We start from the raw sequence: 144179 nt of genomic DNA on the forward strand, positions 1-144179 counted from the left end.
AAGGGAGGTCAAGATCATGATGGAGAAATCTAGAGTCGGCTGAACCAAACTCATGGAACATCATGAACTCTAGACCAACAGCGGTACAGACTTCAGGGGTCTGAACTAGGCCCTCCATATATGGGACACAGTTGTAAAGCTTGGACTATCAGAGGGGCTCCTGGCAGTAGGACCATGTTATAAACGTGGTACATGAGATAGCTTGCAGGAGCCCATTCCCTAGGCTGGGAAACCATGCTCAGCCTTAATGCATGCAAGGGCTTGAACTTGCCCTAATCTATTGTGTCAGAGTTGTTGACTCCTCATGAGAGCCCTTACCCACGAGGGGGAGCGGCCTGGGGGTGCTCTAGAGGGGAGGTAGGGAGTCAGGTGAAAGGAGGGGTGGGAGGAAGAACTATAGATGTAATGTTAAATGAAATTTGAAAGAATAAATTATAAGAGAATACTATTAATTCCTAAGTTCGTGTATTATGCAAATTTTACCTACTTGTCTGGACCACCAGCCCACAGATAATGACAGGGAGGATTCTTTTTTAAAATTTAATTTTATTACATTAACATTTTTCATGTACTTTACATTCGAACCACATTTTCCTCTCCCTCCTCTTCCTTCATGTTCCCTGGCCCCCCGTCTATTCCCCTTCCATCCACCCCTCTGTCTCCAGAAAGTTGCAGGCCTCCCATGGGCTTGAATAAAGCATGACACATAAATTGTTAGGATCAGCTCCTTCCCTTGGGCAAGTTAATCCAGCCTGGGGAACAGGTTCAGCAAGACTTCTTAGTATTTTTGAATGCTTGACCTATACCTTAGGCTTTTCCCCAGCCAGTGCTTACAATTTAATTTAATCTGCCTTTATTAATCTACAAGCTGCCACATGGCTTATTTTTTCTTTTTTAAAATCGCTCCACCATCCTACATGTGTAACTCTGGGTCGGCCTGTAGCTGGCATCTCCACGCAGCTAGGATCATCTCTTCTGCTCTCTCCCTGGAATCCCACCTGTCTTTTCCTGCCTAGCTATTGGCTATTCAGTTGGATTAAACAAATCAGAAGTTGCCTTGGCAATGGCAGATCTTCAGAGTGTACAAAAAGATTACGCCACACAGTATTGCTTTATTATTTTGAAGTACAGCTTATTTAATGTGAATTTTTAAAATCAGAACCTATGGACCAGAAATCACCTCTCTGACTCTAATATTTATGTCAAAGTCTTGACTCACATTCACACATGTCATACTGTGGATCTGGAGGTGAACACCAGACTGAGTCTCCATTGCTGTTTGAAACCAAAACAGTAGTTACATTGTTGTTAAGAAACTGTTGTGGTGGAAGCTTCACCCCAGTCACTGGCAACCATATACCCCAAGAGTCTGGAATGTTACCATGTAGTCCCACCCAAGCCCCTGCACCCATCTTCCTCAAAACCCTGTTGCAGTCAATGCTGAAGTTGTGACTCCATGATGTATGCTCACCGTGTGCCTTATAAAAATAACCTGTGATGGTTGTGCTTTTGCTTTTATGAAAATGTTTTACCCTATAGCTTGATGACTCCCCTCCCACATAATGGATTATTGATCTTCAATTCTCTTTAATTTCATCCTTTCTCATAGCCAGTTATCTGGACAGCTGTTTTCTATGAACCCTAGCTCTCCCACCAAAAGTACCACAAAGGCAATGACGAGCTGCTCTCTGAAATACCGACTTTGGGAGAGAAAGCCAATTGGCCACTTCCTGGTGATCTCCTAACATAAAGCTTACTTTAATCAGACAATCGTGCCATCGGTTTCTCTCAGGCCAACAGATGTCCAGCCTGTTTTGCCCAATTTCTGAACCCCCAAATCACCAAGAGTCCCATTCCAATGCAAAAGCAATGAATTTATCATTATTAACAATTTAACTGCATTATTTGGGTCTCCTGTCCATTCCACATGGCTGTGGAGTTAGAGGGAACACTAGGGACCTCAACAGGGTGGGGAGGGAGGTTGGGGCTGTGTGAGGGGGGATTATTGGGTATGAAGGAACCAGCTTCCCTTTTGGCAGCCATAACAGCCGAACACGTGCTTGCCATAAACCTGCCTTGGTCACTTAGAGGTCAGATGCCTGTCTCATGACAAGGAACCTTAGTCACTTAGAGATCAGATGCCTGTCTTGTGACAAGGAACCAATCAGAAGTTAGCTGGTGGCGCTATGCTTTACGACCCTGGGTGTGCTTTACGGACTAGCGCACAGCAATGACGTAGAGAGCATAGCAACCACCCTGGGAGGGCCTATGAGCCATAACAACCAGTTGACCAATCAACACAGGGCAAGCCCTCCAAGCCTGGAAGCACACCAATCGTGAGCCTGTGCGTATCCCTAGACACTCCCCTTACGCTGCCCTATAAGATCTTTTGGGAGACCCAGGAGCAGTCTTTTCTAGCAGTCCGCCATGGCAGGTGGGTGAAAGACCCGAGCTAACATAGGGTTAGCTCGTTAAATTACAATAAAGCCTCGCGCAGTTTGCAGCAAGATCTCGAATCCGCCTGGTGATTGGGGTGACCGCGAACCTGGTCTGAGACCCTGGATACTTGAGTTTTCAGGGGTCTAACTGGTAGTGGAAGAGGAGTGTCTAGGGTTAAGCAGCAGTCTCAGGTCAGCTGGTTGCTATGACCTATAGGCCCTCCCAAGCTGGTTGCTATGCTAGGCATGTCACTGTTGTGCCACCTTTATTGTATAGCGCCTTAAATCAAGCCCAGAGCCCGGCAGCAAACTTCTGATTGGTTTCTTGCCACTGGGAGTGTGACTGACCACCAAGTGAGTAGGGCAGCTCCTGCAAGGTCAGAAGTCCTGAAACTCAGCAACACGAGCTGAGTCAGACGCTACATCTTGCTGGGTCTTCGCTGCACCCTTTAATGCAACACAAAGCAGGTCTCATCCGTTCACAGCCCACTGTTTCTTCCTCCCATCGTCTACTGCAGGCAAGCCGACACAAGACCAGGAAGAGTAAATATTACCTTGCAGGATTCAAGGAATTCTTTCGCCTAGACTTCTGGGAAATGTAGTCCGTTAGGCGGTGACGTCACAGAGAGCCGTCCAGGAAAGCCTTTTTCGTCTTTGATCTGCACACGTGTGTCTTCACCAAAGTTGGGCGCGAGTCCTGCCCTGCTGCGTCTCTGACTTGGAGGTTGGTCCGGGGTGCAGCGCAGCCTGCGGCTCTGTGCGCGGTCAGTCGTGGAAGGAGCGGACCGGGGCTGGTGGGGAGGACGGAGAAGCTGCCTTGGAGGTGCTGGGCTGAACTGCTGGGACGCTGGAGGTTGAAGGTCAGGCCTGGGGAGAGGACGATGGGACTGTGCCTTGAGAGATGGATTCCTTAGGACGTGCAGCCCGAGTCCGCCTTGGGCTTCTGCGACAGGAGAGCTGCCTGGGAGCGCGGAGTAGATGGTAGGGCAAGGTCCAGCCAGGACTGCAAGGTAGTGATGGTCAGCTGAGGTGACCAGGATGTCAAGCTAACGATGGTCAGCTGAGGTGACCAGGATTGCAAGCTAATGATGTTTAGCTGACTGCCTGCTTCTGAGGTGGAGCTGGGAGCTCAGTGAGCAGCTTTGGTGGGTAAGCAGGCTTCACTAGCTGAGCCATTCTCACGTGGCTGCTGTCAGATTTCTCAGTGTCTTAGAGCAAACGGGTTTCTGACCCCTCCTGTACTCTATCCTGCCTAGTGTAAGTGTCTTGACGTCTTGATTGTGCTTTTATTCTCTGCCAGCTAAAGAATTAAGAGAGGAAAAGCCCAAGTCCTAGTGGTTCGCCCCTGTGAGATTCTGAAGTGTATGCATGTGTGGGGTATAGGTGGACATAGCACTAAATTCATGTTTTGTGGATGCATTCATTTTACACTTCATCTGTCTTAAATGGATCGCATCCAACTGCTGGGCTTTAGGATTTTTCCCCTTGTCTTTCACCGAACATGTGTACTGTTTGAAATCACGTGATCACTTTGGACATGTCTAAGGAATATTACTCGATCTGCCTCCAGAGTACTGGGAGTAAGGCTTGGGCCACCAAAGGCCGGCTGTAACACATATTTCTAGCTTTCTCTCATGCTGGGCAAAATCTAGATTTGTATCCATAGGCATACAATGCCTGTGTTAGGGTTTCTATTGCTGTGATAAAGACCTTGAAGTAAGACAGGTTGGAGAAGAAGTGGTTTATTGTAGACTACAACTTCAGGTAACTGTCCATCCCTGAGGGAAGTCAAGGCTGTAACCTCAGGCAAGAACTGGAGCAGAGGCCCCTGGAGAACATTGCTTTCTGACTTGCCCAGCCTGCTTTCCTGTGCCATATAGGATCGCCTGCCCAGGGTGGGTACCACCCATAGTGGACTGTGTTGTCTCATATCAATCACTAATTATAAAATACCCTCCAGGTTTGGCTACAGGACAGCCTTAGGTAGACATCTCTATTATGTTTCTCTCTTCTCAAATGACCCAGCTAATGGCAAGTTGACAGGAGAACTATCTAACCCAATGCTCTCGGTATTTGTATTATTTATGACTTTAATTAAATTAAAGTCTATTATCCTCCATTGGTCTTTGTTTCAGGAAATGCTGTCCTTCTGGGATGTGGCCATTGAGTTCTCACCAGAAGAGAGGGAATGCCTGGATCCTGCTCAGTGGAATCTGTACAGGGATGTGATGTTGGAGAATTACAGCAACCTTCTGTCCCTGGGTGAGGATCTCATCCACAGTGAATTCTTATTTCATCATCTACATGTATCTTACTCACTTTGTACTGTATCTCATGGTAACATTTCAACAGTGAGCTTCATATCCTTTATTCTCAGACAAATTAAGAAGGGCTCTGTATTAATCATTTTGGTGCTTGAGAGATGGCTGTGTGCTGAAGAGCACTGACTGCTCTTCTTGAGGACCTTTGTTCAATTCTAGCACTCACATGGAAGCTTAAAATTGTCTGTATTCCAAGATCTGACACTTCACACAGACATACATGCAGGCAAAGCACTGGTGCACATAAAAATTCAAAATACAACCTTTCTGTGTTTGATATATGTGTCCTTCACTCTAGTGGGACTGTTAGAAATTCAGTGGCATGAAACATGGATTACAGGTGTTAATGAAAGTCTTTCACAATTCAGATTTCATACTTTCATTTCTTTATGTACTTTAGTGATCCTGTCAGAAAATATTTATGGAACTGATTGTCTGGTATCATTATTTCCCTATGAGCCATGCACTGGAAGGGACATGTCAATTCCCAGGAGAAGAACACCTAAACAATCTTGTTCCCTTTCTACCAACAGGACTTGCTATCCCTAAGCCACCCCTGGTGACATTTCTGGAACAAAGACAAGAGCCTTCAGATGTGAAGAGACAAGCAGCAGCCACCGTTCACCCAGGTGTGTAGGAATGAGGGAGTCAGGGGCAGCGTTAGGTCCAAATAGCCCACAGAATGGCAGGCTTTCTTGTGTGTCTTGAAACATGATTCTAGGGGAATCATCTTTAGGTCTCTCTTCATGTCTTTCTTGTCAAAGCACATCTCTCAGATGTTCATGATGGTTTAAATCTCTTCAGCTTTGTATTTCTCCAATAGAGCTGTGTTCTAATTCCAGGGACCTCCAAGGTTTCTTTTTTTGTTGAGTCTGCACTGTAGTGTAAATCTCAGGGAAATAAAACTCAGTGCTGGTAGGACTCAGAGTCATTTCATCATTCTTTTGCAGAGGTTGACAGCAGACTCATGGCAGAAGGATATCTACACCAAAGTGAGCATGTTTGGGTTCATAAAGCCAAACCCACAATTGCATCACAGAGATCCAGACATGACAGAGGCTCAACAGTTTTAGTTCTGATGATGAGAACAATTTGGGGGTGGGGAACAGTTGGATCAAAATCTGACGAACTGTAGTCACTTTTAATAGTTCATTCCCTACTGATCTTAGGGAAGAATCAAGTATTAAGATATTGCAGAAGGGATTCTTTTGGGACACCGGGTACACTAATTTAATGGATGCTCTTCCCTTTTTTCAACACTTTTTACCACCATTTTACCTAGGTGGAGTAGGACAGGATGACCAACAAGGTCCTCTGCTGTTGATTCAGGGATGACCATCAAACCAGTTTTGGCACTGTGATTGTGTGCCTGTCTTTCATGGCAGTTAGTAGAGTTAGCTCTTTTAGTGACTTGTAAGTCTCCATGTTTGGGGCGAGGGGGATGTTGTTTTGTCTTGTTTTTTCAAGTCATTGTATTTCATATGTGTATAACTAGTCACAACGTATAATAGAAATTGTAAACTTTTCTATTTACCAGAGGTAGTAAAATGTTTTGTTTCAGACCCAGTTAGGGTAGCCACTTTGGCTAGAGCAATAGGAAGCTTTATGGCTAATATTAGAAGTCTAATTGGACGAAGGGATCTTGTGGCCCCTTCTGAAGGTGTCTTGTTGATTCTCAAACTTCTTTCAAGTGTGTATTTTCATTGGCTTCCAGAATTGTCATGGGAGTAGCGTTGAGGAGTGTAGGCAAATTTTTTCTTCAGGACCACAATCAGCTCTCTCCTACCAGTCACTCCCAAATGAGCACTCAGACTAAATATTAATAATAAGTATTCAGTTGATAGCTACAACTTATTACTCACTAGCATTTAAATTAACCCACGTTTCTTATTTATAACATGACATCTGGCAATATCTTTTCCACAGATGGCATTTTTATCTCTATTTCCTCTGTATCCTGGTGACCTCTTTGGCTCTGCCCTTCCTTTTTCCAGGATTCTCTCTGTCCCCCAAATCCTGTCATGGGTCAATTATCTTTTCACTAATAGTGCAAGCAGCACATCTTCACAGTGTGCAGAATGATTATCCCATAGGATTTCCTACTTTCTGTCTAATTAGAAAGGTTTGTTTTAATTTTAATGTAGTAAAAGTATATAGAACAAAAACAGTTACCCAGTAAGCTTTACAGTTACCATAGTTATCTCTTTTATATTTGGAAATGTAAAGAAAATATATTTTTTGTCTGTTTGATCTTCATGAGTCAAAAAAGTTTTATATCTAATTTACCTTAGTTATCTTAACTAAGGAAAACTTTTATTCTTTAACTCTGTCAAAGACCCCGGAAGGGTGAACTGTACAACAGGGATATATGGCTGCATGGATAGTTACTCATGCAAAGATTTTTTTGTTGTTGTTGCTACATTGGGGCATCCATGTTTGTTCTAAATGTCTAGAATATCTGACAGGCATTTTTGAGAAGCAGGGCATTTTGAAGGACTCTCCTACCTTGTTTGGTAATGTTGGGCAGTCACTTTATTTTGTGTCCTGTGGTCCAGTTTGGACAATATACTGTCATCAATTGAGGCAAGGGAATATAGTAGGAATTCTAATTGGTCTTAATTAAAAAAAAAAAAACAAAAAAAACACAAAAAAACAAAACAAAAAAAAAACCTGGGGCAGATATTGAAGTAAATGCTACAAGATGAGAGAAGTAAAGGAGCCAGCCACTGGAGGTCTTCTTCTTCCTTTTTTTTTTTTCTAATATATTTATTAGTTCTAGTTAGGGAACAAGCTTGTTTCAGATGTAAGTCCCTTCTCCCTCTCCCTCCCCTCACTCCCATTTGTCCTCCCCCTCCTGCATCCAATCCCCCACCCCATCCACCCACCACTCCCCAGGCAGGGTAGGGCCCTCAACGGGGGCTCTGCAAAGTCCACCAAATCTTCCTGTGCTGGTCCTGGGCCCTTCCCCATGTGTCCAGGGTCAGAGTATAACCCTTCATGTGGGATGGGCTCTCAAAGTCCCTTCTTGCACCTGGGAAAAATAGTAATCCACCACCAGAGGCTCCCTGGAGTGCAGAGGCCTCCTTATTGACATCCATGTTCAGGGGCCTGGATCAGTCTTGTACTGGCCTCCCCGACAGCATCTGGGGTCGATTTTCTCTCCCTTGTTCAGGTCAACTGTTCCTGTGGGTTTCTCCAGCCTGGTACAGACCCCTTTGCTCTTCATTCCTCCCTCTCTTCAACTAAATTTCTGATTTCAGCTCAGTGTATATCTGTGGATGTCTGTCTCTGCTTCCATTAGCCACTGGATGAGGGCTCTTGGATGGCATAAAGAGAAGTCATCAATCTCATTTTAGGGGAAGGGCTTTTAGGTTACCCTCTCCACTATTGCCTCGATTGTCAGTTCGTGTCATCCTTGTAGGTCTCTGGAGAATCTCCCTTGTTCCAGATCTCTTCTTGGACCTATAGTGGTCCAAGATAGGTATCTTGGTATCTCTGATAATGGTATCTCTCATCCTGCTCTCTCTCCTCTATTCTTCCCCCAACTCAATATTTCTGCTCTTCTATTTCCTCTCCTCTACTCCTTTTCTCTTGCTCTTATTGTAGCAGCTCCCTCCCCCGTACCCTCATGCTCCCAATTAGGTCAGGAGTTCATGCCACTTCCCGTCCTGGGGACCATTTATCCCTTAAAGTCCTTCATGTTTACTAGTTTCTTTGGTAAAGAGGATTATAGGCTGGTAATCCTTTGCTCTATATCTAAAATTCATATATGAGTGAGTACATACCATGTTTGTCTTTTTGTGATTGGGTTACCTCACTCAGGATGGTTTCTTCAAGTTCCTTCCATTTGCCTGCGAATTTCAAGATTCCATTGCTTTTTTATGCTGAGTAGTACTCCATTGTATAAATGTACCACATTTTCTTAATCCATTCTTCAGTTGAGGGGCATCTAGGTTGCTTCCAGGTTCTGGCTATTACAAACAATGCTGCTATGAACATGGTTGAACATATGTCCTTGTTGTATGAACATACACTATTTGGGTATATACCCAAGAGAGGAATGGCTGGATTTTGAGGTAGACTGATTCCCATTTTTCTGAGCAATCGCCATACTGATTTCTAGAGTGGTCTTACAAGTTCGCACTCCCACCAGCAGTGGAGAAGTGTTCATTTTTCTCCACATCCTCTCCGGCATAGATTGTCATTGGTATTTTTGATTTTAGCCATTCTGACAGGTGTGAGGTGGTATCTCAGAGTTGTTTTGAGTTGCATTTCTCTGATGGCCAATGATTTTGAGCACTTTCTTAAGTGTCTTTCAGCCATTTCAGATTCCTCTGTTGAGAATTCTCTATTCAGTTCTGCACCCCACTTTTTAATTTCATTGTTTGGTGCTTTGGTGGGTAGCTTCTTGAGCTCCTTATATATTTTGGAAATCAGTCCTCTGTCAAATGTGGGATCGGTGAAGATCTTTTCCTATTCTGTGGGTGGTCGTTTTGTCCTACTGACTGTTTCCTTTGCCTTGCAGTAGCTTCTTAGTTTCAGGTAGTCCCATTTATTAATTGCAGACCTCAATGTCTGTGCTACAGGAAGCGGTCTCCTGTAGCTAATTTGTTCAAGGGTAATTCCCATTTTCTCTTCTAGAAGATTCAGTGTGGCTGGATTTATGCTGAGATCTTTGATCCATTTGCACTTAAGTTTTGTGCATGGTGACAGCTATGGATTTATCTACAATCTTCTGAATGTCCGAATCCAATTGTGCCAGCACCAGTTTTTGAAGATGCTATCTTTTTTCCATTGTATAGATTTAGCACCTTTGTCAAAAATAAGGTATTCGTAGGTGTGTGGGTTAATATCAGGGTTTTCAGTTCGATTCCATTGGTCTGTCTGTCTATTTTTGTGCCAATACCAAGCTGTTTTCAGAACTATGGCTCTATAGTAGAGCTTGAAGTCGGGGATGGTGATGCCTCCAGAAGATCCTTTATTGTAAAGAGTTGTTTTGGCTATCCTGGGTTTTTTATTTTTCCATATAAAGTTGAGTATTGTTCTTTCAATGTCTGTGAAAAACTGTGTTGGGATTTTGATGGGGATTGCATTGAATCTGTAGATTGCTTTTGGCAGGATTGCCATTTTTACTATGTTAATTCTATCTTATCCCAAGAGCATGGGAGATCTTTCCATTTTCTGGTATCTTCTTTAATTTCTTTCTTTAAAGTCTCAAAGTTCTTATTATACAGGTCTTTCCCATTTTTGGTTAGTGTTACTCCAAGATATTTTATGTTGCTTGTGGATATTGTGAAAGGTGATTTTTCCCTGATTTCTTTCTCATTGGATTTATCATCTGTATATAGTAGGGCTACTGATTTTTTTTGAGTTAATTTTGTATCCTGCTACCTTGCTGAAGGTATTTATCAGCTGTAGGAGTTCCCTGATAGAGTTTTTCGGGTCACTAATGTAGGCTATCATGTTGTCTGCAAATAGTGAAAGTTTGATTTCATCCTTTCCAATTTGTATCCCTTTTATCCCCTTTTCTTGTCTTATTGCTCTAGCCAGAACTTCAAGTACAATATTGAAGAGGTATAGAGAGAGTGGACAGCCTTGTCTTGTTCCTGATTTTAGAGGAAACGCTTTGAGTTTCTCTCCATTTAGTTTGATGTTGGCTATTGGTTTGGTGTATATTTCATTTATCATGTTTAGATATGTTCCTGTTATTCCTGTTCTCTCCAAGATCTTTATCATGAAGGGATGTTGGATTTTGTCAAAGGCTTTTTCAGCATCTAGTGAGATGATCATGTGGTTTTTCTTTTTCAGTTTGTTTATATGGTGGATTACATTGATGGATTTTCGTATGTTGAACCATCCTTGCATCCCTGGGATGAAGCCTACTTGATCATGGTGGATGATTTTTCTGATATGTTCTTGGATTCGGTTCACCAATATTTTATTGAGTATTTTAGCATCCATGTTCATGAGGGATATCGGTCTGTAGTTCTCTTTCTTAGTCATGTCTTTGTGTGGCTTGGGTATCAAAGTGATTGTAGCCGCGTGGAAAGAGTTTGGCAATATCCCATCTGCTTCTATTGTGCGGAACAGTTTGAGGAGTACTGGAATTAGCTCTTGTTTGAAATTCTGGTAGAATTCTGCAGTGAAGCCATCTGGCCCTGGGCTTTTTTTGGTTGGGAGGCTTTTGATGACTGCTTCTATTTCATTAGGGGTTATAGGTCGATTTAAACTGTTTATCTGATCTTGATTTAATTTTGGTAAGTGATATTTATCCAGAAAGCTGTCCATTTCCTTTAGATTTTCGAATTTTGTGGAGTACAGGTTTTCAAAGTATGACCTAAAGATTCTCTGGACTTCCTCAGTGTCCGTTGTTATATCCTCCTTTTCATTTCTGATTTTGTTAATTAGCATGCTCTCTCTCTGCCTTTTGGTTAGTTTGGCTAGAGGTTTGTCTGTCTTATTGATCTTCTCAAAGAACCAACTCTTTGTTTCATTGATTCTTTATACTGTTTTCCTAATTTCTACTTTGTTGATTTCGGCTCTCAGGTTGATTATTTCCTGGTGTCTACTACTCCTTGGTGTGTTTGCTTCTTTTTGCTCTAAAGCTTTCAGTTGTTCTGTCGATTCTCTAATGTGACTTTCCTCCAGTTTCTTCATGTGGGCACTTAGTGCTACCTTCCCTTTTAGCACTGCTTTCAGAGTGTCCCATAAGTTTGGGTATGTTGTGTCTACATTCTCATTAAATTCTAGGAAGTCTTTAATCTCTTTTTTTTATTTCTTCCTCAACCCAGGAATGGTGCAATTGGGTGTTATTCATTTTCCACGCGAATGTAGGTTTTCTGCAATTCGTATTGTTGTTGAATTCTAGCTTTAATGCATGGTGATCTGATAAGATACAGGGGGTTATTTCAATTCTTTTGTAACTGTGGAGGTTTGCTTTGCTGCCAACTATGTGGTCAATTTTTGAGAAAGTTCCATGTGGCGCTGAGAAGAAGGTATATTCTTTTGTGCTTGGATGGAATGTTCTATAGATATCTGTTAAACTCAGTTGAGTCATAACTTCTTTCAGATCCTTTGTTTCTTTGTTAAGTTTTTGTCTGATGGTCCTGTCTAAAGTCTCCTACTATAAGTGTGTGTGGTTTTATGTGTGGTTTGAGCTTTAGTAATGTTTCTTTTACAAATGTGGGTGCCTTCGTATTTGGAGCATAGATGTTCAGGATTGAAACTTCATCTTGATGGACTTTTCCTGTGATGAGTATGAAATGCCCTTCTTCATCTCTTTTGATTGATTTTAGTTTAAAGTCTAATTTGTTAGATATTAGTATTGCTACACCAGCTTGTTTCTTGAGCCCATTTGATTGGAAAATCTTTTCCCATCCTTTTACTCTGAGGTATCGCCTGTCTTTGAAATTGAGGTGTGTTTCTTGTAAACAGCAGAAGGATGGATTCTGTCTTCGTATCCATTCTGTTAGCCTATATCTTTTTATGGGTAAGTTAAGACCATTGACATTTAGGGATATTAATGTCCATTGTTCATTGGTTCTTGTTTGTTTTGGATTTATTGTTGGTGGTGTCATTGTGTATGGATTTCGCCCTTCTGTTTCTTCTTGTGTTTGGTAAAATTAGATTATCTATTGCCTGTGTTTTTGTGAGTGTAGTTATGTTCGTTGGGTTGGAGTTTTCCTTCCAGAACCTTCTGTAGTGCCGGATTTGTGGATATGTATTGTCTAAGTCTGTTTTTGTCATGGAATATCTCGTTTTCTCCATTTATAGTGATTGAAAGTTTTGTTGGGTACAGTAGTCTGGGTTAGAATCCATGTTCCCTTAGTGCTTGTAGGGTATCTATCCAAGACCTTCTGGCTTTCAGAGTTTCCATTGAGAAGTCGGGTGTGATTCTGATTGGTTTGCCTTTATATGTTACTTGGCCTTTTTCCTTTGCTGCTCTTAATATTTTCTCTTTATTCTGTAGATTTGGTGTTTTGATTATTATGTGTCGGGGGGACTTTTTTTTGTGGTCCAGTCTGTTTGGTGTCTTGTACTTTCATAGGCATATCCTTCCGTAGGTTGGGGAAGTTTTCTTCTATGATTTTGTTGAATATGTTTTCTGTACCTTTGAGCAGTGTTTCTTCACCTTCTTCTATACCTATTATTCTTAGGTTTGGTCTTTTTATGATGTCCCATATTTCCTGGATATTTTGTGTTAAGGATTTGTTGGACTTGAGGTTTTCTTTGGTTGATGAATGTATATCCTCTAGCGAGTCTTCAATAGCTGAGATTCTCTCTTCCATCTCTTGAATTCTATTGGTTATACTCACATCTTTAGTTCCTGATCATTTATCCAGCCTTTCCATTTCTAGCATCGCCTCATTCTGTGTTTTCTTTATTGTGTCTATTTCAGCTTTCATGCTTTGAACTATTTCAAGAACTTCCTTCAATTGTTTGGATGTTTTTTCCTGGGTTTCTTTAGATTCCTTAAGAGATTTGTTTATTTCTTGAATTTTTTGGTTTGTCTTTTCCTCCATTTCATGTGATTTTTTGTTTGCTTTTTCTTCTATTTCTTTAAGGGATTTTCTTGTTTCCTCTTTAAAGGTCTCTATCATCTTGCTGAGATAATTTTTGAGGTCCATCTCATCTTCATGCTCTGTGTTGGGCTTTTCAGATCTTGCTGGAGTGGAGTCCCTAGATTCTGGTGGTGTCATATTGGTCTTTCTGTTGTTGAGTGAAATCTTATTCTGTCTTCTTCCCATATCTTCTTCTAGTGGGTGCAGGTGGGGTCTCTCTATCTCCTCTTGTGACCCAGTGGTGTGTGGGGGCCAGGAATTCAATGTCCACTACTCTGGATGGTCTTGCCTCTCCTGGTAGTCTCCTCACTCATTGTGGATCATCGTTTCTTGGAAAGAGAGGGAAGAGTGGGGTGTTTCCAGATTCAGGGAGCTCCTCCTTGTCTGTGCTTATCTACCCCAAGCAGGCGGGCCCAGGCCCGGGGAGGTCGGGGTGAATGATGGTTTGGACTGGACGGGGTTTGGGTAAAGGCAGAGGCTCACTCACCTCGTTCCTAGGTCGGTCAGCGGAAAGGGATGGAAGAGTGGGGTGCTACCAGATTCAGGGAGCAGGGAGCTCCTCCCTGCCTGGGCATGTCTACCCCAAGCCGGCAGGCACAGGGGGGGGGGTGGTCAGGGTGAGTGATGGTTTGGGCGGGAGTTGGGTTAGGGCAGAGGCTCACTCACCTCGTTCCTGGGTCGGTTGGCGAAAAGGGCAGAGAGTCTTCTTCTAACAAATTCTCAGGCCGAAGAAGGTCAAACTCCTGTCTATACCCACCTTATTGCTTCCTTTCTCTGCTCAGCCAAATCACTTCCTATTTCCTCTTTCCAAGTTCTGGGATTAAAAGTGTGTTCCACCACTGGCTGGTCTTTGTGGTTAATTATTGGCTACCTCTACCCTCTGATCTCTGCGCCCATTTGATCTGTCAAAATACAAACAAAATATCAGCGTAGTTCACCCTTTTTGAATAAAATAAAAAGGAGGTTATAACTAATATAAGAAAAATTTTATACAGTAAGTACAATAAGTATGTACAGTATATACTGGAAATACATCACCATTGTGTAGTCTATTAACAATTGACAAATTCAGAGAAAACACTCCATTATGTATCCTATCTTGGTGAATCTAAAATGATATACCTAATTCAGTTTCTATCCTACCTTGCATTACCAAAACTGTCTTTTGATGTCTCTCAACCCTATACACTTTACACCTTTGTAGTGAATTTATTTTCTGGATGTGGTGGCAAGGAAAACTGAGTATAAAGTCTTCAACTCCACCTGTGATCCAAGAGGGAAATAATATTACCTGATTAAGTAGGAAGTGTAAACAAGCAACTTGCAAAAAATGTGAGAAATGATAGAAACAGCTCTACTGTCACCCAAGTTTCCTCTTCAATGTTGGGGCATCCATCTTTGGCCTACAGACCTCTAGCATTATCTGACAGAATTTTCTGTGAAGCAGGATATTCTGAAGGGCTGTCCTACCTTGTCTTGGCAAAGTTTGGCAGTCCTTTCTTTTCTGTCCTGCTTATTCGACTTAGACAGCATACTATCAGCAGTTTTGAGACTAGGGCAATTTATTGCCCAATGGCTAACTTTTGCTACAAAGAAATCAAACTTCATGTGGAGATTCTTTTATGCCCACCATCTTCTCTGACGTAGACTGTGCTGCTAGGAGAAGACATATCTCATTGGCATAACAAAAGAAAAGAACCTAAGTTATTAAAACATCTTAAATGCCATATTCTGTAGATCTCTGAAGTGTTTGAAGATGACCTGTCTAAAATACATCTCTATTTGGTCTTGAAAGCAGAGCTAATTGCAGTCTGTGGTGGCACACACCTTTAATCCCAGCACTAGGGAGGTAGAGGCAGGTGGATGTCTGTGAGTTCGAGAACAGCCTGATGTACAAGAGCTATCTCCAGGACAGCCTCCAAAGCCACAGAGAAACCCTGTCTCAAAAAACCAAAACAAAGGGGGGGGGGTGGCAAACATACCTAACATGACTACAAGTTGATTATAATAGGTAACTAACTACTAACCTTGCATTCCTTTTCCTAAACAGTTTGTAATAATAAATAATTTCAAGAACTAGAAATTTTCATCACATTGTTAAATGAGTTTTATAGGTACAATTCCTTGAACTAGAATAGAAGTGTATGTACAGTATGCTCTAACAAAATTAATTCAAATTTGTATTAATATCCATAATCCAAACCAATGTAAAATCAGTAGTTGCTGTTTTGGTTTAAAAGTAGATTCAAAATGTGCCTGTCTCTATCCTATCATGTCTGTACTTCCCATTATCTTTTGAGAGTAGATTCAATAATTTATCATTTCATCCTATTGTTATCAGTTTCCCTCTTTTTCCTTTCAAAACAAGATCTCTTAATCTAATCTCCTTTGAGCTTTTTTCCTGACCATCACCAATCACAACTTGTAAACAACCACCCTAAATGACAAGTATTCATAACCCATTGAGTGACCAAAGGCCACCCACTCCACCTCTTGGGAATGTGGGCATCATGTTCTTAAATCTACTTCCTGTTCTCTGGAAATGATGACATCTTTATGGGAGCCTGAGAAATAATTGGGATGATTATCAAGTCCTGGTGAGCTAGCTGTATGATTTGTTGTCCAGTTTGAGCATAACAGGAAAATGCAGGGATTTTCTCAAGTCCTGACTAGAGTAGTCTGTGAAGCCGGACCATCTCGGCTGGCCATCCTGAAATTGTCCAGACTGTTTGTATTCCAAAGCAGATCTTTAGGTGGTGTTTGTCAGCTTAGTGGCGTTGCCACAGTACTTTCTGTAGGGTTGGATTTGTGGATAGGTATTTTTAAATCTGGTTTTGTCATAGAATATCTTGCTTTCTCTATCTACAGTGATTGAAAGCTTTGCTAGGTATAGTAGTCTGAGTTGGCATGCTTGGTCTCTTTGTGTTTGCAGAACATCTATACAGGACCTTATGTCGATATGTAGAAGAAGGCAACTTACAGAATTGCTGGACATCCTTAGCCATTAGGAAAATGCAAATCATAACACTCTGAGATACCATCTTATACTTATTGCTAAGATCAAAAACAATGATGATAGCTTATACTGGAGAGGATGTGGAGAACAGGGAACACCCCTCCATTGTTGGTGGGATGCAAAATTGTACAACTGCTGTGGAAATTGGTATGTTGATTTCTCAGAAAATTGGGACTCAATTTACCTCAAGACCCAGCAATACAACTCTTGGGCATATACCCAAAGGATGCACACTCATACCACAAGGAAATTTGTACAACTGTGTTCTTAGCAGCATTATTTGTAATAGCCAGACATGCCCCTCAACTGAAGAATGGATAAGGAAAATGTGTTACATTTATACAATGGAGTACTGCTCAGTGGTTTAAAAAAAAAAAATGACATCTTGAAATTGCAGGCCAATGGATTGAACTAGAAAAAACTACCCTGAGTGAGGTATCTAGACCCAGATAGACACTGTATATCTTCACTCATAAGTAGATCAGACAAAAAAGGACAACCAGTCTACAGTACACATCCCTAGAGAAGAGACATACATGGATCACCCCTGGAAAGGGGGAATAGACAAGATTTCCTATATCATGTAAAAAGTGCCACCTTATATGGGACAGAGGAAAAACCAAATTTAGGGACTATTTTATTGCCACTAATCTCATAATCCTTTGTTTTTTGGGGGAAATGTTTGTTTGTTTGTTTGTTTCTTTTGTATGTGTTTGTGTGTGAGTGTGTGTGTGTGTGTGTGTGTTTTCCGGTGTTTCAAGACAGGGTTTCTCTGTGGCTTTGGAGACAGCTGTCCTGGAACTCACTCTGTAGATTAGGCTGGTCTGGAACTCACAGAGATCCAGCTGCCTCTACCTCTGCCTCCCAAGTGCTGGGATTAAAGGCATGCACCACCACCTCCTGCAATCCTTTGGTTTTATTTTGAATCTTTAATACTTTTCTTAACGTGTAAATATTTTGTCAAAATGTATAAGATATGTACATATCTATTAAACTTTTGTCATGATATTAATGACCATATAGACTACTAATTCTAGAAAAATGCTTCATCCAGTTTCCTGTATATGATTTCAGGTTTGAGTGTGTTTTAGGTAACTAGGAATTAAGTTTTTGTATTCTGCATGTACATAAAAAATTGTGGTCCTTTAACCTTTGTGAGATCTGTTGCACATCACATTTAAAATGTTTAAGTTACCTTAAATTGAAGGAGAACCTTTTCTAACAGTAACCACTGAGCTCTTCAGATGATGGGGCCCCATAATGAATGTGGGTACCCCTGTATTTGGGGCATTAGATATTCAGAATTGATTTTTCATCTTGATGGATATTAGGATAGCTACACCAGCTTGTTTCTTAGGTTCATTTGTTTGGAAAATCTTTTTCAACCCTTTCCTCTGGGGTAATGTCAGTTTTTGAAGTTGAGGTATGTTTCTTATATGCAGTAGAAGGATGGATCCTGTTTTTCTATCCATTCTGTTAGCCAGTGTCTTTTTATAGGTGAATTGAGACTATTGATATTAGAAGATATTAATGACCAGTGATTGTTATTTCCTGTTTTTTTTTGTTTTGTTTTTTTTTTTGTTTTGTTTTGTTTTTTTTTGTGTGTGTGTGTGTGCTTTTTCAAGACAGGGTTTCTCTGTGGCTTTGGAGGCTGTCCTGGAACTAGCTCTTGTAGACCAGACTGGTCTCAAACTCACAGAGATCCACCTGCCTCTGCCTCCCAAGTGCTGGGATTAAAGGCATGCACCACCACTGCCTGGCTGTTTTTGTTTTTGTTTTGATAGTGGAAGTATTGAGTGAGTTTCCCTTCTTTGGCATTTGCTGGTGTGGGATTATCTATTGCTTGTGTTTTTGTGGGTGTGGCAAACTTCCTTGGGTTGGGGTTTTCCTTCAACTAATTTCTGTACGGCTGGATTTGTGGATAGATATTGTTTAAATCTGGTTTTGTCATGGAATATCTGGTTTTCTCCATCTGTGTTAATTGAAAGCTTTGCTGAGTGTATTAGTCTGGGTGACTTAGCTTCAATAGTGCCCAGAGTTCAGCCTGCTGTGCCCACTGGCCCTGTGGCAGAGCCTCTGTCATGTACTATCTGCCACTTTGCTGAGGACTCCTTACAAAATCAAGCATTGACATCTCAGCTCTGGAATTGGGTTTTCTAAGAGGAGGAAAATCAAATCCGGGGGCATGGCCTTTTAAACTAGAGTGCAGTTCCCGTATCAGTTGGGTGGTAGGCATAGGTACAAGGTTCCCCTCGTATCCTCAACTATCCAGTTCAGGAGGCATGGAGTGCTGAGAAATTGCAATGAGTGTCTTCATTGCTTGATACATTTAGAGTGTGATGCAGAATCTAGGATCCCCCTCAGCATGAGGGAATCCACCCTGTGTTGTTACACATGAGCTGTGATTCATTTCCTTCACAGAGAAGGAATAGGAGTTCCTGGTCTGGTTTCCAGGCCAGAAGGAGACACGAGCAGCAGACACTAACAACTCTTATTCCCCATGCATCCTTATGCTATGTTAACACTAGAATGCTGTTAATCTAGTAAGTCTGTGTCCCATCTGAGGGTAATTGTGCTAATCTATCCTCCTTGTGTCCTGCCATGCAAGTTTTTACTCAAGTATTCAAGCATTCAATTTCAATAACCAGTTTTCTATGCTTTCTTTTCGTTCTTGTTCTTTTTTTTCTTCTTCAAGACATGGTTTCTCTGTAGTCTTGACTGATCTGGATCTGTTTTGTAGACCAGCCTGGCATGAACTCAAAAATATCTTTCTGCCTCTCCTCTTGAGTGCTGGGACTAAAGCTGTGTGCCACCACTCCTGGCCCAATAATAAGTTACTTTAAGTACATCTAATCTTAATATCATTCCATACTTAAAATTGTTCCATTGTTGTGGGAGGTTCTTGTCCCACCAGGTTCCACAATCACTTTAGCCCCAAAATAAACACACAGACACTATATTATAAATGTGTTGTACGATGACTAGGGCTTCTTATTGGCTAGCTCTGTCTTAATTATTAATCCATTTCTATTAACCTATGTATTTTCACGTGGCCTTAGCTTACTGGAGAATGCCTGGACCTGTTATCCCTTTGTGGTCTGCATGGCTTCCTCTCAGGCTCCCTCTGCCTACCCTTCCCAGAATTCTCCATGTCTCCTAGTCTCGCCTATCTTCCTGACTCTATAGGCCAAAATGTTTTATTCATCAGCCAATAACAGAAACATATGTACAGAAGGACACCCCCCCATCTTCTCCTCTTTTCTGTCTAAATAAAAAGAAGGGTTTTAACTTTAACAGAGTAAACTTATATATAACAAAATAGTTACCAAGTAGGAACTATAGTTAACAATATTTAGTCCATTAACATTTGGCAAAATTTAAAGAAAATATTCTGTCATCTATCCCATTTGAGTTTAAAGTTTTATATGTAACTACCTTTTATCATAACTAAGGAAAACCATTAACTATCTGTCTTCAACTCTATCAAAGACCTCAGAAGGATAATATGTAAACACTAGAATTGACAGAGACATCTCGCTGCCTGGACAGTCATTAAAGTTCCTGTGTAACATTTGAGCATCCGTCTTCAGCCCATAGGCCATAGTGTGTCTGGCAGACTACTCAATGAAGCAGGAAATTTTAAACTGTCCACCTGCATTGGCAGTTTGTCAGTCATTTTTCTCTGTATCCTGCAGAATGTCTGGCAGACTCTTTCATGAAGCAGGAACCCTGCAGAACTGTCCCATGTTGTGTTTTTAAATTCAGCAGTTACTTTCCTGTGGGTCCTGCATGTCCAGTTTATACAGCATACAGTCAAACAGTCCAGGAAAGAGCATTTTCTTGCCCAAATGGCTAGTCTTGCCATGTCGAAGGCAAACTCCGTAAGTTTCTTCAATGCCCATCATCCCCTCTGAAGTAATTTGTTTTTCCAGGAGCAGTTGTGTCTCAGTGTCATGAAAAACCCTAATAAACCATCTTAAATGTCATATTTTTAAGGTCTTTGAAAGGTTAGAAGAATATCTATCCATTTGAAATATGTCTCTGCATATCTAGAAAATCTAACTAACATAACTAAGTTTTGACTATTATAGGTGACTACAATCTATATTTAATTATGCATTACATTTTTAAAAGAGCTGTATAAACACAATATTTAAATAAGAGAAGAAATATACATATTACAAAGTTGACCTTAAATTGTATCAATAAACCAAAATCCATACCAATGCAAAGTATTCATTTCTATATCATATTCTCCTTTTTTTCCTTTAGAAAGATTGGCTGTGATCCTTAACCATTGATAACCAACCCAATTTAACTGAAAAAAAATTATAAACAATATTTGGGAATTTTGGCATCATTCTTTGCAAACGGCTTCCTGCTGTTGGGGGTGGGGAGACTGTCAATACCATGGGGATCCTGATAAAATATAGAAACCTGGCCAAATCCTGGCTGTAGTAGTCTGAGGATGCATTGTTTCAGCTGTTTTGGATGTTGGATCACCTGGGCCACTGTTTCAGGGGTTCTTGTTTGATCAAACCATATTAGTCTGGAAGGAATCCACAGCTTTTCCTCTTCTGTCAAAACATAAAGAGAACCTCTTTTCCAAAGTAACCTGTCCTTAGACTTAAATTTTGAAGTCAAAGCACTTTCAAAATGTACATGTTGGATTAATCCAGCAGCAATTATAATCAAATGTATTTTAGCAGCTGTTACTCTTTCTTCAGCAGTCAAACCAATAACAAGTTACTTTAAGTACATCTGATCTCAATATTGTTCCATATTAAGAAAGTTGAACTTAAACTTGTTCCAATTACCTGCTTTAGGCTTATAGAAATGAAAGGTAGAAATTTTTCTCTCCCTATAATATTGTGTCTGTAAATGAATTGTATTCATATTTAGCATGAATATAAATATAACTTTGGGCACACTAAGTGTTTTTCATCATTCGTTAGGTGACTCATCATTAACTGTTATGTTTTAATTAACTTGGTTGTAACAGCTTACAATGAAATAGTGACTCTCATCAGATTAGGGCTTGATAAATGAAAGTAATTTATTTCTGTTAAAAGTTTTACACTCTAAAATTATGATTGTTGAATTGAAAATCTTTTTTTTTTTTTTTTTTTTCTGGGCAAAGTGGCTTTATTACAATGCCAGAATCACGATAGGACTTAGGAATTAGCACTGGGGCCCTTCTTCTTGCTGAAGGTGGGCGCGACTTTAACAAAGCGACAGTTATATGGCATTTGCCACTTGGCCCAACCCGTCTTCTTTTTCTTCTCCTGTTTGGCCACCTTGGGAGTCTGACCTCTCACTTTTCTAGCATGAGCCAGAGAAACATGAACTTTACCTCCCAGCATGCAACCAGCTACTTCCAGAGTGTTCTGGGCCTCTATGCCACAATGGCCTAGGATGACCTCATCCTCCAGCAGTGGGCCAGCCAGAAGCATGATTTGATCTTCCAGGGTAATGCCTTCCAGTGAGGCCACATGAACTTTCATCTGGTGACCGACCCTCTCTTGGCTGGTCACATCGAGAGTGTGTAGTTCCTGGGTGTGGTACAATGAGCTGCATGTTGGCCACTAACCCGAGGACACGGAAGCTGCTACCACGAAGATGGAGTCAACAAAAGGCTGAAAATCTTTTATATCAAAACAAAATGTAAACATAAATACATTCCATGGATGCAATAGACACTGCAGTCTCCTGATCCTTTTATATTGTACTTGATAAAATCTAAATCAATCCTCAGACCTCCTCCTTTCAGTATCGTGTATCATCATGATGAATACTATAAGGGGAAGCTTGGGGCCAGGGATGAGTAGCTTGACGAGGAATAGACATGGAGTTGCCCAGACCCACTAATACAGCCTCATGGTGGATGTTGGCACCACTCATGGAGCACAGGCAGGGGGACCGAGGAATCCCACAGTGTCCAGGAGCCTTGAATCAAAGTGAGCTCAGAGCATGGCTGACTCTGTTCCACAAGGGGGTCGGGGAAAGTGATAAAATGTAAGGCACACAACAATAGCAGAGAGAGGGGAGATGGTGTGGACTATGCAATCACTCTTTCAGCATCCACAGAAAGGATGTAAGATGTGAATTTAACTGAAAATTTTTTCTATTACTTCTTCAGTCAACATCATTACTCTTAGAAGGAGACCCAGTAAAGGAGTCCCTGTCAGGTTCCCCCCACCCTCCAGAATCTGGACCAGACAAAAATACCCATACCTACCCCATTGGAGGTCCAGAAGGACAAGGTTGGTTTTTCTGTCTAGAAATACATCGGTCATTCCAACATTCTCTAACCCTAGTTTAACTGGGTTTATAAAGCCAAGTCCACAATTACATCATACCACATACAATCCAGGCACTTAAACTCTAAAATAGTTCCATTGATTCAAGTTGGCTCTTCCAAAGTTGCCAGTGAATATGTGTGAGAACATTTTCTCAGCAGGATTGTTGAGTTGGGGGAGCAGTTGAATAAAACTCAAACAAATAGAGTTATTTGGGGTAGTTTAGTAGCAAACTCTGTAGTGTTTCCTAACCATCTGAAAAAGTTCACATATTTCTAAATAACTAGGTGTGAAATCATTGTTAGAGACTGAAATCACACATGAGTTTCTTTTGTGTCACTTGCACTCACGTTGACAAAAGTGGCCCCATTGCAGTTATTTATCTTTGATGAACATATCTTTAAAGTTTTTCCTTCTCAGATATTCAGTAATGAGGATTTAAAATGCATGCCTTTTGTGTGTATATATATTCAAAGATTAAAACGATAACAATGAGTATGCACTTAATAGCTCACTAATTTCTGAAAATTTCATAGGTTCAATATCTTTGGAATTTGGTATTATTTTGGAGGTGTGTATAACCTATAATCATTTGTTATATTTCCTTATGTATTCTGGTGGATGGATAGACCACATCGATAAAGTATATAAGAACAGTGTAAGATTACAAAATATCTATGAGCTGTGCTCTGTGACTTTCTACTTCATGGGTCAACACAAGTTTCCTGTTTTCAAGCCATGTTCATTGTCCCTCTACTTAATGTTCAATAGCTGTTTAGTCTTAGAAGTACATAATTTTATTGCCTAGGCATGGTAGACTATTTTACTGATCCCAGCACTTAGGAGGCATATAAAGATTATGGCTATGGTTGATACTTAAGACTGAGCTATCAAGTAAGAAATCCTAGTCATCAGCCAGCAGCATTGTACCTAATATAAGTCTCTGTGTGTTATTTGGCCACCCATGTGGCAGGCGGAACTCGGGTGGCTGGCGGAAAGAGTTATCATTACAGAAGTAGGTGGATCTCTATGTTTGAGGCCAACTTGGTTTAGATAGTGAGTTCCAGTGTAATAATATCTACACAGAGTAACCTTGTCTTAAAAAAGCAAAAACAAACAACAAAGGAAATAAGTCATTTTTTCATCTACTCAGTGATGAATATGTTGTCTCAGCAAAATTTGTGCAATGCACAGGTGGACCTGAAGATTTTTTTAAATCATATATCAGTGTGTTTCAGGTATATATTTTCTTGCAATCCAAATAAAACATAATATACTGTCCAGAATTTTTGAGCTATGAATTTCTGTTTAGGCCATCTATTTCTTTTGCAGCATATCTTTTGTACCTTCTAAAATAAAACTTTATATGGAGAATAAAAATTTTCTATTTAGATGATGGTTGAAATTCAGAGCTAGGTGGTGGTAGTGGTGCAGGTCTTTAATCCCAGCACTCAGGAGGCAGAGGCAGGCACATTTTTGTGAGTTGGAGGCCAGACTGGTCTTCAAAGAGAGTTCCATAACAGTCTCCAAACCTACAGAGAACCTCTGTCTTGAAAAACCAAAAAAAAAAAAAAAAAAAAAAAGAAAGAAAAAAAAATTCAGAAAGTCACAATTAACTTTCTCTTTTTACTTTGTGATTTCATGCATGTCTGACTGTATAACATCTCTATTGTTCAATGCACTTGTTTGTTAGTAAAATGCCCTTACAATCTACTTAGCTATTAAACTTCAAATAATATGTCATTATTTGAATGTTCTATGGTTGTTCCCTATTCTATTAGAAGTACTAATTATTTCTACCTATATATAATATTTTATCAATTATGCTTAGTGTCTATAGGGTTGGAAATGTACTGTAGTTTCTCACTGATGCTTCAATACGTATGAGTAAATCTTTCCTTTTGAAAAGATTAAGTATGGAGAATATTTCCTAACTTTTGTTCATATCTCAACTTTTGCTCAACAGGAACAACAACCAATGATAATAATGTTTACAACAAGGCCATTGATTGCATCTCTTTAAGTTTTCAACCTGAGAGAATTTATACAAGGGAGAAACCATACAAGTGCAAAGAATGTGGTAAGGCCCTTAGTTCTTCTAAAACACTTTCTATACACCAGAGACTTCACACTGGAGAACAACCCTACAAGTGTAAAGAATGTCATAAGTCATTCAATACACGCTCATCACTTTTTCTACACCAGAAAGATCATACTAATGAAAAACCATACATGTGTGAAGAATGTGGCAAATTATTTTACTATCCTTCAATGCTGAAGCAGCATCAAAGAATTCATTCTGTAGAGAAACCCTACAAGTGTGAAGAATGTGGCAAATCCTTTCGTTATCCAGCAAGCCTTAAGGACCATAAGGTAATTCATACTGGAGAGAAACTCTACAAGTGTAAACTGAGTATAAAAGGATTTATTAACCCTGCTCTCATTGAGAACAAGACAGATACTGCAGAGCAAGCCTACAAGATTGAAGAGTGTGGCAAGTGTTTTTACTTATCTTCATCCCTTAAAAAACATCAGAGAATTCACTGTAAAGACAATCATTAGAAGTGAGAAGAGTGTGGTAGGTGTTTTCACTCGTGATCATCTGTAATGATAAATCTTTCTGACAAAGCCACCTGAGTTCTGCTCCAACGTGGGCACCTAGAATAACACACAGAGTCTTATTAGTTTACAATGCTGCTGACCTATTGACTAACATTTCTTATATGCTAGCTCAGTCTTAATTATCACAAATCTATATATTTATAAGACTTATCTTATCAAGGATGTTTTCTGCTGGTGTCCTCTTCCCGGGAGAGAGAGTAGAGTAGAGAGCAGGAGAAAGAGAGCAATTTCCTGCTTATATTCCGAGTCTGCCTGCTATGTCACTTCCTGCCTGGATCACAGACTTTTTACTACATTTCCCAGAATTCTCCTCGACTCCTAGTCCTGTAAAGACAGTCCTTAGAAGTGAGAAGAGTGTGGCAGGTGTTTTCACTCATGGTCGTCTCTTAGAGGACATCAAACAGTTCATACTGGAGAGAAACCATACAAGTGTGAAGAATGTCACAAAGCCTTTTGTTATGCAAACCTTAAGGACCACAAGGTAACTAATACTGGAGAGAAACCATACAAGTGTGAAGAATGTCACAAAGCCTATGGGCATGTATCATCCCTTAGGAGACATAGGAGAGTTCATACTGGAGAAAAGCCCTGCAGTAATGACTTATCTTTGCAGTAACTCACAACAGTTTGTTCCAGCAGTGTGTTTGAAACATGTCATGATTAGTGAGTCTCTTTCTTCTGTAACTGTAAATGTTCCATGAAACTGTTACCATGTCATAACTATGTCTATTGTTTGTCTGGAATCTGAACTGTGGCATACTTCCTGTTGTTTTTCCCAGTGGAGTCAATCTAGCTCCTGGAATATCTTCCCTGGTGTGTAGGAAGGTCTTGTCTCTCTGAGGTAGCAGGTTTTCACCCCGAATCTGGCTCCTGAATTCTTATTGGTAAAATAAAAATATAGACCTTAGTTAACCAACCTGGAGGCCCTCAGGTCTAAGGCCTCAGGAGCAAGGCCGCACACAGCTGTAGAGGCCCAGTCATCAGGTGAGGCTGGGAGTATAAGGTGCAGCTGTTGTGCCTCAGATAAACAACAGTGTCTGTAACACAACAATGGAAGGAAAGTTTTGAGAGTAATCAGTCATTTTCTGACTGGATTTAAAACTTATTCCACAAATGGTAACTGATGTGATATTAATTTGGTGAGATACTTCTGCCTGGCTAGGTGATAAACCCTCTGTTGCCTAGCTTTTTGCCATTCAGCTTTTTATTAGGCCAATCAGGTGCCTTAGGCAGGCAAGCTGAAACAAATGCAACCCATCTTTAAATTTTCACATCATTAACAAAGGCAGCAGACACAATGCAATATATGCTTATAGTTAAAGTAATAGCACACAGCATAAAGAAATGAAGGAGAATTATCAGGGGCTAGCCACCCTGCTACACAGCCAGCCATGGAGTCAGAGTGAAACTAAGATTATAGAAGAGAAGAAAAAGCCCAGAAGCAAAAATATAAATGAGATAAATTAAGCAAAGCTGGCAAAAACAATCCAAGCTAAGGCCAAACATTTATAATTAAGAAAATAATAAGACTCGTGTATTTACTTGGGTTCTGAGTGCCAGGACCCCACAAAGAGTAAAACAACTGACAACATTTTGGTGTGTCAACATGGGCCTTGAATTTCGATAGGGCCTGAGAAAGCTTGGGGAAAAAAAACAAAAACAAAAACAAAACAGGATAGGGCTCCCTTTAAGAGTTTCTGGAGCCGGGCATTGGTGGTGCACTCCTTTAACCGCAGCACTTGGGAGGCAGAGGCAGCTGGATCTCTGAGTTCTAGACCAGCCTGGTCTACAGAATGAGACAGCCAGGACAGGCTCCAAAGCAGTACAGAGAAACTTTGTCTCAAAAAAAACAAACAAACAAGAGTTTCTGGCTGCTGGCCATCCCTTGTGCCAATATGTGAAGTAGAAACAAAAAACCTAAATAAGAATGCCTGCCACCCTGCAAGCATCAGCATTCTAGAACTCTAAGAAGGTTGAGTTCTTGGTCATAAACCCCCAACCATACTTTGAGCTTTAGGCTTCACTTTCACAGCTTTAGAAGTGATGGAGACAGCTGCCAAAACTTCAAGCTATCACTTAGCAGTTCATGAGGTCAAAAACGCTAAAAGATATGCAATAAAAGAGGTCCAGAAGGAAAAACAATGGTGTAGGCTTAAGAAAATGGGTAGACAGTCACAGAAAGAAATAAAAAAGAAAGTCTTTAAAAGCAAATGTATAATAATAAAAAAGAAAAAAGCCACCGCAAGAAGGGAAATACATAGGGAGTTTGGATCCTGTGTGTTGAATTTTTTGATTGTAGAGAAGCAATCAGTAGCTGCTAAAAGACATAGGATTGTGAACTGGACTGCAAAATGGACCAAATAAGATACTTCAGGGCTATCTTAACTTTTAAAAGGAGTACACACACACACACACACTTTTTTTTTGTTTTGTTTTGTTTTGTTTTTTTCCAAGTAGAAATCAAAATGCTTTGGAACTTTGTTCCCACAGGTGATGAGAGTCTATGGATTCCTTCAGGGTTAATATGGATCAGGTTTGATCAGGCAGGACCTCCTGAATCTTGACAGGTGATATCTGTGAACCAAGACTATAGTGGGTCTTCCCAGGACTTGGCAACTATCTCAAATTTTCTCTCTGGTACCCTAAAGACACTTCATCTACAGATGGCAGGAAGTATTGTAGAGAAAACAAGGTCCACATTCCCAAGATTTTGTGGTTGTGGGTTGTCTTTGGTTATTTGGTGGGCCCTGGATGTTTGTTACATTTAGGGGAATATAGTATATTGATACAAATTTAAAGTTATTTTGTTACACTGTATATGTTTCTACTCTGTGTGTGTGTGTGTGTGTGTAATAAACACATTTATATTTATTTACTTCTTTTCCATTAGTATGTGGATGGACACAGGATTCAAATATCCCTATAGTAAGGTATCAGGATCCCATACAATACCAGAACTGATATAGTGGGGACAGTGCAGAGCCTAAAATCCTGGTTGCAGTGGTCACTATGGGTGTGAGGTGCTGATCTGGGAGGTTCCTCTGATCACTGCAGCACACATAGTCTATGCCCTTATGGTCTCAGAGGCTAATTTCAGTCTGTGGCTCTAACCACAGCCTGTAGATAGTGTACTGCACTGCATCTGAAGTTTACTACCTGCCTCCAGCAGGTTCATGGGGTCCAAGAGGTGACTGCATGTGTCTACATGGCTGCCTAGTGAGCAGCTAACCCAGCTTGCACTGACTTCTGGGGTCACTGTGTGGAAAGCCACAGCCCTAAGATGACGCCTGGCTGGATGCCAGGTAGTCCGAGCTTAGCTGTAAACAAGCCTTATTTGGAAGTGCTTGAGGCATCTGGCGCGCTTCCTCCTTCTGTGGCCTAACCAGGATTGCCAGATGGCATGAGCTGATTGGGCACTGAGCATCTACTTAAGGGCTTTCGGGGGCTGGGAGAGAGAAGCCGCTGATGTACAAGGTTTCTGAATAAACTGCTTGAAGAACCTCCTCGGGTGAACGACTCAGAACTTCCTGCAGTCAGGGCAGTCGACTGGTAAGGCCCAGGTAAGTTGGGACCAAGTTAAGGTCTCCAGTAAGGAGCGATAAGGACCTAAGTAAAGAGGCAATAAGGTCTCCGGTGAGGAGCAACAAAGTTCCGGGATTCAGACAAAGTAGAAGTATCCAAAAGTGAAAGTATGGGAACCACAACATCGCAACCAATTTTCATTGCTCTTCAAGAGCTGTTACGGTCTAAGGGATTGAAATTAAAGAAAAGTACTTTAGAGAGATTTATCCAAGAGGTTGATGTGGTAGCCCCCTGGTTTGCTGATTCCAGTAATTTAACCACCAGCTGCTGGGACAAGCTTGGAAAAGATCTAGATTTTGCCTGGGCACAGGGAACGCTGAAGCCTGGGCACAGGGACGCGGCCTATTTGGAAACTGGTTCGCAGCTGTCTAGAGGATCAAAGATGCCGCAAGGCTATAGAAAAGGGGCAGGAGACGTTAGAACAGCTGAAGGAAATAAACAGATGCAAGTCATGGGGCCTGTGCAGCGCGGTTTACCGTTGCTGTCAGCCCTACCCAATCATGAAGAACCCGATTTGTGATGTGTGCAGAATAGTGTTAGGTTTGCTTTTACTTTACCTTCTATTCTCCATACCATTATATGAGTGGGTGGTTTTACTCCAGGGTATGGCCAATAGTCCCACTATGTGTCAGCTTTTTGTGTGTCATGCTGTTGCTCCTATTAGAGAGAAATACCCTGCTGTGAGATGTGTCCACTATATGGATGACATTCTGTTAACTAGTAAGGAGTTGAAATTGCTGCACTTAGCATATGGAGATTTGGTGAAGACCTTGGAGAGGAAGGGATTATACATAGCCCCAGAAAAGGTCCAGCAGGGTAGTGTTATTAAATATTTAGGAGCTAAGATAAATAAAGATTGTGTTGTGCCACAAAAAATAACACAGATTAGATTACAAACTTTAAATTATTTTCAAAAATTATTAGGTGATATAAATTGGATTCGGCCATTTTTAAAATTGTTTAATCGGGAGTTGAGACCATTGTATGATATATTAATTGGTAATTCTGATTTAAATTCCCCTCAGATGCTGACTGATAAAGCACGATTGGCATTGCAAAAGGTGGAACAAGGATTGAGTACAGCGTCCTTGATGCGATGCATCCCTAATCAACCCATTTGGCTGTGCATATTGGCAACCGCTTGTCAGCCCACAGGAGTGCTATGGCAGGGAGCACCACTGTTAGGGATCCACCCCCAGAAGTTCAGTGAATAAATCAGTAGAACATTATCCTACCAGCATGGCTAATCTTGCTTTAATGGGGATTCAACAATGTTTGCAATATTTTGGATTTCAACCTGATGTGCTTATTACTCCTTATTCTGCTGTTCAAATAAAAGTTTTGGTTGCCTCCTTAGATGAATGGGCTATTTTAAAATGCAGCTTTAATGGAGAAATAATCATTATCCTAAACATCCTATTTTAAATTTTTTGAAAGAACATCCAGTAATTTTTCCAAAAGTGACTCGGAAGAGAACCCATTAAGGGTGCTGTAACCGTCTTTACTGATGGTTCCAAGACTGGGTGTGGTGCTTATGTAATTGGAGAGAGTGCCCCAGTTGTTTGTCAATTTATACCAGGATCACTTCAAATAGTGGAATTCCAAATAGTTCTTGAAGTGTTTAAAAGGGTCCCTGAGGCCTTCAATTTGATCTCAGATTCTAATTATGTGGTTAATCTAGTTAAGGATTTAGAAGTCGCTGGAAAAATAGAGGTAAATAGTCCCATTCAAAATTATGTGAACCAGCTACAAGAAATTATTTGGAAATGCTCACAACCCTTTTATATTCAGCATATTAGAGCGCATACTGGTCTGCCTGGAGCAATTAGTGAAAAGAATGATTTAGTGGATAAATGTACCAGAATGCAGTTTGCATTCCACTCCCTTCCATTGATAGAGCTCAACAATTTCATTCACAATTCCATGTTAATTCTAAAACTTTGCAATGCTGCTTTGGTATATCCCGTGCTGCTGCTCGTGATATAGTTAAAGCTTGTAAGGATTGTGTTACTTTCCTACATCCTCCAGCTTGGGGAGTAAATCCTAGAAGATTGACTCCGCTTAAGTTATGGCAAATGGATGTTACTCATATTCCTGAATTTGGGACATTAATATGTGCATGTATCTGTTCTGGAGTGATACATACTATCCCCTTAAGAGGGGAAAAAGCAAGGAATGTAATTTCCCACTGCTTGGAAGCTTGGGCTACATGGGGCATGCCACAACAACCGAAAACAGATAACAGACCAGCGTATACCGCTGTATCCTTTTCTGCCTTTTGCAAGCAAATGCATATAGATTTAAAGCATGGACTTCCTTATAATCCTCAAGGTCAAGGTATCGTTGAATGAGCTCATCGAACCTTGAAGGAATGCCTAATAAAACAAAAAAGGGGAATAGGCCAAGGCCGAACCGCCAAGGAAAGAATATCTTTAGCTTTATTGACTCTTAATTTTTTTCAACTGGATGTGGATGGGTGGATGGGCGTTCGGCTGCTGATCGCCATCATAGTGCCCTTCCCTATACTAAGGGATAGGTAAAATGGAAGGATGTCATTACTGGACTGTGGAAGGGTCCTGACCCTGTGCTATCATGGGTGAGAGGGTCTGTTTGTGTTTTCCCACAGGATCAATCAGAGCCGGTGTGGGTTCCAGAAAGGCTGACAAGAAGAGTCTCTGCCTCTGAGGATGGCGAAAATCATAAGCAGACCAATGTACCTGATGCTGACGATCATGATGGTGATGCTGATCAGCAAGACAACAGCAGAACCCCGATGGGGGATTCTGTCGGTGTTCCCGAAACCACTGCCAATCAGACATTCTGCTCAAGTTTTCCCTAGATTTTTTAGTAGCAATTTGAGTTTAAATTTACCTTTTTTGCCTTTAGATAAGGATATTAGTCCTGTAGAGGGTAATGTTAGTTTTGGTTTGCCAGGGAATTTGTGCTTTTTTATAGTTAGTAATATTAGTCAGAATAATGATGGGTGCCCTGGGAGGAATGCTTATCCTAGTTAGTTTCATAGCCTTATGGTGTATCTGCAGGATGAGGGTTTCACCGAGAAGTAATGCCATGATTGCACAAGCCTTCGCAGCCCTGGAGGCAGAGCAGTCACCTCAGGTTTGGCTAACAGTACTAAAGAGCTAAGCAGTCATCCCACTCAGGTTTCGAGACATAGTACTGCACATGAAGTGTGAACTTCATGAAGGGCAAGTCTGACTGCATATGGGTTGGTATCGTAATCCCATCTCTGACAAAAGATACCGGACTGGTGTGGCACCAGCTTGGCTGATACCTAGGCGTGGGGCCATTACATTGTCCCTTGTTTTCAGTGATCAGACCCCTACCCTTACCTGTTATGCTATAAAATAAAAAAGGGGGAACTGTGGAGAGCCACAGCCCTAAGGTGGCACCTGGCTGGATGCCAGGTAGTCCGAGCTTAGCTGTAAACAAGCCTTATTTGGAAGTGCTTGAGGCATCTGGCACGCTTCCTCCTTCTGTGGCCTATCCGGGATTGCCAGATGGCATGAGCTGATTGGGCACTGAGCATCTACTTAAGGGCTTTCGGGGGCTGGGAGAGAGAAGCTGATGGAGAAGCTGAAGAGAAGCTGATGTACAAGGTTCCTGAATAAACTGCTTGAAGAAGAGTCATGGTCATGTTTCTCTTGCTGGTCGAGATAGACGAGACACACTGGAAGGAATGCGGTTGCAGGCTGCTCTCCTATGGCTGTGAGGGTGAGCACTACTTTAAATGTTTGGACCCTGAACAACTTGTGCCACAGTAAACCTGAGGCCTCAAGTATTCATAGCTGAACTACATACTCCAACCTGGGGAAAATGACTGGATACTTTATCTGCATTTCTACAGACAACTATAGACCAGGAGATAAACAATGATTGTCTCAGCTAGACTCAAGCAGCCTGTTAGCTGTTCTTAATCACACAGTGTCTTCTCTGGCTATTTGTTAATGTCCTTTTACCTGTCTCAGAGTCAGGGGCACTGACCCAGGACAGGAGATAAGAGGACCCTTAGAGATGCACATGCATGTGGCTAATGTGGGGAAACCAAACCCTAGCTTCAACAGTATCTGTTCACATATGTGTATTAATAGCAATATTCTAAAAGCAATTATTTCTATGTATTTGAAGAGTAGAAAAAAGAAAGGCCCAGCTTGTTGGGACAGAAACCAAGGCAGACCTTAGTCATAAGGCAAAGGAATGTCAAGGAAAGAGGGAATATTCTATCGCAGTTAGAGGAAGCAGACTTGGTGGCCTATTAGTAAGATCTGGCCCTAGGACCCACTCACTATAGGTTCTCTAACTGGAGAAGCACACAACTCAGGGGCCCTCCAGCATAGAAAAGTGGTCCCTCACCCCATAGCCACTAACTATGAGCTGGGGCCTGGCCTCCCTGGCTGCTTAGGCTACTGGATGGTTAAGGTTCAGATGTGCAGGTTGGATGCTCCACCAATCCACATGGGAGCTCCAGCTCACCAGTCCTCTGGAGGTACGACAGGCTGTCCTTTCTGGCTCCCTCACCAGTGCTGTTTGAAACTAAAACAGTAGCCACATTGTTGTTAGGGAACTGTTGTGGTGGGAGCTGTACCCCAGCCCCTGGCAATCATGTACCCAAAGAGTCTGGAATGTTATGATGAAAGTTCCACCCAAGCCTCCCTTCCCTATCTTCCTCCAAACTGTGCTGCATGTCAGAGAGCTGGCCAAATGATGACCCCCCTCCCCTAGAGATGCTCAAGACCACTCGCACAGGATATTCTAACTGCCTCCCAGAAAATCCACTCATGGTTTTCTGGTCTCTCTTTCCCTTCTCCTTTTGGGGGGCTGGAAGGCCATCGGGGAGCTTTGCAACTACTAAATGTAGGCTTTTCCTAATTTGGTTTGATTTGGCCTGATTTGGATTGTTGCATTGGTGGAAAAGTTCTGGGGGTGCATAAATTTTTCAGAAGCCACATTTTTATACATTGTTATTAAGTTTCCATAGCTTAAAAGTGTAAGTGACTTTTTCCTAAGCCTAATGTACCCTGCAAACCATGTTCCAATCAATGTTGAAGTGTGCCTTATAAAAATAATCTGTTAGGACTGCACTTTTGTCTTAAGAAAATGTTTTTCCAGAGAGCTTTATGATTCCCCTCCCACATGATGGATTATTAGACTTAAGTTCTTTTTAATTTCATCATTTCTCACAGCCAATTATCTCTACAGCTGTTTTCTATGAAGCCTAACTCTTCCACGGAAAGGGACCACAAAGTGCAATGAGGGGGCTACTCTCTGAAATACCGACTTTGGGAGAGAAAGCTAATTGGCCACTTTCTGGTGATTCTGTAAAATAAAGCTTACTTTAATCAGACATTCGTGCAATTGGTTTTTCCCAAGCCAACAGCTATCCAGCCCACTCTGGTTTTTCCTCCCATTCTGTACTGCAGGCAGCCAGACACAAGTCCAGCAAGAGTAAATATCACCTTGCAGGATTCAAGGAATTCCTTTGCTCAGACTTCAGGGAAATGTAGTCCCTAAGACTGTGACGTCACAGAGAGCCGTCTAGGAAAGTCTTCTATGGCTTTGGTCAACTCACGTGCGTCTTTCCCAAAGCTGGGCGCCAGTCCTGCCCCGCTGCGTCTCCTGCTGCATCTCTGACTTGGAGGTTGGTCCAGGGTGCAGCGCAGCCTGGGGCTCTCTGCAGGGTGTGGAGGGAGCAGAACTGGACTGGGGGGAGGGCGGAGAAGCTGCCTGGGAGGTGCTGGGCTGAACTGACTGGGACAAGGGAGGTGGCAGGTCAGGGCTGGAAGAGGGCAATGGGACTGTGCCCTGAGTGATGGTTTCCTTAGGACGTGCAGCCCGAGTCCGCCTTGGATTTCTGGGACAGAAGAGCTGCCTGGGAACGAGGAGTAGATGATAGCGCAAGGTCCAGGACTGCAAGCTAGTGATGGTCAGCTGAGGTGACCAGGACTGCAAGCTAACGATGGTCAGCTGCTTACCTGCTCCTAGGTGGAGCTTGGGGCACAGTGAGCAGCTTTGGGGGGGAAGCAGGCTTCACTAGCTGAGCCATTCTAACGTTGCTGCTGTCAGATTTCTCAGTGTCTGAGCGCAAAAGGGGTTTCTGACCCTTCCTGTACTCTATCCAGCCTAGTGTAAGGGGCTGGAGATCTTGACTGCGTTCATTTTCTCAGCCAGTTGAAGAATTAAGAGAGGACATACCCAAGGCCCAAGGGTTCATGGGTGTGAAATTTTGAAACACGGACAGATCTGCCAGAGTCAGATGCTATAGAAAAGCTTAGACTATAGTTGAGAGAGCTCATGTACTGAAGACGTGCGGAGGGAAAGACCCACTGCAAAGCAAATTGGGGACCAGGAAGTCTGAACCGCTTCACCCTGAGTGCTGGGTTGAATTAACCTTTGAGATGCCCTCCATTCCTAATGTAGGGTGGACTAACTGTAATAAAGAAAGAATGTCTGCTTGGCCCACAATGGTTGTGTCAACATCTCTTTTTCTGGCCTTGAGTTGGGGGGCTAGTCCAGAAGCAGGGTCCCTAGGAAAAGGTGAAAAGCTCACATGGCCTTGTTTTACAGTGCCAGGATTTTGTGTCAGGTCAGCAGGGTATGGAGAAGTCACAGACCTGTGTGTAGTCGTGTGATATAAAGTAGACAGACCTGTGACAGAAAAGAAACTCCAGTCTACTCTATGCACATTCCTGTCATCTTTGCAGTTCTGAGGGGGAGGCAGGATCCTCAGGTCCTCCCCTGCTTCATAGCAAATTCAAGTCCTAGGCTACCTGAGTCTGTGTCAGAAAACACTCGAACATACTTAAAAGATGCAACATATCTTTTCATCATTAAACAGATGTTCCACAGAATTAAAAATATGTAACATCTTTAAATAATATTGCATAACACCATACCTTAACTAAGAGTATCCAAAGCTTACCCATGAAATTATTACAGACTACCTCTTTATTCCATAAATTAATGATAATTCATTGATAAAAAAGAAAAATAAGGAGTGACTATTCTCATAGGTCATCATGGGACTTTGCTCGATAAAATTTAACAAACATAAATTCTAACAATATGTAGAATTGTGTTCCCAGGCACACAATACTTGTGTTAGGGTTTCTATTGCTGTGATAAAAACCTTGAAGAAACACAGCTTGGAGAAGAAGGGGTTTATTGTAGACTGCAACTTCAGGTAACTGTCCATCCCTGAGGGAAGTCAAGGCTGTAACCTGAGGCAAGAGCTGGAGCAGAGGCCACAGAAGAACACTGCTTACTGACTTGCCCAGCCTGCTTCCCTATGGCATATAGGATCACCTGCCCAGGGTGGGTACCACCCATAGTGGACTGTGCTGTCTCATATTAATCATTAATTTAAAAATACCCTGTAGGCTTGGAACAGGATAGTCATAGGCAAACATTTTCTCTATTATGTTTTTCTCCTCTCAAATGTCCCTAGCTAGTTTCAAGTTGACAGGAGAACTATCCAGCCCAATGCATCTTTGTATTTAAATTATTGTAAGGTTTAATGAAATTAAAGTGGGTGATCATTCATTGATCTTTATTTCAGGAAATGCTGTCCTCCTGGAATGCGTTTATTGATTACTCTCCAGAAGAGAGTGAATACCTGGATCCTGCTCAGTGGAGTTTGTACAGGGATGTGATGTTGGAAAATTACAGCAACCTTCTGTTCCTGGGTGAGGATCTCATCCACAGTGAATTCTTATTTCATCATCAACATGTATTTCACTCACTTTATACTATATCTCATGGGAACATTTCAACAGCCAGTTTCATACCCTTCATTCTCAGACAAATTAGGAAGTGTTCTGTATATTGATCATTTTGGTTCTGGAGAGAGAGCTTGATGGTTAAGAGCACTAACTGCCCTTCTAGAGGACCTGGGTTCAATTCTAGCACCCACATGGCAGCTTTCAACAAACTGTCTGTATTCCAAGATCTGTTACCCTCACACAGACATATATGCAGGCAAAGTACCAATACACATAAAAATTAAAAAATAAATTAAGAAAAAAATAATTTCACTTTTTCTCCCGTTGTGTTTAACCTTTCTGTGTTTGATATATGTGTCCTTCACTCTAGTGGGACTGTTAGAAATTCAGTGGCATGAGACATGGAGTACAGGTGTTAATGAAAGTCTTTCACAATTCAGATTTTATGTTTTCTCTCTTTAAATGAAACTCAGAATCTGGATTCTGTAAATTTCTTTATGTACTGTAGTGATCCTGTCAGAAAATATTTATGGAACTGATTGTCTGGTGTCATTTCCCTATGAGCCATGCACTGGAAGGGACATGTCAATTCCCAGTAGAAGAACACCTAAACAATCTTGTTCCCTTTCTACAAACAGGACTTGCTGTCCCTAAGCCACACCTGGTGACATTTCTGGAGCAAAGACAAGAGCCTTCAGATGTGAAGAGACAAGCAGCAGCCACCGTGTACCCAGGTGTGTAGGAATGAGGGGTCAGGGGCAGCGTTAGGTCCAAATATCCCACAGAAAGGCAGACTTTCCCATGTGCCTAGAAACATGATTCTATGGAAATCATTCTTTAGGTCTCTCTTCATATCTTTCTTGTCAAAGCACATCTCTCAATGTTCATGATGGTTTAAGTCTCTTCAGCTTTGTATTTCCCCGACAGCCAGCTGTTCCTGTATTTACAGGGACCTCCAAGGTTTTTCTTTTTGTTGAGCCTCCACTGTAGTGTAAGGCTCAGGGAAAGAGAACTCAGGTGCTGGTCAGACTGAGAGTCATTTCATCATTTCTTTGCAGTGATTGACAGTAGACTCATGCCAGGAGGATCTCTACACCAATGTGAGCATTGTTGGGTTCATAAAGCCAAACCCACAATTGCATCACAGAGATCCAGGCAGTGACAGAGGCTCAACAGAGTCACTTTGAATAGTTGCTTCCCCACTGATCTTAGGGAAGATTCACAATATTAACATATTGTAGAAGAGATTATATTGAGCATTAGGTACACCAATTTAACAGACTTCCTTTTCAATACTTTTACCACTAGGTCCTGACTATTCGACCTATAAAGAATAGGACAAGAAGACCTACAAGGCCTTATGTTATTGATTCAGGCTCCCCCTCAAAGAGGTATGGGTACAGTGATAGTGTGCCTCTCTTTCATAGCAGTTTGTCGATTTAGGCCTTTTAGTGATTTGCAGTGCTCCATGGTTTTGTTTTTTCTTTTTTCCCCCCATGTTAATATATTCATCATATATTAGGTCTAACTTTATTTGGATATATTCCCAGTCACAACTTGTTTGAAAAATTATAAACTTTTATGTATAGACCCAACATTCTCAGATACATCAGAGCTAGCAAAATGTTTTGTTTCAGATCACCTGTAGGAAGCATTATGGCTAATGTGACCATGAGTCCAGTTGGGTGAAGAGATCTTGTGGTCCCTTTTTTTCCATCTGGATCTGTCTTTACTGAGTATCTGTAACATTTTCTGTCTGCATGAGCAAAATTCCAAGATCACCATGCAGAGTTCTGGTGGGACTCGGCCTAGCAGCTTAAGTGTTCAGGCAGCCATCAGACAATCAGGGTTCTATTAACAATGAGAGTAACACATATTTTTTTTTTTAGATTTTATATCTGCTTCCATGTATATCTGCACACCAGAAGAGGGCACCAGATCTTATAATAGATGGTTGTGAGCCACCATGTGGTTGCTGGGAATTGAACTCAGGACCTCTGGAAGAGTAGCCAGCACTCTTAACTTCTGAGCCATCTCTCCAGCCCCCCATATATTCTTATTGTACAAAAAGATGGTTCTGGTCCCAGATGTATCTGGAAGGTGACTCAGAATGATAGCCATAGTTGAACTTTCACAGTCCACCTCACCTCTTTCTCGGGCTGAATGACTTTCCTAACTGATGTGGTTTGTCCACACATGGCACTTGTGACTTAGTTTAAACAGTGCCCAGAGTTCAGCCTGCTGTGCCCACTGGCCCTGTGGCAGAGCCTCTGTCATGTATTATCTACCACTTTGCTGAGGACTCCTTATAGAATCAGGCATTGACATCTCAGCTCTGGGATTAGCTTTGTTAAGAGGAGGAAATTCAAAGCCAGGGGACAGAGCATGGTGGTTTAAACTAGAGTGTAGTTTCCATACCAGTTGGGTGGTAGGCATACAAGGTTCCCCTCATATCCTGAGTCTCCATTACGTGACACATTGAGAGCATAGTGCAGAACTAAGATCATCCTCAGCATGAGGGAATCCACCCCTTGTTTGGTGGGACCTGAGGAGTGATTTATCTTCCCTACGGATAAGGAGTAGGATTTCCTGGTCTGGTTTCCAAAACTAGACCAGAGGGAGACAGGAGCAGCAGACACTGACAACTCCTGTTCCCCATGCATCCTTATCATGTGTTGGCACTAGAATGCCATTTAGTCTCATAGGTCCGTGTCCCATCTGAGGGTAAGTATAGTAATTGTTCTTGGGTGTGTCCTGCCATGCAAGTGTAGTGTAGATTTACCTACTTTTACTCACTCATTCAAGCATTCAATTTCAATAACCAGTTTTGTGTTTTTCTTTTCTTTCTTTCTTTCTTTTTTTTAGTTCTGTTTTGTTTTTCAAGACAGATTTTCTCTGTATATCCCTGGTTCTCCTAGAACTGGCTTTGTAAACCAGGGTGGTACCAAATTAAAAAAGATCTTTCTGCCTCTGCTTCTGAGTACTGGAATTAAAGCTATGTCACCATTCTTGACCCAATAACTTTTACTTTAAGTACCCCTGATTTTAACATTATTCCATATTAATAAAAAGAAAGTTGAACTTGAATTTGTTTCAGTTACCTGCTTTAGGCTTATCTTTGATGACATATACAGAGGACTGGATAGTAGAAGGTAGAAAATTTTTCCCCCTAATATTTTGTCTGTAAATGAATTATATTTGTATTTAACATGATTACAAACACAATTTTGGGCACTAAGCATTTTTCATCATTCATTGTGGACTCATTAACTATTTTGTCTTAATTACCTTCGTTGTAAATAAAAAAAAATAGTGACTCTCATCATATTAGGACTTAATAAAGAAAGTAATTTATCTCCTAAAAATTTCACACTGTAAAATTATGATTTTTTGAACTGAAAGTCTTTTATACCCAAATAAACTTTAAACATAAATACAGTCCATGGAGGAACTAGGAACTTCAGTCTCCTGATTCCTTTACAGTGTACTTCATAAAATCTACACCAATCCTGCAGACCTTCTCCTTTGAGTAGCTTGTGTCATCATAAAGAATACCATAAGGGGGAGCTTGGGGCCAGGGATGAGCAGGTTGAAGAGGAATAGACATGGAGTTGCCCAGACCCACTAATACAGCCTCAGAAAAGATGGTACATGGCTCATGGAGCATAGGCAGGGGGACAGCGGAATCCTGCAGCTTCCAGTAGCCTTGAATCTAAAGTGAGCTCACAGAGTGGCTGACTCTGTTCCACAAAGAGGTCAGGGAAAGTGATAAAATGTAAGGCGCAGAACCATAACTGACACAGCATAGATGGAGGGCACTATGCATTCACTCATTCAGCATCCACAGAAATAGGGAAGACCTGGATTTAACTAAAAGTTTATCCATTACTTCCTCAGTCCACATTTTTACTCTCAGAAGGAGACACATGGAAGTAGTCCCTGTCAGGCATTTACCAGACAAAACTACCCACACCTACTAAATTGGATGTCCAGAAGGACAAGGTTGGGTTTTGTCAGGAAACACATTTGTCGTTCCAGCACTCTCTGAACCTAGTTTGATTGGGTTTACTAAGCCAGGTCCTCAATTCCATCATACCACACACAGGCCAGGGGCCTAAAGTCTAAAACTTTTAGTTCCATTGATTCAAACAATTGATTTTATGTTGTAAACCAGTGGTTCTCTCAAAACTGACAGGGGGCTGCATGAGAACATTTTCTCAGCAGGATTGTTTGGTTGGGGGATAAAACCTGGATAAAACCCAGGAAAAATCAAGTCACTTGGGGAAGGTCACTAACAGACTCAGTACTGTTTCCCTCACATCTGAAAAATTGCACACATTTCTAAATAAGTAGGTGTGAAACCATTGTAAGAAAGTAACTCCACACATGAGTTTCTTTCATGTCACTTATACTCAAGTTGAGGATAGTGACCCCATCAGAGTTCTTTGTCTTTGATGAAGATATCTGGTAAAGTCTTTCTTCATCACACACTCAGTAATTAGGATTTGAAATGTATCCCCTTTGTGTACACAGATTCAAAGACTAAAACTGTCTGTACCTAGGAGTATACATTTAATAGCTCACCACTGAGCTTTCAAAAATGTGTGGTTTCCAAATACATACTCTTAGTAATGGTCTAGATAATGAGTCCCAGGACAGCAAGGTCTAAACAGAGAAACCTTGTCTTCAAAAGGCAAAATCAAAAAACAAAATAAGTAATTTTGTCATCTATTCAATGACAAATATGTTGGCACAGCAAAATTTGTGTATTGCACAAGTGAACCCGAAGGCTTTTGCTTGTTGGTTTTGGGTTTTGAGATAGGGTTTCTTTGTGTGGCTTTGGAGCTGGTCCTAGAACTTGCTATGTAGACCAGGCTAGCCTTGAACTAACATAGATCCTCCTGCCTCTGACTCACAAGTGCTAGGATTAAAGGCATGGGCCACCACCGCCTGGCTGTTTTTTGTTTGTTTTTGTTTTTTTAATCATGACTCAGTATTTTCAGTTATATATTTTCTTGTCATCCAAATAAAACATAAACTAATGTCATGAAATTTTGAGCTATAAATTTACTCTTTTTGTGGACCATCGTCTTGTACAGCATATCTTTTGTGACTTCCAAAATAAAACTTTATGTGGTGAAAATTTTGTATTTAGATGATGTCTCAAAATCACACAATCACAATTGGCTTTCTCTTTCCAAGCTTGGTTACTTTATAATCATGGGTGTCTATACATATAACATCACTATCCACTTAATAGGTTTATTTCTGTTAGTAAAATGCCCTTACAACTTACTTAGCTATTAAACTTTGATTAATAAGCCATTATGTCTATGCTCTATTTGGTTGTGCCCTTATTCTAGTAGAAGTATAGATCATTTCTACCTACAATATTTTATCATTTATGCTGAGAGCCTATAAGTTTTGAAATGTATTGTAGTTTCTCACTGATGCTTCAGTACGTATGAGTAAATGTTTCCTTTTTAAAAGATTAAGTATGGAGAATATTTCCTAGCTTTTGTTCATATCTCAACTCATGCCCAACAGGAACATTACCCAATGATTATAATGTTTACAACAAGACATTGATTATAACTCAGTAAGTATTCAACACCAGAGAATTCATACAAGGGAGAAACCATGCAAATGCAAAGACTGTGGTAAGGCCCTTAGTTCTTATAGAACACTTTCTATACACCAGACACTTTACACAGGAGAAAATCCCTACAAGTGTAAAGAATGTCATAAAGCCTTCAATATGCCCTCATCACTTTTTTTTTTTTTTTTTGACAGGATTTCTCTGTGTAGCTTTGGAGCCTATCCTGGCACTTGTTCTGGAGACCAGGCTGGCCTCGAACTCACAGAGATCAGCTTGCCTCTGCCTCCTGAGTGCTGGGATTAAAGGTGTGTGCCACCAATGCCTGGCCGCCCTCATCACTTTTTATTCACCAGAAAAACCACACTGATGAAAAAAACTACAAGTGTGAAGAATTTGGCAAATTATTTTCCTGTCCTTCAATGCTGAAGCAACATCAAAGAATTCATTCTGGAGAGAAACCCCACACATGTAAAGAATGTCATAAGGCCTTCCATACAGGCTCATCACTTTTTATACATCAGAAAAATCATACTGATGAAAACTACAAGTGCAAAGAATGTGGCAGATCATTTTACTATCCTTCAATGCTGAAGCAACATCTAAGAATTCATTTTAGAGAGAAACCCTGCAAGTGTGAAGAGTGTGGCAGGTACTTTCCTTCATTTTCATACCTTAGACAACATGAAGCAATTCATACACGGGAGAAAATTTTCCAGTGTGAGGAGTATGGCAAATGTTTTTTCTCATCTTTGTGCCCTGGATGACATAAAACCATCCATTCTGAAGACAATCCCTACAAGTGTGCAGAGTGTGGCAAAAAGTTTTTTCTGTTTTACATATCTCCGAGGACATCAAAGAGTCCATACTGGGGAGAAATCATACAAGTGTGAGGAGTGTGACAAACATTTTTGCTTCTCTTCATCCCTTCAGCGATATCAAACAATTCACTTTGAAGACAATCCCTACAAGTGTGCAGAATGTGGCAAAAGGTTTTTGTGCTTTAAAAACCTTCAGGAACATCTGACAGTCCATACTGGAGAGAAACCATACAGGTGTGAAGAATGTCACAAAGCCTTTCCTTATTACTTATCCCTTAGGAGACACAAGAGTTCACACTGGAGAGAAACCCTATGTGAAGAGTGTGGCAAATGTTTTTCCTCATCTTCAGGCCTTAAACAGCATAAAAAGAATTCATTCTCAAGACAATCTCTAAAAGTGTAGGGAATGTGGCAAAGACTTTATTACTTTTTGTATCCTAACTCAGCACATGATATAGTATAGTGGGTATAGTATAGCTCTGCCCATGACTTTGGACTGTCTGGTCCTCAAATAAACACACAGAGGCTTATATTAATTATAAACTGTTTGACCTATAGCTCAGGCTTCTTATTGGCTAGCTCTCTCTTAATTATTAACCCATTTTTATTAATCTGTGTATCTACACATGGACTTGGTTTATCTGGAAATCCTATCTTTCCTGGTAGCTATATGGCTCCCCTCTCCCCCTATCCACCAATTCCCTTTCTCTATTCCTGTCCAGAGGTCCCATCTGCCTAAATCCCGCCTGTCCATTGGTTGAAATAGCTTTATTCACCATTAAGAGAAACATATATTCACAGCATACAGAAGGACATGCCCCATCAGGACATTGTAAATTTAATTCTTACCTGATAATTGTTCTTACTGAATACAGTTTTATTGTGTTAAGAGTTAAAAAACCTTTGTTTTTAATTTAGATCAAAGGGGGGAAATGTTGTAGAATATTCCTTTAAACTGTGTGAAGATGTGTCACATGGTTGATTTAATAAAAAGCTAAATGACCAATAGCTAGGCAGGAGGTATAAGCAGAACTTGTGGACAGAGAGAGCTCTGGTAAAAAGAAAGATGGAGTGTCCAGTCAGACATGGAATAACCAGAATGGGCACAATGTAGATGAGGTAACAAGCACATCAAACAACATAGATTTAAAAATATGAGAGAATTTAACTTATGAGCTAGTTAGAAACAAGCCTAGGGTAAGGCTGAGCTTTCATAATTAATAATAAGTCTCCATGTCATTTTTGTAACCTGGTGTCCCTAAAAGAAAAGTCCATCTACAGGAAGCAGGCTTGGAGACTTATTAGAAAGACCTAGCAGTAGGAACCACTATGACTTCTCTAACTTGAGAGCCACTCAGCTCAGGGGCCCTCCAGCATAGTAAAAGTGGTCCCACACCACATAGCCACTGTGAGTTGGCGTCTGACCTCCCTGGCTGGTTAGGCTACTGGATACCTGGAGTTTCAGAAGGATAAAGAGGTACAGAGTGGATGCTTCTCTGTGAGGTTTTCTGGCATGCAGGGCTGTGGGAATGGCCAGTTCAGCCAGTCATATCCCGGGGCTGAGCAGAAAGGTGAGTGTCAATGACCCAGACCCCCTCCTAGTCACCAGAGAGAACCACACTGAGTCAGGAGACTTGTCAAAGCAGAGTCTACCTTTATTGTATCAGGCATGAGCTTATAGAGTGTTGAGAAAGAGGGTGGGGACCTCAGGATGGGGTGAGGTGTAAGGGTCAATAATATTCCTCCAAGTTAGCAGTAGCTGGGAGAGGCAGTTTTGCTAAGTCAGGTCACCAAACTAGCCAGGCTCAGGAAGTTCCACTATGCCTTGCATCCAGGCCTTTTTAGGCCCAACACTCCTCTACTGCTAACATGACAGCTCCAGCTCAGGAGCCCCCTGCAGCCACCACAGGCAGTCCTTTCTGGCCTCCCTCACCTCAGAATGTAAGCACAACCAAGAAGCCCAGTTTACAATCTGGTTATCTTGCATTAGGTTCCTTTGAGGTATCTGGAGACTTAAAGGTTCATCAAAGTCTTCTGACTTCATGAGTATATGAGAAATGTAATTGCATACTGGGAAGTTTTCAGCAATAGGAGCTGCTAGCAGGATAACATGAAGGATAGTGAGTTTTGGGAGAGTGTCAAGTGTGCTAAAACTGAAAAGGCCACTAGGTCATGGGCTGGACAAATATTTTGTAAGTTTGGAACAGTTTTGCTTCCATCTGAACCTGGAAGATGATTTGTAAGAGAAGATACAGCACGTTCTGGGTGAGCATGGCAACTGAAAGAGACAACTAGTGCCACTGTAAGTATACTGGGAGTTAGAACAAGTTAATGAACACCTGGACTTCCCCTACACCCACTAAGTTACCTTACACAATGAAAAGGAAGGATTGTCATGTGACCCGTTTGTGTCCCTAAATTTTTGATAGGCTGGTCTCTTATGTATGGCTACGGTAATGATTGTTTTGTCTTTACACAAAGCAGACGCTGACATGATGTTTACAGGACTACATGTCAAGTTACAGCCTCATGTATAACAGCAATACATACACAGATACCCAAACGGAGAGAATTTCACCAAGAAATGAATGATATGGCAGAAAGTGAGAAACAATACTGAGGCTACTGAAGTAAGAGGATAAACAATGTAGAGAATGCACAAATAAAACTGCAAACAAGATGACCAGAAAAAGACAAAGGCTGATATGGAAAATTGCTTGTCCCACAGGCATGAAGACATGGTCGATAAACGGCAGAATCCAAGTAAATATGGGAGAAGTTTAGAGGGCTGAGAAGTGTTCAAGGAAACATAAATGGAGTCAGGACAAGAGGGACCTTATTCATTAAAGTACTACCTCCTGTCCAAATTGATCTCTTGGGAATATACAGACTCCTATCCTTCAGATACATGGAAAGGCCATGTTCCCAGATATGATAAGGAAGATAAGTACATCTCTAGCTCACTGACAGGACACCTGTGTCTGATGAGATCACCACAATGTAGATGACTTTCAAACTCAGTTATCCAAAATGCATGGATGTTTTTCACTTAATGAGATCTCCAGTTACCCAGAAGAAAAAACTTCTGGTACCGTCTCTAAGGAGACTTCTGTGGTGATTATTGAGGCCAGAAGACCCTTTCTCAACACGTGTGCCTCCATACTTTGGGATTAAGCCCCTGACAGTTCACAGTGCTGAAGAAAACCATGCATTGCTCCCTAGTATTCATTACTCCCTCACTCATCAAGTAGCTTGGGATTTGACCAACAACAATTTCCATTCAAGGGAAACATCCCATTCTGGTGGGGCCCTCACTAACCTTAGGAACTAAGCATGTGATGGGCATGGGGAATTCCTAGACATTTTCAAGACTCCCAGAACCCTCACTGCTGACAGCTACCTAGACAGTAAGGACTATAGGGGAAGACACTGCCTCATCAGTGGAGCTCCCTGCAAGCCATACACTGAGCTGAAGGAATGCAACATTTTAACCAGAGTCCCTCAGATTCTTGGTACTGTTGATGTCACTGCATTGAATTGTGTGTGTTTCTGCTCTAATCCCTCAACCACACTCCTGTTGGCAATCCCAGTTGTAAACTCACTAACTCATGAAGAGAGGGACTTTAGTGGAATCTTTGCTATGTCTATAATTAGACACAAACCTGAGATGAGTAGACACTCTTTCTCTTCTCATTGGAAAACCACAGAATAGAGTGTCTTTTTGATTGCTGTGAGAGAACACATGACTCATCTGTTGCTCATGTATGTATGTATGGGGCTGCCCATTAAGACACAGTCTACTTTATACTAAACTGCTTTCATCTGTATTTTCTTTGATTTCTTTTGTTTTGACTTTTCCTTTTTACTTAGATACAAGTTCTCTTTAAATTTTCCAGTCCAGCTTTTCATCCTGGGTCCATTTGCCACACAACCAAGAAGCAGTAAGGAGCACGGTTAGACACACCAAGGCTGGCTTCAAAATCATCTTTAAGAGACACTTCTCATTCCCACATTAGTGTGTTACTTCGTTATTTACAGTAAAATGGAGTCAAGGTGATTTTTAATCGCCCTTTTGAGATTAAAACCACATTATGTGGACCAGAAAACTTACAAGGCTAATAACTCTGTCAATGGCATGACTCACATTCATAATCTCGTATTGTGGTTCAGGAGGGGAACACCAGCCTCATTGCCCACGGCTGTAATGCTGACTCTGCTTCTTCCACTGGTATCTACTGCAGGCAGCCAGACACAAATCCACTAAAAGTAGAATTCTCTTTACCTGGTTCCGGGAATTCTTTCGCACAGACTTCTGGGAAATGTAGTTCAGGAGACTGTGACATCACAGAGAGCCTTCCAGGAAATCCTAATCGGGGTTTTGTTCTATACAAGTGCGTCTTCCCCAAAGTTGGGCGCGAGTCTTTCCCCGCTGCGTCTCCTGCTGCGTCTCTGACTTGGAGGTTGGTCCAGGGTGCAGCGCAGCCTGAGGCTCTGTGCGGGGTGCGGGTTCCGTCTTGGAGGGAGCCGACCTGGGCTGGGGGGAAGGCGGAGAAGCTGCCCGGGAGGTGCTGGGCTGAACTGGCTGGGATTCGGGAGGTTGCAGGTCAGGACTGGGAGAGGGCGATAGGACTGTGTCCTGAGTGATGGTTTCCTTAGGACCTGCAGCCCGAGTCCGCCTTGAGCTTCTGGGACAGGATTGCTGCCTGGGAGCGCGGAGTAGATGATAGTGCAAGGTCCAGGACTGCAAGCTAGTGATGGTCAGCTGAGGTGACCACGACTGCAAGCTAGTGATGGTCACCTCTTGGTCTGTCCTTGAGTTGGTGAGCTAGTCCAGAAGCAGGGTCCCTAGGAACAGGTGAAAAGCTCACATGGCCTTGTTTTACGGTGCCAGGCTGTTGTGTCAGGTCAGCAGGGTGTGGAGAAGTCACACACCTGTGTGTAGTCGTGTGATATAAAATAGACAAACTTGTGACAGAAAAGAAACTTCAGTCTACTCTATTGCACATCCCTGTCTTCTCTGCAATTTTGAAGGGGAGGCAGGATCCTCTGGTCCTCCTCTTCTTCATAGCAAACTCAAAGGCCTAGGCTTCCCGAGTCTGTGACAGAAAACACTTAAACATACTTCTGTCCCTGCCACAGTGTCCTCCGTAGTCATTATCAAATGCATTGTCATATTTTGAGTTGAAAGGTGTGTGTGGTTGCACGGCCAACTCTTTCAAACCTGGGTTGTATTGTTCTCTTCTTTGCAGTATCTTATGAAATTAAGTCAGACCCATGAGAGTGCATGTCCCACTGTATTGGATGCACTCCACTTACTGTTGCTTTAAGAAGACTCAGAAACAATATACAGAGTATTAATCCACAAATACATTTAGACATCCAATGTAAAAGGCAAAGCTTGTGGTAACATTTTGAAACTCACAGTATAATTAGGTAATTCATGTTTCCAAAGGAGATACTACATTTGGCCTCCCATGTTTTTTTTTCATGGCTTGTTCTGCTTTCCAAGTCATATAATTGTGAGTTGTGGTGACTTTAACAAAAACCAATGGCTCTTTCATTGCCCAAGTGTGTAAGCATAGAGTTGGGGCAGAGTCCTAGGAGCTACTACTTTGTGATGTGTGTAGTGTGTACTAAGTCATTTATGTAGTACACGGGCTTCTCTGAATGGAGGGTCACCTAAGAACCACTAAGTAATGGAGAATTAGTCTTCCCCAGAATGAGCCCACTTATCATTCGTCTAATAACAAGTGGTCAGTTCTCAAAACATACACCAGGCAACCCTGAACAGAATTGGCCATTCATACTTACATATATATGCATGTAAATACATGTGTGTGTAACAATAAAAGTTAGAGAATACATCATATATTCAAGATGGACTGTTGGAGGACATGAGAGAAGCTGCAATGAGGAAATAGAAGGGAAAATGATGTACTTCTAGTGTAATTCGATAATTCTTCAGAGAAAATGGAGTCTTGTCAATTGTGACAATAATGGTGACTCTGGAAATTATTTTCAAGCAGATAAGGCTAATTAATACATGATCTTATCAAATCTTAAATGTCAGAAGTTGTAACTCACAGAAGTTGGAGGTGTAATGGTTGTTCCCAAAGACCAGTGACATCAGTAAACCAAGACTTGGGGATATTCTACAAAAATGGGTGCCCTGGGACAGTGTAATAGGAGGAAAAGCCCCAGTACTGTTGCCCTCATTATGTGTAAGCGTTATGTACGGTGCCTTTCAGAAGCCTGGAAGATTGTGTTTGAGGAGGTAACCATACATACCTGAGAAAGGCAGTCCAGCCCTTACCTATGAAATTATTACAAAACAATGCATTAATACACATATTGCTGAAAATTTTAATGCATTAATAAAAAGCCAAAATAAAGTATGACTACTCTCGTAGGTCATTCTGTGACTTTACTCAATAAGATACTAAAAACATAAATTCTTACTTTAGAAAATTTGGAAGGGGAAAATAGCATCAGCAGTGGTATTCGTCAGCTACAGTGCACCAATGTTCAGATGCGCATGTGCAAAACATGCTTTAGGAATATCATTAACACGTCAATCAATACCTGTCAGAGAAAAGGTATAAAAGGAAAACGACGAGTGAGTGATGTCTATTCTATTTTAAACTCTCTGTTGTCAGTCCTTCTCTTGCAGTTTTTAAAAAGTATGTTCAAATACTTAAATGATATTTAGTCTGTGACTAAATATTCCCTGCTCAACCCCATGTCTCTTTGCACCATTACTGAACTCTGTAGAAAGTAAGACACCAACCAGAGCATCAAAATCTGCATTTTCATTGCATTTCACATTTATGATTATACATATTAAGTGTTGAAATGTATGTTCTCCCTCACTATGATTTTCTTCTGTGAGAAATGTCTATATGTGTGGCATATAATAGCATATGGCACTGATGAATGTTCTTTTGGGGATGCATTCATTTTACATTTCATCTGTACCTTGTCTTTCCTTGAAGATAAGCATGGTGATATTTTGTTTGTGATCTAATAAATAAAGCTGGCCTGATGACCAGAGTGAAGAGCTAAGCCACTAGTTAACCATAGAAGCCAGGCAGTGGTAGCACACACCTTTAATCCTAACACTTGGGAGGCAGAGGCAGACGGATCTCTGTGAGTTCAAGGCCACCCTGAGCTACACGATATTGATCCAGTCTAAAAGAAAAACAGAGCCAGGCAATAATGGCTCACACCTTTAATCCCAGTACTTGGGAGTCACAGGCCTTTAATCCCAGCACCAGGGAGGTGGAGACAGGAAGGGATATGGCTGGATGGAGAGAGGAAAATAAGGTGGGAGGAGACAGGAGCACAGGGCATTCAGTCTGAGGATTTGTGGAGACAGGATCTTTCCCACTTTGTTCTGAGGAGTCAGTCAGAGGTCAAAGGTCTCTAGTGGCTGTCACATTTACTTCTCTGTTCTTTCAGCATTTACCCCAATATCTGACTCCAGGTTTTTATTTGTAAGATCAATTAGAATTCGAGCTACAGATGATTCCACTGTGAGATCATGTGACCACCTCATAGAAGTCTGAGGAATATTACTCACCAATATCAGAAATACTTCTAGCTCTCTTTCATCCTGAGCAAAATCTAGACTTGTATCCACAGGCACATGATGCCTATTAGGGTTTCTGTTGCAGTGATAAAGACCATGACAAAGGACAACTTGGAGAAGAAAGTGTTTTGCTTGTACACTGTAAAAACTTGCCACTTGAATTGATATGATAAAACGCTGATTGGCCAGTAGACATGCAGGAAGTATAGGAGGGCAACCAAACTAAGGATGATGGGAAAGAGAAGAGCAGAATCTGAGGAGTCTGCCAGCAGACACAGACAGGAGATTAATGTTCCATGTTAGTAAAGGTACCGCCACATGGCAGAGGGTAAATACGGAATATGGGTTAACTTAAAATGTAAGAGCTAGTTAGAAATAAGCCTGAGCTATCAGCTGATCATTTATAATTCATATTCAGCCTCTGAGTCAGTTACTTGGGACTGGGCAGTCAGGATAGGTAATATCCATTTACAGGGTTCATTTTAGACTGCAACTTCAGGTAAACTGTCCATCTCTGAGGGTCATCAAGGCAGGAAACTGAGGCAAGAGCTGGAGCAGAGGCCACAGAAGAACACTGCTTGCCAACTTGCCCAGCCTGCTTTCCTGTGCCATATAGGATTGCCTGCCCAGGGTGGGTACCACCCATAGTGGACTGTGCTGTCTCATAGTAATCACTAATTTAAAAAAATACCCTCTAGGCTTGGCTACAGGACAGTCTTAGGAAGACATTTTCTCTATTATGTTTCTTCTCAAATGGCCAGTGTCAAGTTGACAGAACTATCCATCCCAACACATCTTAGTATTTATATTATAATTAATTAAAAATTGGTCTGTATTTCAGGAAATGCTGTCCTTCTGGGATGTAGCTATTGATTTCTCTCCAGAAGAGTGGGAATGCCTGGAGCCTGCTCAGTGGAATCTGTACAGGGATGTGATGTTGGAGAATTACAGCCACCTTGATTTCCTGGGTGAGGAACTCATCTATAGTGAATTCTTATGTCACCATTAATATGTAGCTTCCTCACTTTGTATTTTGTCTCATGGGAACATTTCAATAGCCAGTTTCATATATTTCATTTTAAGAAAAATTGGAGAGCTTGCTCCATAGATAAAGCATTCCATGTTTCAACTGTCGATGTTAAATGCATATTTTATTCAGCAGTTACTCTAGTGGGACTGTTAGAAATTCAATGACATGAGGTACAGAGCACACCTGTTAAAGTGCTTCACAATTCAGTTTTAATGTCTTTCCCTTTAAACAAGACCCAAAATCTGGACTTTTAAATTCCTTTCTGTACTGTAGTAGTCCTGTGAGAAAACATTTAAGGAACTGATTGTCTGGAGTCATTTATTACAACATCTCTTTTCCAATAAACAGTGCACTGGAAAGGACATGCCGATTCCCAGTAGAACACCTAAACAATCTTCTTCCCTGTTCCTACAAACAGGTCTTGCTGTCTCTAAGCCATTCCTGGTGACATTTCTGGAGCAAAGACAAGGACCTTGGGATGTGAAGATACAAGCAGAAGCCCCTGTGAATCCAGGTGGGTAGGAAAGAGGGTTTCAGAGACAGAGTTGAGGTCCAAATAGCCAACAGAAAGACAGGCTTTCGCATATGCATTAAAACCTATTTTGTTGTAGTGATAATTCCTCAGGTCTCTCTTTTGTTGTCGTTTTTGTTGTCGTCATCATCGTCAAAGGACATCTCTCAGATGTTTATGATGTTTAAATCTCTTAAACTTTGTAATTCCCCAATGGTGAGCTGTGTATTTCCAGAGACTTCCAAGGTTTTTCTTTTTGTTGAGTCAGCATTGTAATGTGAGAAATGCCTGGAAGACTATACACTTTTCTCTAGAGCATGATATGAAGTCATTGTAATGCAGCAGGTTCACACATAAGTTTCTTTTGCATCACTTACTCTCATGTTAATGAGTGTTAATCCTGTCTGAGTTCTTTGTGAATGATGGAAGTTTTCTAAATTTTTTCCTCAATAATAAGTATTTAAAATTCATGCCATGTGGATATATATTTGAAGATTAAAACTGTCTGCAACTAGTAGGATGTGTTTAATAGCTTATCAGTAAGTTTTCAGAATTTTGTAGGTTTGAGGTATTTTTTCTTTCGTACGTTGTAATTTGCTATGCTGTATTGTTATTTAGAAATGAGTTTATGTGCCATATATATTTTTGTAGGTGTATGAAACACATTGATAAAACACATCAGTACAGTGTAAGATAAAAACAGCTAAGAACTCTGGTTCTGTACATTTTCTTCTCATAGGGAAACACGGGTCTTCCATTTTTATGCCTTGTTCATTGTCTCTCTCCATTCAGTGCTCAATGGTTATTTAATCTTATAAATGAATGAATCTTGAAATAGGTAATTTTATCACCAGGTGTGGTGCCCCACTGTATAAAGCCAGCACTTGGGAGGCAGAGGTAGGTAGGTCTCTGAGTTCAAGGCTAGCCTCATCCACATAACAATTTCCAGGATAGCCAGAGTTACACATAGAAACCCTGTCTCAAGAAACAAAAAACAAAGAAATAGGTAATTTTGTTAACTGTTTATTGACAAAATCCTCAGAAAAATTTGTTATTCACCAATGAACCTGAAGTTTTTTGTTATGACACTGATATCTCTGAGGTACATATTTTCTAGTCATCAATAATAAAACATAAAATACTGTCCTAAGGCTATTATTTAATCTTTCCAGAGACATTCTACTTGGCATGCAATATATCTTTTGCATCTTCCAAAATGAAATGCTTAAGATTACAATGGTATATTTTGATGTTAGTCCAATATCACATAATCACAATTAACTTTTTCTTTTCTAGATTTGGCTACTTTATAGTTTCATGGATGTTCAGCCATTTAACATCTATATTGTTTAATGGGCTTGTTTCTGTTAGTAAAATACCCTTTCAAGTTATTTAGCTATTTAACTTTGAATAATATGGCATTATATCTATGCCCTATTTGGCTGTACTCTTTCTGCAGTAGAAGTATAGACTTTTCCATCTTTTCTATCTTGTGAATTATTCGAGGTGTAGATGAGTGTTGGAATATACTATAGTTTTTCATTGATGCTTTAATATGTATGAGTAAATGTCTCTAATTTAAAGATAAGCCTTATAAGTATAAAGAACTCTTTCTACCTTTTGTTCATATCTCAATTTTTGCCCAACAGGAACAATACCCAATGATTGTAACAATTATTGCAAGGCCACTGATTATAAACCACTCCTTATTCAACACCAGAGAACTCATACAGGGGAGAAACCCTACAAGTGTGAAGAATGTGGTAAGGCCCTGAGTTCTCATAAAGCACTTTCTATACACGAGAGACTTCACACCGGAGAGAAACCCTACACATGTAAAGAATGTCATAAGGCCTTCAATACACGCTCATCACTTTTTATACACCAGAAAAATCATACTGATGAAAAAACCTACAAGTGTGAAGAATGTGGCAAATCATTTTACTATCCTTCAATGCTGAAGCAACATCAAAGAATTCATTCTGGAGAGAAACCCTACAAGTGTGAAGAGTGTGGAAAAGCCTTTTGCTATCCTTCATTCCTTAAGCAACATCAAAGAATTCATTGTGGTGAAAATCCCTACAAGTATGAAGAATGTGGCAAAAGATTTTCCTGTTTTGCAGGAAACAGAACAGAACAGGAAGATCAAAAAGTTCATACTGGAGAGGAACCCTACAAGTGTGAAGAATGCCACAAAGCTTTTCGTTTTCACTCAGCTCTTAGGATACACAAGACAGTTCATACTGGAGAGAAACCCTACAAGTGTGAAGAGTGTGGCAAATGTTTTTCGTCATCTTCATGCCTTAGACGACATCAAACAATTCACTCTGAAGACAACCCCTACAAATGTGAAGTGTGTGGCAGATGTTTTTGCTCATCTTCATCACTTAGACGACATCAAACATTCCATTCTGAAGACAATCCCTATAAGTGTGTAGAATGTGACAAAAGGTTTTCCTGTTCTGCAAGCCTTCAGGAACACCAAACAATCCACACTGGAGAGAAACCATACAAGTGTGAAGAATGTCACAAAGCCTTTCGCTATCACTCAGCTCTTAGGAGACACAAGAGAGTTCATACTAGAGAGAAATCTTACCAGTGTAAAGAGTGTGGCAAATGTTTTTCCTCATCTTCGTGCCTTGGACGACATAAAACAATTCACACTGAAGACAATCCCTACAAATGTGCAGAGTGTAGCAAAGCCTTTGTTAATCTTTATAGCCTTACTCGACACATGATAGTTCATACAGGAGAGAAATCTTACAAATGTCTTAAAAAGTTTACTTCTTCAGACCTTAAGACACACCAAATGACTTATTCTGAATAAAACTCTGAGTATGTGGAATGTGGTTAAAAAAAAAATCTTTGCTAATCATTCAGATCTTAATCCAACTCAAATGAATCCATGGTGGAGAATGTTAATTATTTCGAATGTCAGCATGAACATCTCACTTCCATAAATGCTAAGAATGTCATCAGAGAACAGTAGACTTCTCTTTGTTGTAACCTCCACATCAGTTTGTTCAAGCAGTGTGTTTGAAACTTGCCTTGATTGATGAATTTCTTCTGTAATTATAAATGTTCCACGAAAGCTTTACATTGTTATAACTTGATCCTGTGGGTGCCCTGAATCTGAGTTCTGGGTTGTAGTACAGTTACTGTTACTTTTCCCTGTGGTATCACCCAAACACCTGGAATAACATCTCACTTGAATATGTAAGAATCTCCATAGACTCATCATTGGTACCAAACCGGTGTGAAAGGGCATTTGTGTTTATCTCCCAAGGACATGCTAACAGAACCCATTTTCAGTCATATTCCAATCCAGAATAAAGAATCTCTTATTTCCTTTAGATTCAGAACAGCATTTTTCATATGTATCCAACTGTCATGTCATAGAAACTTGGAACAATATTGAAATAAGGATCTGAGCCAGTTGCACTCACTCAGCAGAAGGGATGTACTTGATTAGTGGCTATGTGATCCTCAAGTATGAAACACTGTAGGGGCAGGTCTTACTTTACTGTTGATACAGATTCTAAAGTCAACTCAATCTCAAATTTACTAATTTACTGTAAACTGTTAACACAGGGTAATTAACACCTAAACATTAACAATCACTGGCTTATAGATAATTAAATGTCTCTAATGTGTCCAGAATTGTGTTTTTAGTCATGCTAAGTACAAACGATATTTATTCACAGAGATGAGATGGGAATGAGAATCCAGTTATATATTCTATAGTCCTCTGTATATGCTGTTGAAGTACAGCCTAAAGCACATACCTCAAAACAAGTTGAAACTTTTTTGTGTAATATGACATAAAATTAAGAACTAATTATAGTTTTTAAAATCCTGATTTGGGAAATAGAGTTCTAGACTTAGATGACAGGGCACCCCCGGACTCAAGGAGCACCATTTGCCTCAGATGGGACACAGAGTGAATGACAGTAAATTGCATGTTCTCCATGTGACATCATCAGGATGTAAGGGAAAGATTTACTGAATGTCTGCTGCTCCTGTCTCTCCTCCTACACCTGCTGTAATGACCAGGTCTTGCTTAATTAACTGGTTGTTAAACTTTGTCAATTGACAGGTTGCCTCAGGAAAAATGATTCTAAGGTCCCAGTTCCTACCCCTTCATAAAAACCAAAGATTTGAAAGTAGCTAAAAGAAGTGGGGCATGAAGTAACTTAGGCCCAGTCAAGATATCCTGATTATACTGTATATCTCTATTGATGATTACAAAGTGGAGTCAGAGATAGGTTAATAACCACTAGTTTATTAGGGGAAAATACTCACTCAAGGGAAGCGATGACCAGGTTTGCACCAGAGCAGAAACAATTCCCAGTCAGCTCAGCCGAGTGAGAGACAGAGCCACATGCTCGCTTCCCTCCTTCTTAAACCCCAAGAGGGCATGGCCAGTGATCCCTCTAATCAGGGTTTCTCCCTACATATACCCTGGAGCCTCAACAGGCAAATACATTTGTAATGTTGTCCATACACAAAGGACAATTGTTTCCTATAATGGGAAAAGTAGAAACAAATAAAAGTAGCCAGGCTTGTTACAGCACAAACCAAGGCAGACCACAGGCATGAGGCAAAGTAATCTCAAGGACAGAGGGAATGTCCTATCGCAGTTAGAGAAAGCAGGCTTGGAGACCTTAGAAAGAGAAGGCATTAGGATTCAGTATAGCTTCTCAGACTGGAGAGCCACACAGCTAAGGTTCACTCTAATCTTAAAAACAAATAAAAAAATCAGGTCCCGCAGTGAGTTGTGGCCTGGCCTCCCTGGCTGGTTAGGCTACTGGATGGATTAGGGTTTCAGGATAAAAAGGTGCAGAGTGGATGCTCTCCTAATGCCAACATTTCAGCTCCAGCTCATGAGCCCCCTGCAGCCACCACAGGCTGTCCTTTCTGACCTCCCTCACCTCAGGATGTGAGCACAACCAAGCAGTCCAGTTTTCAGTCTGTGCATATTGCACTGGGTCCCTTGAAGATAACTGTACACTTAATAAAGGTTCATCAAAGTCTTGTGACCTCATGAGTAGAAGCATCTGAGACCACTACTTGCATATTGGCAACTCTCAGTCTCAAGGGACATAAAGAATGTGTTGGGCCCCAGCCCCCACAGGGTCTCTGTGAGTTGCTTGTCAGCCAATAACCACAGGTGCAAACTGTTTTCTACTCCTGGCTTACAGCCCCAGCCATGCCCACTGGCATCAACCATACCTGGGAAAACAAGAGCTCTTACAACCTGGGGTTGTAAGTGTATATAAGGCTGCTCTCCCCTTGGAATTAAGTTGGACAGATGCACATAGCACAAGAAGCTAGATGGCTCTGCTTTTAACTAAATCTCCAGGCTTTTGCCGAATACTAAGACTTAATTTTGGCATGGACGCCAAGTAGAGTTTCCATTAGACTGAGTTGTGGCGCGGACTCCACAGACTGCTTTTCCTTTCCTAGATAGAGATGAAAGTGAAACTCTCCAAGGCTGCCGGGTAGAGGTTATGGTGCAGAGTAACGTATTTGTCAAATTACAATAAGGGTGTTTGATACTTCTGCTATCTTTTTATCTTAGAAATCGGCATTTCTGTCTCCTGATTTTGAGAAAATGAGGTAAGTTCAAGGCACATGTTTCTGACTTTCAAAATACTGTCACATAGGAAGAATTTCAGTATCAGAGATGGCAAAGGAGATTGAACAAGACACTGTTAGACCCCCGGAAAAACTCAGGTATCCTGGGTCCCAGGTCACGACCTCGGTCACCCCAATCACCAGGCAGATTTGAGAGCTTGATGCAAACTGCATGAGGCTTTATTGTTTTTTAACGAGCTAACCCCATGTTAGCTCGGGTCTTTCACCCACCTGCCATGGCGGATGGCTAGCATAGAGATCATGTAGGGCAGCGTAAGGGGAGTGTCTAGGGGTATGCACAGGCTCAGGATTGGTGTGCCTCCAGGCTTGGAGGGCTTGCCCTGTGTTGATTGGCCAACTGGTTATTATGGCCCATAGGCCCTCCCAGGGTGGTTGCTATGCTCCGAGCGTCATTGCTGTGCCCTTGTCCGTAAAGCACACCCAGTGCCATAAAACATAGCGCCACCAGCTAATTTCTGATTGGTTCCTTGCCACGAGGCAGGGATCTGACTTTCTAGTGACTAGGACAAGGTCAAACAAGCATGTGTTCAGTTGTTATGGCTGCCGACAGGGGCAGGCATCTGACCTTGGTGACTAAGACAAGGTCAGACAAGCTGTTATGGCTGCCGAAATGGGGAGCTGGTCCCTTCAACACATCAAAGCTCTGCAGAAGGAATTCCAAGAATTGATCATGGGCCAGTGGTCATTACACACACTTGTATGAGACAGGAGACGTGTCCCTCCAGTTGGGATGGGAGCAGGGAGGTAAGCATGAACTAAGAACAGTGTATATGTACCTGAGTTTGTGAAAAACCAGGTGGATGTTGGTAAAATTCTAGCAGGGCTCCCACTAAAGATGAATTTCTTATGTATATTAGCATCTGAAAGTTTTTCAAGGGACTTAAGGATTGGTGGGGAAATCCTGCAATGGATTATGGGACTCCTTTGCAAATCAAAGTTAGGGAGTTGGACTTTCAACTTTGTTCAATGCTTTATATGCTGTCTGTGTCCCTGACCAACTTACTTCAGTACATGGGTTCCAAAGTTCACACAAAAACTGTTTCTCAGGCTGTGGACTCTGATCTATATATAGCTCACACAGGGATTCGGTACAGGCGAACAAGGGTTATTTATTTCCAGTAGTGCGTATTGAAACAAAGTCTACATTAGAGTCAAATGCGTTAACGTAGGCTAACTACCAGAGTAAAAAACATCAGACAGCAGGGTACAAATTCAAAAATGGGTGTGTTGGGGGGAGGGGGGACGGAGGGGGGTAGGATTTACGACCGACTTCCGGGAAGATGCCTGCAAAGAGTTCTGGGAAATGTAGTCCATGCAATTGTGACATCACAAGAAGCTGTCCAGGAAATTGCAATTGAGTTTTCGTTTTTTTGTACAAGTGCTCTTTCCACAAAGTTGGGCGCGAGTCCTGCCCCGCTGTCTCTCCTGCTGCGTCTCTGGCTTGGAGGTTGGTCCGGGGTGCAGCGCAGCCTGAGGCTCTATGCAGGGTGCGGACTCCGTCTTGGAGGGATCGGACCTGGGTCGGGGGGGAGGGCGGAGAAGCTGCCTGGGAGGTGCTGGGCTGAACTGGCTGGGACTTGGGAGGTTGCAGGTCAGGGCTGGGAGAGGGCGATGGGACTGTGCCTTGAGTAATGTTTCCTTAAGATGTGCAGCCCGAGTCCGCCTTGGGCTTCTGGGAAAGGAGAGCTGCCTGGGAGCACGGAGTAGATAGCGCAAGGTCCAGGACTGCAAGCTAGTGATGGCCAGCTGATGTTGGGCTCCCAGTCCCCACGGGGTCTCTATGGGTTGCTTCTCAGCCAATAATCATAGGTGCATCCTGTTTTGTAGTTCTGGCTTACAGCCCCAGCCATACCCCACTGGCATCAAAAACATGAGCTCTTACACCTGGGGATTTCCACTGTGCTGTAAGTGTATATAAGGCTGTCCCCTCCCTGCAATAGGACAGATGCACTTAGCACAAGCGGCTGCACTTCTCTGCTTTTAATTAAATCTCCAGGCTATCGCCCCATACTCGTACTTAGTCCTGGATCGGGCGCCACATGCTGAGGTGACCAGGCTTGCAAGCTAGTGATAGTCAGCTGAAGTGACCAGGACTGCAAGCTAAGGAGGGTCAGCTGATTGCCTGCTGCTGAGGTGGAGCTGGGAGCTGACTGAGCAGCTTTGAAGGGAGGAAGCAGGCTTCACTAGCTGAGCCATTCTCACATGGCTGCTGTCAGATTTCTCAGTGTCTTAGAGCAAACCGGGTTTCTGACCCCTCCTGTACTCTATCCTGCCTAGTGTAAGGGTCTTGAGTCTTGATTGTGTTTGTTTTCTCTGCCAGATAAAGAATTAAGAGAGGAAGAATGTGAGGCACAGCAAAGGTCTCAAGTGGGAAATTCTGGAAGACAGCTGACAGATCTGCCAGAGTCAGCTGCTGTAGAAAAGCATAGACTAGGGGTGAGAGAGCTCACTTGCTGCAGACATATGGAGGGAAAGACCTGCTCTAGTTCTCCCAGAGAATATCATTTTCCCTCTTCATTCTGTCTGCACTTTTGCCATTCTCCATTGTCATCAATTTCCCTGCTCTTGGCAATCTCTTGTCACTGTCATTGGCATCACTACAAATTCAGAAACTCAAACTTCAGCTAGAGTTGCTATATCAGAATCTGTATTTTCATTTCATTTCATATTTGTGATTGTGTACATGAAGTGTTGAAAATTCCTTCTCCCTCACCATGAGTTTCTCCTCTAAGAACGTGTGTGTGTGTGTGTGTGTGTGTGTGTGTGTGTGTGTGTGTGTGTGTAACACAAGCATATGACTATTACACAGTATTCTGCTTTTGTATGCCATTTAGAATTACCTGCCCAGGGCAGGCATCACCATAATGGGCTGTGCTCTTTCATATCAATCACTAATTAAAAAATACCCTCCTCAGTTTGGCTACAGGACAGTCTTAGAGAGACATTTTCTCTAATATGTTTCAAATGATCCTAGCTTGTGTCAAGTTGACAGGAGAACTATCCAGCACTGTGCATTTTGGTATTTATATTCTTATTGGTTGTTGGGAGATGTTGGGTCCCCAGCACCCACGGGGTCTCCATGAGTTGCTTGGCAGCCAATAATCACAGGTGCATCCTGTTTTCTAGTCCTGGATTACAGTCTTGGCCATATCCCACTGGTTATCAAAAACATGAGCTCTTACACCTGGGGTTTTTCCACTGTGCTGTAAGTTTGTATATAAGGTTGCTTCCTCCTTGCCTTTCGCCCAATACTTTGGATTTGCTCATGGGGCGGGCAACACAAATGGTGGTTTTAATTAAAAAAATGTAATATTCATTGATCTTTGTTTCAGGAAATGCTGTCCTTCTGGGATGTGGCCATTGAGTTCTCTCCAGAAGAGAGGGAATGCCTGGAGCCTTCTCAGTGGAATCTCTACAGGGATGTGATGTTTGAGAATTACAGCAACCTTCTGTTCCTGGGTGAGGATCTCATCCATAGTGAATTCTTATTTCACCATCAACATGTATCTTACTTGCTTTGTATGGTATCTCATGGGAACATTTCAACAGTGAGTTCCATATGCTTCATCTAAGGAATATTAGAGACATTGCTCCAGAGCTAAGAAACATGTCATTGATTTTTCTTTTTTTGTGTGTTTGAACTGTCAGCGTTGAATGTCTGTTTCCTTCACTTTGGTGGGACTGTTAGAAATTCAGTGGCATGAGGCATGGAGCACACCTGTTAAAGTGTTTCATGTTTCAGTTTCAATGGTTTTCCCTTTAAATGAGACTCAGAATCTGAACATTGTAAATTCCTCTAGTGTAGTAATATTGTCAGAATACATTTAAAGGCCTACTTGACTGTAATCATTTATTGTATTATTCTTTTCTTATAAACACTGTACTAAAAGGTACATGTCAGTTCCCAGTAGAAGAACACTTAAACCATCTTTTCCCCATTTACCGCAAACAGGTCTTGCTGTCTCTAAGCCACACCTGGTGACATTTCTGGAGCAAAGACAAGAGCCTTCAGGCATGAAGAGACAAGCAACAGCTGCCAAGCATCCAGGTGTGTAGGAATGAGGGGGTCAGGAATAGAGGTGAGGTACAGATATTCAACTGAAAGGCAGGCTTTCCCATCTGCCTTGAAACATGACATTATGGAGATCATTCTTTAGGCCTCTCCTTGTTTTTGTTGCAAAGCACATCTCTCAGATGTTTATGATGTTTCAAGTCTCTTAAGCTTGATAATTACCCAGTGGTGAGCTGTGCTTGTATTTATAGTTCCCTCCAAGGCTCATCTTTTTGTTGAGACTACATTGTAATGTAAGACTCAAGGAAATGCCACTCTATGCAGAAGTCATTTATTTGCTTGGGTTGAGTACAGGCTCATGCCAGAAAGATCTTTATACTGAGGTGAGGCATGATTGTGTTGGGTCCCAGCCCCAATGGGGTCTCTGTGAGTTGCTTGTCAGACAAAAACTACAGGTGCATCCTGTTTTCTAGTCCTGGATGACAGCCCCAGCCTTGCCCCACAGGCATCAAAAACACGAGCTCTTACACCTGGGGTTTTCCACTGTGCTGTAAGTCTGTATATAAGGCTGCTCCCTCCCTGCAAAAAAGGACAGATGCACATAGCACAAGTGTTGGACTTCTCTGCTTTTAATTAAATCTCCAGGCTTTCACCTGATGCTCGGACTTAGTTGTGGCATGGGCAGACACAAGTGGAGGTTCCATTAGACCTAGTCGTGGTGTGGGAGCCACATCTCTTTCTCAGTAGTTAGTAGATTTAGGCCTTGATGTGCGTATAGGCCCATTGTTTTCCTGGTTTGTAATGGGAGCGGGGCTAAAGGACATCCCTGATGTCTCTGGAAGGTGACTCGGGGGGCGCGGGGGGGGGGGGGGTTAGATGGACTTTCACAGTCCATGTCTCTTCCTCCTCAGGTGGTTGTGTTTGTCTTACCTGGATGTAGTTGTTCCATGTGTGGCTTAGTTTCAACAGTGCCCATTGTTCAGCACACTGTGCCCACTGGGCCTGCGGCAAAGCCTCTGTCATGTATTACCTAACTCTTTGCTGAGGACTCCTTACACAATCACAAATTGACATCTCAGCTCCAGGATTAGCTTTGTTAAGAGGCAGAAATTCAAAGCCAAGGGACAGGGCATGGCTGTTTGAACTAGAGTGTAGTTCCCATATCAGTTGGGTGGCAGGCATGGGTATAAGGTTCCCCTGTACACAGGATACTCAACATCAGTTCATAAGACATGGAATGTGGAGTGATTTTGATGAGTGTCTCCATTGCTTGAGATGTTTAGGGTATGGGTGCGGAGTCTAAGATCTGCTCCAGCATGGTCACCCCCTGTCTGGTGGGACCTGAGGAGTGATTCGTCTTCCTTACAGATAATGGGCAGGATTTCCTGGTGTGGCTTACAGGACAGAGGGAGACAGGAGCAGCAGACACTGCAAGTCCTATTCCCCATGCATCCTTTTGCTGTGGTGAGGCCAGCATGCCATTTTCTCTTGTAGGGTCTGTGTCACATTGGAGGGTAAGTGTGCTGTTCTATCCTGGGTGTGTCCTGCCATGCAAGTGTGGTTTAGATTTAATCTCTTTTACTCAAGCGTTCAATTTCAATAACCAGTTTTTTTAAGTATACCTCATCATTGAATACTATTCAATATTAAGAAAAAAGTTAACCTTAAATATGTTTTGCGTTACCTGCTTTATGTTTAACTTGGATAACATGTACACTGGCTTATGTAATAGAAGAAGGTATAGACTGGTCTCTTCCTTGAATATTTTCTCTGCAAATGAATTACAGTTGTATTTAGCATGACTACAAACAGATATTTGGACACATTAAAGATATTTAATAATTCATTAGATGACTCATCATTAAGTATATGTCTTAATTATCTTTGTTGTAACACTCTACAGTGAATTAGTGACTCTTGTAAGATTGGGGTTCTGTAAATGGAAGTAATTTATCTCTTAAAATTTTGAATCCTAAGATTTATATTTTTGATCTGAAGATACATTATACAAAAATAAACTTTAAACAAAATACAGTCTATGGAGAAACTGGTAACCTCACTGTCCTTGTTTCTTTATGGTGGACCTTTACAAAATCTGAATAAGCCAACAGGTCTTCTACATTAAGTACCTTGTTTTATCACAAAGAATACAATCAGAGGAGAGAATAGAAAGGTTAGCCTTTATATGAAGACACCTGTAAAAATAAAAAGGTGTACAATTAATTATCAATACAGTTCTTTGTGGTGATATTTTATTTATGCTACAACAAGTAAAGCTTGCCTGAAGATCAGAGGGAGAGCTAGCCACTAGTTAGCCACAGAGGTCTGGAGGTCTGACTAGACAGACAGGAAGTCATATGGCTGGGGGGAAGAGAGGAATATATGGTGGGAGGAAACAGGAATTCACTCTCTTTTGGGGCTGAGAGTCACTGATGTAAGAACTCTGTAGTGGCAGGCTGCTCTGCTTCTCTGATCTTTCAGCTTTGACCCCCCTAATATCTGACTCCAGGTTTTTGTTATTAATACCAATTAGAACTACAGTTCTTGTTATGACTCAGTCTCTCCAAATCTCTATAGATTAACAAAATTAGGAAAGACATAAGTGACTAAATAGTCTACTTTAAGTAGTTTGTGTTAACCCTGAATAATATTTTGTAACTTAGGAAATTTTGATGTTAAGTATGTTATCTTTAAGTCTCATCCACCATAAGGCCTGTATAATATAGTCAGACCTCCTGTCACCGACAGGTCTTCTGGTTTTGGTCCTCTCTTTATATAACTTGTCTAAAGTGATTTAAGGCCCCTTTAAAAGATATGACCTCAAAATTATGTCATTTGTTTTAAATCATTTCACTGATGATGAGATAGAAAATTTACATCTTAGCAAGAGCTTTAATAAGATATCAGTAGCCTTGAGTGAGAGAACATTTTTCACAAAGAAGAACCAACAGGGGAAGTATACAACAGGAGTTCATTCCATAACTGACTCCAGAATCAATTGAGACACCCCTCCCTTCCCCAGGCATCTGATTCTTTACATATACCCCCTTGATTAAGCAATGTCAAATGAGACAAGATAGTGTAAGTAAATTCATCATTTGATATAACAAAATTTCCCTAAGTAGAGGTTGTGAGGCAGTACCTATTTTCATGTGGGAGCCCTTATCCAGTACAACAGGTTTCCCATCACTGTACCTCTGTTTTAGTTTTGCTGCCATGTACACCCTAGTATCTCCAGAAAACCTTGAGACGTCTTGCAGTCAAAAGCCTGGCTCCTTGCAACTATCTGGGAGGAGTGCCCAGATACTCAGAGGAGAATTCAGTGACCTTGGCTGGCTCCTTCTTTTGATTAATACTAGCATTTAACAAGCCCAGCTATGATTACTTTTAGTGGGCACAGCTGGAGATATGAAGGAGCTAGAGGTAGGCGTTCAGCTTAGAAGATACTGTGATAATAAAAGAAGGTTGAATCCAAGCTACACAGCGAAAATAATGTGATGAATAACTATTACTGTTAAACCATTGGGCCTTTCATAGAGTCTTTATGATTTAGATAGTATCTAAACTTGTCATGATCATCCTTAAATTAAGAAAGCAGTAAACATCTAACAAAATTAAGTTGACTATTATTTTGAAGTTATTATTGAGAGATTATAGACAGTGTCTTTTTTATCCTTTTTAACGAAGAGGATCCCATTAGTTGTTTTTATGATGTACATCTTTCTACCATGAGGTAAATTAAATAACAGTCTCTATATAAAATAGTTTACTTCTTAGTGTCTTTTCTTGGGTTGTCCTGTTGTTCTCTTTCTGCCTGTCAGTGAGTCAGGGAGCCAGCTTGACCCAAGACAGAGGCTTTAGAAGAAATTCTGAGACAAATATTCTTGTGTTTGAAGTGGCTGTGGTAAATATATCCCCAGAGCCAGGCATTCAGTAAGCTAAAATAGTATACGATTTAAAAGACATTATCTATATTCAAAAGACACTTGTTTATAAGACTGAGCCCAGTGATTAAAATATCCAGAACTGGTTTGTGTCTGCAGATGTGGGCAGATACCTGAGTAGTTTTATATGCATTTTCCCTGTTATAAAGATATCAAGCTTTAGAATAATAGAATTATTCTATGAGACGGGCATATTGGCATCTTTGTGGATCAACCTCTAAGCTTTAAATAAGTACCGGTAGCCTAGCAATATTTAAACAGAAAACCATAAAATGTAGACACCTAAACAACTCAGAAAGTCCTGGAAGTGAAAGGAAGAGTATCCAGGTTTCATGGAGCAAGACATGGGCTGACCTCAGCCACAGGGCAAAGGAGTCCCACAACCACTGTTTTCCATAGAGTGAACCATGTTTGGATTATAAAGCTAAATCAAATTACCTCATACCAGAGGCTGGCCAGGAGCCTAAAACTTCAAAAGTGTCAGTTTCACTGATTCAACAATTTGTCATCAAACAGGGAATCTTCCAAAGCTGCAGGCGAAGGCTACTTGAGAACATTTTCTCAGTAGGATTGGATAGTGAGTTAGGGGAGCAGCTGGATAAAACTCAGGCAAAATGAAGTCCTTTTGAGCAGTTCAGTAGCAGACTTTACACTGTTGGTACACATCTGAAAACTGCACACTTCTGAAGACCTAGTGCAAAACCACTACAGGACAGTAACTTCACATGTAAGTTTCTTTCATAGCATGCGCCTTCATATTAATGAAAGCCATCAGAGTTCTATATGAATGATGAAAATATTTTCTCATTTTTCTCCTATCACACACTCAGCAACAATGATTTAAAATGCATGGACTTTGGGGACATACATTTAAACGGAAAACAGCCCACAACTAGGAGAGTGTGTTTGATTGCTCATCAGTAAGCTTTCAGAATCCTGTGGATTCAAGATTTTTTTTCTTTATTTTGCAGTTTGATATTCTGCATTAATATCTGACAGGGTGCACAGCCCTACAACCATTCAACCTATATATTTACATAGGTGGAATATCCAATTAAAAAACACATCAAGACAGCATAAGATAAAAACATCTATGAGGTCTAGTTCTGTGAACATGAGAACTGTGTGTTTCCACTTCATGTGTAATCACAAGGTGTGCGTGTTTGTTCCTTGTACATTGACTCTCTTCATTCATTGTTCAATGGTTGTTTACTATTATAAATGAATTAGTTCTTAGAAATTAGATAATGTGATTATCCATTCACCTGCAAACATGTTGCCTTCAGTCAAAGTTCTGTTACTTACAACTGAACATGAAGGTTTTTTCATAACCTCATATCCATCAGGTATATATTTTCATGTCATGAAAATAAAATGTATAGGACCACCCTAAATCCTGGAGATATATTATTTAATACCTGTGGACCATCTACTTACTTGCAGCACATCTTTTTTGCCTTCAGCTTTACACTTAAGATAAAAAATTGTATATTTCTGCCAGTCCTGTCTCACAGTCACAATGAAGTTTCTTTTTTCTAAGCATGGTTATTTTATAATTTCATATCTGTCTTGCCATATAACAGCTGTATTTTTTAATGGTCTTATTTTTGTTAGCAAAATGCCCTTAAGAGTTTCCACAATTTTAGGTGTCACAATTTATTTAGCTATTAAACTTTGAATAATATGCTACTATCCATTATTTCTATATTCTATTTAGTTGTGAATTTATTCCAGTTGTTTCCACCTACAGTATTTTCTGAATTAAGCTCATTGCCTATGGGTGTTGAAATATATGGTAGTTTCTCATCTAAGGTTAAATATATATGAGTAAACATTTCATTTTATCTGTGTGAATTTGTTGCTAAGCTTTTGTTCATATCTCACCTTTTGCTCAACAGGGACAACACCCAATGAATGTATTGAATCCAGCAAGGTCTTTGGTGGCAAATCATTCCTTATTCAATGCCACAGAACGCATACAGGGGAAAAACCCTACAAGTGTGAAGAATGTGGGAAGGCCCTTAGGTCTCGCTCAACACTTTCTGTACACCAGAGACTTCATACTGGAGAAAAACCCTACAAGTGTGAAGGTTGTTATAAGACCTTCAATACTCTCTCTAAACTTTCTGTACACCAGAGGGTTCATACTGGAGAAAAACCGTACAAGTGTGAAGGTTGTTGTAAGACCTTCAATACTCGCTCTAAACTTGCTGCACACCAGAGGGTTCATACTGGAGAAAAACCCTACAAGTGTGAAGAATGTCATAAAGCCTTTAGTACTCGCTCAACACTTTCTGTTCACCAGAAAAACCATACTGGAGAAAAGCCCTACAAGTGTGAAGAGTGTGGTAAGTCATTTTACTATCCTTCAATGCTGAAGCAACATCAAAGAATTCATTCTGGAGAGAAACCTTATAAATGTGAAGAGTGTGGCAGAGCTTTTTATGATCCTTCGTTCCTTAAGAAACATCAAAGAATTCATTGTGGAGAGAAACCTTACCAGTGTGACAAGTGTGGCAAACTGTTTTCCTATTCTTCACACCTTAAAATACATCAAAGAATTCACTCTGAAGACACTCCACACAAGTGTGGGGAATGTGGCAGAGCCTTTTCTAAGCTTTCTGCCCTTACTAAGCACAAGTTTGTTCATTCTAGAGAGAAACGACACACGTGTGAAGAGTGTGGCAAAAAGTTTGCCAGTCCTTCAAAACTGAAGAGACATGAAAGAATTCATACTGGAGAGAAGCCCTACATATGTGTAGTGTGTAGCAAGATCTTTTGTACTCATGCAGAGTTTTCTATACACAAGAGATCTCACACTGTAGAGAAACGATACAAATGTGAAGAGTGTGGCAAAACCTTTTGTATGTTCTCATACCTTCCACTGCATAAGTTACGTCACACAGGGGAGAAATCTTACAAGTGTGAAGACTGTGGGAAAATGTTTTACTCTACTGTAGAACTTAAAAAACACCAAATAATTCATACTGGAGAAAAATCATACAAGTGTCAAGAATGTCCCAAAGCCTTTCGTAATCAGTCAGGCCTTAATAGACACAAGGCGGTTCATACAGGAGAGAAACTCTACAAGTGTGGAGAGTGTGGTAAAGTCTTTTCCTATTCTTCAGACCTTAAAAGACATCAAAATATTCACTCTGAAGACAATCCACACAAGTGTGGGGAATGTGGCAAAGCCTTTGTTAATCTTTATAACCTTACTCGACACAAGACAGTTCATACTGGAGAGAAATTCTACAAAAGTAAAAGATTTACACATCTTTAGCCTTTAAAGGAAGTCAAATAATTCATTCTGAATACAAATTCCACGAGTGTGTGGAGTATGGCAAAATATTTGCTAATCATTCAGACCTTATCCAACTCAAATGAATCCATAGTGGAGAATATTAATTATTTTAGAATGTCAACAGAAATATCTAATTTCCACCAATACAAATGCTAAGAATGTCACCAGAGAACAGTAGAGACTTCTCTTTACTATAACCTCCCCTCCTGTTTGTTCAAGCCATGTTTTTGAAACTTGCCTTGATTTATGACTCTTTATTCTGTAACTATAAATGTTCCATGAGACTGTTACCATGTCGTAACTTTGTCATTTGGGTTCTCTGAATCTGAGATCTAGGCTGTGGAATAGTTACTGTTGGTTTTTCCCAGTGGGGTCATCCAACTGCTTGTGATAACATCTCCCCTGGGTGTGTAAGAATTTCCATAGACTTCTATTTCTCACCAGGTTGGACTTTAGTGAAATGGTCTGCATTGGTACCAATCTGGGGTGAATGGGCATTTGTGTTTATCTCCCAAGGAAATGCTAACAGAACCCATTTTCAGTCATATTCAAATCCAGAATAAAGAATCTCTTATTTCCTTTAGATTCAGAACAGCATTTCTCATATGTATCCAACTGTCATGTCATAGAAACTTGGAACAATATTGAAATAAGGATCTGAGCCAGTTGGACTCACTCAGCAGAAGGGATGTACTTGATTAGTGGCTATGTGATCCTCAAGTATGAAATACTGTAGGGGCAGGTCTTATTTTACTGTTGATACAGATTCTAAAGTCATCTCAATCTCAAATTTACTAACACAGGGTAATTAACACCTAAATATTAACAATCACTGGCTTATAGATAATTAAATGTCTCTCATGTGTCCAGAATTGTGTTTCTAGTCATGCTAAGTACAAATGAAATTTATTCACAGAGATGAGTGGGAAGGAGAATCCAATTATCTCTCATTCTACAGTCCTCTGTACATGCTGTTGAAGTACAGCCAAAAGCACATACCTCCAAACATTTTAAATTTCGTTTAATGGGATATAGCTTCTATAACCATATATGTAAACATATATTTGAAAATTATTTTGGAAAATGAATGCTTGAATAAAAAGATCTGTCTGCTGTCTTCCAGAATTTCCCACAAGTGACCTTTGCTGTGCCTCAGATTTTTTCCTCTCAAGCCTTTAACTGGAGGAAATGAACACAATGAAGGCACAAGACCCTTATACTACACAGGACAGAGTACAGGAGAGGTCAGAAACCCTGTTTACTCTAAGATACTGAGAAATTGACAGCAGCCATGTGAGAATGGCTCAGCTAGAGAAGCGTGCTTCCCCTTTCCCAAAGCAGCTCAGTCAGCTCTCAGCTCCACCCCAGGAGCAGGCAGTCAGCTCACCATCATTAGCTTGCAGTCCTGGTCACCTCAGCTGACCATCACTAGCTTGCAGTCCTGGAACTTGCGGTATCATCTGCTCCCAGGCAGCTCTCCTGTCCCAGAATCCCAAGGTGGACTCGGGCTGCACATCCTAAGGAAACCATCTCTCAGGGCACAGTCCCATCGCCCTCTCCCAGTCCTGATCTGCAAACTTGCACGTCCCAGCCAGCTCAGCCCAGCACCTCCCAGGCAGCTTCTCCGCCCTCCCCCCAGCCCAGGTCCGTTCCCTCCAAGACAGAACCCACACCCCGCACAAAGCCTCAGACTGTGCTGCACCCTGGACCAACCTCCAAGTCTGAGATGCAGCAGGAGACACAGCAGGGCAGGACTGGCGCCCAACTTTGGCTAATGTCACATTGCCGCAGACTACAATTCCCAGAAGTCTGTGCGAAAGAATTCTGGAACCCACGTAGACAGATTTCAACTGTTAACAGTTATCTGGTCCTAGGACCAGTTCTTAGAATAGCCTGCTTCCTTTAACTGTGATATGACATTCCCACTGACTTTGACATTCCTTTGCCCTCTGACTATGGTCTGCCTTCGTTTCAGCCCCAACAAGCCTAGTTACTCTTTTTTTTTTTAAGTTTCTATTTCTTAAATATATAGAATCAATTGCATTTCAGGTATTGCTGATATTACACATGCATGAACATTTGCTTTTGAAGCTAGGGTTTGGTGTCCCCACATTAGCCATATGCACGTGCATCTCTAAGGGTCCTCTTATGTCCTGTCCTGGGTCAGTGTCGCTGACTCTGAGACAGGAAAAAGGACATCAACAAATGGTAAAGAAGACATTGTGTGATTAAGAACAGCTAACAAGGCTGCCTGAGACCAAAGGAGACTACTATTGTTTATCTCCTGGTGTAAAGATGTCTATATAAATGCAGATAATTTACCCAGTCATTTTTTCCCAGCTTGCACTATGTAGTTTGCTGAGGCCTCAGGTTAACTGTGGAAGCAAAATTGTACAGGGTCCAAAGATTAAAAAAAAAAGCAGTGCCCGCCCCCAGTTATGGAAGAGCAGCCTGCAACCAGCATTTCCTTCCAGTGGCCTCAGAATTCAATACAGGTTGGGCTAGCAGCTCACTAGGCAGCCAGGTGGGCACATGGAGTCAAACTCTTCCTCCCCTTGGACCCTGTCAGCCTGCTGGAGGCAGGTACTAAACTTCAGATGCATTGCATACACTATCTACAGGCCGTGGTTAGAGCCACAGGCCTAAAGTAGCCTTTGAGACCACAAGAGCACAGCCTATGGGTACTGCAAAGAACACTGGAACCTCACAAATCAACACCTCATATCCCTAATAACCTCACCCCACAGTCCCCACTATTTCAGTTCTGGGCTTATATGGGATCCTCATACCTTACTATAGAGATATGTGTACCCCCTTGATGGGGAATCTTCTTCTGTGTATATGGTTGTCTTATTGGTTGATGAATAAAGCACTGTTGGCCAATAGGGCATCAAGATAGGTGGGACTACGATATGAGGAGGATTCTGGGAAGTGTAGGCAGAGAGGAGTCGACATGTGATCCTCAGAGGAGAAGACGCATGAGTCTAGCATTCTTGGTAAGATAAGACCTTGTAAAAATACATATATTAGTAGTTATGGGTTAATACATAAGACAGAGTTAGCCCTAGACATTGGCCAGCAGCATTGTAACTAATAGAGTCTCTGTGTGTTATCTGGGGGCTCTGAATCGGCGATGGGACCCATGCCAGAAACCCGCAGCACCCCGTTTATTGCTTTTTTATTCTCAATTGTAAAGAAGCTAAACCAACATAGATATTCATGAACATAATAATTGAAAATAAGTTGGTAAATATAAATGTATGTGCTTATTATACATTCACATACAGAGAAGGGATGCTATTTAGCCCTCAAAATAGTGTACTCAAAAGATTTACAGAAAAATGATGGACATCAAATGCATATAAGTTGAGGTCACCCAATTGTTGATTGTTTCACTTTTTGTGGAGGGTGCCACCCAGCTCCAAAATAAACATATGGATTGTTATTTACTTAATTATAAATGCTTAGCATTAACTTGTCTTGTTTCTTGCCAGCTTTCCTTAACTTAAATTATTCCCATCTACCTTTTGTCTCTGGTCCTTTCCTTTTCTTACTTCTATAATCTTACTTTCACTCTTACTCCATGGCTGAATAGCTGGGTAGCTAGCCCCTGATGTCCTCCTCTGTTGGGCCCCAGCACCCACAGTGTCTCTGTGAGTTGCTTATCAGCCAATAACCGCAGGTGCATCCTGTTTTCTAGTCCTGGCTCACAGTCCCGGCCTTGCCCCACTGGCATCGACATCTAGTTGTGAAAACACCAACTCTTGCACCTGGGGTTTTTCCACTGTGCTGTAAGTCTGTATATAAGACTGCTTCCTCCCTGCAATAAAGACTGACACACACATTTTCTTAGCACAAACGACCGGATGTCTTGTCTTTCATTTAAATGGCCAGACTTTCGCTTGATACATTAGACTTGTTTGTGCACTCCTCCTTCTCTGTCTTTTTTTTTAAACCCCAATTTCTCCTTCTATTTATTCTTTCCATCTGTCAGCCCCACCTATCCTTGTTTCTGCCTCTCTTATTGGCCATTCAGCTCTTTATTAGACCATCAGGTGTTTTAGACAGGCACAGAAACACAGCTTCACAGAGTTAAACAAATGCAACATAAACAAAAGTAATATACTTTAAAATAATATTCTACACATCCCCTTTTTAGTCAAAAAAGGTTTTAATTCTAGCAAAGTATAACTACATACAACAAAAACAGTTATCAGGTAAGGTTACATTATATTTCATTATAGTTCATTTATATTTAGGAAATTTAGAGAAAATAATCCATTATCTATCCTATCTTAGTGAGTCCAAAGTTTTATACAAAATTTCTTTATATCATAACTAAGAAAAAACAATGACTATAACTACCTAGTCTTCACCTCCATCAAAGACCCAGAAGGTTGTAATATTATCTAACAACAGAGACATTAGGCTACCTGGACACTCATCCAGAGTTCCCCTGCAATGTTGGGGCATCCACTTTCAGCCTACAGGCCTAAAGTATCTGGCAGACGTTTTATGAAGTAGGAATTTTGGACTGTCCTGTCTTATTTTGGCAAAGTTCGTTAGTCACTTTCCCTTGTGTCTGGCAGACTCTTCTGTGAATCAGGAATTTTGAAGGACTCTCCTGCTTTGTTTTGACAGAGTTCAACAGTTTTTCCTGTGTGTCTTGCATATCTATAAGGGGTTTCTTCAATGATCATCATCTCTGAAGTAAACAGTAGTAGATGTGTGTCATTGTCATGAAAAACCCTGTGTTAACAAAACATTTTAAATACCATATTCTGTGGATATTTGAAGTGTTTGAAGACCATCTAGCTATCCAAAAAATATCTCTATATGATCTTGAAAACATGCCTAACATATCTACAAATCTGATTGTTAGATGACTAATTACTAACCTGTTTCCTGATTATCCTAAATAGTTTATAATAATAGCTTTCAAAAATGAGAATTTTACCTTATATATTTAAATGACCTACATAGGTACAATACCTTAAAAGTAGAAACTATATAGTGTGTTGTAAAAAAGTTATATACAAAAGTCCTTTAAACAAGAGTAGAAACATATATACAGTGTAACAAATACAACTTTAAATTTGTATCAATACACCATATTCCCCTAAATGATAACAAACATTCATGACACACCAAATAACCAAATACAATCCCCAAACCACAACGAAATCTTGGGAATGTGGACCTTGTTTTCTCTTCAATACTCGCTCCTGTCTGTGGATGAAGTGTCTTTAGGGTCCCAGAGAGAAAATTTGAGATAATGGCCAAGTCCTGGGAAGACCCACTATAGTCTTTGTTCACAGATATCACCTATCAAGAAAATTCTTTCTGTGACTGTCTATACCCATTTTCTTTTCTTTCTTAAGCCTACGCCATTGTTAAACACACTGGAACCTACTGAGGGGTTTTTCCATCTGTACCTTTTATTATTGCATATCTTTGAGCCTTTTCAACTGCAAGAACAAACTTTAAACTGCTAAGTGGTGTGTCTGGAGCTATGGTGGCTGTCTCCATCCACTTCCTCAGCTGTGAAAGCAAAACCTAAAGCATAGTCAGGTTGGAAATCTGGGACCAAGAACTGTATTCAACCTCCCTAGAGTTCTAGAATGATACTGCTTGCAGTGTGGCAGGCGTTTTTACTTAGATTTTTGTTCCTACTTCACATACTGGCTGCTTAAGGGCTCCCCAGCAGGCAGAATCTCTTAAAGGAGCTGTATCCTTTTGTTCAAGCTTTCTCAGGCCCTATGTAAATTTGAGGCCCACGGTGGTATGCCAAAATATTCTTGGTTGTTTTATTCTTTGGGGGGGACCGGCCACCCAGCTCCCAAATAAATAGAGTCTTATTATTTTCTTAAGTATAAATGCTAGGCCTATCTTGGCTTGTTTCTTGCCAGCTTTCCTTTTATTGCCACCTACCTTTGTCTTCTGGGCTTTTACTTTTCTTACTTCTATACTCTTACTTTCACTCTTACTTTGTGGCAAGGTGTGTAGCAGGGTGACTGCCCCCTGCCTTGTCCCTCTCCAGCTCCTTCTTTTTTTCTCCCAGATTTCTCCTTCTATTTATTCTCTCTACCTGCCAGCCCCACCTATATCCTTTCTCCTGCCTCTCTATTGGCTGTTCAGTTCTTTATTAGACCATCAGGTGTTTTAGACAGGCACAGTAACAAAGCTTCACAGAGTTAAACAAGTACAATATAAACAAAAGTAACACACTTTAAAATAATATTCTACAACATTTTCCCTTTTCTGTCAAAAAAGAAAAGCAGACTGGATAATGTAAATCAAGAAAAGCAAGTCAAAACGTGGCCAGGTATAGATAGATAATAATAGGACTCCATGTGTGACTGATTTGAGTGCTGAGGGCTAGGCCTCCCAAAGAGCAAAAATACCATACAACACAAATGTGTATCCATTAAGGTTACTTCCATTCATAAGGAAATCTCCCTCTTGTGTTCTGAGGAAATTACTAGCTAGATCTGCAAAGACTCAAACAGGACAAAAACATAGACTCACATACACACAGCAAACTGATCTTTGTTCAAGATGCTTGGCTGACCACATTTTTAAAAAACAGAAACTTCAGCTGGGTGTTGGTGGTGCACACCTTTAATCCCAGCACTCGGGAGGCAGAGGCAGGCAGAACTCTGAGTTCGAGGCCAGCCTGGTCTCCAGAGCGAGTGCCAGGATAGGCTCCAAAGCTACACAGAGAAACCCTGCTCCAAAAACTAAAAACAAAACAAAACAACAACAACAACAAAAAAAAACAGCATCTTCACAGCAGACTTTCTCTGTTATTATCTATGATGGAAATTAAATCTGGAAGCATATTCTCTTTGCTAAGTAATCTGGAGGTTTATTCATGTCTCTGCTTTCTCTAATGTGCATATGACATTTTCATGTTAATAAACTATTTTTAAGAAAACTCAATGATGGAAGGTATGTGATGTATGGTCTTCTAACTTTCTAAACAGCAAAATCAGTTGCCTGCTATACTTCCTTCCTAACTCTAAAATGATGGATCACCAGGAGCAAAACCAGTTGTGATCACTATGGATGTAGGAGGGAGAGAAGGAAATGTGTGTGTGTGTGTGGGGGGCATGCCTTATTATTCCATTATTATTGTATGGCAGGGATTAGCCTGTGTAAGTGTTGTCTAGGTAGTAACAGCCACAGTATGTTCAAGCATGAAATGGTACTGACATGTCTAGCAATGTTTCAGTGTTCTAGAAATGTTTCAATATTTCTAATGTCACACTGCAGACATCTACTATATCTGGCTCTGACAGCCTTTCTCCAGCTTTTCCTTCAGGAATTCCTAACTTTGGGCTTTAGGTGTGTGTAGGGAATTTCTTTTACAATGTGTGACACAGGTGTCACTTTTAGATTGGCTAATATTCTTTATATTTTGACTAATTTGCATCTATGTTTATTCATCATCTACAACACAATTAAAATTTTCTGGTGCGTATTGAAGGGTTGCTGACACTGTCATTATAATGATGAGAACTTGAGTTCAACTAGATTGTGTATTCACTTATTGGAATTAGTTCTAATTAGCATTATATTCTCTCTAGGGCTTATCACCAAGCTAGGCACAAGTATATCACCAAATTAACATCACTTCAGTTACCATCAGTGGAATACACTTTAAATCCAATCAAAAAATGACTGCATACTCTCAGAACTTTCTTGCCGTTATTGCTCTGCGAGCACTGTTGTTTATCTGAAGGACAGCAGCTGCACCTGATACTCTCACTGCCTCACCTGATGACTGGGCTTCTGCAGCTGCTGCGGCCACCTTGCTCCTAAGGCCTTAGACTGGAAGTGCATTCTCTTCCTTTTAACTGAGTTTCTATCCTTTTAGTCTACCAGTAAGAGTTAAGATGCTGGTTGAAAAACCTACTACCTCAGAGAGAAAGAGCTTCCTATATACCAGGGAAATATTACAGGAGCTTAGAAGACTCCACTGGGAAAAACACCAGTAACTATGCCACAGTGCAGATCTTAGATAGGAAACCAATGGACAAATTTATGACATCGTAAAGGTTTCATGGAACATTTATAGTTACAAAAGAGACTTACTAATCAAGGCAAGTTTCAGGCACGCTGCTCGAACAAACTGTTGGGGGTTACTGCAAAGAGAAGTTTCTACTGTTCTGTGATGACATTCTTAGCATTTGTGAGATGTTCATGCTGACATTCCAAAATAATTAACTTAATATTTTCCATTTTGCATTCATTAAAGTTGGATAGGATCTGAATTCTTAACAAAAATTTTGCCACACTTCACACTCTCATGGAGTTCGTAGTCAGAATGAATCATTTGACATGTTTTAAGGATTGAAGAAGTAAACTTTTAAAGACATTTGTAGGATTTCTGTCTTGTAGGAAGTGTATTGTGTTGAGTAAGGATATAAAGATTAGCTAGGTCTTTGCCACATTCATCACACTTTTAGAGACTGTCTTCAGAATGAATTTCGTTTTTTGTTTTCTTTTTTTTAATGTTGTCTAAGAGATGAAGATGAGGAAAACCATGTGTCACACTCCTCACACTTGTAGAATTTCTCTCAAGTATGAACACTCTTGTGTTTCCTAAGGGATGATTGATAATGAAAGGATTTGTGACATTCTTCACACTTGTATGGTTTCTCTCCAGTATGAACTGTCAGATGTTCCTGAAGACTCCTAGAATAGGAAAACTGTTTGCCACATTGTACACACTTATAGGGACTGTCTTCAGAATGGATTGTTTGATGTATTCTAAAGGAAAATGATGAGTAAAAACACCTGCCACACTCTTCACATTTGAAAGGATTCTCTTCACAGTGAATTGTTTGATGTCGTGTAAGGGATGAAAAGAAGAAAAAAGATTTTCCACACTCCTCACACTTGTATGGTTTCTCCCCAGTATGGACTCTCTGATGTTCTTGGAGGTATGTAAAGGAAGAAAACCTTTTACTACACTCTGCACACTTGTAGGACTTGTCTTCAGAATGGATTGTTTGATGTCGTCTAAGGGATGAAAATAAGAAAAAAGATTTTCCACACTCCTCACACTTGTATGGTTTCTCCCCAGTATGGACTCTCTGGTGATCTTGAAGGTATGTAAAGGAGGGAAACCTTTTGCCACACTCTGCACACTTGTGGGACTTGTCTTCAGAATGGATTGTTTGATGTCGTCTAAGGGATGAAGATGTGCAAAAACACTTGCCACACTCTTCACACTTGTAGGCTTTCTCTGCAGTATGAGCTGTCTTGTTCTCACTGAGGAGAGCAGGCTTAGTAAATCCCTTTCCACTCAGTTTACACTGGTAAAGTTTCTCTCCCGTGTGCATTGCCTTGTGGTTCTTAAGGCTTGAGTGACAACGAAAAGCTTTGTGGCATTCTTCACACTTGTAGGGTTTCTCTCCACAATGAATCTTTTGATGTTTCTTCAGAAATGCAGGATCATAAAAAGCTCTGCCACATTCTTCACACTTGTAGGGTTTCTCTCTAGAATGAATTCTTTGATGTTGCTTCAGCATTGAAGGATAGTAAAATGATCTGCCACATTCTTCACACATGTATGTTTTTTCATCAGTATGGTTTTTCTGGTGAATAAAAAGTGATGAGCGTGTATTAAACGCCTTATGACATTCTTTACACGTGTAGCATTTTTCTCCAGTGTGAAGTCTCTGGTGTATAGAAAGTGTTTTAGAAGAACTAAGGGCCTTACCACATTCTTCACACTTGTAGAGTTTCTTCCCTGCATGAATTCTCTTGCGTGGAATACATAGTGACTTATAATCAATAGTCTCATTAGAAATGTTATAATCATTGGGTATTCTTCCTGTTGAGCAAAAGTTGAGATATGAACAAAGGCTAGGAAATATTTTCCATACTTAATGCCTGTCTTTTTTAAAAGGAAACATTTACTCATAGGTATTGAAGCATCAGTGAGAAACTACAATACATTTCAAAACCTATAGGCACTAAACATAATTGATACAATATTGTAGGTAGAAATAATCTATACTTCTACTTGAATAAGAGCACAACCAAATAGAACATAGACATAATGGCATATTATTCGAAGTTTAGTAGCTAAATAAGTTATAGTGGCATTTTACTATCAAAATAAATGAATTAAACAAGAGAGATGTTATATAGCCAGACATTCATGAAATTACAAAGTAACAAATCCCGTAAAGCAGAAAGTTAATTGTGACTCTGAATTTCAGCTGTTATCTAAATACAATATTTTTATCCTCCACATAGAGTTTTATTATAGAAGGTACAACAGATATGCAGTACAAGATGTAGATGGTCCCCTCCCAAAAGTTTAAATTTATAGCTCAAAAATTCAGGACAGTACTTTATGTATTACTTGGAGGATAAGAAAATATATACCTGGAACGTATTTAGTCATGATAATAAAAATGCCAGGTTCAGAGGTTAACCTTCACATTACACAAATTTTGCTGAGACAACATATTTGTCAGTTAATAGATGAAAAAATGACTTGTTTCCTTTTTTTGCTTTCTTTTTCAAGACACGGTTTCTATGTTTAGACCTTGCTGTCCAAAATTCATTATCTAAACTATGCTGGCTCAAACTTAGAGGTCCATCTTCCTGTCTCCCAATTGCTGGAATCAATGGTGTAGACCATCATGGTTGCTCAATAAAATTGTGTATTTCTAAGCTTTACTCATTCACATGATTAAACAGCTATTGATGCCTGCATGGAGGGAGACTACATACACGTTTTGATAACCGGAGACTTGTGTTGACACACGAAGTAGAAATTCACAGAGCGGAGGTTGTAGATATTTTGTAATCTTACTTTATCATTGTGTTCTATCTATCCACCAAAATATATAGGGAATGCATATCAAATGATATGAGTTATACACAACTCCAAAATAACACCAAATCACAACATAAAGAAAAAAGTTTGAACCCATAAAATTTTGAAGAGTTACTGGTGAGCTATTAAGTGCATACTCCTCCTGACAAACAGTTTTAATCTTTGAATATATATCCAAAAGGGGATGCATTTTACATCCTTATTACTGAGTGTGTGATGAAGAAAAGCTTTAGAAGATAATTTTCATCAAAGACAAAAAACTCTGATGGGTTCACTTTTGTCAACATGAGGAGGATGCACCAACATTGTGTGGTAACCTTGGGTAACCAACTGTCCAGGCAGCCAGCTGTTTCTGTCATTGCTCACATTTTTTGGAAGTCGCTTGCTTGTACTTCCTGTTTATGCTGGTAATATTATTTCCTTCTCAAATCTCTGATGGAGTTGAAGACTTTATAATTTTCCTTGATACCAGATTCAGAAAAGAAAATCACTAAAGAAGTGTACATGTATAGGGTTGAGAGACAGTAAAAATAGTTTTGGCCAGGCAGTGGTGGTGGTGTACACCTTTAATCCCAGCACTCAGGAGGCACAGGCAGGAGGATATCTGTGAGTTAGAGACAAGCCTGGCCTATAGAGCAAGTTCCAGGACAGCCTCCAAAGCCACAGAGAAACCCTGTCTCGAAAATCAAAAAAAAAAAAAAAAAAAAAAAAAAAGAGTTTTGGTAATGCAAGCTAGAATAGAAAGTGAATTGGGTACATCATTTTGTTGTCACCAAGATAGGATAGATAATAGAGTCTTTTCTCTGACTTTGTCAATTGTTTATGGACTAGACACTGTTGATGTAATTATTGCCTGTATATAATGTATATACTAATTATATATAGTTTTTCTTATATTATTTATTTCCTTTTTTATTTTAGACAAAGACAGGGAACTCTGGTGACACTGTGCTCTTACAAATCAAGCCTGCCAAAGATCAGAGAGCAGAGCTAGCCACTAGTTAACCATAGGGACCAGGCAGTGGTGGCTTACACCTTTAATCCTAACACTTGGGAGGAAGAAACAGTTAGTTATAAGGCAGGTAGAGGGGGGGCTAGGATCTTTTTGACGTGAGGATTTGGCAGAAGTAAGAAGTCTTTCTAGTGGCTGACTCCTTTACTTCTCTGATCTTTCAGCACTTATCTGACTCTGGGTTTTTATTATTAAGACCAATTAGAATTCTGGCTACATGTCCTTGCCTCAATGGATGACAGTATACCTATCCAAACTAGACCAGCAGGACACAAAAGAAAGTGACTTCCAAATTCTGCCAAAGGAAGATAGGACAGTCCTTCAAAATTCCTTGCTTCTCAAAAATGTCTGCCAGATATTCTAGGCCTGTAATTCAAAGATGGATGCCCCAAAGTTTTTTTGTTTGTTTGTTTTTGTTTTTATTTCATGTACACTGGTGGGTTTTGTTTGTTTGTTTGTTTTTTGAGTTTTTTTTTTTTTTTTTTTTTTTTTTGCCTGAATGTGAGTCCATATGAAGGTGTTGGATCCCTGGAACCGGAGTCACAGATACTTGTGAGCTGCCATGTGGGTGCTGGGAATTGGACACAGGCCCTCTGGAAGAACAGCCAGTGCTCCCAACCACTAAGCCCAACAATGTGCTTTTAAAAGTTCTTGGGTCTTCTTTTTTTTTAAAGATTTATTTATTTTTATATATACAGTGTTCTGTCTGCAGGCCAGAAGAGGGCAACAAATCTCATTACAGATGGTTGTGAGCTACATTGTGATTGCTGGGGATTGAACTCTGGACCTCTGGAAGAGGAGCCAGTGCTCTTAACTGTTGAGTCACCTTTCCAGCCCTTGTAGGGCCTTTGATAGAGTGAAAGAATATATAAGTATATATAAGAATATATAAGAATATTAAAGTTTTCCTTAGGTGTGATAAAAGGTAAATTAGATATGAAACGTTTTTGACTCATGAAGATAAAATCAATAATAAAAATATTTTCTCTCAATTTGGAAAATACAAATGAACAGGATATTGTAACCATAATGCTTCCTTGGCAACTGATTTGATATATATACTTTCACTACATTAAAATTAAAATTTTCCTTTTTCATTAGAGAAGAATTGGGGAAAGCTGTGGAATAACCCTTCTGCACACTGTGAAGATGTGTTGCTTTCATTGTTAATAAAGAGCAGAGAGAAACAAGATGATCATGATGCGTTGAAAGTACAACCACATGGTAGAGAGTAGATCAGAAATACGGGTCCATTTGAAATGGAAGAACTAGCTAAAAGCTGGGCATTGGTAGTGCATACCTTTAATCTCAGAACTCGGGAGGCACAGGCAGGCGGATCTCTATGAATTCAGGCCAGCCTGGTCTACTGAATGAGTGCCAGGCCAGGCTCCAAAGCTACAGAGAAACCTTGTCTTGAAAAACAAAAGAAAACCAAATAAAGAAAACAAAACAAGAAAAGAACTAGGTACAAACTAGTCTAAGCTATTGGCCAAGCATTAATATGAAGACTCCGTTTGGATAATTTTAGAGTGGCTGCTAGGATAGGAAAACTCCACCTAAATATGGCATTCCAAGGTGGTGCAACTCCATCCACATCAAACCTGAGAAAGCTTTAAATATTTCTAAACACAAAAAATGGAGTCAAAGGCAGCTTCCGGGTCTCATGTTTCTCATGTGGTCCGCAGTTCAGAGACTTTTGTCCTGGCAGCTGCCTGGTATCACCAGAGTGCTGCACGGAGGGTTTGGAATTTTGCTCATACAGACAGAAAGTTATAGATGTTCAGTAAACACCCATCCAGATGCAAAAAAGGGACCACAAGATCTCTTCCTCCAATTGGACTCATGGTCATATTAGCCATAATGCTTCCTATAGGACTAGCCACAGTGGCTACCTTAACTAGATCTGAAACAAAATATTTTAGTAGATCTGATGTATCTGGAAACATAGGGTTTATACCTAAAATTTTATAATTTCTCTAACAAGTTGAGACCAGAAATATATCCAAATAACAGTTAGACCTAATGTGTGATAAATATATTAACTTGAAAAAAAAAAAAAAAAAAACAAAATCCAAAGACCATGGAGCCTTACACTCACTGAAAGACCTAACTCTACTAACTGCATGAAAGAGAGGCACACATAGCTGTATCCATATCTGGTTTGATGGGTATCCTTGAATCAAGAGTGTAAAACCTTGTAGGTCATCCTATGCTACTCTTCCTAGGTCTAATGGTCATGCCCTACCGAAACAACTGGTGGTAAAAGTTTTGAAAAAATAAACAACCTCTGTTAAATTGGTGTACTTAAGGGCCCAATAAAACCCCTTCTACAATATGTTAATCCTTTGAATCTTCCCTAAGATCAGTGGGGAATGAACTATCCAAAGTGACTCCAGTTTGTCTGAATTGCATCCAGCTGTTCCCCACCTCCAAATTGTTCTGACCATCAGAACTCAAACTGTTGAGCCTCTGTCATGCCCGTGTCTCTGTGATGCAATTGTGGGTTTGGCTTTATGAACCCAACCATGCTCACATTGATGTAGAGAACCTCCTGGTATGACTCTGCTATCAACCTCTGCAAAGAAATGATGAAATGACGCTCAGTCTGACCAGCACCAAGTTCTCTTTCCCTGAGACTTACACTACAGTGGAGGCTCAACAAAAAGAAAAACCTTGGAAGTAACCATAAATAAAACACAGCTCGATGTTGGAGAAATAAGAAGCTGAAGAGACTTAAGCCATCATAAACTTTTGAGAGATGTGCTTTGACAAGAAAGACATGAAGAGAGACCTAAAGAATGATTCCCATAGAATCATGTTTCTAGGCACATGGGAAAGTCTGCCTTTCTGTGGGATATTTGGACCTAACGTTGCCCCTGACCCCTCATTTCTACACACCTGGGTGCACGGTGGCTGCTGCTTGTCTCTTCACTCCTGAAGACTCTTGTCTTTGCTCCAGAAATGTCACCAGGTGTGGCTTAGGGACAGCAAGACCTGTTTGTAGAAAAGGGAATATTATTGGTTGAGTGAGTGTTCTTCTACTGGGAATTGACACATACCTTCCAGTGCATGGCTCCTAAGGAAAGAGATGATGTAAGAAATGACTGCAGACAATCAGTTCTGCAAATGTTTTCTGTCACGATCACTACATTACATAAAGGAATTTACAGCATCCAGATTCTGAGTTTCATTTAAAGGGAGAAAACATGAAAACTGAATTGTTAAACACTTTCATTAACAACTGTCTTCCAAGACTCATGCCACTAAATTTCTTTTCTTTCTTTCTTTTTTTCTTTGTTCTTTTTTGTTGTTGTTGTTGTTGTTTTTTGTTTTGTTTCGTTTTTGCTTTTGTTTTTTTGAGACAGGGTTTCTCTGTGGGTTTGGAGCTGGAACTCACTGTATAGACCAGGCTGTTCTCAAACACACAGAGATATGCCTGTCTGTGCCTCCCTAGTGCTGGGATTAAAAGTGTGTGTCACCAACGACCAGCTGCCACTGAATTTCTAACAGTCTCACTAGAGTGAAGGAAGCATACATGCAACACAGAAAGGTTAAACACAAAAAGAGAAAAGAGTGAAATAATTCTTTAATAATGTATTTCATTTTTTATGTGCTCTGGTGCTTTGCCTGCATGTATGTCTGTGTGAGGGTGTCAGATTTTAGAATTACAGACAGTTGTAAAGTGCCATGGGTCATGGGAATTGAACCCTCATCCTCTAGAAAGGCAGTCAGTGCTCTTAAACACTGAGCCATCTCTCCAACACTGAAATGATTCTTAATATAGACATATCCCTATTTTGTCTGAAAACCAAGGACATGAAACTCACTGTTGAAATGTTCCCATTAGATACCATACAAATCGAGTAAGCAACATGTTGATTGTGAAATAAGAATTCACTGTGGATGAGATCCTCACCCAGGAATAGAAGGTTGCTGTAATTCTCCAACATCACATCCCTGTAGAGACTCCACTGAGCAGGATCCAGGCATTCCCTCTCTTCTGGAGAGAACTCAATGGCCACATCCCAGAAGGACAGCATATCCTGAAACAAAGACCAATGGAGGATAACAGACTTTAATTAAACCATTAATGATATAAATACCAAGTTACATTGGGCTGGATAGTTCTCCTGTCAACTTGACATTAGCTAGGGTCATTTGAGAAGAAAGGAAGATAATAGAGAAAATGATCACCTAAGACTGTCCTGTAGCCAAGCCTAGAGGGCATTTTTTAAAATTAGCGATTGATATGAGACCACTATGGGTGGTACCCACCCTGGGCAGGCGATTCTATATGGCATAGAAAAGCAGGCTGGGCAAGTCAGTAAGCAGTGTTCTTCTGTGGCCGCTGCTCCAGCTCTTGCCTCAAATTACAGCCTTGACTTCCCTCAGGGATGGACATTTACCTGAAATTGCAGTCTATAACAAACTCCTTCTCCAAGCTGTCTTTCTTCAAGGTCTTTATCACAGCAATAGAAACCCTAACACAGGCATCATGTGTTTATGGATACAAATCTAGATTTTGCCCATCATGAAAGAGAGCTAGCAATTTTTCTTACATAGTTGAGTAATATTCCTCAGACATATCCGAAATGGTCACATGATCTCACACTGTATCCATCTTCAAGGGAAGACAGGTAAAAGATCCTATAAGCCCAGTTAGATGAGATTCATTTAAGACAGACAAAATGTAAAATGAATGCATTCACGGAACTTACATTTATTGCCATGTCCTCCTATACACCACACACAAATAGATCTGTCACAGGAGACAGTCATGGGGAGGGAGGAGGAATTTCTCAGCAGTTAATGCTCAGAGTCATGAATATGAGGTGAAATGAAAATAGAGTCTGATGCAGCAGGTCAGGCTGTCATCTGGGTTTCAGGATTTCTACAGAGTTCAGTAATGATGCAAAGGATAGTGACAAGGGCCATGAGAAGGAGCAGGCCAGGGTAAGAACTCACAGACTAAATATCATTTAAGTATCTGGTCATGTGACAAAATAGTCAATCATGGGACTAACAACACTTTGAGAATTTAAAATAGAATACACATCACTTGATCCTTTTTTTTTATCACTTGATCTTTTTGCCATTTTCCCTTTCCATCATTTCCCTGACAGGTATTGATGGAGGTTTGTGGTATTCCTAAAGCATGTCATGTCCACACATGACACCTGTGCATCAGTGCTGTAGCTGAGAAATATGACCGCTGATGCTATTTTCTTCTTAACAAATTTGCTAATTTTAGAATTTATGTTTTTCATATTTTATTGAGTAAAGTCCCAGAGTGGACTATGGGAATAGCCACACCTCATTTTTCCTTTTTATCAATAAATGAAATATCAGCAATTTATGTAGTAATGAGGTATTTTGCAATAATTTCATGGTAAGGCATTAGACATTCTTAGTTACGGCATGGTGTTGTGGAATATTATTTAAAGGTGTGTTACATTTGTTTATGCTGAGGAACATTTGTTTAATGATGCAAAGATGTGTTGCATTCTTTTATGTTGCTTTTGTTTAACTCTGTGAGGCTGTGATTTTTTTGCCTGTCTAAAACACCTGATGGTTCAATAAAGAGCTGAAAGGCCTATATTGAGTCATGGGAAAGTACAGGCGGGGATGGGAGGCAGAAAGACTAGGAGAAAAAGGAAAAGAGCATTAGGAGAGGAGAATCTAGGGGCCAGACACCCAACCAGCCATGGGATAAGAGTGGAAAGTAAGATATACATAAGTAAGAGAAAGGTAAAAGCCCAGAGGCAAAGGTAGCTGGAATAATTTAAGAAAAGATGGCTACAACAAGCCAAGTTAAAACCGAGCATTTATAAGTAATAATAAGCTTTCCTGTGATTTATTTGAAAGCTGGGTAACATTCCCCCGCCCCTCCCAAAAGCTAAAGAGACGACAGAGTAAAAAGAGCAAAATGATCCTCAAACACAATCTTCCAGCCTTCTGAAATGTACCCTGCATAATGCTTACATACATTCAGCACTTAGGACAAAAATACCGGGGGCTTCACCTTCCTATCACACTGTGATAGAAAGCTTCATTATTCAGGAAGTGTAGCGGCATTTTTCTTTGGGCCTCCAACCAGCTCCAAAATAATGACATGGAGATTTATTAATTATGAAAGCTTGGCTTTTCACCTTATGCTTGCCCCACCAGCTCTTATAACTTAAATTAACCTGTTTCTATTTTTTCTATGTTTTGCCTCCGTGCTTTTACTTTTCTTTCATTTTCTATGTCCTGCTTTCTCTGCGCCTGCTAGCTGGAACCTGGAGTCTTCCCCTCTCTGTGTAGCCTAGATTCCTCCTCTTACTCTCTCTGCTAGGAAGTCCCTCCTACATGTCCTGCCTAGCTGTTGGCCATTTAGCTTTTTTTATACCAATCTGGTCCTTAAGCAGGCAAGGCAAACAAATGCAAGACATCTTCATATAGTTGAACAAATATTCCATAAACAAATGCAAATTCTCTTTACATAGTTGAACTAATATTCAAAAATAAGGAAGTCTCCAAGTGTTGGCTCTCTGAGGACACTGATCAATGAAAGAAACCATTACACCTCCAACTTCTGTGCCTTACAATTCTTTATGCTTAACATCTCTCTCTTGCATGAGTTACAATTCATTAAATTTAACATATTGATGAGATCATGTGTTACCTTTATCTGTGTGAAATAACTTCCAGTTTCACCAATATTGTCACAATAGGCAAAAGTGTATTTATTCTCTGAAAAATTATTGAATTAAAATATGGCATTTCCCCCTCTATCTCCTCATTGCAACTTCTCTCATATCACCCAACAGTCTGTCTCAAAAAGATGCTGTATTCTCCTCTAATTATTATTGTTACATACACAGCATGTAACGGTTTATATCTGCATGTAACTATATAAATATGGCCAATTCTGTTCAGGTTTGCTTGTGTGTGCAGTTTGAGAACTGACCACTGGTTCCTGGATGAACAGTGAGTGGGATCACTCCTGGGGAAGACTAATTCTTCCTCTCTAAGCAGTTCATAGGTGCCTGTACTTCTTGGTTTAGCCATCAAATTGTCCCCTGCAGGGGATCTTGTGCCACTTTCATTGTTCAGGGCTTGCTCAGGCAGTCATATAGTTGGGGTATCATGGTTGCAGCTTCCCTTCACTTTCTAGAAGGCTTAAAATCACAGCAGACTTCCTGGACACCTAACTCTCATAATCAATACCCCCCCCCACACACACACACATATTCGCTGAGCCTTACGTGCAGGAACTGTGGTACAGTGTTTCTTTTGGCTCAAGGCACTACAAGGTAAGAGTTCTCTGCACTTTGTAAATTTTAGTATTCTGCAATGCTCTCTTTGCTGCAGCAAGAAGCGCCTTTGATGAGAAGTGACAGCTCCACTTCAGTGTAAGTCTAAGGAAAAGACTCTGGAATTCAGTTAGGAATTAAGATGGGTTAGTGGTCTTGGTATGTTCTCCTCTACGATTCCAGACCTAACAGTCACCAGAGGCAGCTCCCAGGCATTATGTATGTCTGCCCATCCCCTTGAAGTCCCATTAGACAGCTGCTGCTAAGGTGAAGATATGACAGGCAGTGCGGCACCTCTAGAGGTATCATACCATAATGGTCATTGTGTGGTCCATGGGCATAACAGCTAAACAGGACTATTTATTGCTTCTCCCTTGAGCTTGCAAAGCACTTTCCAGCATGAAGCAAACTCACCCTAAGGCAGGAGACCTTCAGGGCAGATCCAGCTCCAATCCCCTGAGTCCTGTGTCTGAAGGGCATGGTGTTTTCACCACTGGGACGGGGAGCTTACCATCACATGACTTTTGGGACAACTGGGATATATCCTCCGCAAAGAAAGGCTACACAGAAAAATGTCTTTTGGTACAGGACAGAGTTGAGCAGCAATGAGGAGAAACAGGCAGGATGTAGCATTTTCGTGAATACAGCACCCTGTAATTTCTAAAGAGAAACTGAACAGTTTTGGAAGCTTCTTTATAGCTAATATAGGATGTTACCACTTTTAGAAGTGAGAAAAACAGATTCCACTCTTTTTTAACCAGGGCTGTGCTTCCCAACACGGGGGTCACGACCCTTGGGAAAACCTTCACCTCCAAAAGTACTTACATTAAAACAAATAACCTTAAAATTACAGTTATGAGGTAGCAAGGAAAGGGATTTTATGGTTGGAGATCACTACTATATGAGGAGCTGTATTAAAGGATCTCAACATTAGAAAAGGTAAGACTGTAGAACTAGGGGTCACTAAGAAGAGGGAAAGTTACCAGCATGGAGAAGGGCAAGGGCCCCGAGAAGATGAAGACAGAAACATTAACCTCTGAGAGAACTTGAGCAGGTCCCCAAAGCAGAATTAACTGTAAGGATCGTTCCCCATACTGCCCAGCACAGCATACCACCAGTCTACATGGGAAAGTGCCTGCTATCCTGGGGCCAATCTCCTGTGGGACACTGTTGCTGCAGGGCAGTACACCTGTAGACAGGGTATCATTTCAGAGAGAATTTCCCCAATACTATTAATGGCAAGCCATTTCAGGGGAATTTGAAACTGGCAAAATATATTTTATATGAAGACAAAATGCAAATACTGTCTAGTACAACAGGCGGCACATTGCCATTCATTAAAAATTGCTACATATTCTTACTATAACTGGGAGGTGGATTTAGTACTCCACTTGAATAGAGGCTTGTTCTAGAGGGAAGCCTATAGCAACAGAATAGACAGAGTAGATGCAAAATAAGAGCTCCAGCATCTCCTGTTGTTGGCACTCAGAGATATCTTTTCAGAGTCAGACAAAACTGAAGACTAGCAGGTCACTGGTGAGAAGTCAAAATGATATGCAAAGTGAGTGCTAGATTCCTGGTCAGGATCTGAACAGTAGTGACCCTCCATTCAAAACAGACAATGTCCTGATTACATAACATAGTGCTTAAAATATGATGGCAGGCATCATGAAGTAACAACTCCTAGATCTTTGTCCCAGGGCTTTATTCACATAACGGTGGCATGAGATAATCACCAATTTTTGCTTCAAACCACCAAGTTTCTCAATTTTATGACCTAGAAAAGAGATGAAACCATGAAAAAATGGGAGACCAAATACAATATCTTCATGGAAACATGAATTATATAATATAATTTCAGTTTCAAAATCAATATCACATGCTTTGCTCTACAGATTCAAAGCCTAGATGTGCTTGTGGATTTTAATAGTCTACATATTGTTTCTGAGTCTTCTTAAAGCAACAGTGCATCCAATACAGATTTGGGACATGCACTCTTACGGGTCTGACTTAATTTCATATACACACTACAAATAAGAGTCAATGCAATGCAGATTTGAAAGAGTTGGCTATGCAACTACTAACACCTTTCAACTCAAAATATGACACTGCATTTTATAATGACTATGGAAGACATTATGGCAGACACTTTTATAACCAGAGTTGACAATGTAATGAAAATCTGTGCTGTCCAGGTTTATTACTGGCATGTGTTTGACCCCTGCTCAAATTTTTGAAATGTCTCTCCATGGCCTCTGACATAATCATAAGGATTGGTCAGCAGGATCTGAATGTCTTCACCCTCCTCCCCTTCCCCTCCAGAGCTTTCCAGAGATGACATGTCTAACACAGCAAGGTTCATGAATGAGGAAAGAGAGAAGACTGTGAACAAGGGGACTTGGATGCCACCTGTGGAAGAGCAGGAATCCGGATAGGGCAGGGCCCGGGGTGAAGGAAGTGGAGGAGTAGTTTTGTCCTGGCTAACTGTAAGAAGCATCTGCTCACAGTGGAACCTCTGGTGTAAGAACAGGGGAAGGCATCCCAGCTGTAGCAGCAGAAAAAGAGCTAGGAATGTAACCACAGTAGCCGCATCGGTCAAGAACTGCAGAATGGAAACGAAGAAATAATGGAGTCTCGGATTAGATAGGAAGGAGCAAAGTGGGAGAAATCGGGAAAACCAGAAGAAATCTGCATCAGGCCATGATGGTAACTAACAGATTGAATGAATATTCATTACAAAATGGGAGATGTATTCAAGCAAGGCACGGAAAATGGTTCCTTATACAGTAAATGCAAATAACTGTGCGATCACCAAAATTTAATCTTTAAAAAAATATATTAGTGACAAAGTACAAATTACATGCGGAATGTGTTACCAGAAGTTAAGCACATGTAGTTCTTAAGTTCTTAAGTGCTGATTGCATGGATCTGTCATGGTGCTCACAGTAAGAAACATGAAATGAACCACAGAAAGTATTTATCACATCCATGAAGTATGCTCAAGTGATTTCTGTCACACACTCAGGCAGCCTAGGCCTTCAATTTGCTATGAAGCAGGGGAGGACCAGAGAGAGGGTCCTGCCTCCCCCTCACAATTGCAGAGATGACAGGGATGTGCATAGAGTAGACTGAAGTTTCTTTTCTGTCACAGGTTTGTTTATTTTAAATCACAGGAACACACACAGGTCTGTGAGTTCTCCTCACCCTGCTGACCGGACACAACAGCCTGGCACCGTAAAACAAGGCCATGTGAGCTTTTCAACTGTTCCTAGGGACCCTGCTTCTGGACTAGCTCCCCAACTCAAAGGACAGAACAAGAGATGTTGACTCAACCATTGTGGTTCACCCTACATTAGAAATGGTGGACCTCTCAAAGGTTAATACAACCCAGCACTAAAGGTGAGGTGTGGAGTCAGCTTCTCCAGTCCCTTCTTCCTGCTGAGGGTCCCTTTGTGTATGGGCTGCATGTGTGTTCTCTCACCCATGGTCAAAGCTTTTCTAAAGCAGCTGACTCTGGCAGATCTGTCTGCTGTCTTCCAGAATTTCCCACCTGAGACCTTTGCTGTGCCTCACATTCTTCCTCTCTTAATTCTTTAATGGGCAGAGAAAATGAACACAACCAAGACATCAAGACCCTTACACTAGGCAGGATAAGGTACAGGAGGGGTCAGAAACCCCGTTTGCTCTAAGACACGGAGAAATCTGACAGCAGCCATGTGAGAATGGCTCAACTAGTGAAGCCTGCTTCCCCACCAAAGCTGCTCACTGAGCTCCCAGCTCCACCTCAGGAGCAGGCAATCAGCTGACCACCACTAGCTTGCAATCCTGGTCACCTCAGCTGACCATCACCAGCTTGCAGTCCTGGACCTTGCGTTATCATCTACTCCCAGGCAGCTCTCCTGTCCCAGAAGCTCAAGGCGGACTCGGGCTGCACGTCCTAAGGAAACCATCTCTCAGGGCACAGTCCCATCGCCCTCTCCCAGCCCTGACCTGCAAACTTCCGTGTCCCAGCCAGTTCAGCCCAGCACCTCCCAGGCAGTTTCTCTTCCCTCCCCCCAGCTCAGGTCCGCTCCCTCCAAGACGGAACCCGCACCCCGCAAAGAGCCTCAGGCTGCGCTGCACCCTGGACCAACCTCCAAGTCAGAGAACGCAGCAGGAGACGCAGCAGGACTCGCGCCCAACTTTGGGGAAAAACATGCAGTAGTACAGGGAAGACGTAAAAGAATTTCCTGGACGGCTCCCTCTGATGTCACAGTCGCATGAACTACATTTCCCAGAAGTCTGTGCGAAAGAATTCCGGTAAACTGGGTAGGGAGAATTCTAACATTCTGGATTTGTGTCTCACTGTCTGCAGTAGATACCAGAGGAAGCAGCAGAGTCAGCATTACAGCCGTGGGCAATGAGGCTGGTGTTCCCCTCCTGAACCACAATACGAGATTATGTTGAGTCACGCCATTGACAGAAATATTAGCCTTGTAAGTTTTCTGGTCCACATAATGTGATTTTAATCTCAAAAGGGCGATTAAAAATCACCTTGACTCGGTTTTACTTTAAATAACGAAGTAATACACTAATGTGGGAATGAGAAGTGTCTCTTAAAGATGATTTTGAAGCCAGCCATGGTGTTTCTAACCGTGCTCCTAGCTGCTTCTCGGTTGTGTGACAAATGGACCCAGAATGAAAAGCTGGACTGGAAAATTCAAAGAGAACTTGTATCTAAGTAAAAAAGAAAAGTCAAAACAAAACAGACAGATGAAAGCAGTTTAGTATAATGTAGGCTTTGTCTTACTAGGTAGTCCTACATATACATGCATGCATGCATACATACATACCCCTTGCTGTCTGTACTGACACAATGTAACCCATGCATGGATCTGACTCCACAGCTTGTAAAACAGTTGTGTGTGAACACTGGAATCCTATGTAGAGGATTTTTAGGGATAAAGAGATGGTATAATCATTCTCACATTTGCTTGCAAAGATCTCCCATAATTCATCTTGGGATTTTTCCATGTGTTCTGTCCCTTGAAAACTCAACTGTACTCTATATAAGCAATTTAATTGTGAGAGCTCTACTAGAATTTTACCAGTGTCTCCATGGTTGTTCACAAACTCAGGTCCACATTCACCACCAGGTGAGCTAGGAACTCATGCTTACCTCCCAAGAGACCCTGGTCCTGGATCACAGACTTAGGACTGAAGCACAGATAGCCCCAGTGTAGTGTTTTCCAAATTTCTGACATGATTATATGGTGAGGTTTCAATTCCACTTAGCTATCACCTGCATGTTCCATGAAGTGTGACCACACCGGGGACTGTTAGGGGACTGTTAGTCACTGAACATGTGACTAGTGATGTGATTAAGTGGTTCTCTCTGACAGTGTTGCAAAGCTCCATGTTGACCTACACATTGCTGAACCTGAAGAAACTTTCCTAAAACTGGAGTTTTGTGCATGAAGTCCCTACAGAGGGCTGTCACCTTTCAAATGAAATTGCACTTCCACAAGATAGACTTCCATGGATGTCCTCTTGGTTCAGAGCAAATCAATGTGGGCTCCATACAAAGTGCCAGGATTCCCCAACTGTAGTTATTCTCTCTGAGAATTACAGCTCATTTCACATTTCCTGTAACTTTAAAGTCACTGAATATAGCACCTGTTGGCATTCAGGCCTGCCTGGCCTGCTTCCCTTGGCGATCTAATAGTTTGTTACCCCTGCAAACATACCCTGCAAGCACCAGTTCCCTTGCCTGCTCTGTGGTCTCTCTGCACATGTCCTCTGCGCCTCCCTTTTAAAGGTAGAGCTCCACCAGCTTTTTCTCGTCTCTTTCTCATTCCCTTTCCCTAATAATGAAACCCTCCCCGTGAGCCCTGTTATATAGCCTGACTCCTTCCCACTGTTGTTTTGTTTTGTTTTTTTAATTAACAGCACCTATAGGTCCATACAATTGAGTGCTTGTGCCCCTGCTGGAAGGAACTATATTTGAATGATTAGAGGGTTTGTAGTGTATCCCTGCAGGCGGGCTTTGATGTTACAGAATCCTACTCATTACCTGTCTCCTATTGGGAATCAAGTTATAAGCTCTCTGCTCCTGTTTGAGGATCATGCCTGCCTACCTGAAGCTATGCTGTCTATCACAGGACTTTTACACAGTGAAACCATGAGCAACAGATGAGTCATGTGTTCTCTCACAGCAATCAAAAAGACACTCTATTCTGTGGTTTTCCAATGGAGAAGAGAAAGAGTGTCTACTCATCTCAGGTTTGTGTCTAATTATAGACATAGCAAAGATTCCACTAAAGTCCCTCTCTTCATGAGTTAGTGAGTTTACTACTGGGATTGCCAACAGGAGTGTGGTTGAGGGATTAGAGCAGAAACACACACAATTCAATGCAGTGACATCAACAGTACCAAGAATCTGAGGGACTCTGGTTAAAATGTTGCATTCCTTCAGCTCAGTGTATGGCTTGGAGGGAGCTCCACTGATGAGGCAGTGTCTTCCCCTATAGTCCTTGCTGTCTAGGTAGCTGTCAGCAGTGAGGGTTCTGGGAGTCTTGAAAATGTCTAGGAATTCCCCATGCCCATCACATGCTTAGTTCCTAAGGTTAGTGAGGGCCCCACCAGAATGGGATGTTTCCCTTGAATGGAAATTGTTGTTGGTCAAATCCCAAGCTACTTGATGAGTGAGGGAGTAATGAATACTAGGGAGCAATGCATGGTTCTCTTCAGCACTGTGGACTGTCAGGGGCTTAATCCCAAAGTATGGAGGTACACATGTTGAGAGAGGGTCTTCTGGCCTCAATAATCACCACAGAAGTCTCCTTAGAGACGGTACCAGAAGTTTTTTCTTCTGGGTAACTGGAGATCTCATTAAGTGAAAAACATCCATGCATTTTGGATAACTGAGTTTGAAAGTCATCTACATTGTGGTGATCTCATCAGACACAGGTGAGGTGATCTCATCAGTCACTGAGCTAGAGATATACTTATCTTCCTTATCATTCCTGAGAACATGGCCTTTCCATGTATCTGAAGGATAGGAGTCTGTATATTCCTAAGAGATCAATTTGGACAGGAGGTAGTACTTTAATGAATAAGGTCCCTCTTGTCCTGACTCCATTTATGTTTCCTTGAACACTTCTCAGCCCTCTAAACTTCTCCCATATTTATTTGGATTCTGCCATTTATTGACCATGTCTTCATGCCTGTGGGACAAGCAATTTTCCATATCAGCCTTTGTCTTTTTCTGGTCATCTTGTTTGCAGTTTTATTTGTGCATTCTCTACATTGTTTATCCTCTTACTTCAGTAGCCTCAGTATTGTTTCTCACTTTCTGCCATATCATTCATTTCTTGGTGAAATTCTCTCCGTTTGGGTATCTGTGTATGTATCGCTGTTATACATGAGGCTGTAACTTGACATGTAGTCCTGTAAACATCATGTCAGCGTCTGCTTTGTGTAAAGACAAAACAATCATTACCGTAGCCATACATAAGAGACCAACCTATCAAAAATTTAGGGACACAAACGGGTCACATGACAATCCTTCCTTTTCATTGTGTAAGGTAACTTAGTGGGTGTAGGGGAAGTCCAGGTGTTCATTAACTTGTTCTAACTCCCAGTATACTTACAGTGGCACTAGTTGTCTCTTTCAGTTGCCATGCTCACCCAGAACCTGCTGTCTCTTCTCTTACAAATCATCTTCCAGGTTCAGATGGAAGCAAAACTGTTCCAAACTTACAAAATATCTGTCCAGCCCATGACCTAGTGGCCTTTTCAGTTTTAGCACACTTGCACTCTCCCAAAACTCACTATCTTTCATGTTATCCTGCTAGCAGCTCCTATTGCTGAAAACTTCCCAGTATGCAATTACATGTTTCATATATTGATGAGTTCACTTTGATGAATCTTTGTTAAGTCTTCAGTTACCTTAAAGGAACCTAATACAAGATAACAATGAGAGTGTAAACTGGGTTTCTTGGTTGTGCTCACATCCTGAGGTGAGGGAGGCCAGAAAGGACAGCCTGTGGTGGCTGCAGGGGCTCCTGAGCTGGGGCTGCCATATGGCAGTAGGGGAGCATCCACTCTGCACCTCTTTACCCTTCTGAAACTCCAGGTATCCAGTAGCCTAACTAGCCAGGGAAGCCAGACCCCAACTCACAGTTGCTCTGTGGTGTGGAGTCACTTTTACTATGCTGGAGGTTCCCTGAGCTGAGTGGCTCTCAAGTTAGAGAAGTCATAGTGGTTCCTACTGCCAGGTCTTTCTAATAGGTCTCTAAGCCTGCTTCCTATAAACAGACTTTATCTTTCATGGCATGGACTAATTAATTATGTAACATGAGCCTTAGATTAGGCTTGTTTCTAACTAGCTTATAACTTAAATTAACCCATTAAATCTATGTTCTTCGATGTGCTCATTACCTTATCTCCATTATGCCCATCTTGGTTATTCCTGGTGTGGCTGGTGACTCTGCCTTTCTGCCAAAAATTCTGCCTATACCTCCTGCCTAGCTATTGACCATTTAGCTCTGTATCAAATCAATCTCAGCGACCCATCTTCACTCAGTGTAACCTAACAGTCCACATTTACTCCCCCCCTTTTTTTTGTCCAAAAAAGAGGTTTTAACTCTAACACAATAAACTCTACACAATAAGAACAATTATCCTGTAAGGATTACATTTACAATGTCCAATCTGTTTGCATTTGGCAAATTTAGAGAAGATACTACATTATCTATCCTATCTTAATCCCAAGTATTACCTCTAAACTGTTATTAACTAGTATTACCACCCTAAAAATACCTGTTTAGACTTAAAACATCTTTTGAGAAAAGCTACGTAAGTTTTTGTTTCTCAACCTTACAAATTTACATCTTATGTAATTATGTAAATTTATGTATTTTTTTTTTTTTTTTTTTTTAGTTTGGTAACAAGGAACTACAGTTTGGTAACAAGGAACTACATTGGGGCATTCATCTTTCACCTACAGGTCTAGAATATCTGACCTACTTTTCTATGAAGCAGGAATCTTGAAGGACTGTCTTATGTTGTCTTGGCAAGGTTTGGGAGACACTCTCCTTTTTATTCTGCTTACCCAATTTGGACACCATAGTGCCAGCAGTCGAAGGAAGGGCAGTTCCTTTGTCATTGGCTAGCTTTTGCAACAAAGAGAGCAAACTCTGTATTTGGGTTCTTTGATGCCCGTAATACTCTGTGTTAAAGCAAATTGGTACTACCAGGAGCACATATATATCACAGTTATGAAAAGTTGTATGTTATTAAAACATCTTAAATGCCATATTTTGTAGGTTTGAGGTATTTGGAGATCACAGATCTAGCTAAAATAAATCTTTGTATGTTCTTGAAAAAAAAAAATACCTAACATGACTATAGATGATTGACTATTAAACTGTATTTCTTTATTATATTAAATAGCTTTCAAGGACTAAAACTTTACATTCCATTTTTAAATGAGGTGCATGGTTACAACATCTTAAACAAGAATAGAAACATATACACATAATAACAAAAATAACCTTAAATTTGTATCAAAATACAAAAATCCATACCAATGCAAAATATTTGAGACTAGTGGTTGTTCAAAAGTAGACTCAAGTATCTACTCTTTTATAGAAGTTATTTTATTTCATGTCCTTCTTTTTCTGGGTCTGATGATCTTACTTTAAAACCAATTTTGTGGATCATTGGTTTTTCCTGGGATGTGTCATTCGCATGTTTTTTTTGTTTTTTGTAAACCCTCACTCTGCTTCTGTCTTCAAAGACATTTATATAAACTCTTTGCAGCTATTCATTTTACTCTATTAAAAGACCTTCACAAAGCTCCTGTTTATTCTGGCTTACAAGCCTGTATACCTTTTGCCATCCTCATTGAGGGTTTTCATGGCTCACTTTCAGTTTCAAAAAATGATACTACTTACCAAATCTTTTGCCTTAACTGCTTTATTACCAATTGTGTCAATTTAACTATGTCCCCAGGAACTTTTGTAGTTGTCCATCAGCCTCCTTGTCTTCTTCCTGTTAACCTATCTCGACCTTGGTATGATGATCTGGGTATTTATGCTATGGAAACTATTGCTAATCTGCTAAGTGCTTTATTGCAGCCCTGGTATTGGGTATTACTGCCTTTATTTCTATCATTGGAACTATAACTGCCTCTACTGCAGCCCTTGTACAACATGAATACATTGTCTAAAAATGTTTCTGATTCTTTCTTTACTCAAGAATCTGTTGATAAGGGCCTTGTTAATAGGGTTAATGCACTGGAGGAAGCAGTTTTATACATAGGTACAGATTCAAAATATTATGGTTAGACTTACTGTTTGTTATACAAATTATAAATTAATTTGTGTTACACCATTGTCTTACAATGGTTCTGATCACCCATGGGAACAAATTCAGGCTCAATTAGAGGCATATGGAACAGTTCTAATGTAAGATGAATATTCATGCACAGCATCAGAGAGGATAAAAATCTCATTTTTTAAATTCAATTACCTCTTTTATAACTATAAATTTTTTTCGGACATTTATCATTAATTTGGTTGTGGGCCCTTGGTTTATTTTTAATTTTAATCTTTTTCTTTCCAGTCCGCTACAAAAAAAAAAAAAAAAATTAAGACTTGCCCTTCTCATAGTCCTTCGGTATGTCATCCATGAGTTTCAATCAAAAACCAAAAACGGGAAGATACTGGGAGTCATGTGACTTCTTGGGAGACCTGAGAATAGCATGAACAAATTCTTCCTGTGGCAAGGCCCTGGAAAATCTGACCCATTTTTGGCAAGGCTGACGGGTAGTTTGCTGCATAATTCTGGGCATGACCCCAGGAGCCTATGTGCTACCTGCTCTTCTTCCTTTCCTTATACAAGTTATCTTTCTTAGAGCTATAGATAAAATGGCTATTTACAAAAGGAAAACGTCCCTCTGATGACTATACTCTGGCTGAGGCAGAAGGGATGTTCTTAAAAATATACAGTGGATCTGATTTAGCCCCTAAAGCCTTTGATGTTTCAGGCGTGATCATGAACTCAGGCTTTCTCAAGAACAGGATGCTGCCTTTCCAGTGCACCTGTGATTAGCCTGAAAGAATCACAGAAGTGTGGGACCATTTACAAATCTGTGTATTCAGGAGAGACTTATTTTAAACACAAGAGTCTTGGAGAGATGTTACTCAATAGATGATATCGGGGCTAATGGGGACAGTCTAGGAAGAGAGAATCATAGAAACCCACAATGCCCTCATTTTTAACAGCTGTGCCAATACTGTAGCACGCCTTTAATCCCAGCACTCGGGAGGCAGAGGCAGGCGGATTTCTGTGAGTTCGAGACCATCCTGGTCTACAAGAGCTAGTTCCAGGACAGCCTCTAAAGCCACAGAGAAACACTGTCTCAAAAAACCAAAAAAAAAAAAAAAAAAAAAAAAAAAAAAAGGATGAGCAGTGCCAACTATTAAGAGTAAGCTTTCTAGTTGTATAGTTTACAGGATAAAACCTAGAATATTACCTACAGGAGACACTATAGTACAGAATGAAGAATGAGAATTTAGATTTGAGTAGAGGTAAACATTAACCCTTAGAGGCAAAATTCTCTTTCATTTTGCATGACAATAAATGCTGCCGACAAGACATACTGTTTGATCTGCTGGTGTCCTTAGTTAGAAAACTTTCTTTCTTGCTTGCTATACTGCTTATGCTTTTAATAGTAAAGCTATGAATCAAAGTAATGATTTCCAGTGGGAAAGTTGGGGGACAGAAAGGGAATGAAGTATGGGGAAAAAACTGGCAATTACTGTACTTATAACTAGAAACTCCAGGAAACATATGATTGTAAAATTGTTCATGCAAACTATTGAAACTGTATAAATAAAAATGGCTCAGTCACTGTGCTGACTTCCGTCCCAGGTCATTGGACTTGTTGGGAATTAGGAGTTAGTCTCCCAGTGCTCATGGCTTGTTATCACACTACCTGTATATCCTGCTTCCTTGTCAGCTGGCTGGCATCTCCTCAGCTGGCATCTCATTACTCTTCTCTCTACCCTTCTTTCTCCCAGCACTCATGGAGTTTGTAGTCAGAATTTGATGTGTTTTAAGGGCTGAAGAAGTGTAAATTTTTTAAGACATTTGTGGGATTTCTCTCCAATGTGAACAATCATGTGTCCAATAAGGGTTATAATGGTTAACACTCTTTACCACATTCCCCACATTCTTAAGAACCCCCCCCCCCCAATTGCCTAGGGATGAAGATGAGCAAAAACGTTTGCCAACTCTTCACACTTGGTTTTTCTACAGCATGGACTGTCTGATGTTCCTGAAGTTGTGCAAAGTAGGAAAACTTTTCCACACTCTCACACGTGCAGGAATTGTCTTAAGCATGGAGTGGTATATGTTGTCTAAGGCACGAAGATGAAGAAAAACATTTGCACACACTTCACACTGTTAGGATTTCTCTGAAGCATGAACTCTCTTGTGTCTCCAAAGGGATGAGCTATTTCGAAAGGCCTCTTGACATTCTTCACACTTGTATGGTTTCTCTCCAGTATGAATTGCTTGATGTCCCCGAAGACTCCTAGAACAGGAAAACCGTTTGCCACATTCTACACACTTATAGGGACTGTCTTCAGAATGGATTATTTGATGGCGTCTAAAGAAAAAGGATGAGTAAAAACATTTGCCACACTCCTCACACTTGTAGGGATAGTCTTCAGAGTGACTTGTCTGATGTCGTCTAAGGGTTGAAGATGAGAAAAAACATCTCCCACACTTTTTACACTCGTAGGATCTCTCTGCAGTATGAACTCTCCTGTGTTTCCAAAAGGTTGAATATTTACGAAAGCCTTTGTGACATTCTTCACACTTGTATAGTTTCTCACCAGTGTGAATTGCTTGGTGTTCCCTAAGACTCCTGGAACATGAAAACCATTTGCCACATTCTACACACTTATAGGGGCTGTCTTCAGAATGGATTGATTGATGTCGTCTAAGGGATGAAGATGAGGAAAAACATTTGCCACACTCCTCACACTTGTATGGTTTCTCTCCAGTATGGACTGTCTGATGTTCTTGAAGGTGTGAAAAGTAGGAAAACCTTTTGCCACACTCTGCACAAGTGTAGGGATTGTCTTCAGAATGGATTGTTTGATGTCGTCTAAGGGATGAGGATGTGCAAAAACACTTGCCACACTCTTCACACTTGTAGGCTTTCTTTGCAGGATTAGCTGCCTTGTTCCTAATGAGAAGAGTAGGCTTAGTAAATTCTTTTCCACTCAGTTCACACTGGTACGATTTCTCTGCAACATGAATTCTCATGTGTCTCCAAAAGGATGAGTGATAACGAAAGGCTTTGTGACATTCTTCACACTTGTATGATTTCTCTCCGGTATGAATTATTTGATGTATCTGAAGTCGTAGAGAACAAGAAAACGTTTTTCCACAATCTTCACACTTGTAAGGATTGTTTCCTGAATGAATTCTTTGATGTTGCTTAAGGTATGAAGGGAAATAAAAGGCTTTGCCACATTCTCCACACTTGTAGGGTTTTTCTCCAGAATGAATTCTTTCATGTTGCTTCAGCATTGGAAGATAGTAAAATGATTTGCCACACTCTTCACACTTGTATGTTTTTTCAGCAGTATGAGTTTTCTGGTGTATAAAAAGTGATGAGCGAGTATTAAAGGCTTTATGACATTCTTTACATGTGTAGGGTTTTTCTCCTGTGTGAAGTCTCTGGTGTATAGAAAGTGTTTTATAAGAACTAAGGGCCTTACCACAGTCTTTGCACTTGTAGGGTTTCTCCCTTGTATGAATTCTTTGGTATTGAACATGTACTGAATTGTAATCAATGGTCTTGTTGTAAACGTTATAATCATTGGGTGTTGTTCCTGTTGAGCAAAAGTTGAGATATGAGCAAAAACTAAGAAATATTTTTTATTCTTGTAATGCTTACTTTTTTTTTTTTTTTTTAGACATATTAACAAGTTTATTATAGGCCCAGCAGAGTAGAGAGACTAAGAAAGAAGAGAAACAGGGCTAATGGCTGACCGCCATGGCCGGTCGCCATAGAGAGAGAGAGAGCGTAAGAGAAGAGAAGAGCAGAAGCAGAGAGAGTAGAAGAGAGAGAGAGAAAGAGAGAGAGAGAGAGGTAATGCTTACTTTTATATGGAGAGATTTACTCATACATATTGAACCATCAGCAAGAAACTACAATATATTTCAAAACCAATAGGCATTGAGCATGGATGATAAAATATTGTAGCTAGGAATAATAAATACTCCTACTAGAATAAGGGCACAACCAAATATAACATAGGCATAATGGCATATTATTCAGTTTAAAAGCTAAGTTTTAAGAGTATTTTAGTAACAGAAATAAGCTCATTAAACTCTAGTGATATTATATATCTAGACACCATGAAATTATAAAGCAGCCAGGCCTGGAAAAGAGAAACCTAACTGTAGGGAGTCATCCTAGCCCCACCCAATAGTCCTGGGGCAGGTACCAGGTGGACCTGGGGACTCGCCCATAAGGGCGGGGTGAAGGGAAGCCGGGATGACGTAAAGGGGGCTTCTTAAAGGACTGCACGTGGGGACGGGGCTCTCTCTTTGTTTTGGCCGCGCTGGCTGGGTTCTTAACCTAGCTCTGGCCTGTGTTTCACCCGGCTGTGCTTGGAAATAAAGAGACCTTAATCCAATACCTAACCGTGATTGTGTGATTCTGAATCATCCTCAAAATACAAAATTTTTATCCTCTACATAGAGTTTTATTTTGGAAGTTACAAAGGATATGCCTGCTGCACAAGAAATAGATGGTTCATAACAAGATCAAACAATACAGCTCAAAAACTCAGGGCAGTGTTTTATTTGGATGACAAGAAAATGTATACCTGTAACATACTGAGTCATGGAAAACAAAACAAAACAGAAGAACAATAACAAAAAACCCTTCAGGTTCACCTGTGAATTACATTAATTTTTGCTGAGACAACATATTTGCCAATGAATAGATGAAAAAATGAGTTATTTCAAATTTTGTTTGTTTTTATTTTTTCAGAAAAGGGTTTCTCTGTGTTGATCTTGCTATCCTGGAATTCATTATATAGACCAGGCTGGCCTCAATACCAGAGATCCACATTCTTCTGCCTCCCAAGTACTAGGATCAGTGGAGGAGGTCACCATGCCTAGGCAATAAAACTGTGTATTCCTAAGATTTATTCATTTACAAGAGTAAACAGTTATTGGGCCCTAAATACAGAGACAATGAGCAAGGTATGCAAACAGGAGACCTGTGTTAATCCATGGAGTAGAAATCAACAGAGCAGAGCTCATAGATATTTTATAATCTTACACTGTCTATATGTATTTTATGCTGTCTCTGCTATTGTTGTGTGCCTTACATTTTATCACTTTCCCCGACCCCCTTGGGGAACAGAGTCAGCCATGCTGAGTTCACTTTGATTCAAGGCTCCTGGACACTTTGGGATTCCTCGGTCCCCCTGCCTGTGCTCCATGAGTGGTGCCAACATCCACCATGAGGCTGTATTAGTGGGTCTGGGCAACTCCATGTCCATTCCTCTTCAAGCTGCTCATCCCTGACACTGAACTCCCCATTAAGGTCTTGTCAAAAACAAAACAAAACAAAAAACAAACAAACCTAGTCAACTCCCAGCCACGTTCCCTCAAAGGAATACTCTAGCTGGTGGGGACTGAGCTGTATGATCTCACTGGTCTATCCATGTGCAATAAGACCTACACAGGGACAGTGTCTTCTCTTTCACAGAACACAGGTCACTTGGTACCCACCGCACCAGAGCATGCAGAGTGGGCAGGAGTGGTCCAAGAAGCTTAGACAGCTTACAGGTCTGGGGCTCTAGCTCAGTGTGAGGACAAGATGTTGCAGCCAATCTTTCTATGTGTTCGAGTCCCTTACCTGCACTGCTTGTGCATAAAGACAGGAGATAAAAGCCCAGGTGGGTCTTTTCTACTGAGTTTGCAAGCCTGCTTCCTCTGAGAAAAGACATTCTGTCTATTCTTGGGACTCCTTTACCCTGTGCCTTCCTCTCTGCTCCACCAAGTCCAGATACCCTTGCTTTCACTTCTAGAACTTTCTGAGTTGCTTCGATGTCTAGTTTTATGGTTGTCTGTTTAAATGTCTCTAGGCTGCAGGTACCTATCTATCTAAAGTGTAGAGGCTGATCCACAGAGAATCAGGGTGTCCCTGTTTCATAAGAATCAGTATATTATCCTAAACCCTGAAATTTTTATAAGAGGAAAAACACATAGAGAACTATCCAGGTTGTCTGCCTACATCTACAGACACACACTATAGTTATGGATATTTAAATTAGTGTGCTCAGTCTTATTGAGACACAAATGCCATTTGAATATAGACAGCATTTTTATAAATCATCATATGCTGCTTTAGCTCACTGAAAAGCTGGCTCTGAAAAAAGGATATTCCCTGCCCACTTCAAACCCAAGCACATTTCTCTTATCCTGGGTCAGGCTGACTCCCTGACTCTGTGGCAGGCAGAAGGAAAACAATAGGACCGCTTGGGAAAAGACACCGTGTGCTTGAGAACACCTAAGAGGTGAACTATTTCCAAGAGAGGCTACTACTAATTATGTCATGGTAGAAAGAAGTGCAGAATAAGAATAACTAATGGGACGCTCATTATTGAAAAGGATAAAAAGACACTCTGTCTAGAAGCCATCAATAATAACTCTAAAATCATAGTCAGCCAAATTCTGTTAGATGCTGTTAACATCACTTTAACGATGATCACAATAAGTCTGCATAGTGTCTAAATCATAAAGTCCGTCTTTTGTTTCCTATAAGGGTGACCTGGAATCTTTCAAGGCATAATGGTTTAACAGTGTGTGCCCAGGTGATACTAATCTGTCACATTACTCTCACTGTGTAGTTTGGGATTCACCCTTCTTTTATTGATTTAACTGATGTTGTACCGTATCTTCTGAGCTGAACAACAACCATCATCGTAACTCTAGCTGTGCCTGCTGTAACCACATCTGGGCTTGTAAAATGTTAATATTAATCAAAAATGGAGGACACAGACAAGGTCCCTGAACCCTCACCTGAGGATCCACTCGGCCTCCCAGCTAGGTACATGAGGTTTTAAGGTTTCCTGGACACACATGGGTGTATAGGCCAGAAAAACTAAAACTGGGCTGCTGGATGGATCTGCAGGGCTGTAATATGTACTGTTACATGTACTGTTACACATAAAGCTGTTACATGTACTGGCTAAGGGCCCACATGAAAACAGATACTGTCTAACAGCCTCTCCTTTGGGATGTTTTCCTACATCAAATGGTAAATTTACTTGTTAAACACAGAATGTCTCACTTGGAATTGCTTGATCAAGGGGGTATATGTAAAGCATCAGATGCCCGGGGCCCACGGGAGAGGTGTCTCAGTTGATTCTGCAGTCATTTTCTGATTGAAATTCTGTTCTCTACGTCCTCTCTTGGTGATTACAAAACCTGTTCTAGTCCAAGTCTACTGACATCTCTAAACCTCTTGCTGACATGTCACTTTTCTTTGTATGAATTAGTGAAATCATTTCAAAAGATACAGTTGAGTTTATATCTCTAATAAATAGGTTAAACTATTTCATCTGAAAGGGCAAAACGTTTAAGGCTTAAAGCCAAGTCACATTAGGTCTATGTAATACAGGCATTATGGAAGAGGAGACTTAAAAATAATATACTTAATTATCAAAATTTACTAATGTCCTTAAGGTTATAAAGTTTTATTCATGTTTTTAAATACTGACTTAAAGAATTCTATCCAGTCACTTATGTCTTTGCTAACTTTGTTAAACTGTAACCATTTGGAGAAACTGAGTCACGACAAGAACAATTCATTGTACTTCTTTTTATTCTTGTAGGTGTTCCTTAAAAGGTCAGCCTTATTATTCTCTCCTCTGACTGTATTCTTTCTCAGGAAATGAGCTAAGTAGTGTAGAAGGTCAGTAGGACTAATTCAGATTTTATAAAGGTACAGTATAAAGGACTGAGGAGAGTCAGGTTCCCAGTTCCCCATGAACTGTATGTTTAAAGCTTATTTTTAAACACAGCTTCAGTTCAACAATTGTTGTTTCTGAGGCTGACATTTTTAACAGAGATAAATTATTTCCCATTTAAATCCTAATCTGATGAGAGTCACTACTTCATTGTAAGATGGTAGAACAAAAAGACACTTAATAATAGTTATTGAGAGTCACCTACTGAGAGAGTAAATATACTTAGTCTTCCTAAAATTGTTTATATAGTCATGATAAGTACCAATGTAATACAGGTACACAGACAATATTAGAGGGAGAGAAAAACATGTCCTCTGTACATGTTGTCAAACAACTAAAAAAAAAATTTTAAGTTTCCTTAATATATAATGATATTCAAAATCAGGTGTACTTTAAAAAAAAAAAAAAAAAAACCCTGTTTATTGAAGTAAATTGCTTGAGTAAAAAGGGTTAAATCTACACTACACTTGCATGGCAGAACATTACCAGGACAGGACAGAGACCTATTGAACTAATGGAATTCTAGTGCCAACACAGGATAAGGATGCATAGGGAACAGGATTTGTCAGTGTCTGCTGCTCCTGTCTCTCTCTGGCCTGGAAACCAGATCAGGAAATCCTATTCGATATTTGGAACGAATCTGGATCACAGCTCATGTCCCACAAGACAGGATTCCCTCATGCTGAGGAGGATCTTAGATTCTGCACCACACTCTAAATGTGTCAAGTAATGGAGACACTCACTGCAATGTCTCAGCACTCCACATCTCCTGAACTGATGGTTGAGGATACAAGGGGAACCTTGTACCTATACCTGCCAGCCAACCAGTATGGGAACTACACTCTAGTTCAAACAGCCATGCCCTGTCCCCTGGGCTTTGAATTTCCTCCTCTTAACAAAGCTAATCCCAGAGCTGAGAGGTCAATGCCTGGTTATGTAAAGGGTCCTCAGCAAAGTGGCAGATAATACATGACAGAGGCTCTGCCACAGGGCCAGGGGGCACAGCAGGCTGAACTCTGGGCACTATTTAAACTAAGTCACAAGTGCCATGTGTGGACAAACCACATCAGTAAAGAAAGCCATATGGCCTGAGGAGGAGGTGAGGTGGACTGTGAAAGTTCAACCAGGGCAGTTATCCTGAGTCACCTTCCAGAGACATCTGGGACCAGCTCTTCAGTTCTGCTCCTATTACCAACCTAGAAGCCAGTGGACATATACACACTTGGCAGAAGTTTGGAAAATCAACATGTCTTTGATAACAAAGATATGAAGGAGAGACCTAAAGAATTATCTCCACAACAATACCGTCTTTCAATGCACATGGGAAAGCCTGCCTTGCTGCCGCTGAACCCCCTCATTCCTACCCACCTGGGTGTACAGTGTCTGTTGCTTGTATCGTCATATCACATGGTCCTTGTGTTTGCTCCAAAAATGTCACCAGGTGTGGCTTTGGGACAGCAAGACCTGTTTGTAGAAAAGAGAACAGGATTGTTTAAGTGTTCTTCCACTGGGAATTGACATGTCCCTTCTAGGATGCTGTTTATAAGAAAAGAGATGTTGTAATAAATGACTGCAGACAATCAGTTCCTTAAATGCTTTCTCACAGGATCACTACAGTACAGAAAGGAATTTACAATGTTCAGATTCTGAGTTCCATTTGAAGGGGAAAACATTAAAAGTTGTAGTTCAGGTTCAGCAGAGTCCCTGTATCTGGGATGAACATTAGGATGAATAGTTTCCACTCTATCAGGAGTGAATCTTAGAATGAATGCTCTTCACTACATCTGGCATAAACGTTACAGTGAATATTTGTTTTCTAGAGGTCCCTTGAACTTGAAGAATCATTGTGGAAAACAGTAAAGAATCTCTGTGGAAAACAGTGATACTCTGCCAGGATTTGTAGAATTGTTGATCTAAGAGGTGTTGTGCATGCAGCCTTTGAATGACTTTGGTCTCAGGACCCCTCTGGCACATCTGAGGCTCTTGGGTTATAGTGTATTGCAAACAATAAAGGACAAAAGTCACAGGGCTATGTGATGCTTACCTCGAAAGACATACAGATTACATTAGGGACCTTGGTATACGCAAAAAACAACTTTGTGTAAAAATCAGTAAATTTGCCCTTGCACTTCGGCTGCTCAGGTTTCAGTTCATCAGAGGCTGGACCTTCCTGCTGTCATACACACCCTAAACTTTCATCTTGGAGTGAGCTTTTTTTGACAGACCCACACAACACAGAACACCCTAACAAAAACTGAATTGTGAAGCAATTTAATTAACAGGTATGCTCCACGCTTCATGCTACTGACTTTTTAACAGTTGCCCTAGAGTGGCTGCTGAATGAAATATACATTCAACACTGACAGTCCAAACACAGAGAAAGAAAAACACTGCAATGTTTTTTGCTGGGGAGCAATCACTGTTTTTTCTTAAAATGAAAGATATTAATCTGGCTGTTGAAATGTTCCTGTGAGACACCATATAAAGTTAGTAAGATACATATTGATGGTAAAATAAGAATTCACTGTGGATGAGATCCTCACCCAGGAAATTAAGGTTGCTGTAATTCTCCAACATCACATCCCTGTACAGATTCCACTGAGCAGGCTCCAGGTATTCCCTCTCTTCTGGAGAGAACTCAATGGCCACATCCTGGAAGGACAGCATTTCCTGAAATAAAGACCAAAGAATGATATCACAGTTTTAATTAAAACCACTAAAAATAATATAAATGCCAAGATGCATTAGGCTGGATAGTTCTCCTGTCAACTTGAGACTAGCTGGGGTCATTTGAGAAGAGAGAAGCATCATTGAGAAGATGCCTCCCTAAGTCTGTGTGTAGGGAAGCCTATGGCATTTTCTTAATTAGTGGTTGATATGAGACAGGACAGCCCATTATGGGCAGGTGATCTATATGCTTTTTTTCAATTTGACACAAGGTCGAGTCATCAGAGAGGAAGGAGCCTCAGCTGAGGAAATGCCTCCATGAGATCCAGCTGGAAGGCATTTTCTCAATTGGTGATCAATAGGGGAGGGCCCAGTAGGTGGTGCCATCACTGTGCTGGTGTCCTGGGTTCTGTAAGAAAGCAGACAGAGCAAGCCAGGGGAGGCAAGTCTTCAGCAAGCAGCTCCCCTCCCTGGCCTCTGCATCAGCTCCTGCCTCTGGGATCCTGCCCTGTTTGAGTTCCTGTCTTGATTTCCTTCAGTGATGAACAGCTCTGTTAAAGTGTAGGAAAAACAAACCCTTTACCCACCAACTTATTTTTTTTTTGGTCATGGTGTTTCATCACAGCAACTGAAACCCAAGTCTTATATACTTTTTTGGGGGAAGGAGGCTGTGCAGTTCTGGATCTCACTCTGGAGACCAGGCTGGCCTTGAACTCGGAAATGCGCTTAACTCTGCCTCCCCAGTGCTGCTGGGTTTAAAGGCGTGTGCCATCACTGCTGGGTGGTTTTATATGCGTTGTCATGGGTAGAAGCACAAGATACTCCTATCTGCAGGATGTCATTGTTCAGGTGGTGTTCCAGCAGTCCTGTTTCATCACTTCTCCCACTCAGGAGCTTGTAAAGCCCCTTCTCTCACAGGTCTACTTTAAATCACAGGAACACACACACAGGTCTGTGAGTTCCTCCTCACCCTGTTACCTGACCCAAAAGCCTTCCTAGTCCCCATTCTGCTCTGCGGGTCTCTCCCTCCACATGCCTGCAGTATGTGTGCTCTCTCACACCTAGTCTAAACTTTTCTACAGCAGCTGACTCTGGCAGATCTGTCTGCTGTCTTCCAGAATTTCCCACCTGAGACCTTTGCTGTGCCTCACATTTTTCCTCTTTTAATTCTTTATCTGGCAGAGAAAACGAACACAATCAAGACTCAAGACCCTTACACTAGGCAGGATAGAGTACAGGAGGGGTCAGAAACCCCGTTTGCTCTAAAACACTGATAAATCTGACAGCAGCCATGTGAGAATGGCTCAGCTAGTGAAGCCTGCTTCCCCACCAAAGCTGCTCAGTGAGCTCCCAGCTCCAACTCAGGAGCAGGCAGGCAGCTGACCATCATTAGCTTTCAGTCCTGGTCACCTCAGCTGACCATCACTAGCTTGCAGTCGTGGTCACCTCAGCTGACCATCACTAGCTTGCAGTCCTGGACTTTGCGCTATCATCTACTCCGTACTCCAAGGCAGCTCTCCTGTCCCAGAAGCCCAAGGCGGACTCGGGCTGCACGTCCTAAGGAAACATCACTCAGGGCACAGTCCCATCGCCCTCTCCCCAGGCCTGACCTGCAACCTCCCGAATCCCAGCCAGTTCAGGCCAGCACCTCCCAGGCAGCTTCTCCGCCCTCCCCCCAACCCTCCAAGATGGAACCCGCACCCCGCAGAGCCTCAGGCTGCGCTGCACCCTGGACCAACCTCCAAGTCAGAGACGCAGCTGGAGCTACGGCACAGCAGGACTCACGCCCAACTTTGGGGGAAGACGCACGTGTGGAGGCCAAAGCCGGAAAAGGCTTTTCTGGACTTCTCTCTGTGATGTCACAGTCGCAGGGACTACATTTCCCAGAAGTCTGGGGGAAGGAATTCCTGGAATCCTGCCTGTTGATAGTTACTCTTGACTTGTTTCTGGCTGCCTGCAGTAGAGGATGGGAAGAAGAAATGGAGTCGGCTGGACAGCTGTTGGCCTGAGAAAAACCAATCACACGAATGTCTGATTAAAGCAAGCTTTATTTTACAGTAGCACCAGGAAGTGCCCAGTTGGCTTTCTCTCCCAAAGTCGGTGTTTCAGAGAGCAGCCCCCTTATTGCCTTTTGGGGCAAGGATTGGGGTTAATTAAGAAAATAAAAACAGCTGTCAAGATAATTGGCAGTTATAAAGGAGGATTTTTGTTTTTTTTAAGGGTAGACAAAGTCCTTAACAGGGAAATAGAGCAGTAAAAACTAGTTAAGAAGGAAAATGGAGAGTCTGGATCACACACATTATTGTGTTGTCTATAGATGTTTTGACTGTTAATGAGAAAGTAAGTGCTGGGAGACATTTGATTATGGAAGCTCCTAGATTATACAAACCTACGTATTTTAAAAATATCTTGACTACAAATTTTAAGTCAAAAGAAGTTACTTTGGGAAAGAGTTTCTGCTTTTATTTCCAAAGAAATGAGAGGCTCTGGATTCATTCTTGGTTAAGAAAAATCAGGTTAGATGGAGGAAGACCCCTTGAAAAATCTCCGATGCGAACGTTTCAGAAAGCCTCTGTTGCAGTTTCCTCTGGGTTTTACATCCAGAACAGCTTCAAGGCTGCTGGCTGAGATGATCCAGATTCACAGAATACTCCAGTCAGGACTTGACCATAATCCTAAATTTTCTCAAGGTCCCCCAAAGATTACCAGTGATCCCCAAAACAACAGGAAGTAGCATAGAGAACTATGCCCAGATTCCCCCCAAATCAATTATGAATATTAGTCTTTGATTAGGGGTCTGGTTACAAAATTGATATTGGTTATAGTCAAAAAAAAAAGGCTAAACAAAAGATTTAAATTCATAGATCTCTTTCTAAAAGAAGGGTGATATGATATAGAAATGATAGAATAAAAGGGTACATTATTGAGTCTGGTAATCCAAAAAACAATTATTAAATATTTTATATTAGTATGGATTTTGGTTTGTTGATAGAAATTTAAAGTTAATTTTGTTTAAGGTATTTATGTAACTCACTTAAAAATGTAATGTACAAATAAGAAATATAAATTATAGTTAATCACCAATCAAACACAGACATGTTAGGTATGTTTTCAAGGTCATACACAGATATATTTACATAGATGGTCTTCAATCACTTCAAAGACCTACAGAATATGGCATTTAACATGTTTAATAATGTAAGGCTTTTCATGAGAGTGAGAGATGAATTCTTCTGGAAGCAGTAAACTACTTCAGAGAAGATGGTGGGCATAAAAGAAACTCTGTAAGAAGTTTGTTTTCTTTATGGAAAAAGCTAGCCACGTGGGCAAAGAAACTGACCATGCCTCATTTACTAACAGTTACTGTCTGAACTGGACCAGCAGTACACAAGAAGGGCGACTGCTTAACTTTCACAAGACAAGGCAGGACAATCCTTCAAAATTCCCTGTTTCACAGGAAAGTGTGTCAGATATGCTAGGCCTATAGGCCAGAGTTGATTGCCCCAGTGTTGCACAGGAACTTTGGTTGACTCTCCAAGCAGCTTGATGTCCCTGGTTTTGATAACATTTGCCTATTCTGGGTCTTTGGTAGACTTCAAGACTAGCTAGCTATAGTTTAATTTTTCCTAGTTATGATAAGTAATAATTACAGTACAAAACTTTGGGCTCACAAAGATAGATATTATTTTCTCTATTTTTGCCAATTACAAATAAGACTGGATATGGTAACTAATTCTTACTGCTTTTTCATTTATAATTTCACAATGTTAAATTCAAAACCTTCCTTTTTAATTAGACAAAAAGGGGGAAATGTTGTGAATAATCCTCTTGTACACTGTGAAGACTGGTCACATGAATTTGTATAATAAAACACTGATTGGCCAATAGCCAGGCAGGAAGTATAGGCAGGGTGACCACACTAAGGATGATGGAAAGGAGAAGAGTCAGAGAAGTTACCAGCAAACACAAGGAACCAAGATGAAAATACCCTACTGAGAGGAGGTGCTAAACATAGACAAGAATTATGGGTTAATTTAGGTGTAAGAGTTAGCTAGTAAGTATAGGACTAGTTAGCTAGTAAGTATGGGACTAGTTAGCTAGTAAGGCAGCTAGTAAGTTTAAGGCTGTGTACACTGCTGAGACAGAAAGCCTCTGTTAATGCTATTGCTCCCTCTGTTGACTGTGCCTCTGCATTTACGGCTGCTGCCTGAGCCTTCACATTGGTTTCACTAAGGTCTATCCTTTTATTATACCGATAAGGATTCAGGAGCCAAATGCTGGATGAAAACCTGACAGATCAGAGAGGCAGCACTTCTTCTCCACCAAGGGGAGATATTCCAGGAGCTTGTATGAGTCCACTGGAAAAAAACAACAGTAACTATGTCACAGCTCAGACTTCAGATTCCTGGCAACCATGGACAAAGTTATGACATGGTAAAAGTTCTATGGAACATTTATAGTTACAAATGAAAGAGACTCATTAACCAAGGCAAGTTTCAAACAAGATGCTTGCACATACTGGGGCGGGGGGGGGGGGGATCACTGCAAAGAGAAGTCTTTACTGTTCTCTGATGACAATGTTAGCATTTCTACCCCGTTAAGTTAGATATTCATGTTGATTTTGCAAAAATAATCAACTTGATATTCTCCACTATGGGTTCATTTGACTTGGGAAATGTGGTGATATATTATTTATGATTTATCAAAGCTTGCATGAGGATTCAGAAAGCAAAGCCACAAGCCAGGCACACACCTTTGATCCTAGGATTCGGGATTAAGAGGTAGCCGGATCTCTGTGAGTCCAAGGCCACCCAGATCTAAACAAGACTGATTGAGTCCTAAAGAGAAACAGCTCACACAAAGATGATCTCAGCACCTGGGACCGCACAACTTTAATCCAAGCATTAGGGAGGTATATAAGATGGGAGCAAGATCTCAGTATCAGGCATTCATTCTCCAGTCACACTGGCATTTATTTGCCAGCCACATTGACAATAGGAAGACATATATATTCTCCAGCAACACTGAGGAGAGGCAGTAGTTTGAGACTTGGTGAAGGCCAGGCGGTGGTGGTGCATGTCTTTAATCCCAGCACTCAGGAGGCAGAGGCAGGCAGATCTCTGAGTTTGAGACCAGCCTGTTCTACAAGAGCTAGTTCCAGGACAGTCTCCAAAGTCACAGAGAAACCATCTTGAAAAGAAAAATCAAACAAAAAACAACAACAAAAAAGTTTGAGGCTTGGTGAAGAGCTCGTGAATCAGCCCTTTCAGCCTGAGCCAGAGGTGAGAGACAGTGGCCAGCTACTTTGCTTTTCTGATCACCAGCTTGAAATTTGAACCCCAATACCAGTCCCAGTCTTTTATTTATCCTGTCACAGGATAAGATCTGGATTTTTAGCAAAAATTTCATACTCAGTGACTTTTTAGTCAGAAAGAATCATTTCCTGTGTTTTAAGTGTGGAGCAAGTAAAGTTTGTATAAATATCATGTGCTGAGTAAGGCTATAAAGGTTAACAAAGTGTTTATCACACTCTGCACACTTCTAGGGATTGTCTTCAGAATGAATTTTCCCTTTTCTTTTATGCTGTCTAAGGCGGGAAGATGAGGAAAAACCTTTGTCCCAGTCTTTACGCTGGTTGTGTTTCTCTCCATTATGGACTTTCTTGTGTCTCCTAAGGGATGAGTGACAATGAAAGGCTCTGTGACATTCTTCACACTTGTATGGTTTCTCTCCGGTATGGACTGTTTGATGTTCTTGAAGATGCCTAGAATAGGAAAACCGTTTGCCACATTGTACACACGTATAAGGATTATATTCGGAGTGGATTTTTTTATGTCGTCTAAGGGATACTAATGAGTAAAAACATCTGCCACACTCTTTACACTCATAGGGTTTGTCTTTACTATGCATTGTTTGATGTCGCCGAAGAGATGAAGATAAGTAAAAACATTTGCCACACTCCTCACACTTGTATGATTTCTCTCCAGTGTGAACTGTCTGATGCTCTTGAAGCTTTGCAAAACAGTAAAACCTTTTGCCACACTTCTCACACTTATAGGGATTTCCTTGAGTGTGAATCGCTTGATGTTGTTTAAGATATGAAAATGAGGAGAAACATCTGCCACACTCTTCACACTTGTATGATTTCTCCGCAGTATGAATTCGTTGATGTGCCTGAAGGAATGAAGGAACATAAAAAGCTTTGCCACACTCTTCACACTTGCAGGGTTTCTCTCCAGAGTGAATTCTTTGATGTTGCTTCAGCATTGACGGATAGTAAAATGACTTGCCACATTCTTTACATTTGTAGGTTTTTTCATCAGTATGATTTTTCTGGTGTATAAAAAGTGATGAGCGAGTATTGAAGGCCTTATGACATTCTTTACATGTGTAGGGTTTCTCTCCAGTGTGAAGTCTCTGGTGTATAGAAAATGTTTTATAAGAACTAAGGCCCTTACCACATTCTTCACACTTGTAGGGTTTCTCCCTTGTCTGAATTCTCTGGCGTTGAATACGTAGTGAGTTACAATTGGTGTCCTTGTTATATGCATTGTAATTCTTGGGTCTTGTTCCTGTTGAAGAAAAGTTGAGATATGAACAGATGCTCGGAAATATTCTTCATACTTATAATGCATATCTTTTTGAAAGGAAACATTTACTCATACATGTTGAAGATAAGTGAGAAATTGCAGCATATTTCAAGCCTATAGGCACTAAACATAAATGATAAAATGTTATAGGTAGAAATGGCATATACTTCTACTAGAATAAAAGCACAACCAAATAGAACATAGTCATAATAGCATATTCAAAATTTAGTAGGTAAGTAAGGTATAATGGCATTTTACTAGCAGAAATAAACCCATTCAACAAGAGAAATGTTATACGGCGGGACATCCATTGAATTATAAAGTACAAAAACCTGGAAAAAAATAAGAGTTAAACGGGATTGAATGAATTTGAGGCATCATCTAAATACAAAATTTTTATCCGTCACATAGCTTTATTTTGGAAGGTTCAGAAGATATGCTGTACAAGAAGTAGATGGTCCAAAACAAGATTAAATTTATAGCTCAAAAATTCAGAACACTATTTAATTTTTTATTTCGATAACAAGAAAATATATACCTGAAGCATAACAAGTTATAATAAACAAAAACTTGAGGTTCACCCGTGAATTACACAAATTTTGCTGAGACAACATATTTCTCAGTGAATAAATGATAAAATTACTTATTTCTCTTCTTTGTTTTTGCTTTTTTAAGGCAAGGTTTCTCTGTGTAGACGTTACTCTCCTGGAACTCACTATCTAGATCAGGCTACCTACAAATCCCAAGCGCTCTGGGATCAGTACAGTAGGTAACCATGCCAGGAGATGGTATTTCCAAGATTTATTTATTTACAAGGGTAACAGCTATGAGCCCTAAATAGAGGGACAATGAAGAAGCCATGCAAACAGGAGGCTTGTGTTTACCCATGAAGTAGAAAATCACAATTTTGTAATCTTACACAGTCCTTGTGTGTCGTATCCATCCAAAATATATAGGGAATATATAACAAATTATTATACATTATACACAACTCCAAAATAATACCAAAGAATATCAAATTGCAAAGTGAAGAAAAAAATTTGAACTCAACAAAATTTTGAAAACTATTAAACACATACTCTTAGTCACATAGACTTTGAATCGACATTTTAAGTTCTTATTAATGAGTATGTGATAAAAAAATTAGAAGATATCTTCATCAAAGACAAAGAACTCTGATGGGGTCACTTTTTTCACCATCCGTACTTGTGACACAAAACTCATGTGAAGTTAGTTTCTTTTGGGAGGGGAGGGTGGGCGGTCTCAAGACAGGGTTTCTCTGTGGCTTTGGAGCCTGTTCTAGAACTAGCTCTTGTAGACCAGGCTGGTCTCAAACTCTGCCTCCGGAGTGCTGGGGTTAAAGGCATGTGCCACCACCACCAGGCGTGAAGTTAGTTTCTTACAATGATTTCACACCTAGTTATTTAGAAATGTGTGCAATTTTTTAGATGTGAAGAAAATAGTACAGTCTGCTAGTGACCTGCCCCAAGTAACTTGATTTTGCCTGAGTTCTATCCATCTGCTCTACCAACTAAACAATTCTGCTGAGAAAATGTTCTCATGCCGCCTTACTTGCAGCTTTGAAACATCCACTGGTTTATAATATAAAACAAATTGTTTGAATGAATGGAACTAAAAGTTTTGGATTTTCAGCCCTAGACCTGCCTCTGGTATGATGTAATTTGGGGCTTGGCTTTATAAATCCAATCAAACCAAAGTTAAAGTGTGCTGGAATAACCAATGTATTTCCTGACACAAAACCAAACCTTGTCCTTCTGGTCTTCCAATGTGGTAGGTGTGGGTATTTTTGTCTGGTCCAGATTCTGGGAAAAACAAAACAAAACAAAACAAACCTTGACAGGGACTCCTCCCTGTGTCTCCTTCTGAGAGTAAAGATGTGGACTGAGGAAGTAATAGATAAACTTTCAGTTAAATCCAGGTCTTCCCTATTTCTGTGGATGCTGAATGAGTGAATGCATAGTGCCCTCCATCTATGCTGTGTCAGCTATGGTTCTGCGCCTTACATTTTATCACTTTCCCTGACCTCTTTGTGGAACAGAGTCAGCCACTCTGTGAGCTCACTTTAGATTCAAGGCTACTGGAAGCTGCAGGGTTCCGCTGTCCCACTGCCTGTGCTCCATGAGCCATGTACCATTTTTTCTGAGGCTGTATTAGTGGGTCTGGGCAACTCCATGTCTATTCCTCTTCAACCTGATTACCCTAGCCCCGAGCTCGCTCCCCCTTATGGTATTCTTTATGATGAAACAAGCAGGATTGGCTTAGATTTTGTGAAGTACAGTATAAAGGGATTAGGAGATTGAAGCTCCTAGTTCCTCCATGGACTGTATTTATCTTTATGGGTATAAAAAATTTTCAGTTCAACAACTAATTTTTGAGTGTGAAGTTTTTAGCAGAGGTAAACTGCTTTCATTTGTTAAGGCCTTATTGGATGAGAGTCATTATTTTGTTGTAAGCTGTTACAACAAAGGTAATTCATACATAATAGTTAATGATGAGTCACCTAATGAATCATGAAATATACTTAGTGCTCAAAGTTATGTTTATAGTCATGCTAAATACAAACATAATTCATTTACAGACACAATATTAGAGGGAAAAAATTTCTACCTTCCATTATGGAGTCCTCTGTACAGGTCATCAAAGGTAAGCCTAAAGTAGGTAACTGAAACCAACTTGTTTTTGCTTAATGAGGAATGATATTAAAATTAGATATACTTAAAGTAACTGGTTATTGGGCCAGGAGTGGTGACTTAACTTTAATCACAACACTCAGGAGCTGAAGCAGGAAGCTCTTTCTGACTTTGGTGTCAGCCAGGTTTACAAAGCCAGTTCTAGGACAGCTACACAGAGAAACCCTATCTTGAAAAACAAAACCAAAGAAAACAACAAAACAGAACAAAAACCTAGAAAACTAGTTTTTGAAATTGAGTGACTGGAGTACACTTGCATGGCAAGACACAACCATGTGTTGTGGTCACTTCTTAAGTAAGGTTAGCAAACTTACCCTAAGACTTATTAGATTAATGGCATTCTAGTGTCAACACAGGATAAGGATGCATGGGAAACAGGAGTTGTCAGTGTCTGCTGTTCCTGTCTCCCTCCAGCCTGTAACTCAGATCCGGAAATCCTATTCTATATCTGGAGTGAAGATAGATCACAGCTCATGTCCCACAAGACAGGATTCCCTCATGCTGAGGAGGATCTTAGATTCTGCACCACACCCTACATGTGTCAAGTAATGGAGACGCTCACTGCAATGTCTCAGCACTCCATGTCTCCTGAACTGAGGACTGAGGATACAAGGGGAACCTTGTACCTATACCTGCCAGCCAATTGGTATGGAAACTACACTCTGTAGTTCAAACAGCCATGCCCTGTCCCCTGGTTTTGAATTTCCTCCTCTTAACAAAGTTAATCCCAGAGCTGAGAGGTCAATGCCTGGATATATATATATATCAGCAAAGTGGCAGATAATACATGACAGAGGCTCTGCCACAGGGCCAGGGGGCACAGCAGGCTGAACTCTGGGCAATATTTAAACTAAGTCACAAGTATCATGTGTGGACAAACCACATCAGTAAAGAAAGTCATATGGCCTGAGGAGGAGGTGAGGTGGACTGTGAAAGTTCAACCAGGGCAGTCATTCTCAGTCACCTTCCAGAGACATCTAGGACAAGCTCCTCTGCTGTGGAACCATCTTTTTTGTACAATATGAACATGTGTTATTGTCATTATTACAGTCAATGGCTAGGCAGGATTTTCTGCAAATGCTGGGCCATACTGTATGCATGTTTTTACTCTGGAGTATTGTGGTTATCTAGGTCATTTAAAAATGTAATGTATAGCCAGGCATTGGTGGCACATGCCTTTAATCCCAGCACTCGGGAGGCAGGGGCAGGTGGATCTCTGTGAGTTTGAGACCAGCCTGATCTACAAGAGCATAGTTCCAGGACAGAGGTGATCTAGGCCCTATTGAAGAACTCTGCCTACACTCCTTAGCCCTACTCCCATGCCAAACCAACCAGAAAGCCAATGAAAATCTACACTGAGGAAGTTTGAAAATCAACAGGAAACCTTGAGAAGAAGTGACCACAAGATCTCTTCCTCCAATTGGACTCATTGTCATATTAGCCATAATGCTTCCTATAGGGCTAGACACAGTGGCAACCCTGACTCGATCTGAAACAAAACATTTTAGTAGCTCTGTTGTACCTGGGAACATCAGGTTTATACATAAAAGTTTATAATTTTTTAACAAGTTGTGACTGGGAATGAATGCAAATAAATTAGACCAAATATATCATAAATACATTACCTTGAAACAGAACAAAACAAACCTCCCCCCAAAAAAAAAACATGGAGTGTTAACACTCACTCAAAGGCCTAATTCTACTAACTGCCATGAAAGAGAGGCACACAGTTGTACCCATTATCATGTTTGATGAGCATCCCTGAATCAAGAATGGAAGGCCTTGTAGGTCATCCTGTCCTACTCTTCCTAGGTTTAATGGTCAGAACCTACTGAACCAACTGGTGGTAAAAGTGTTGAAAAAATAAACAATCTCTGTTAAATTAATGTACCCAATGTTCTAACAGAATCCCTTCTCCAATATGCTAATGCTTTGAATCTTCCCTAAGATCAGTGGGGAATGAACTATCCACAGTGACTCCAGTTTGTCTGAATTGCATCCAACTGCTCCCCACCCCCAAATTATTCTGACCATCAGAACTCAAACTGTTGAGCCTCTGTCATGCCTGGGTCTCTGTGATGCAATTGTGTTTTTGGCTTTATGAACCCAACAATGCTCACTTTGGTGTAGAGATCCTCCTGGCATAAGTCTGCTCTCAACCTTTGCAAAGGAATGATGAAATGACGCTCAGTCTGACCAGCACCAAGTTCTTTTTCCCTGAGTCTTACACTACAGTGGAGGCTCAACAAAAAGAAAAACCTTGGAAGTAACCATAAATAAAACACAGCTCGATGTTGGAGAAATAAGAAGCTGAAGAGACTTAAGCCATCATAAACTTTTGAGAGATGTACTTTGACAAGAAAGACATGAAGAGAGACCTAAAGAATGATTCCCATAGAATCATGTTTCAAGACACATGGGAAAGACTGCTTTTCTGTGGGATATTTGGACCTAACGCTGCCCCTGACTCCCTCATTCCTACACACCTGGGTGCACGGTAGCTGCTGCTTGTCTCTTCACACCTGAAGACTCTTGTCTTTGCTCCAGAAATGTCACCAAGGGTGGCTTAGGGACAGCAAGACCTGTTGGTAGGAAGGAAACAGGATTGGTTGAGTGTTCTTCTACTGGGAATTGACACATGCCTTCCAGTGCATGGCTCATAAGGAAAGAGATGGTATAATTAATGACTGTAGACAATCAGTTCCATAAATGTTTTCTGACAGGATCACTACAGTACATAAAGGAATTACAGTGTCCAGATTCTGAGTTTCATATAAAGGGAGAAAACATGAAATCTGAATTGTGAAAGATTTCATTAACAACTATACTCCATGTTTTATGCCACTGAATTTCCAACAGTCCCATTAGAGTGAAGGACACAGATATGCAACAGAGAAAGATTAAACATAAAAAAGAGAAAAACAGTGGTGGTGCATGCCTTTAATCCCAGTGTTCAGGAGGCAGAGGCCGGTAGATTACTGTGAGTTCAAGGATAGCCTGGTCTACAATGAGAGTTCCAGGACAGCCAGGGCTGTTATGCAGAGAACCCCTGTCTTGAAAAAAAAAAAGACAATAAATAAATAAATAAATAGGAAAAATCCAAAGAGGAGAATTTATGAAAAAGTTAGCAAGAAAAGCAAACACTGCCATCTCTTCAAAATGTTAAGTAACAATGCATGCCCAAATGCTTGGGAAACAGAGGAGGCCAAGAAGAGGGAGAAAGAGGAAGTGAAAGAGAGAGAGGGAGAGGGAAAGAGAGAGAGGAGAGGATGGATGGGGTAAGAGGTGGAAGAAGCTGGTTATCAATTATCAGAATCCCAAATAACCACTTAAATTTAATTTTACCACATAGACATGCATTGTTCTTTTATTTGCATCTGTGTTTATAAACTATATATGGGCAGGGCTAGAGAGATGCCTTAATAGTTAAGATCACTGGATGCTCTTGCACAGGACCTGGGTTCAATTTCCAGAACATACATGGAAGCTCTGAACTGGCTGTAACTTCAATTTCAGAGTGTCTACACCCTCTTCTGGCCTTGGTGGGCACTGGGTACACATTTTATGCCCACTGATACATGCAGCAAAATAGCCATTCATATAAAGATAAATAAATATTTTAATTAAAAAAAAGAATTCACTATGGATGAGATCCTCACCCAGGAACAGTAGGTGGCTGTAATTCTCCAACATCACATCCTTGTACAGATTCCACTGAGCAGGCTCCAGGCATTCCCTCTCTTCTGGAGAGAACTCAATGGCCACATCCCAGAAGGACAGCATATCCTGAAATAAAGATCAATGGAGGATAATACACTTCTAATTAAGTCTATTAATAATATAAATACAGGATACATTGGGCTGGATAGTTCTCCTGTCAACTTGAGACTAGCTGGGGTCATTGGAGGAGAAGCATCATTGAGAAGATGCCTCCATAAGTCTGTGTGCCAAAAAGCCTATCCAATTTTTAAATTAGTTATTGATATGAGACAGCACAGCCCACTATGGGTGGTACCCACGCTGGGCATCGATCCTATATGGCACAGGAAAGCAGGCTGGGCAAGTCGGTCAGCAGTGTTCTTCTGTGGCCTCTCCTCCACTTCTTGCCTCAGGTTAAACAACTGTCCAATCACCAAAATTTAATGTCTTTAAGAAAAGCATGTGAGTGACAAAAGTTTAAATTATACATGGAGTGGGTTAACAGAATGAACCACAAGTAGTTCTTAAATCACCACAGTGCTGATTGCATGGATCTGTCACTGTAAGAAACATGACGTGAACAACAAAGTTATTTATCACATCCATGAGGCATGTTCAAGGGTTTTCTGACACAGACTTGGGTAGCCTAGGACTTGAATTTGCTATGAAGCAGTCCCCCTCACAACTGCAGAGATGACAAAGATGTGCAATAGAGTAGACTGAAGTTTCTTTTCTGTCACAGGTTTACTTTAAATCACAGGAATATACACAGCTCACCCTGCTGACCTGACCCAAAAGCCTTCCTAGTCCCCATTCTGCTCTGTGGGTCTTTCCCTCCACATGCCGGCACTAAGTGAGCTCTCTCACCCCTAGTCTAAGCTTTTCTACAGCAGCTGACTCTGGCAGATCTGTCTGTTGTCTTCCAGAATTTCATACCAGTGACCTTTGTTTCTCCTCAGATTTTTCCTCTCTTAATTCTTTATCTGGCAGAGAAAACGAACACAATCAAGGCTCAAGACCTTTACACTAGGCAGGATAGAGTACAGGAGGGGTCAGAAACCCAATTGCTCTAAGTTAATGAGAAATCTGACAGCAGCCATGTGGAATAGCTCAGCTAGTGAAGCCTGCTTCCCTCCAAGCTGCTCAGTGAGCTCCCAGCTCCACCTCAGGAGCAGACAGTCAGCTGACCATCGTTAGCTTGCAGTCCTGGTCACCTCAGCTGACCATCACTAGCTTTTAGTCCTGGTCACCTCAGCTGACCATCACTAGCTTTTAGTCCTGGACCTTGCGCTATTATCTGCTCCCAGGCAGCTCTTCTGTCCCAGAAGCCTAAGGCGGACTCGGGCTGCACGTCCTAAGGAAACCATCATTCGGCGCAGTCCCATCGTCCTCTCCCAGCCCTGACCTGCAACCTCCCAAGTCCCAGCCAGTTCAGCCCAGCTCCTCCCAGGCAGCTTCACCGCCCTCCCCCCAGCCCAGGTCTGCTCCCTCCAAGACGGAACCCACACCCCGCACCCCGCACAGAGCCTCAGGCTGCGCTGCACCCTGGACCAACCTCCAAGTCAGAGACGCAGCAGGAGACGCAGCGGGGCAGGACTCGCGCCCAACTTTGGGGAAAGAGCACGTGTATAATCTAAATCCGGAAAAGGGTTTCCTGGACGACTCTCTGTGACGTCAAGTCGGATGGACTACATTTCCCAGAAGTCTGCTCGGATGACTCCCTTTGTGATGCTCCTCAGTCTTCCTGCGTTTGTATCTGGCTTCCTGCATGCAGTAGAGGATGGTCGGAAGAAAATGAGATCGCTGGACAGCGGTTGGCCTGAGGAAAAACCAATTGCCCGAATGTCTGATTAAATCAAGTTTTGGGTTTTGTTGTTGTTGTTTTGTTTTTGTTTTTGTTTTGTTTTGTTTTCAGGAGCGCCAGTAAATGGGCCGTTGGGTGTCACTCCTCATTGCCTTTTGATGTCCCTCTTTGGCAAAGGATTGGGGTTGAAAAAAAAAAAAAGTCGAGATAATTATCAGTTGGAAAAGATGCAATAAAAAGGTCATATGTGCCATAGGAAATACCTGTCGAAATAACTTGCGGTTAGAAATGATTAAATAAAAAAGAGGGTGAATTTATGTTCAATAATCCATCATGTGGGAGGGGAATGAATGATCAAGCTGTCTCGACATTTTCTTAAGGCAAAAATGCAATCACCACAGGTTATTTTTGTATGCTATATAGTAGGCATACACCATGGGGTCCTATTTCAGTACCGTAGAAACAGGTAAACAGGTTTTGCTGAGTTCTTTAGTCTCAGGAAACAGGAAGTCGTTCTTGTGATGTATGGAGACTTAACAATGGATAAAAAACTGGTTTCTTAACAACAATGTTTTGGTTTCAAATGGAGACTCTGTCTGGTGTTCACCTCCAGATATACAACTCAGGATGACTGGACTTGAGTCGAGACTGTGACATAATTATCAGGCTCCCAGGTCATTTCTGCTCCATATGTTCTGATTTTTATATCATACACTTAAAAATCACATTGGCTCTGTTGTACCTCAAAATGATGAAGCAATACTGTGTGGAGTAATCTTTTCATACACTGTGAAGATGTGTCTCTGCCAAGGCACCTTCTGATGGGTGTAATAGATCTGAATGGCCAATGGCCAGGCAGGAGAGGACACGTGGGATTTCTGGGGAGAGAGAAGAGATTAGTCTAGCTGCCCAGAGGCATCATCAAGACGAGGACCAAGTCACGCATACAAAATGATGGAGCCATTTTTAAAAAGCCATTGTGGTGTCTGCACCATGAACAAGTCTAATGTATCCGGCGAAAGCCTGGAGATTTAAAATGAAAGACAAGACATCCAGTTGCTTGTGCTATGTGTGTCTCCTTTTTTTCATCTTTACTTCTCTGTCTCTCTCTCTATTGAGGGGAGAGAGCAGCCTTATATACACTTACAAAACAGAGGAAAAACCCCAGGTGTAAGAGCTCATGTTTTTCTCGTACTAGATGTGACACCAGCGGGGCAAGGCCGGGCTGTAAGCCAGGACTAGAGAACAGAATGCACCTGTCAACTCACAGAAACCCCATGGGGGCTGGGGCCCAACAGCCATATGGCAGAACCTGGATTAATAAAGGCAGGTTAATTTATAAGAGCTAGTTGGGGACAAGCCAAAGCTATAGGCCAAGCTTGCATCATGAATGAGAATTTGCCCTGTTATTATTTACCAGCTGACAATGGTTAGACAAGTAAGTAAAAGTGTGCAATACACTGACATGGGAGAGAAAAGTATCTCTTTATGATGATTTTGAAACCAGTGTGCCTGAATGTGCTTCTAAGTGCTCTGACAAATGGACCTGATTCAAAACTGTACTGGAATATTTAGAGATCTTCCCTATAAATAAAAAGGAAAAAAAATAAATGAACAAAACCCCAAAACAACACAAAGGAAGAAAACCAGTACCAATAGCAAGAACAACAACAACAAAACTATATAAGTAAAACATTCATGGTAAAGCAGTTTGAGTTTACTTTAGGCTTTGTCTTAGTATGCAGTCTTACATATAGATAACTCAGTGCTCTGTGCTTACCCTCTTCATGTTCCAGACACGGATCCAAATCCACAGTTTGTAAAAATAGTTTTTCTGTGAACATTAGTATCCTTACACTGTAGGAGGTTCTTCAGGGACACAGAGAAGGCATAATCACAGAACAAGGTTAAAATTCAACTCTCTGACATTTACATACAAAGAACTCCGTAATCCATCTCAGGATTTGTCACCTGTCCTTAACTCCCTTGAAACTCTCAACTGTTAATCTATGTAAGAAATTCAGTTTTTGGAGGGCTCTATTAGAATTTTAACCATGTTCCCCTTGAAAGACACTTATATGGTGTAAGTGAAGGGACCAGCTCCCCATTTTGGCAGCCATGACAGTAACACGTGCTTGCCATGATCTTGTCCTAGTCACTAGAAGTCAGATGCCTGCCTCGTGGCAAGGAACCAATCAGAAGTTAGCTAGTGGCACTATGCTTTACAGCTCTGGGTGTGCTTTACGGACAAGTGCACAGCAATGATGCACAGAGCATAGCAACCACCCTGGGAGGGCCTATGGGCCGTAACAACCAGTTGGCCAATCAACACAGGGCAAGCCCTCCAAGCCTGGAGGCACACCAATCCTGAGCCTGTGTGTACCCCTAGACACTCCCCTTACACTGCCCTACAAGATCTCTCAGCAGCGGGTTCAAACTGTCTTTTGCGAGCCATCCAGCATGGCAGGTGGGTGAAAGACCCGAGCTAAGATGGGGTTAGCTCATTAAAAAACAATAAAGCCTCATGCAGTTTGCAGCAAGTTTTCGAATCCGCCTGGTGATTGGGGTGACTGAGGTCGTGGGCTGAGACCTCGGAGGTCTGAGTTTTCTGGGGGTCTAACATAAGGAGCCTTGTAACCAGGCAGGCAAAGGCCTGGCTGGAGGGAGATTAAGACAGAGGCTACAACCAGGCAGGCAAAGCCCTGGCTGAAGAAAGATTATAGGAAAGGGAGCACAGGCCCACCATGTAGCCCAGCCATTGTAGATAAGAGTGAAAATGTGTGAAGTGTGGTAAAGTGTGATTAGCACGATTTAGCGAATTATTTAAGGACCAGCTCAGAACTAGGAATTTTAGAGTATACCATGACTCTATGTCCTGGAGCTCTCCTCCACTAATCTGACAACCAGTCCATTAAACTGTGACTCGACAGCCTGAATCCAGAGGAGCCTGAACCTGTGGGCCTCACCAGGAGAGGTACCCCCTGCTGTGAGCCTATTGTCTGTGGTTCTTAGGATTGTTTGCTTATGCTTGTGTGTTGCTTTGACATAGTGTGAAGTAAAACTTATACTCAAAACCAACTCACTGAGTCTGTCATTCCTACCAGGTCAAAACCTGGTAAGGGTTCGAGACATATGGTTTGTCTTCAGTGTGAATTGTTTGATGTACCTCAAAGAATGGATAACAGGAAAATAATTTGCCACATTCTTCGCACTTGTAGAGTTTCTCTTCAGAATGAATTTGTTGATGTTGCTTTAGCATTGAGTGATAGTAAAATGATTTGCTACATTCTTCACATTTTTTTTCATCAGTATGATTTTTTCTGGTACTTACAAAGTGATGAGTGAGTATTAAAGGCCTTATGACATTCTTTATGTGTGTAGGGTTTCCATATTGTCGTGGCCCGGCATGTCTCAGCCCCAAACCACAGGACCCATGAGGTTCGGCCTGAGTGGGGGAGCCTGGACTTGGAAACTCCTAGCAACCCAATGGCGATAAACACCAGACACAGGCATCTTGTCATCTTTAGAGAGCTCTCAGTTCCATGCTGCAAAACTGGAGTCTCTTCTTTATTCAGCATCTTCCTGGCTGTTTCCTAACCGTGTTTCCTTGACCCTGAGGCCATTTCTCTCCCAGGCAACCCCTCTGCCTGGAACCTCCTCACTCTCTCTGTTCTCACATGTTACATACACCTCACCCTCTGCCCCGGTGCAGGCCTATTCAAATGCTTAGTTCTGTAGAGATGAAAACTAGGAGGCGTTTTCCACTGAGGCTATGCCATTAAACAGCAGATTAGCTAGCATCTGCAATACAATTGTAGACCAGAGCTCCCGGTTACTGCAACCGGAGGTTTGGACCTCCAGAAATCCTCTAATGGAATTTTCCTGGCTCCCCGACACCATATGAAGTCTCTGGTGTATAGAAAGTGCTTTACAAGAACTAAGATCCTTAGGACATTCTTCACAGTTGTAAGTTTACTCCAATGTATGAATTCTCTGGAGTTGAATACATAGTGAGTTAAAATCAATCAGCTTATTGTAAATGTTATAATCATTAGTTCTTGTTCCTGTTGAATAAAAGTTGAGATATGAACAAAAGCTATGAAATATTCTTCATACATGCCTAGATTTTGTTAAAGGAAACATTTACTCATAAATATTGAAGCACAAATGAAAAAGTTTATTTCAAGATGTATAGACTCTGAGCATCAATGATAAAATATAGATAGAAAATATAGGTAGAAATAATCTGTGCTTCTAGAATAGGGGCATAACCAAATACAACATATACATAATGATATTTTGATTGAAGTTTAATAGCTAAGTAAGTTGTGAGGGCATTTACTGACAGAATGAAACCCATTTATAAAAAGAGATGATATATAGTCAGACACCCATGAAATTATAAAGCAGCCAAGCCTGGAAAAACAAATTTTAAATGTGATTGTATGAATTTGTGCCATCATCAAAATAGAAAATATTTATCTTACACATAGAGTTTTATTTTAGAAGGTACAAAAGACATGCCACAGAAGAAGTAGATGCTCCACTAAAACCATCATAAACATCTAGAGATGTGCAAGACATGAAGAAAGACCTAAAGAATGATTCCCATAGAATCGTGTTTCTAGGCACATGGGAAAGTCTGCCTTTCTGTGGGATATTTGGATCTCAACTCTGACCCTGACCCTGCATTCCTAAACATCTGGGTGCACGGGTGGCTCCTGCTTGTCTCTTCACTCCTGAAGACTCTTGTCTTTGCTTCAGAAATGTCACCAGGTGTGGCTTAGGGACAGCAAGACCTGTTTGTAGAAAAGAGAACAGGATTGGTTGAGTGCTCTTCTACTGGGAATTAACACATCCCTTCCAGTGCATGGCTCCTAAAAAAAGAGATGATGTAATAAATGACTGCAGACAATCAGTTCCATTAGTGTTTTCTGAAAGGATTGAAGGGACCAGCTCCCCTTTCGATAGTCATAATGGCCGAACACATGCTTGTCTGACCTTGTCCTAGACACTAGAAAGTCAGATGCCTGCCTCGTGACAAGGAACCAATCAGAAGTTAGCTGGTGGCGCTATGCTTTACGACCCTGGGTGTGCTTTACGGACAAGTGCACAGCAATGACGCACAGAGCATAGCAACCACCCTGGGAGGGCCTATGGGCCATAACAACCAGTTGACCAATCAACACAGGGCAAATCCTCCAAGCCTGGAAGCACACCAATCCTGAGCCTGTGCATACCCCTAGACACTCCTCTTACGCTGCCCTACAAGATCTCTTGGGAGCTCCTAGGACCTGTCTTTTGTAGCCAACCGCCATGGTGGGTGGACAAAAGACCCGAGCTAACATGGGGTTAGCTCGTTAAATTACAATAAAGCCTCATGCAGTTTGCAGCAAGTTCTCGAATCTACCTGGTGATTGGGGTGACCGAGGTCGTGGCCTGGGACCCCAGATACCTGAGTTTTCTGGGGGTCTAACAGGATCACTATAGTACTGAAGGGACCAGCTCCCCATTTTGGCAGCCATGACAGTAACACGTGCTCGCTATGACCTTGTCTTAGTCACTAGAGGTTAGGTGCCTGCCTTGTGACAAGGAACCCATCAGAAGTTAGCTGGTGGCGCTATGCTTTACAACCCTGGGTGTGCTTTACGGACAAGTGCACAGCAATGATGCACAGAGCATAGCAACCACCCTGGGAGGGCCTATGGGCCGTAACAACCAGTTGGCCAATCAACACAGGGCAAGCCCTCCAAGCCTGGAGGCACACCAATCCTGAGCCTGTGTGTACCCCTAGATACTCCCCTTATGCTGCCCTACAAGATCTCTCGCAGCGGGTTCAAACTGTCTTTTGCTAGCCATCCGCCATGGCAGGTGGGTAAAAGACCCAAGCTCACATGGGGTTAGCTCGTTAAAAAACAATAAAGCCTCATGCAGTTTGCATCAAGCTTTCGAATCTGCCTGGTGATTGTGGTGACCGAGGTCGTGGCCTGGGACCCAGGATACCTGAATTTTTCCGGGGGTCTAACAGTACATGAAGGAATTTACAGCATCCAGCTTCTGAGTTTTATGTAAAGGGAGAAAATATGAAATCTGAATTGTGAAAGACTTCCATTAACACCCGTACTCCATGTCTCATGCCACTGAATTTCCAACAGTCCCATTAGAGTGAAGGAAACATACAGACAACACAGAAAGGTTAAACACAAAGGGAGAAAAGAGTGAAATGATTCTTGAATAATTTAATTTTATTTTCTATGTGCACTGGTGTCTTGCCTGCATGTATATCTGTGTGAGAGTTATGAGGGTGCTGGGAATTGAACCCCTGTCCTCTAGAAGAGCAGTGGTCTTAACCACTGAGCCATGTCTCTAACCCTGAAATGAGTCTTAATAGCGCAATCTCACTAATTTGTCTGAAAACGAAGGATATGAAATTCGCTGTTGAAATCTTCCCAAGAGATAAAGTACAAAGCAAGTAAGCTACAGGTTCATGGTGAAATAAGAATTCCCCTATGGATGAGATCCTTACCCAGGAATAGAAGGTTGCTGTAATTCTCAAACATCACATCCCTGTACAGATTCCACTGAGTAAGTTCCAGGCATTCCCTCTCTTCTGGTGAGAAATCAATGGCCACATCCCAGAATGTCAGCATTTCCTGAAACAAAGACCAATTTATGATAACATACTTCAATTTAATTAAAACCAGTAATGATATAAATACCAAGATGCATTGGGCTGGATATTTCTCCTGTCAAGTTGGCATTAGCTAGGGTTAGTTGAGAAGAAAGAAACATAATAGAGAAGATGTCTCTCTAAGACTGACCTGTTCCAAGCCTAGAGGGTATTTTATAATTAGTGATTGATATGAGACAGCACAGTCCACTATGGGTGGTACCCACACTGGGCAGGCGATCCTATATGGCACAGGAAAGCAGGCTGGGCAAGTCAGTAAGCAGTGTTCTTCTGTGACCTCTGCTCCAGCTCTTGCCTCAGGTTACAACCTTGACTTCCCTCAGGGATGGACAGTTACCTGACGTTGTAGTCTATAATAAACCCCTTCTTCTCTAAGCTGTCTCTCCTCAAGGTCTTTATCACAGCAATAGAAACCCTAACACAGGCATTGTGTGCTTTTTGACACCAACCTGGATTTTTCACAGCAAGAAAGAGAGCTAGCAATTTTTCTTATGTAGTTGCGTAATATTCCTCAGACATATCCGAAATGGTCACATGATCTCACACTGTATCCATCTTCAAGGGAAGACAGGTAAAGGATCCTATAAGCCCAGTTGGACAAGATCCATTTAACACAGATGAAGTGTAAAATGAATGCATCCACAGAACTTACATTTATTGCCATGTCCTCCTATACACCACACACAAATAGATCCGTCACAGGAGAAAGTCATGGGGAGGGAGGAGGAATTTCTCAGCAGTTAATGCTCAGAGTCATGAATATGAGGTGAAATGAAAATAGAGTCTGATGCAGCAGGTCAGGCTGTCATCTGGGTTTCAGGATTTCTACAGAGTTCAGTAATGATGCAAAGGATAGTGACAAGGGCCATGAGAAGGAGCAGGCCAGGGTAAGAACTCACAGACTAAATATCATTTAAGTATCTGATCATGTGACAAAATAGTCAAGCATGAGACTAACAACACTGTTTGAGAATTTAAAATAGAATACATAGCACTTGATCTTTTTGATAGTGACTGTGGAGGACACTATGGCAGACACTTTCATAACCAGAGTTGACAATGTAATGAAAATCTGTTCTGCCCAGGTTTGTTCCTGACATGCATTTGATCCCTGTTCAGATTTTTGAAATGCCTCTCCATGGCCTCTGATGTAGAAAAAGGTTATAATACTTGATGAATGGCACATGGCTTAGATACTGTTATGCTGCTGTAAGGAGACAATGTGAACAAGGCAATATATAAGAGAAAGCATTTAATTTGGGGCTTGCTTACAGTTTTAGAACATTCGTTCATTATCAACATCATGGGAAGCACAGGGGTAGGCAGTCATGGTGCTGGAGAGATGGGTGAGAGCTGCATGTTCAGGTCCACAAACAGCAAGCAGACACTGGGCCAGGTGGGCTTTTCAACCTCAAAGCCCACTCCTGTTGGGGCTCACAGAGATGGCTCTGTTCCATACTGACTTAAGATCAGAGAGTTCAAAACCGTCCTTACTCTTCCAAGGTTAAAGTCATAAGACCTAAAGGTCGATGGGCATTGGTGGCGCATGCCTTTAATCCCAGCACTCGGGAGGCAGAGGCAGGTGAATCTCTCTGTGAGTTTGAGACCAGCCTGATCTACAAGAGCTAGTTCCAGGACAGCCTCCCAAGCCACAGAGAAACCCTGTCTCAAAAAACCAAAAAAAAAAAATAGTAATAATAAATAAAAGAAAGAAAGAAAAAGAAACCTAAAGGGTTAAGGCAAGGCTACAGTAGTACAGTAGCATGTTTGGTCTTGGTCGTGGATATCTTATCTAAGTAACAGCAGACTTGGTCTGATGTGTGGTTACTCTTGACCCCCAAGACCAGATAATGGGAAATTGAGTCTAAGATGTGGTTACCAAATGTTTGGAGAATTAAGGAAGAAAGTTGTCTGTTTGTTCCTTATACATAATAAAGAAGTCTTTTGTCATGTTCCCCTTTTTGGTTGGGGTATTTAAGAATAAACTTGGGGCGTTCATTAGTGGATGGATTGCCCTCCCGACTATATGCCTGGATTCTGTCTTATTCTTAGCATCTTTACTTGCCATTTCTCAATCCACACTTCCCCTCTCAGGTATGCTGGATCTTACTGAAGCCACACAAAGACAGGTTATAACACACTCACAATGACACACCTTACCTAAAGATCACACCTCCTAAATCATTCCAGACAGTTCATCAACTGTGGGCCAATCTGAAGACATATGAACCTAGAAGGTCATTCTCATTTAATCTTCCATAGTGCTTATATTGAGCTATGTGGGAAATTTCATTACGCTGTGTGAATATACGTCACTGTGATTGGTTTAATAAAGAAGCTGACTGGCTAATAGCTGGACAGGTAGAGGTTAGTTCGGGTTGGAAAGACAAAGAGTGTGAAAGAAAAGAAGGGAGGAATCTCAGGATCTCGAGGTGACAAGGAGAGTGGAAGGGGTAATCCAAACTAAAAGGCTTCACTTCTAGGAATGAAGGGACCAGACCCTCACTCAGCCCTGCTTTAGAAGCCATGACAGGCTACAGAAAAGACATGCAGGCATGTAACACAAGGAAACTCCAGATCCTCTGGCCTCCTGGAGCCTAAGGCCAAAGCTGAACACAAAAACTCCAGACCCCCCACCTCCCACCAGTCTCCTAGGTACTTGGTTCCTGGGAACTGTTTGGCCACAAAAAATCTCCAGGGGAGACCAAAACCTCCCCCTGTAGTCTCCATGACACATTTCTGAAAACTATTGGTATCTATAAAAAAACAAGCCACCTTCAAGTAACAAGACAAAGCCATAGAAACCACAGAATGTTCCCTCTCAACACTAACCAATAAGAATAATTGATACACAGGTATTTCATGACAAAATATGATTTTGAGAAATTTCTTGATTGTTCCTCAAATGTCAACCAATCAGAAACCAACCTGTACCTACTGATGTAATCCTGTAACTTTTGTCTTTGAAACCCAGCAGTAGATCAGGAACTTCACCCCTTCTGGAGGCTGCTGTGACAGCTAGCTAGACGGGGGTCCCTCGGTGTAGGATAAACAATTTAATAAACCTTATGCATTTGCATCAGTGGTCTGTCTCCCTGGTCTCTTTGTGGATCCTTGCCACCTGGTCACAACAGAGAGAAGGAGATAAACTTGCCATACTGAGTAAAGGCATCAAACCATGTTACAGAATGTGGACAAGAAATATGTGCTAATTTAAAATGTAAGTGTTAGCTAGTAATACGCTTGAGCTATTGGACAAGCATTTATAATTAGTAAGTCTCAGTGTGGTTATTTGGGAACTGACTGGTGGGACAGAAAAGTCTGCCTACAGTGTTATGTCAATTTAATTTAATATATTTATATTGCAGTGTTTCTGGTTCAAATCTATATAAAATATGAAGTCCCTCGTGGATGGTATGTGTTCTGTCTGCATGTAAAATTATTTACAAGCATGCTGCATGTAGTCTGGACTCTTTGTGATGATTAACTAGGGCAGAGTCCTGAAGGTTATCAGGCTTATCTGTTTGTTTTTTTTTTAAGATGCAATAATTTTTCAGGTTACTAGGAACTAAAAGTTACCAGACGCACAGTTCCTCCACTACATCTTTCAATAGTAAGGACCAGTAGGAATACAGTCATCATTCCTAGACCTTGCAGGGTTCTAATATCCTTCTGTCACAACTGTCCTGAATTCCTTTTCTATGGTTGGAATAAAACATTATGACCAAGGCAACTTATTGAAGAAAGGGTTTATTTTGTTAAAGGATCCAGAAAGATATGAGGCTATGATGGCAGAGAGACATGGCAGCAAGATACAGGCATGGAAACCAAGAGCTCCTATCTTGGACCTCACACACAAAGCTGAGAGGGTGAACTAGAAATGGCTCAAATCAGCTAGGCATTGGTAGTGCACTCGGGAGGCAGAGGCAGGTGGACCTATGTGAGTTCAAGGCCAGCCTGGTCTCCAGGGTGAGTGCCAGGATAGGCTCCAAAACTACACAGAGAAACCCTGTCTCAAAAAATCAAAAAAAAAAAAAAAAAAAAAAAGGCTCAAATCATTAAACTTTCAAAGCCCAGCCTCAGTGACAAAATTCCCTCAGCAGACCACAGCAACTGTTACAAAGAAGATTTAATTAAGTCTTTTTTTTTTTTTTGATGGTTAAAAAAATTTGCGTTTTATTGTTTTTGCTAAACAATACTAAAAAAAAAGTTTTTTTTTTTTGAAGGCAGGGCTTGAATTATTTAATTCTTCTCCATTTAATTTTTTAAAAAGAGGGGATAGAGATCATGACCAAAAAAAAAAAAAGCCCCACCCTACCCCCAAAGTAGTTTTAGCCCATGTCCCAATCAGTGCCTGATATTCAGGTGGTGGCATTTTGCCCCATAAGACTACCCTGGAGGTGCAGGGTCAACAAGTACCAGTTTCAGCTCTCATCAGGTTAGTCAAACCAGGCAAACTGGTGGGCTAAAGTCCAGAGATTCTTCCCAGGTTTTCTGCCCATTGGCTGAGCACATACAAGCTGTCATTAGCTTGTAAGATTTCAGGAGTAGGAAGGGGCAGAAGAGTAGGAGGATGGTAGAAGAGAAACTAGAGGTTATTCAAGCTTTTCCTGGGCTAGCGGCTCTGGACATAGCCTTAAGAAAGGTCAGGGTAGATCAAGTCCAGGTTTCTTAGAAGAGGAACTCAGGCCGGAGGAAGAAGAGCTGAGATGTGCCATGCAAGCCACTTCTTCCTGCAGAGGCACAGCGGGGAGGGGCGGCTGACTCCCAAGTGGAGAGTGGTGAGGGTTCATCTAGTACCATGAAGACAAAGGCAGAGGAGTCCTGAGGTTGGGAGCATATTCGAGACAGGTACGTAGAGTTAAAGACCAGAAAGCCATCTGGGCCCTCAAGTCTGAATCCTGTCTGCACACTGGCTCTGCAGGTCTACAGGAGATTCTCGCTGTGAACTAACTAAGTCAAGTTAATCGTTGGGCTCTGGGTGGTAGAAAGGACAACACATTTTTGTTTTCAGAGGGATGAGGTGGGAAGAGTGGCCATGACCTAGTAAAAAGAGACCTGCAAAAAGCAGAAAATACTTAGAGAACATTTTAAAATATATTTCCATATATATATATTTAAAGTTAAGAAAAATAAAACTAATTCAAGCCATGCCCTGTGCAAAAAAGGAGAAAAAAAGTTAAGAAAACAAAAGGAAAAATTTAAAGTGAGACCTCTTTCTTCTGCTCTGGTCTCAGCTTCAGAATCACAGTCAGCTTGTTATTTTTATTTTGGAAGAAAAGATGTAAAAGTTTCTTTCAATCATTCAGAAGGCAAGTATGTTCACTTATAAAAACAGAATGGCAGAAACAGACCAGGAAAAGAAAGTCACAGGTGAAGGGCAGAGTGGAAAGGAATTTGCAAAAATAAAACTAACAAGGTGACTGTTTCAGAAGGGGCTGTGAAAAGGACATGGTGGGTCGCACGCAGTCTGTTAGTCAAGTAATGATTCAACTTTTAAATTATCCTCTTGTTCTTTTTGTTGGGTGTTTGTTCAAGTCTAGGTTGTTTGAAACACTGGCTCTTTAGTGAGAGTCAGCAGGAAATATAGAATCCCTTTCCTCCCCGGGCCTGCCTCCGCTCAAGCCACCACCATCGTCTCTGTGGCTGGATACTGGAAGAGTCCTGCATGTTTGTGGACTCAGGATGACAGGGCAGCCTCCTTCTATGGTTGTTGGGCTTGTGAACACTGCAGTATCTTTTGGGTTTCCACATCTCTAAAATGTTTTTCAACTATTTTTCGTACATGGCTCAGTGAACGCCCCTCTTTACCTTTACAATTTTCCACTTGATATGGTGACCCGTCCAGCAGGCCAGGTTATTCTCGGGTCTCGAGGGGGTTGTCACCTAAAGGGGTCATGAGGGCGAGAAAGGAATGGAGACCAAGCGGCGCAAGAAAGGACAAGAGTCCGTCTGTGCAATGTCAAGGTCTCGATTTACTGAGGCTTAGAGTGGGCTTAAATAGCCCTGCAACAATAGAATTGGGGGGAATAATAGAAGGAACATCAGGTATTTGCTGGGACTGGAACATTCTTCTTGTCAGCCGGAACATCTAGTGGTCTTTCTTGGAACAGCGAACAGAAAAGCTCCAGACCCTTTCTCGGAACAGAAGCAGTTAGCAGTTCCGCTTGGCCAAACCGTATCTAATTACAGGTTACAGGAGGCTCACAGAGCTGGCTTTAAGCCGCAAACTTACAGGTCATTAAAAGTCTTACAAAGGTGGGCTTTAAGCCGCATAGTTTTGGGCCCACGGCTCCTTACAATATGGGGGTGTATTAACAACTTCTTCCATGACTACGATGTTTTTTCTTGCCATTTACTGTCTTTAATGGTCTTGTGAATGGTCTGGAAGAGCTGCTGGCCTTCCAGGAGGAGGCCTGGCTCAACTACTACTCCTTCTCCATCTGTGCTTTGCTGGTAAGCTTACTAACATTAAGTGATGCTAGTGGAGGAGGGGTTTCTCTTCCATCACTAATTATTTCCACTTCAGAAACATAGTGTAAGTTTATAAGCAAGATGTCTGTGGTTGGGCTTTCCACTGGAAGAGAAGTATTTTAGAGACAGCATTTTGGACTGGTAGTCCAAGGCCACCACCTCGCCCTGCAGCTGCTGCTCCTGGCAGGTCCCTCACGACACCTGGCTCCCAATGCTGAAATACTTGCCCAGAGAAGCCACCATCTTGGGAGAGCAGCCGTGGCCGGCGGGCGTGGCGGCAGCCTAAATTCTTTATAGTGCTATATGGCTTATAGTTTCAGAAGTTCAGTCCATTATCATCCTGATGGGACATCGCAGCATGCAGGCAGACATGGTGCTAGAGTAGGAGCTGAGAATTTTACATCCTGTTAGGTAGGCGACAGGAAGTGATCTGAGATACTGGGCATGGGATTGAGCATATATGAGACCTCAAAGCCCACCTCCACAATGACATATTTCCTCCAACGAGGTCAAACCCACTCCAACAAAGCCACGCCTCCTAATAGAGCCACTCCCTTTGTGGGTCATTTTCTTTCAAACCACCACAGCCACCCCACCCTACCTAAATAGCACCACTCATTGGGGACCAAATGATTAAAAGATGTGAGCCTCTGTGGGACAAGTTGTGATTAAGGCCATCACCTGCACATCTCTATATTTACCACAGAGCCTGTTTAGTTCGTGCTCCTGTGCCTAATACTACAAAAATACTGGCATCTGTGTCACTAATTATTAAAACCCAGACTAATCACTGCATGGAAGAATAAAAGACAATATGATTTTCAGTGGCACGGATTAGGTTTAAATATTAAATATAATTTATTTCGGGGAGAAGTCACTTACACAAGAGACAGGTGACCACCGCAGGTTCCAGCTCCAAGGATCCACTCAGGTTGTTGTTCTCTGTGACCCAACTGACCGGAAGCAAGAGCAAGCTGGGGTCTGGGACTCCAGATCTAATTCTACCCTCTGTCACCTTCGTCCACACCTGTGACCACACCCAAATGGGCGTGGTCAGTGCTACAGATGTGGGCGGGGTGGATATCTCACTACAATGATTTCCTTATGGTGATTAAAAATAACGATGCGATCTTCTGTCAGCTGAGAAATAGCTTTGTCATGAGTGAGTCAGTGTCCATCATAAACTTTTCCTCATGCTAGAGGTTTGTACTTTGATTCCTGTCATGATCATACAGGAATAAACCTTCCTACTAAGATATAGAAGGTCTTAATACTGAACAGCGCCAATCTGGCTTGTTCCAATGGGCTCATTTGACATTCCCATGAAGCTTTTTCTGATACCTTTGCATCTAAGGATAAATTGTCTCTGTGTCCTGATTTGGAAAAACTGAGAGAAGTTGAACGCAGATACTCGTGACAAATGGGATCAGTTTTGGGGTCAGAAAAGAGGAAACTGAAGACAGTTCAAAGCTCTGCAACAGGGGATTTGACAATGCATGATGATGGACTGGCAGTGATTACACACGCCAACATGCTCCCGGGAGCTGTGTCCCTCCACTTGGGAATGGAGCAGGGGAGGTGAGCATGAGCTCATAGCACACCCAGCGATGAAGACATGCCCGAGTTTATGAAAAAGCAGAGAGAACTGGATGAAGCTCTTGTATAGCCCTCACAATACAAAATTGCTTACCCGGACTAATGGATGAAAGTGTGGACATGGGACTGACAGACAGATTGCAAAGATCCTGGGATAGATGCTGGGATTTCTTTGCAAGTAAACATCAGACAGTTGGACTTTTTAACTTTGTTCAGTGATTTAAATATCTCTGTTTCCCTGACCCACGCCCTTAGCTGTATGGATCCCAGAGTCTTATCTATGTATGGTGCACATTGTGTCAGTACAGGAGAACAAGGAGTAGTTATGTGTGTGTAGTGCTGGGTATTAAGCCAAAGCTTCTGTTGTAATCAAGGGCTGTCTTTACCCCTAAGATGCTCCCTAAGCCTTTTTTACTCTGAACAAGATCTCTTCATTTGCCCAGATTAGCCTTGGGTTTGGGGTCCTTCTGTCTCAAGCTCCTGAGCAGTTGTGACAACAGGGAGGGCCACGTAGACTGGTTTCGAAAATCATTTTAAAGAGAAATAGCCATTTCCATTTTTTTTTCTGAATTATTTTAAAGTAAAATCGAGTCGATGTGAACTTTACACATCGAAATACGATTCCATAATAAGTTGACTTTAAAAGTTTTGAATCGCAACATGTTGGCCAGAAATAACCTGCAAACCTAATTAACACAACTGTCGAAGGCTCGGCCCACATTCAAACATCTCCTGTAGTGAATTCAGCATTTTAAAAGCAGCCTGACTCCCTGTGTTGGTCCCAGGGCAGAGGCTGATCTCCCCCCGCCCCCGCGCCACCCCCCAACCTTATCTACACTAAGGGCAAAATCCCAGGAACTGTACCAGTTGCCATCTCTGGGAGCCTGGCACTCCTTCGCACAGACTTGTGGGAAATGCAGTCTCTGCCACTATGATGTCACCAGGAGCCGCTCTGGAAACCGTGTTTCCGCATTGGATCTGCACACGTGCATCTTCCCCAAAGTTGGGCAAGCATCGGGTCCCACTCAGTTATCGGTTTGCATCTCTGACATGGAGGTTGGTGCAGGTTGCAGCGCAGCCCTGCAGGCCTGAGGGACCGTGCAGGGTGACGGGTCTGGAACCGTGCGCGAGGGCTAGTGGGTGGGAAGCAGGAAGAAGCTGACTCCGAGGTGCTGTGCTGACATAGGCTAGGCCAACCCCCACAGGGCTGCGGAGAGGGCAGAGCAGTTGGTTCTGAGGGTGACAGCTGTGTTTGCACGAGGCTTCTGGCGGGGCCCACCCCGCACTTCTGGGACAGGGGAGCTGGCTCAGGGCCCAGGAGTAAGAACTACAGGAAATCCGGGGTTGTCCTGACAGGGTGGGGCGTTTGACAGCCTTGAGCCTGTGTTGGTAGCTCACTGGAGAAGCGATCTTCACAGGGCAGCTGGCATTTCCCACGACCTCTAAAGCAAACTGGGTTTCTGGTCCCTCCCGTACTCCATAGCCAGCCTAGGACTCCTGCTTTGAGTTGACAGAAGTTCCTAAACTAGTTCGTTTGGAGGCACAGGGAGTTCCACAAGGGTGGTTGGTGTACCTGGAATGTTGGTCCCATTTTCTTTGGAACGAATAATTAGGTTTGTGAATGGCTATTTTGAATAGGAGTCCTTCATGATCATCAATGTGATCTGAGTTCTGAGACTGACACTCTCATATAGGGGCAGAATAATCGGCTAGAGGGAAGAATTTGGGTTGTGCACCAGGCAAACAACTGTTTGCTCCATAGTGCAGAGTGAAAAGTACTAGAAAATAGTAATAGATCATCCAGTTCCTGCAGAGACAGTACATTGGGACTCCTTTTCCAAATGGAGAAATGAGTTGGTCTGGGAAGGACTTGGGTGTAGGGTTTGTTGGTGACAGGTGGGAGGGGACTTGAATGTTTCTAGAGGCTGAGAGGCAGTCTGCATTGTCTCATCACAAGCTATTCTTCCGTCTTTGCATGTCATCTGTAGTGTCTAAACTCACTAAAACCCACTCTGTCACCGAACGTGGCATCCAGGTTCCCCAATGCTTCCTCAACAGTTCTAGAAAGACTTACCCAAGTATTATAATGTGTCGGGGAGACTGAAAGATGAATTTGAAGAGCTCTGGGTCTCTCAGGGTCCTGTGATTGACACAGTGTTGGCTCCTCCTCCTGTTCTTTGTGCTGTTCACTTTTCAGTCGAAACAAGTGTTTGTGAGCTAGAGACTGACATCTGACATTGAAGCCTACTCTTAGGAAGCATGGGCTTCAAACCACCTCATCTTAAACACCAGCATTTTCAGTGAGGTGTGGGACTATAATTAAAATAGTTAATGCCACTAGCCAGCAGGAAAATAACAGCACTGTGTTTTGCATTATTTAAAGTGAGAAAAGCACAGAGCATCAACGCTCCCTTCTTACAATGTCGAGATGATTCGGCAGCATGCTCACTTATACAAACCTTTCATGTATACATGTGATTTAAAATGAACAAACCTATGATTGAGAAGAAAACTTTAATCTGTGCTCTCATCCCTGCTGTTCCAAAGTGGAGTCAAGAAGTCAGGGGTTCAAGGTTATCCTCTGCTTCATAATTTATGAATTCACTTTATAGTTCTTATCACCAGTGAAATGACAGAAGTCTACAATTGACGTGCGGTGACTTCCACTCTTCCACACATTCTCAAGAAGTTCTATTGACTGTATTTGACATGTCATTTAAAATTTCTCACTAACATATTTCTGATGATTGGATACATGTTTGCATTCACTGTTTGAATTCAATCCTTGCTTTATTTAAATATTCCCCAACATTTGCACGGGTTGTTTGTTCTCTTTGCACATCCATCCATGTTATTTTCTGTCATGACCTTGTGATGCTCTCTTCTGACTTTACCTGAGTTCTTCCAGTTGGCTCCTTTCACAGCTAATCTGAGGCTTCCATCATTTCCCATTCCACTCTGCAGTTCTGCTTGACTGGTGAAGTCCACTGTGGCTTGCATTCTCTCTCTCTCTCTCTCTCTCTCTCTCTCTCTCTCTCTCTCTCTCTCTCCACCTTAGATGATGTCTTAGTGTTCTATTGATAAGAAGAGACACCATGGCCATGGTAATTCTCATAAAGAAAAGCCTTTAATTGGGGCTAGCTGACAGCTTCACTGGTTTAGTCCATTGTCGTCAAGGCAGGGAGCATGGTGGTGTGCAGACAGACATGGTCCTGGAGAAGTTAGTGAGAATTCTACATCTGTATCCACAGGCCGAAGAAAGAGAGACTTTGGGCTTGGAGTAGGACTTTTGAAACCTCAAAGCCCATTCCCAGTGACACATTTCCTCCAAACAAGGCCACACCTCTTAACCCTTTCAAATAGTGCCTCTCTAGATGACCAGGTAATCAAATCTATGAGTCTATGGGGGTCATTCTCATTCAAACCACCACAGGTACCTCCCCCAGTCTTTGTAATACAGATTCTGAAAGACTTAAAAATTAGCAAAGAAATATAGCCCAGAAACTGACCAAGGCTACTACTATGACTTAGTGCCTGGAATTTACCAGCCACCAGGAATTCCTCCCTTACAAGGCCATAAGATAACTGGGTACCAAGAATTCCCAGATGGCCACCCTCCCCAGGGGCTCATGAAGGAAACAGATTGCCCCACTGGCCAATGTGTCAATCATTAACAATTAAGGGTCCCTGTGAAACAAAGAGATAGCTACCATTAGTTAGCACATCCTGAGGTCTGCAGGTTTTACAACTAGTGGGGTCAGGAGGCCATCTGATTCCCAGGCCTCCCCTCAAGACAAAGGGCTTCCTAGGAACCCATGACTCTGGTCACATACTCAATGGACAGAGAGTCGAGGCCCCTCCCTAAGCCTGTGGTTTTTGCCTTTAAAAACGCCTGTGTCTGGGGAACAGGGCTGCTCTCTAGCCTGCATGCTGAGAGAGCCCGTTTGTACAAACGTCCACCTTTCATTAAAGCCTCTTGCTGTTTGCATCAAGTTTCTGCCTCCTACCTGATGGTTGGGGTGGCCGCAGTCCTGGGAAAAGATTCTGGAGGCCTGAGCTTCTGGGGGTCTTACAATTCAACTGTGTGTGGAATGCTTCATTACATTGTAGCCAGAACAGAACCCCTGCTTTGCATGTAGATAATGATGACCACACCCTCCACTGCCCATAGCATGTGCTATGGACACATCCAGCCAGAAACCAAACTACTAATGTGAGATTCCTTCCTCTCCCTCAGGGAGGAGTCCAGTCTCCCTTAGTATGCAGTCCCGCCCCATTTCTCCAAGGCCCTTTGTGTGTGTGTGTGTGTGGGGGGGGTGTTCTAAGGTTTGTATAAATGAGATATGGGGGAAGGAGTTTTTTTTTTTTTTTACTTAAATCTTGAAGTAACTTTTTATTTTAGAAATGCTATTCTTTGATAACTTTGAAGGAATGGTTTACTGGGCATTGAATTCACTTTCTGGTCCTCCATGTGACATTCCAGAGGCCCTGGGGAGAAAATGCAGAACTTACATGGACAGGTTTGAACATGAATCAAAAATACTTAACACAAAGTGTTTCATAGTATCTACTTTGGGAGTTTTTATAATTCCTGCCACTGAGTCTGTAGATGATTCTCAAATTGCACGATGTATTTCGAGTCAGCTCTTTCAAAGACTATGTCTAGCTGTTCCTTCTCATGTAGCTACATAAAAATAAGAGCAATGGATGAGAGTTGTCAGTCACAACTGAAGAAGCACTGACAAAACACTGAAGGTTTGAACTCAGTTATGTTTTGGCACTTAACATATTGTGGATTTGCAAGGTTTCTTTTGAACTTAATTGGACATCTAAATATACAGTCCACATTTCAAATCAAAGCAGTACCCATGTTCTTCCATGACTTGTCAGTAGCTCAGTTTTAGGCACCAAATCAAAATACTGCAAATGTAGTGACTCAAACCAAAATTTTAAGAGTGTTCCATGTCAAACAGGTCAAGAAGGTAGACCATTTGGAAGAAATCTGGAAGGTGTGGTATACACTTTCTACCTGTAGAGCTGGGGATGTGTTCTTACAGGAACAAAGAAATATTCAATAGACAGTAAATTTCTTTTTTTCTCAAGAAATCACTAGATTATCAGTTAACCAACTTTCTCCAGTAGCTTGTTGCTTGGGGGTCAACTGCCCCTTTCTCATGGCTGTTTTGCTCCGCTTGTTCGATTAAAGACAATTTTCTGTGTATTACTTCTGTTGAAAGTGAAGTTTTATGTGTGTGGGTTCCAAAATGATTTTGACCAAAACCCATTTACCCTGGAACAAACTGTTTTGTGGCCTCCTGTCCTCTCTGGGTATGTTAGAGAGCAGCTCCTTGTGAAGCTTATTATCCCCAGGCTCTGTGTGTGTCTTCATGCTTGTTTCTCTGTTGTTACCCAGCTTGTCTCAGCTTTAACCCACGACAGCCATGAGGTTCTACCTGAGTTGGGGTGTGTGGACCTGGAAGCTCCTAGCAACCTAGCTATGATAAAGACCAAACACAGGCATCTTGTCATCTTCAGAGAACTCTCAGTTCCATGTTGTAGAACTAGAGTCATTTCTTTATTAGCCATCTTTTCTGGTGTTTCTTAACCATCCTGCCACGACCATGAGGGAACCATCTCTCTTTGTTCTCCTCTCCCCTCTGGTCACTTACCCCTAACCTTCTGTC

The 144179-nt window shown here is 41.3% G+C and overlaps 6 protein-coding genes, 1 long non-coding RNA gene and 1 pseudogene across 12 annotated transcripts; 3 read left to right on the forward strand and 5 right to left on the reverse strand.

Moving 5' to 3' along the window:
- The first annotated feature begins 36415 nt into the window (after positions 1–36415).
- LOC100774106 (zinc finger protein 58-like) lies at positions 36416–47636 on the forward strand. The gene is given in 8 exon segments (XM_035438798.1): positions 36416–36539; positions 37214–37309; positions 42123–42155; positions 42158–42330; positions 42483–42659; positions 42723–42823; positions 44512–44563; positions 47163–47636. Coding segments are annotated over 8 exon segments (1230 nt in total).
- On the forward strand, positions 47346–55474 carry LOC118237614 (zinc finger protein 58-like). Its single transcript, XM_035440641.1, is given in 5 exon segments — positions 47346–47452; positions 51422–51548; positions 52029–52124; positions 53771–54666; positions 54668–55474. Coding segments are annotated over 4 exon segments (1308 nt in total). The 5' UTR covers positions 47346–47452; positions 51422–51424; the 3' UTR covers positions 54860–55474.
- A 3609-nt stretch (positions 55475–59083) lies between these two features.
- On the forward strand, positions 59084–69765 carry LOC103164088 (zinc finger protein 58). 4 transcript variants are annotated; one of them, XM_035440632.1, is made up of 5 exons: positions 59084–59226; positions 61112–61238; positions 61732–61827; positions 63160–63305; positions 67634–68147. In XM_035440632.1, exons 2-5 carry the CDS (start codon positions 61115–61117, stop codon positions 68111–68113), a joined length of 846 nt encoding a protein of 281 aa, XP_035296523.1. In that variant the 5' UTR covers positions 59084–59226; positions 61112–61114; the 3' UTR covers positions 68114–68147. The 4 variants fall into 4 exon arrangements, with proteins under 4 accessions (XP_035296523.1, XP_035296522.1, XP_035296525.1 ...); XM_035440631.1 differs by lacking the exon at positions 63160–63305 and having other exon boundaries at positions 67634–69765; XM_035440634.1 differs by lacking the exons at positions 63160–63305; positions 67634–68147 and adding an exon at positions 66252–66425.
- A 653-nt stretch (positions 69766–70418) lies between these two features.
- On the reverse strand, positions 70419–72598 carry LOC118238405. Its single transcript, XR_004768588.1, has 3 exons — positions 71829–72598; positions 70753–70848; positions 70419–70556 (listed from the first exon to the last, which is right to left on the reverse strand). It is a non-coding gene; the product is annotated as an uncharacterized LOC118238405 (long non-coding RNA).
- A 588-nt stretch (positions 72599–73186) lies between these two features.
- Positions 73187–92607, reverse strand: LOC100772652 (zinc finger protein 58). The gene is given in 5 exon segments (XM_027400094.2): positions 73187–73788; positions 77137–78883; positions 83811–83906; positions 84829–84955; positions 92341–92607. Coding segments are annotated over 4 exon segments (1806 nt in total). The 5' UTR covers positions 92593–92607; the 3' UTR covers positions 73187–73788; positions 77137–77552.
- A 7013-nt stretch (positions 92608–99620) lies between these two features.
- LOC103162208 (zinc finger protein 58) lies at positions 99621–110866 on the reverse strand. Of its 2 annotated transcripts, XM_027400096.2 has the most exons (5): positions 110670–110686; positions 108807–108933; positions 107632–107727; positions 100881–102102; positions 99621–100399 (listed from the first exon to the last, which is right to left on the reverse strand). In XM_027400096.2, exons 2-5 carry the CDS (start codon positions 108928–108930, stop codon positions 100294–100296), a joined length of 1548 nt encoding a protein of 515 aa, XP_027255897.1. In that variant the 5' UTR covers positions 108931–108933; positions 110670–110686; the 3' UTR covers positions 99621–100293. The 2 variants fall into 2 exon arrangements, with proteins under 2 accessions (XP_027255897.1, XP_027255896.1); XM_027400095.2 differs by having other exon boundaries at positions 100309–102102; positions 110670–110866.
- A 3288-nt stretch (positions 110867–114154) lies between these two features.
- Positions 114155–123609, reverse strand: LOC100774396 (zinc finger protein 58). 2 transcript variants are annotated; one of them, XM_027400110.2, is made up of 4 exons: positions 123486–123609; positions 121891–122017; positions 120718–120813; positions 114155–115502 (listed from the first exon to the last, which is right to left on the reverse strand). In XM_027400110.2, the coding sequence occupies exons 2-4, from the start codon at positions 122012–122014 to the stop codon at positions 114472–114474; spliced, it is 1251 nt and encodes a 416-aa protein (XP_027255911.1). In that variant the 5' UTR covers positions 122015–122017; positions 123486–123609; the 3' UTR covers positions 114155–114471. The 2 variants fall into 2 exon arrangements, with proteins under 2 accessions (XP_027255911.1, XP_035296534.1); XM_035440643.1 differs by lacking the exon at positions 123486–123609 and adding an exon at positions 123215–123331.
- Positions 123610–136105: 12496 nt separating this feature from the next.
- On the reverse strand, positions 136106–137142 carry LOC100774686 (annotated as a pseudogene).
- Between the last annotated feature and the right edge of the window lie 7037 nt (positions 137143–144179).

Source organism: Cricetulus griseus, chromosome 2, assembly GCF_003668045.3.
Source record: "Cricetulus griseus strain 17A/GY chromosome 2, alternate assembly CriGri-PICRH-1.0, whole genome shotgun sequence".
In the NCBI taxonomy this organism is placed as follows: domain Eukaryota; kingdom Metazoa; phylum Chordata; class Mammalia; order Rodentia; family Cricetidae; genus Cricetulus; species Cricetulus griseus.

What these genes read in the sequence shown, in the direction of transcription:
- LOC100774396 (XM_027400110.2), bottom strand. Translation starts at nt 122,014, where the DNA reads ATGCTGTCCTTCTGGGATGTGGCCATTGAGTTCTCTCCAGAAGAGAGG. An exon ending in CAGCCACCTACTGTTCCTGG is followed by an intron (nt 120,814 to 121,890) that starts GTGAGGATCTCA and finishes TCCTACCAACAG; the next exon opens with GTCTTGCTGTCCCTAAGCCA. An exon ending in AGCAGCTACCGTGCACCCAG is followed by an intron (nt 115,503 to 120,717) that starts GTGTGTAGGAAT and finishes TTTCTTCAACAG; the next exon opens with GAACAAGACCCAAGAATTAC.
- LOC103162208 (XM_027400095.2), bottom strand. Translation starts at nt 108,930, where the DNA reads ATGCTGTCCTTCCAGGATGTGGCCATTGAGTTCTCTCCAGAAGAGAGG. An exon ending in CAGCAACCTTAATTTCCTGG is followed by an intron (nt 107,728 to 108,806) that starts GTGAGGATCTCA and finishes TTCTACAAACAG; the next exon opens with GTCTTGCTGTCCCAAAGCCA. An exon ending in AACAGACACTGTACACCCAG is followed by an intron (nt 102,103 to 107,631) that starts GTGGGTAGGAAT and finishes TTTGCTCAACAG; the next exon opens with GAACAACACCCAATGATTAT.
- LOC103164088 (XM_035440631.1), top strand. Translation starts at nt 61,115, where the DNA reads ATGCTGTCCTTCTGGGATGTGGCCATTGAGTTCTCTCCAGAAGAGAGG. An exon ending in CAGCAACCTTCTGTTCCTGG is followed by an intron (nt 61,239 to 61,731) that starts GTGAGGATCTCA and finishes TACCGCAAACAG; the next exon opens with GTCTTGCTGTCTCTAAGCCA. An exon ending in AACAGCTGCCAAGCATCCAG is followed by an intron (nt 61,828 to 67,633) that starts GTGTGTAGGAAT and finishes TTTGCTCAACAG; the next exon opens with GGACAACACCCAATGAATGT.